This window comes from Leuciscus leuciscus (assembly GCF_965113295.1).
Source record: "Leuciscus leuciscus genome assembly, chromosome: 15".
Taxonomy (NCBI): Eukaryota; Metazoa; Chordata; class Actinopteri; order Cypriniformes; family Leuciscidae; genus Leuciscus; species Leuciscus leuciscus.
The window spans coordinates 17,222,886-17,367,064 of NC_138739.1; the positions used below are offsets into that span (position 1 = coordinate 17,222,886).

At 37.9% G+C, this 144,179-nt stretch overlaps 4 protein-coding genes and 2 long non-coding RNA genes across 7 annotated transcripts in view; 2 read left to right on the top strand and 4 right to left on the bottom strand.

The window, feature by feature from the left end:
- Positions 1-19,552: 19,552 nt before the first annotated feature.
- LOC309474972 (uncharacterized protein) lies at positions 19,553-24,993 on the bottom strand (the record flags this gene model as incomplete). Its single annotated transcript, XM_082137591.1, has 5 exons — positions 19,553-19,855; positions 20,563-20,822; positions 22,130-22,429; positions 23,175-23,241; positions 24,940-24,993. The coding sequence occupies 5 exons, from the start codon at positions 24,991-24,993 to the stop codon at positions 19,853-19,855; spliced, it is 684 nt and encodes a 227-aa protein (XP_081993717.1). The 3' UTR covers positions 19,553-19,852.
- Positions 24,994-29,498: 4,505 nt separating this feature from the next.
- On the bottom strand, positions 29,499-53,144 carry LOC309476012 (uncharacterized protein). Of its 2 annotated transcripts, none has more exons than XM_082139086.1 (11): positions 53,053-53,144; positions 52,321-52,350; positions 51,835-51,909; positions 50,635-50,685; positions 49,577-49,888; positions 45,464-45,775; positions 36,214-36,519; positions 34,114-34,419; positions 33,412-33,708; positions 32,288-32,610; positions 29,499-31,857 (listed from the first exon to the last, which is right to left on the bottom strand). In XM_082139086.1, exons 5-10 carry the CDS (start codon positions 49,797-49,799, stop codon positions 32,345-32,347), a joined length of 1,710 nt encoding a protein of 569 aa, XP_081995212.1. In that variant the 5' UTR covers positions 49,800-49,888; positions 50,635-50,685; positions 51,835-51,909; positions 52,321-52,350; positions 53,053-53,144; the 3' UTR covers positions 29,499-31,857; positions 32,288-32,344. The 2 variants fall into 2 exon arrangements, with proteins under 2 accessions (XP_081995212.1, XP_081995213.1); XM_082139087.1 differs by having other exon boundaries at positions 52,321-52,353; positions 53,053-53,131.
- Positions 53,145-64,759: 11,615 nt separating this feature from the next.
- Positions 64,760-67,792, bottom strand: LOC309476644. Its single transcript, XR_014198306.1, has 5 exons — positions 67,631-67,792; positions 66,972-67,083; positions 65,892-65,972; positions 65,670-65,794; positions 64,760-65,549 (listed from the first exon to the last, which is right to left on the bottom strand). It is a non-coding gene; the product is annotated as an uncharacterized lncRNA (long non-coding RNA).
- A 10,031-nt stretch (positions 67,793-77,823) lies between these two features.
- On the top strand, positions 77,824-86,220 carry LOC309476171 (CD48 antigen-like). The gene is made up of 6 exons (XM_082139407.1): positions 77,824-78,083; positions 78,297-78,605; positions 80,848-81,126; positions 81,202-81,312; positions 84,125-84,180; positions 86,017-86,220. The coding sequence occupies exons 1-6, from the start codon at positions 78,023-78,025 to the stop codon at positions 86,065-86,067; spliced, it is 867 nt and encodes a 288-aa protein (XP_081995533.1). The 5' UTR covers positions 77,824-78,022; the 3' UTR covers positions 86,068-86,220.
- A 1,128-nt stretch (positions 86,221-87,348) lies between these two features.
- Positions 87,349-94,368, top strand: LOC309476385. Its single transcript, XR_014198091.1, has 6 exons — positions 87,349-89,392; positions 89,489-89,559; positions 89,641-89,742; positions 90,289-90,378; positions 90,517-93,025; positions 93,071-94,368. It is a non-coding gene; the product is annotated as an uncharacterized lncRNA (long non-coding RNA).
- Positions 94,369-112,211: 17,843 nt separating this feature from the next.
- Positions 112,212-144,179, bottom strand: part of LOC309475952 (immunoglobulin superfamily member 10-like) — a 192,274-nt gene continuing 160,306 nt past the window's right edge. Inside the window, exons 9-22 of the mRNA XM_082138969.1 lie at positions 142,636-142,674; positions 141,412-141,717; positions 137,306-137,614; positions 136,307-136,612; positions 135,308-135,613; positions 134,287-134,592; positions 133,295-133,600; positions 132,307-132,615; positions 131,826-132,128; positions 131,059-131,367; positions 117,371-117,667; positions 116,437-116,745; positions 115,871-115,916; positions 112,212-114,244 (exon numbers count right to left, since the gene is read on the bottom strand). Coding sequence (XP_081995095.1) covers positions 115,876-115,916; positions 116,437-116,745; positions 117,371-117,667; positions 131,059-131,367; positions 131,826-132,128; positions 132,307-132,615; positions 133,295-133,600; positions 134,287-134,592; positions 135,308-135,613; positions 136,307-136,612; positions 137,306-137,614; positions 141,412-141,717; positions 142,636-142,674 — 3,446 coding nt within the window. The 3' untranslated portion in view covers positions 112,212-114,244; positions 115,871-115,875. The remainder of the gene's footprint in view (positions 114,245-115,870; positions 115,917-116,436; positions 116,746-117,370; positions 117,668-131,058; positions 131,368-131,825; positions 132,129-132,306; positions 132,616-133,294; positions 133,601-134,286; positions 134,593-135,307; positions 135,614-136,306; positions 136,613-137,305; positions 137,615-141,411; positions 141,718-142,635; positions 142,675-144,179) is intronic.

The following is a 144,179-nucleotide window of genomic DNA, read 5'->3' on the forward strand; positions in this document are numbered from 1 at the left end:
GTTTTGCCACTTTCTGATCTTTGCTTCTCTTCGGTTACCCACTGTGAATAGGAAACAATGGTTGTGGGATTGTCCGGTGTAATAACTGGAAAGCTGTTCAGCTTAAACCTTTCACACTGGCCATACATGCTCTCCTTTTTCTTGGAGTTACACACAATCTGTTCTACCAACTCCTCAGTGTTGCAGTGTGTTTAGTAGCTTCAGGTGGTAGAGCTTGTTTGCGATGAAGCCAGGGTTTTCATGCATCTTGCACAAACAAGTCTCTCTCTTAGACAGGCTTGGAGTGACCACCCAAAAAGGACGCAAGTGACAAAATAAAGAATAAGAAATCATTCTATTTGGGTATTCTGCTAAGAACTTCCTATGCACAAAACGAGGAATCGTTTTTGCTTTTTAAGTTTGCTTTTTGTCTTTTTTCTGTTTCCGACCAGTGGTCAAACGGCTCACATCATCCCGTTCAAAGAACAGCCTCACACAATTCTTTATTGCATCAGCTGTCCGAGTGTTTCCTTTTCGTGTGAATGTGAGGGGATCTTTGTCAGAGTATAAAATAAAATGTGGATGCATGCTTTAGTTGTGTATATGCGAGTGATTTCATATGTGGATGTGCGTGAACTTTTCAGTGCAAACGGAAGGCATTTCAGTGTAAAAGGAAGTCATTTGTGTGTACAGGGAATTAACCTGACTTTTTTATAGTTTGTTTTCCAATTTGAAATGAAATAAGCATAAACGAGAAAACGGCCCCTTTATTCGTTTTTTCAAAAAAAACTAAAAAACGAGATTTCGGCTTGATTTTTCGTGTTTTAGTTCACAGGCAAAAAACGAATAAATGACTTCAAAATTCGTTTTCCAAATGTGGGCGGCCTGACACGCCCCCTTCCGCCGATTGTTCAAGCAAGTCTGAGCATGTGACGTCATCAGTTGTCGCTCGGGTTTGTCAACAAAATAATAGTCCTCTACTATGGCTACAGATTCTTAAACTGTACAGGGGAGGTCCTATTGGGCTTTCTTCTGTGCAACTTTACACATTTCAACTTTCACAGAAATCTTTACATCAGAAATATTAATTATTAGTCTGCCACCAGCCTGTTTTATTTAGCTGTGAGGAGTTAAATTTGTGTGGTGAAGCTGCGCTTGACAGCGCCGAGCGGGAGAGGCTCACTGACCAGTGTTCAGTCAGCAGTCAGAACTTTTCTTTTAGACGCTCCGTTTTGCCACGGGATGGTGATTGCAAATACGGTAATGCAGGGGCGTATAGGAGCAATTTTGAACCTGGGGGGGACAGTTTATGCTAGGGGGGTTCGGGGCAATTTTTATATATATATAAATAAAGCACTTAAATGCTCAAAGTATGTTATCGTAGCCTAATATATGTTGTAGTCCTTAGTAGTCCAGTGGTAGCACTTTCGCTCACCGTGTCAGAAGCTCTGGGTTCTAGTCCGCACTTGAATAGTTATTTTTTTCTCGTATACTTTTTTTCTCTAATGAAAACCGATTATATTCATCAGTGGTTGTATATCAAGCAGGGACACGTTTGTGTGCATTATGTTTTGTGATTTCACCAGAACGAATAGAGAGTATCCGCAACGGATTGAAGCGTGCGTCCGAGTGAAGACCAGGGCCGTGCACACTGCACAGGGGGGTGGCCCGGTGGCTAGAGCCACTGCCCTTCTGCCCTCATCAGCTGAGGTGCCCCTCTCGCCCCCCTCCCTAACCCTCAAGAAGATTCCCATACGCTCTGCTAAAGATCCACTGATTCCGCTAATCCGCTCTGTGTTTTCCTGCTCGCTCCGCAGCGTCACTCGTAGACAAGCATGTGCCCGCTCCCCGAAGACAGTTGGGACAGTAGAATGTCGTCCCATTCACAGGTCGATTACAAATTACAATCCACATTACAGACAGTAGTCGATCCACAAAATTAGTATTTTGGTAATATGTTTTTGTATTTCTGTCGCAAAATGTTTTGCTCTTGGCCTTCAAATAGTGCTAACAAGTTACAACTCGTGCAACATCCATGTTCTTGGAAGAAAAGCAAATGTGTTTTGTGCCGTTAGCCACCTTGTAACCTACTCTACTAAGGTACTATTCATTTAGATTAGAACACATTTAGATAATATATAGTATATTACCTTTTTATTATGTATAATCTTAATATGGTCTCATTAAAATATTATAAATATGATGTAGGCTATGTTATAGATAGATTCTATATCAACTAAGGCAACTGATTATAATGGGAAATATATTTACAGGAGTTAAAGTGTGAAAAACTGTCTGCTAAATATTCTATACATAATGATTTACCCTCTGGCTTTACATTTACATTTAGTCATTTAGCAGACGCCCTTATCCAAAGCGACTTACAAATTAGGTACCAAATTAGTACTTTCTAGAACTTTGATTCAATTTTTGCAATGTTGAATAGGCTTTGTCTTTGCTCTTTCTCACTCTGTTCTTCTAATTTTGTGAAAGCATTGTTTTGTTTTTTTTGTCTACAAAAGCTGCAAACAATAGAAAATGTTATTTATTTATTCGTGATTTATTTATTAGTGTTATTTATATTAGATTAGATCAGGTTAAATAATTTGATTGAACAAGAATTCTAATTTTCACTACTCCCAGTGTCACGAACTGCTCCAAGACACGAAGGTTAGATCCAAATGCAGCTTTATTGGCTGGGGAAATCCAGAGGCGTAATCCAATGTACAGGCTAGGGTCATACACAGGCAGGCAGTCAAAACAAAGAAAGAAAGAAACAAAACAAACAAACAGGCAGGCAGGGACCAGAGGCAAGAGAGTAATCCAGGGAACAGGGCAAGATATCAAAAACCAAGAAACAAGAAAACCAGGGAAACGCTCAGAAATGCAGTGTAACACTTAACAAAACTTTGCCTAAACCAAGATCCAGCAGCGACGACCAACCATGAATCCAGGAGCACAGATTATGCGTCTCCGTCAGGGAGACCGGCCCATAGAGGAATACGTCATGGACTTTTTGGAGCTGGCTCGCTTGACCGGTATGGATGAACAATGCCTTATGATCTTTTTTCGGGGAGGACTATCTGAACCGCTAAGTTCATTCATGCCCTTGCATGATCCTCATGGGACTTTAGAGCACTATATGGACCTGGCCCTTTTGTTGAGCGGCTCATCGTTTACTGTGGGGGTGGTAGAGAAGGAGCTCCGTGAACCAGCAGTATCCCCTCAGCCTGATCTTCACGTCATGCCCGCCCAGCCTGAGAATCTTCACATCACGCCAACCATAAAGCCTGCCACCGGATCAGTCTATGGGCTTCCAGGACTTATTTCCAAATTGACAGATCCACCGCTGATATCAGCACGTACTGCTAAGAGGGCCGCCCGAACAGAGTCTCGTTCCGCCGAGACCACCGTCCCAGGGTCTCGTCTTGCCGCGACCACCGTTCCAGGGCCATATCCTAAGATGGCCACCGTTCCTGAATCTCTTCACGTCAGTCCTGCCGAGCCAGAGCCAGAGCTTCACGTCAGTCCTGCCTAAACCAGAGCCAGAGCTTCGCGTCACTTCTGCCGATCCAGAGACTGTTCACGTCACTTCTGCCGATCCAGAGACTGTTCACGTCACTTCTGCCGATCCAGAGACTGTTCACGTCACTTCTGCCGATCCAGAGACTGTTCACGTCACGCCCGCCGAGCCGGTGTCTTCGGACAAGATGGCCGACTCCACGCCTGTGTCTTCGGACAAGATGGCCGACTCCACGCCTGTGTCTTCGGACAAGATGGCCGACTCCACGCCTGTGTCTTCGGACAAGATGGCCACCGCATCCTCTGAGCCTGTGTCTGTTCCTGAGCCTGAGCCTGTGTCTGTCCCTGTCCCTGAGCCGTTGTCTGTCCCTGAGCCGTTGTCTGTCCCTGAGCCGTTGTCTGTCCCTGAGCCATTGTCTGTCCCTGAGCCGTTGTCTGTCCCTGAGCCGGTGTCTGTCCCTGAGCCGGTGTCTGTTCCTGTGCCATGGCCGCCTGAAGGGTCGTCTCCTCCCTGGCCGCCTGAAAGGTCATCTCCTCCCTGGCTTCCTGAACCGTCTGCTCCGCCCTGGCCGCCTGAAGGTTCGTCTCCTCCCTGGCCGCCTGTTTTGTTTTGTTTGTTTGTTTGTTCGTTTGGACTGTCTACTTGTGTTTTGACCCTTTGCCTGTTTATTGGATTTCGTCTTTGGATTACCCCTTAATAAAGCTGCATTTGGATCCTCAACTTTGGTGTCTCGGAGCAGTTTGTGACACCCAGTGTATGATTGCAGAACAATATATGTTTGAAAATTTATTGAGCAACAGATTTTGTGTGAAAATAAATCAGAAAGGTGGTTTGTTTAAAAATCGTATTAATGTATGAGGTGGCAAGGAGGTACACACGGGGTAAAACCAGCACGGTAAAGACACACAGTATTGATACAAATACTTAAGCTAAATGAATATGCTTTTAATAATGTCTAAGTTGATACTTGTTCAAACCAAATGACTTTAGCAAAGTTTATATTAATTGATTGATCATCAATTTGAGTTATTTTGATAAATTAAATAATAAATGTTTGTTCAATAAATATAGGCTATCTGTCATAATTTTCATTTTAAAAATACAGAAACAAGATTCTTGAGATCTTTGTATTTAAATTGCTACATAAGTCTAAAACATTAAAAAATATATATAAAATAGTAGATTAAATTAGCACAGAATCAACTTTGATCAAGTCAATGATCAGCCAAATTTCCAAGTCCATCATCAAAAGCGTTTATGAAAAAAAGTGCTGAGCAGAATTTGTGCCATTGAGTGGTATAAAAGAGAATTAAGTCAAATGCACATTTTACCCCGGTGTGACTTTATAACTGTTGTAACCTGTATATCATTTCAATTTATACTTTAACTGTATAATATTAAATTAAATGTCTATACTACTTCCATAGGATGAGGCAGCTCAGAGAGTGAGAGCCCACTGAGCATCAGACAGTTAAACTGGCATTGACAGTGAATTATTTAATTGGAAGAGTAATTATAACAACATAACTTGATTTTGCACTAAATCCTAATTGTAATCTTATTGCCCATATAAAAGAGTTGTTTTTAATTTTCTTTATTAAGATGATACTGCCTCATTCAAACTCCTTATAGTGCCCCCTTTTTTGGTTTAAGCCACTGCCCCTCAAAATGTCTGTGCACGGCCCTGGTGAAGACAGTGTGGCGTGTGCGCGAGCCACATGAGAAAACACTGTATTGCAGCGGCAACGAGCACTTTGATCACTTGATTTAAAAAACACATTTCAGTGACATGATGGGTTTTAACTTCATTCATGAGATTTTGGGTAACTGCACAACTGACAGATGACTTTGAGCGGTGTGTGTGTGTGTGTGTGTGTGTGTGTGTAACCATAGCGACAAAACGATGAACTTTCGGACCCTGCACTTAAGCCTATAATTTCGTTTAAAAAATTTAATTATGTATTTAAAAGTTGCAGAATGGATTCATTTGGAGACTCCGATAATAGTGGCTCACGTGTGTATTGTTCTGTCTTCTGGTTAGTACTGAACGGCCTGTTCGCCCCTGCTGGTAGATGTTGTAACTACACTTATAGGAACACAAAGCATCTTCCTTCTTTGAAGGCCATTCACATTTATGTGTAGTTTGATGAAATAAAAGTATTTTATAGCAACACATAAAACAGCAAATATTTCAATTGGCCTGTATTATATTTCAAGCAACTTAATAGTTGTTCTAATGAACAGCAGCTACAAAAATGTTAAATGATTTAATATGGTTAAATTGCACATAGCCTTACAGCAATCATTTTAATGCACTCTTCTAACACAGATATTTAAAAGGACAGGATTAATTTCTTCAAGTGATATGTGAGTGAAATTACAAAAACACACACAAAAAACGCTAAAACCAGCTTAAGATGGTTGGCAGGTCTTAGTTTGTTTCCAGTCTGGCTAAGCTGGGGTTCAGCTGGTTTAAAAATTTAAATAGTTCAAAACCTCTCTAAAACCAGTCTGCTAAAGACACTTTAACCGTAAACGCTGCGGTTTAATGCGCTTCTGATAAAACAAACATTAATAAACAGCGTCACATGAATCTGAAGCTGTCAGGAGCTAAAAGTGTCAAAGAGCTGCAGATACTTCTGCTTTTCTGCATGTGAATGTGTGAGAGAGATGAAGTGTGAAAACTAGAGCAGAAACTGACCAGTGCAGTGGAAACTGTGTTTTTAATACTGAACATTTACATTCAGATCTGATTAATATATCATAGTCATAATATTTTTACAATTTAAACAATATAGAACATAGCTGTGTTTATTGTGATCCTGGATGTCACTATGAATGATTTAGACCAAAGGTAAAAAAATCAAACATCACACAGAGCTGATCATCATGGGACATTTCATATTTATTAAAAGTTTATGACCAATATACATGAAACATAATCATTTTTAAACTTCAGATTCAGTCATTTGAACTCAGTTTAATGGTGTACAGACAGTACGTCTCTCCTAAAGACCCTGCTGGAGCGCCAACTAGTGGCTGAACATGGAAAACAACATGCTATTTTACAGTGTTAAAGGCCTTAAAAACTGATATGTGGAAACTTCAGTTTTTTGGGAAGTGTATATTCACTATTCAACATGTTCCTATGTTATGTGATCATTGCTTAATCCTGTTTCTGATATTGATTTAGATTCAATCTGATCATCATCACTAGAAGCTCCTGTGAAAACTGTCTGTATATTATTCAGTGATCTGCATGTGTGTTTGATCATGAAATATCAACAGACTTTATTATTCAACAGCTCAATTTCATTACTGAAATTTTGATTAAATGTTTTTGATGTTTATCATAATAGTGAAGGTGATTGCATTCCTTTTTGTTTCCAGAGATTCGTTAAATGGTCTCCTCACAGTGACAATGTGCTTTTAATGCATTTACTATATATATATATATATATATATATATATATATATATATATATATATATATATATATATATATATAAAAAAAAAAAATGTTTCATAGTACATGAAACACACAATCGTGGCTCACGTGTGTATTGTTTTGTCTTCTGGTTAGTACTGAACGGCCTGTTCGCCCCTGCTGGTAGATGTTGTAACTACACTTATAGGAACACAAAGCGTCTTCCTTCTTTGAAGGCCATTCACATATATGTGCAGTCTGATGAAATAAAAGTATTTTCTAGCAACACATAAAACAGCAAATATTTCAATTGGCCTGTATTATAGTTCAAGCAACTTAATAGTTGTTCTAATGAACAGCAGCTACAAAAATGTTAAATGATTTAATATGGTTAAATTGCACATAGCCTTACAGCAATCATTTTAATGCACTCTTCTAACACAGATATTTAAAAGGACAGGATTAATTTCTTCAAGTGATATGTGAGTGAAATTACAAAAACACACACAAAAAACGCTAAAACCAGCTTAAGATGGTTGGCAGGTCTTAGTTTGTTTCCAGTCTGGCTAAGCTGGGGTTCAGCTGGTTTAAAAATTTAAATAGTTCAAAACCTCTCTAAAACCAGTCTGCTAAACCAGTTATGACCAGGATGGGCCTCATCTGATCCTCCACACTCCAGCAGTCATGTTCAGCTCCATCAGTTACATTGGGGTCAGTGAGTGTTTGTTGTTCAGTGAGATTCTGACAGACACAAGATGGCGCCACACCAGTGTCTGTATTAGGAGAAACAACTGTTTATCTTTACTACTGACAACATAATAGTGAATAGCAGACACATCTTACATTACTGTAATTGTGATTGGAGACGGGTCTGTGTTCCAGTGAGTCATTCTGAAGTTTTTTAATTAAAATGGAAAATATGTATATAAAGTGGTCTGATTAAAGGTAGAGTAGGCAATTGGCAATCGGAGAGGCTAGAAATTAGCAAAAAAAATAGCAAGCTAGCTTTGAAAGCATATCTTCTAATAGACCAATATCATTATTGTGTTTATTGTGTCAAAAATCAAAAACTGAGAAAAAAATTGCACAAAAACATGATAAAATATTTGTGTTGGCGAGTTTTTGCATTATTACATTCCTGCAATACCAGAGGATGCAGTTTCAGAACTGTATTTCTGGGACCCTATTTTTTATTTTTTTTATTTTTTTTCATGACAACACCACCTACACAAACAAATGCAAAGACTCATGGAAATTGTTTTTGTTTTTTATTATTATCTCTCCACATTATTTTTAACGTAAAAGAGGGCGAGACCATTTTAAACTTGAATGTGCGAGTCTTTCGGTTTTTAGACCAATACCAATTATTATTTAGCTGTGCAAAAACAGTTAATTGTGCTGCTGATAGGTCAGACTGTTTAACCTGTGACCTTTGACCCCTCACATGCAACATCATATTACACTGTTCTGACTAGAGCTTTTCATAAGCAAGATGAATCAAAATTGAATGTCAATTCAAAGTTCAGATAACATCATCCAATCCAACAATAGACAGATGTTTATATAAGAATAAAAAAGTTGTGCTACATTCATGAAAACTCAGATGATTTCAAAAACATAAAATTAACTAATACTCATGTAAAACACTGCCATATTTCATAATTTTTTTCATGACGGCTTTCATTCACTTGGACTTTATTTACTCCTTCACACCTTATTTTTTTGTGACTGTCTATGAGATAGTTCACACACAAATGAACATTCAGTGATTTACTCACTCTGATGTTGTTCTAAAACCATATTACATTCTTTTTTTGGAACACAATAGGACAACAACAAAAAACTGTCCATTTGTCCATTTAAATAGAAGTAAATGGTGACCTTCTTCAAGCTTTAAAGTCCCCCTGCAGTCAATCATTTTATCCCTCAAAACTCATCTTTGATCCCCAAAATGACATATTTAATGTTTTTTTTTCATGTGAAAAAATGTATTCATGTCTTATGAATAGCTCAATAGCTTGAATGTAACTATACACCCTTGCTTCATTTAGTATATGCAGATTCATCATGAATATGCTAATTAACCCCGCCTCCACTCACTCACACCAGCTCAGTTTGCTGGATGTCATTTGACTCTACAGTGAATCCCACTTACAGAGATCCACTCGCTCAACTTTACTGTAGTAAACGCTGCACAATAGCAAGTGAAAATACTGGTTTAATTCAGCCATATATGTTTGAATCAGTCAGAAGAAGTGGAAGAGTGAATTATACATCATATACATAATTCACCCTCTATATAAATGTAGGGTTAGGGTTCAACAGACAAATATACCAGGATAACCTGCTAGATCCCGCCGGCACGTTGACCTGATTGCTTACAAGGTAGTTTAGTTTGTGACGTCAGAAAAAACTGTGATTTTAAACCGCATTTTTGAGACTGTCTTTTTACACTTATGAATTTACACATGGTTTGTCTTTAAGCATTTTAAAAACACTACATAGACATATAAACAACATTAAAAGCTGATTTTCACCACAAGGGGGTCTTTAAAAAAAGAGTGAAAACATGCCATTCAATAATCTCATGTGTCGTGTTGCATATATTCCAAATGTTCTGAAGGCTTTGACAAGAAACAAATCATTTTCCTTGATAAAAACTGACATGTACCTAAAATATTATATAATGCAAGAGCATTTCCACTTACAATTCAACACGTTCTCACTCCCTGCAGTAAGGGGAGGATATTCTCTGCTTCACTGTCAAGGCCAGATTACAGGTGTTACCAACTAGATACAACCTAGCATTATGGTACCCTGAAAAGTACTATCCACACTGTATAATGCATTCTAACTCTGATCACTTTGAATCAGTTGCTCACATTGTAAATGGCTGTAATATGTACAAAGGGTTATACATAGCACGTCATGACCGTATTGTAGATCTTATTGCTAGTTCTGTTCAAGACATATTTCCAAAAAGTATGCCTATGTATAAACACTCACGAGTAATACCAGACTGGTTCAACAGCTCTGAAGATGTGTTTTGTAACATCCCTAACACTCCTGATGTTGTGCTCGTGGATACAGATAGAAAGGAGGTGCTAGTCCTTGAAATAGGTTGTGTTTATGATCTGTATATGGACATAGCCTTTCTTGAAAAAATGACTAAATACCAACCCCTCCTTGCAAAGATCAGTGGTCTAGGATATGCATGTAAGTTCGTGGCATTGATATTTGGCAGCCTGGGACATGTCCACAAATTGACTGTTAGTGGACTAAGACTGGCAGGGCTTCCAAAAGGAAAATCTAAACAGCTGGCAAAATTCTGCTCTATATCAGCTGTGATAGGCAGTCTTGCTGTGTGGCGTAAGCGATGTTTTATGTACCCTTGAGTGTCAAAGCTGTGTTATCTCTGAGAATATTTGAATCCTTTCTGTAAGAAATTTGATTGGTGGATTCAAATAAAGAAATCAAATGTGTGTGTGTGTGTGTGTTATCTCATCAAACTGAACTCGTCCCCTGCTGTACTCCATCAGGAATCAGTGACATCACTATACTTGCTGATTCATTCAATCCGTTTCCAGTGGAATCTGAGAAACAGAGACAATTAGAGAAATTAAAAAGAGAGATCTTAGACGTCAGAAGCAATGTCAACAAAGTTACATTAAATTACCAATGACCAGGTTCTTATTTGGGTACTTTTCATGTTCATTCGTAAGAAAAGAACATATATTATATTTGTGAACTCAGTCACATACCTTCAGAAAATGCAAACATAAAGTCCCCTTGTAGTCAATAATTGTATGCCTTAAAACTCATCTTTGATCATAAAAATGACATTTAAATGTTTTTTTCTTGAATAAAAAATTCTTCATGCCTTAAAATAGCTTGAATGTAACTCTACACTTCTCTTGAGACTCCCCTGCTAGTTCGCTGTTAATGATTTGCTAAACATCTAAACATCATTTAGAACTTGATTTTCACCACAGGGGGACCTTAAAGTTAAAGAGATTCAGTGCACACCACTAGCGGCGCCAGGATTTTGATTGTAGGTGGGCCTCCAGAAAACTGGATGGGCCAGTTAAAATAAGGCAAAAAAAACAACAAAAAAACGGGTTCCCCTTCATCTCCGTTTCAGCGCTTTTCTTTACCTGAATTTAATGCGTAATTAGCATAGGTAAAAAAAAGAAAAGAAAACTTAAACAGGAATTTTTTGTTGCTTTTTTAATACAATTACAATTTAATTTAATTTATTGTTTAGTAAAATTATAGGCCTATTATTTTTAGTTTATTAACAGCAACAACAGCTGTAAAGATGAAGTTGACGATCGCCATATCTCCGTAGTGAACGCGCCTATAGAGAGAAATGCACATCATGGATTACATCTCTGATTATGTAGCCTATTTCTTTTCGTTTTAAATTGTTAAAAAGAAATTTCAAGCTTTCTTAAGATATATTTCATGTCTGTGAGGCCTACGCTGAGTTTCGTTAAGTTAGGATGAGAATGAGATGCGCTCCAGTTCACAAGCGGACGCCTCCATAATTAGGCCTATATCGTCTGCTATATTTGCTTCTTGGTTCCAGGCAATTGGTTGATAATTTTTTTTATTAAAATTAAGATACAATTCATACAAAACGAAATTCACTTAAAAAAAAGTCTTTCTACAAAACAAAACTTAATTAAGTGATCAAAATCATGTCTGACCCACGCCATGTCTCTCGATATATTGCGCATCCTATCTTACTCGTGTGGTTCAATTTTCATAATCAACATAGATGAAAAAATAACATTATAATATTTTAACAAATATGAAACTAAATGAGCTTATTTAATGGCTACAACACGTATAGTAGACCTACAGACTCTCTATTTGTACAAATTGCTGCACATTCATTTTATTCTGAATTTTGCACACATAAGTTGAAAGTCATTTGTTTGTGCATAGCAAAACATATCTGCAACATTTATCAAGTTCACTGATAATTATGCGTGCATTTATTAATTATTATCTTAATGAATAATGAAACAAGGACGAAGCATGTAAACTGCGTTGTTTGTTTAGAATGGAATGGATCGCAAATAGATCCGAACGAAGAAACGTACAAAACCATAGTAGAAAATGGGTGGGCCCAGACCTAAAATGGGTGGGCCTGGCCCAATGGTATCGCCGCGGCTGGTGCACACAACAGATTCTCGCCTGCTTTAAGCTCTTTTGAATCGTTTCTAGGAGCTTTTCCATCTGATCCTGTTTAAAACAGCAATCACAGACTTATTAGATAACGCAGAGTCAATTCTTTAGACATTTAGACTGAATGAATGGAGGTCTATGGCGCTATACCCATCAAATTCCACTTTTCTCAGGATATAATTTTTTGTCTAGTAATTTGAATGTTGTATTCGAAAGGAGATGCAAAGAAATTACACATTGCTGGGTGTTAGATTTTTTAGAGTCACTTATTTGCTTTAAAAAGTCTTTTAAAATGTCAATGACGTCATACACATCGTACGACCAGAGATACTGCTTCACGGCAATCCTTCAGTCGCTTTGGTGCTTTCGCGCTCTGCACTTTCTTTTCTCTCGAGGCATTGACAACACAGCTGACACAGGTAAATACACGTGCTAGAAGAGTTTTTGTTTTGTTTGTTTCTGGTCCCGCTTCGGATACCACGATGCCATCAAGCGGTGTCTCTGGTCGTAATCAGTCCTTCACTGACCAATCAGCGTTCATTAGCAGAATGCCAGTGTGTTATGGGCAACAACAACTCAACCTGTAAGAAATCGAAAGGACATAAGTACTCGTTCATTCAATTGTCGACCTATAACCCATGTTGAAGTTGCAAAACCTACAATAAAATCTGAGATTTCTCAACGGCAATCGGGTGAAAGAGACACATTTAGCCGTCTAGCCCCATAGACTACCATTCAGTCTGCACTCGCCCGCGATCACCTCCAGTGGAATTCTAATGGAACTGCAACCAAGATCGATACAATGGGGCTAATAGGAAGTGCCAAGGCTCTCCGTAGACGGGGTCTGGTACGTTCAGGGGGGTAATCGAGCTCTCGATTTCCGTACCACCCCCGGCGGCCGCCATTGGCTAACAAGCCTTCACCTGCTGTTAGCATCCCATTGACTCCCATTAATTTTGGCGTCACTTTGACAGCGAATAACTTTACATCTGAGGCGTTTAAAGACTCCATTTGTCCATTATTTATTTCTAAAGAAACACGACAATGTATAAAATGCTCCATTACCTTGTATCTTACGTTATGGCCCCGTAGAAGCAGTTTTTGTAAAAACAGGCTAACGATTGCGTCATAACCACGCGACTCTCTGGAAATTACCGTAGAGACAGGAGGAGAAGCTCGCAGTCAATCGGGGGGACGTGGAGGCATAAAGTCCGATAAAGTCAAGGGAGAAGCCCATAGAGAATCGTAAAGTTTCTCCTGCTCCTAGCTCATGGACAGATCCTACTCACGCTCTCCGTCTCTGCAAGTTTCGGAAGGGAATGATTCAGATTTCTTTTGGCACAGCTACTAGAAGACTTACAACTGTCAGGCAGGCTGCTCACGTCACATCCACGTCGTCAAGCTCAGTTTGAGTCTGCGCAGTTCGCTCGGCAATCAGGAAATGAGTGCTTCTAATTTGCTTCACTTTTCTCCGTTGAAACCTATGGGGTCGCTGTGTCCAGTTTATATAGGCTGAGTCCCAATTCGCCTACTTATACTACGACCTAAAAGTATGTACTTTTTTTGTGATGAAAAAGTACATACTTTTAAGTGTGTAGCAAAAGAGTATGCACGTTCTGGGACATACTTCGATGACGTCATGCAACGTAAACGAGAACGTGGTTGCCTAGTTACGCACACTGCGACTGTTAACAAAACATTTTACATTTCATTCATTCTTATATATCCAATATAATTTTATTTACTATTCCCATCTTTTTTTCCACAATACATTTACAATGTGTTTTACCAAATGTAGGAGTGAAGCAGGGCGTCGTCGTAGATCAACCAAACGCAGGTCGTTTGTGAGGCGGCTGGTTCTGACGTTCATGTGCAAATGTGTGTAACGAAAGCTACTTATTTTCTGAGTTAAAATATTTAAAGTTTATAGTGTAACTATTGTTTAACGTATTTTATACTTAATCTTATACTTATGTATAATACTTAAAAATACCCAGATGAAAATGAACCATGCTTTTACTATAGTAAAAGTGTAGTAACCATGCATGTTTCTTTGGTTGGACTGATAAAGTTAACATTTGTACAGCCACAGTATTACTACAAATAAGTCGGACAGAAACATCAAAAGAAATACATAAAAAAGACACTTGCATGACACTGTACTAGAGACTTTTTATTTATTGTTTTGTAGCCTGCAATGAGGCGCTCAGTATCTTCAAGATAAACACGGTACTTTTTTGGCACAACATAAACCCATTAATATTACGAGACAATAAAATATAACTTTAATTAGGGTTAAACATTTGAATTCTTACACTTAAAAACTGAGGGTGCATATCCGTTGCTGCATCCGACTGCAATAGAGCTCGGGCGTAGATGTTATGGAATGGTGCATTGTGGGTAACGGCGGCCATTTTAGAGGCACCGCAAAAGCCTGTTTATAAGATATTAGCGTAGCCGGCCGGTATCCAGAAAGAGTTATGGACCGTGACACAAAAAAGTTGGCTATACCATATACGGACAAACTTCATAATGAAGCCAAACAACGCTACTTTAAAAAAAAAGTTGATTATAGGCGGAATCGATCCCTATGAACAAAGCCTGGAGTAATATGAAAACTTACCAAGCCTCAGTTTCCCTGGTATTTTCTCCTATCCAGGGCCGGATTAACAATTTCATGTGCCCTCGGCAACAACATTCACACACACACACACACACACACACACACACACACACACACACACACAAATTTTTATTGTTTATTAATAAACAAGGGGGGGGGGGGGGGGGGGGGGGGGGGGGTTGTCAGTCGGCTGCAAAGATGAGGTTGACGACTGGCGATCTTCGCTGTAACGTTAGTGAACGCGCCAGAGAGAAATGCACATTGCATACGGATTAACGTACATAAGCAGAGAGCTGTCTGTTTTCTTTCGTTTTGAATTGTTTGTTTAAAAGTAGACATTTCTATATAGATATATTTATTAAAATACAAATTAATGCAAAACGAAATTAACTTTAAAGAAAGGCTTTGTGCTTTCTGTTTGAAGTCTCTGCTCCGATCAATTTAAAAACTTGTCACTGGATGCTCACTTGCATTTCACAAATGAATGAGTGCAAGATCTGCAGATCTACAAAGTAAACGCGGAGAAAACAATCGTTCGCACCGTTAGCAAGCATCAGCGGTGACACACACACTTGTCAGATTCTGTGAGCTACGAAGCTTGTCTATGCGGGTTTGTTACACTTCAGGAGTAATTTATCATACGTGCAATAATCCACTGTTTTCGTCCGGTAGCTGCTAGTATATTGACGACCAGCGGCGACCCAAGCCATCCGACGAAAATACATGGATTTCTCGGCGACGTCATCACTGCATGCGCACGCAACCAGGAGGCAGAAAAGACCCGCGGCCTTCGTACCAGAGTAACGTTAAAGGGTTTAGGGTAGGCTAGTAGCATAGTGGTGGTGTTGTCGCTAAGTCAAAATGCTAATTATCATGTTAGACTAAGTTAGTAATGTAACAGCCAATGTTAGCAGTGCAGCATCTATAGAGCCCGAATTTGCTTTTATATCATTTAACCTTGTTTACGTTACTTTACGACCTGCAACATTTCATGACTTCACACATAACGTGGCGATAATATTAAAAAACGTACTCTCAGCAATGGTGAGATCTTGCCGGATCCCTACGCAATACATGACGATCTTTGGATTGTGGATGACAAGTGGCCAGCAATTGTATGGCCTGATATAATTATTTTATTCGAAATCCATGTATAGCCTACACTACTGTTCAAAAGTTTGGGGTTGGTAAGATTTTTTTGTTTTTGAAAGCAGTCTCTTGTGCTAAAAAAATCTGTAAAACAGGAATATTATGAAATATTATTGGAACATACATTTTAAAATGCATTCAAAAGGAAAACGTGTAATTTATTAAAGCTGAATTTTCAGCATCATTACTCCAGTCTTCAGTGTCACATGATCCTTCACAAATCATTCTAATATGATGATTTGATGCTCAAGAAACATTTCTGATAATTATCAATGTTGAAAACAGTTGTGCTGCTTATTTTTGTGACATATTTTGTTTAGGATTCTTTGATGAATAGAAAATTCAAAAGAACAGCATTTATTTGAATGTTCTCTTGTAGTATACTACACACTTGGTATACTAAATGTCAAATTTGCGATCTAAATAGCTGTTTGAAAAAATAAACATGTATTTTTTTCACTGTTCATAACTGGTTGAGCAGTTAAACTCTAGTATGTGCTCATGACAGCACGTATAATCCATCGTCAAATCTTTGATTTACAGTAGGCCTAAGTAACGTTATATGTGTGAAGTCATGAAATGTTGCAGGTCGTAAAGTAACGTAAACAAGGTTAACTTATATAAAAGCAAATTCGGGCGATGCTGCACTGCTAACATTGACTAATACATTACTAACTTAGTCTAACATGATAATTCATACATGCATCACAGTATGTCCGGATTTTGATTCGTAAACAGTTGGACTTTTTACATAATGTTATATTAATATGAAACACAAACAAACAGATCCAACTCTGAAATTGCAGTTTATTATTGAGTCAACAAAAAATTACAAACAATGCGAAATCTACGTTAATTACAATGTTATTTTATTCTTTTATTACAGAACTCGGCATAACAGATAGCGGTTTTTTGCCTCCTGGATGCGCGCGCATCCGGTATTGTTTGTATACAAGAAACCCGTGTATTGGGAAAACTAATATGATTTATGAGGCGTTTGCCCTGTCGATCATGAGACCGATTACAGCAGTTCACAATACAGCAATACTGAACCATTTTCCCCAAAATAACCTAAATTAATGACCAAATGATCAACGTTACCTACTGCCTACTATACAGTACATCTACTTCCGTACCGTGATTCCCACAATGCATTGCGGCGTGACGCAACGATCCCGAGCTCTATTGAGCATCACAGTCCCGCCCACAGCCCGAGAGCGCTTCGGTGCCGGAAGTAAATTTCCCATTCATTTCTCCCATTGACGTTTTCGAAAATCCGTATCTAAAGAGTTTTAGAGCATGTCTGAGGATAACCAGCTACGGCTGAACTCATAGGCATACAACATATCATTTCGAGTGAAAAAACGGCGAGAAAATCCAAAAAAAGTCAAAGGTACAAGACTGTGTACATATTTTCATTTCCGAGCGAAGGAACTACTCATCCCATAAACCACCGCGCCTCACTGAAGTCGACTGAAGCCACAACCGCGAAAGAGCCTTTAGAGCGACTTTAAAATCTGACGACAGCCACGCGAACTTTTTCTTGTGCCGTTTATAGCAGTTCTTTCAGTAGTAATTGTGTAAATAGACTGGAAAGCATGGCTGGTGGTCCGCGGCTCACGGGTGCAGATCTGGCAGTCCGCGCGGCGTTCTGCTCATCAGTTTCAGCGGCCCACGGGCAGGTTGCTGACAAATGCCTCAACAAATTCCCACTTGTGATCCATGCTCATTTTATTCATGAAGTTATAGTTCATCCTTAATTTTAATAACATTTAATGTATTTTCTTAATAACAACAAGTGAAAATTAAAAAGTGAAGGTCAGCAAACCAGAAAGTGCATCATATTCAGTTTATTAACTTGCCATAAATTATTACACAAATGTTCAGTAAATGCATGAAGAGCTCTCTATGGCTCTGGGTATGCCTAAGCTAAATATTGTTTTGACAGTGGCATCATAAAATGCTTGATATGACTCATACCATATATGAAGACTCCTCGGTTCAAATGTCACATCAGTGATACAGTGCAAAAAAACGCAACAGTTTTTTTTTTTTTTTTCTATTTATCTTGAGTCTTCACGAACTTTCGCGGGGTTTACACGAGCTCCACCAATCAGATGCATCACTGTGGGATTGTGGGATTGTTTAGGATTGTGGGTAATGAAGTACTTCTCCAAGACATCGCGAATAAAAGGCATTTATCTCAAAACAAGGTTAGTGCCCCATGAACTTTTGGCGGTTATATGAGCATATACAATCGCTTAGTACAGCCGTAGCTGGTTTTAAGTCTACCATGTATGGTTACGTTTTTATGGCTTATACCCCAACTGTCAATGGAGAAATTGTATTGAATTTTTACTTCCGGCACCGGCTGTGGGCGGGACTGTGATGCTCTATGTCTACATCACTTCACCGCAAAGCTCCTCCCTCCCGCACGCAATGGGTTGTGGGCAATATTAGCCGTTAGAGTGTGCATTGATCTGCACTTCGAATTCTAACCGGAAATAGTAGACCATCCGGGTATCTTTGGAATACTCATTTCAACATACTACGATGTGGGACGTACTAATTCTAGTTTCGCATACTATTTAGGACGGATAGTATGCGAATTGGGACTCAGCAATACTGTCTATGGGTACGTTCCAGCCGGGTCCGTCACTTATTGGCTTCCCCGGAAACATTTCCGTTGTGTTCTTCTGACTATTTGCAGCGCGTTTCTGTATTTGGTTGTGTTGTGAACTTTTGCAGCGCGTTTCTGTATTTGGTTGTGTTGTGAGTATTTGGAGCACACATGTGTTGTGAAACTGATGAAGATGTTTTCTTAATTTGCAGGTGTTTTTCTATTTGCATGTGTTTTCTTCAGTTGCAGCGCGTTGAGCTCTCTCGGCCACCGTACTAGTTCACCCCAAAATCAATATTTTGTCATTTAATCACCCTCATATCATTCATCATTAAAACACAAATGAAGATATTTTGGAAACCATTTACAATAAGGTTACATCTGTTAACTTTACTTAATATAATAACTAACATGAACTAACAATGAGCAATTCATATGTTACATAATTTATTAAGCTTTGTTAATATTAGTTAATAAATATAGTGATTAATTTTTCATGGTTCACAGTGCATTAAATAATGTTAACAAATGCAACTTTTGATTTTAATAATGTTTTAGTGAATGTTGAAATGAACATTAACTAAGATTAATATTAATAAATGCTTTAGATTGTATGTATTTGTATGGGATTGTGTTATATTATGTGTTTGTATGCTGCAACCAAATGGCCTTCGGGAAATTAATAAAGATGAACTGAACTGTTGTAGAAATATTGTTCATTATGTAATCTTATTGTAAAGTGTTAGGGATATTTTTAATTTTCTCTCTTCATTTCGTAAAATCTAGACTATCAAAACCTTCATGCATTAAAAAGTACAGAAATAAGATTTTAAAAGTAATCCATATTAAGTTTTTGGTGGCAGTGACAGGTAATACTTGTAAGATCCCATTAATTCATGTTAGTTATGCATTAACTAACAATAAGCTGTACATTTGCACATTGAGTGATAAGCAGATTGATCTGAATAATCTTAAGAAGCAGAATAGATGAGGTAGGCTAGTGATTATTCTTACTTTGACAGAGCAACTCACCTCTGACAGAAATGAAGAATCTCTTGATTATGGCCTCTTGACCGCGGTGAAGCTTCAGTTTATAAAGTCCCGCAAGATAATTTGTGGTGTTTGTGATGGTCAGAGATCCAGTCTTCTTGTCCAGCTCTAGTCTGTCTTTGAATCTCCCATCAGGATCATCATATATAATGATCTCTCCAGTCCCTCCACTGATTTCAGCTATGAGAGCGTCTTCATCTCCAAACAGCCACAGTATCTGATCGTTTTTCTGTTTTTCATCATCAGTCTTGAGGGTAACATCCTCTCCCTCTAGCGCTGACACTTTCTTCACTTCATGTCACAGTAACACAAAGAATTGAGTAGATTATAACAAGAGAGTGAGTAAAGCAATGGACAAAGAGATAGAGAGCGCATTTATACAGATGAATGACATGCACCTTAATTATGTCACATAATTAAAGCATATTAAAACAAAACAATAGGTTTTAACAAACACAATATTTATACTGTACATGTACATTATTTATGATTCTGTGCAGTAATGTCCTGCATAATATTGGATAAATTGAGGACAAATTACAATTATACACTATAACCTTCAATTTTAACTATTAAAATTCTTTTTTGAGTAAATCTGTAGTCATTTTAGTGGTTAAACTTAATCTTATTTCATTAAGGTGCCAAGGCAAGATTTCAAATTTTCATTAAATTCGAATCAAATATTTATCTTCTCTTATTTCAGCTTTATTTTCAATGACCGAGATCTTTTTTTTAATAGTTTTGTTTTTGTCAACATTAACAATGCGGTTTTAAACAGACAAATAAATTAATCATTATAGTGATGCCATGCAGCTCAATTTTAGCCAATCAGCAGCTTCGTTAATTATCAAACTAAATCAATCACAAACTTGTGGTAAAAAAAAAAAAAAAAAAAAACATTGTCGAGGTTTGGAGTGATGAAAGAAGCGAGGATGCTCTGATGAGTGGGCTTTTATTTAATCAAAAAACTATAACAAACTTGACAGGACAGGACTAACCAATAACCCGTGTAGTTTATAAGGTCCAGAGTGTTCAATTGTGGTGTTACTGATGGTCAGAGATCCAGTCTTCTTGTCCAGCTTCAGTCTGTCTCTGAATCTCCCATCAGCAACGTCATGTTTCTCTCTGGTCTTTCCCATCATTTGTGCTATGAGATTGTCTTCATCTCCAAACATCCACAGGATCAGATCATCTTTCTGTACTTCAGTATCAGGGTATACAGTGACAGATTCTTTCTCCATCTTTGATATTGTCTCCTCTCAACACAGGAAAAGGGAAACAAATAAAACTCAACAACAGACAGGATGCTGAAACTAAATGGATCTACAGTATTAACTCTGACTGGAGTCTGAACATTAAGCAGTTTGAGTTGAATAACCTGTAGACAAATTAAGAAGAACTTTCATTTTCATTGTAGAAATACCCGATATACCAGGGGTCGGGAACCTTTTTTGACCAAAGAGCCATTTTTTCATTTTTGGATAATGCATTTTTCCAAAAGAGCCACAGTAGAAAAAAAATTATATATATATATATATATATATATATATATATATATATATATATATATATATATATATATATATATATATATATATAAATTAAAGACGTGCTTTTTTCAATAAAAAATTCAACAGTAGTAGGCTAATTATTAGGTCCATAGACAACTAAAAACAAACAAATATTCAGCAAACAATAAATTAGTTGCAATATGGAATTAATTGTGCAGGGCTTTCACTGTGAGGTTGAGTTACCAAGTGATGAGCATAAATCCTCTTATGTGTGCGTGTGTGAGAGAGAGAGAGTGAATGCACAGAGTACATCTGCTGTGTTTACGTGAATACTCGACTTGCCATTTTGAAATATTTCTGTTTATTTGGCCGCTTAGGCGCGCAACCGAAGACAAAGGCTACTTGTCCGTGTTGCGCTCGGAGCGCGCGCACAGCGTCCTGTCAGTAGAATTCAGTTCTCTTTCGCGACTTATCACGCTTTTAATATTTATTTTCAATATAAAGCACATCCTGTTATTTTCTTTCTCATTCATTCATGTTTTTTTATTAATAACTTTAAACAGAATCGTCAACTGAAATCTGCGCGGATTATCAAAAAATACGACACATTTATAGGACATAAAGGGTCTCTGCGCAAATGTCTCTTTGCACAGCAAAGCCCCCGTTTCAATAAAAGGATATATTAAAGTTTATAAAGCCTACTTTTAGATTTTCGCTGCTGTTCTAGAATGGTTTTCGCCAGCTTGAATCCAGTGCAGGAGCTGTAGGTTACCACAGAACACTCCCGAACAGCACTGAACACGCCTTTTACCGGTACAACTTGAATATTATTATTATCATAAACTTTTAATTAACTTAAGTAGGCTGGACTACAACAAGGGAATTGTAATTGGCTGCTTTTTCTGCAGAGAGCCGATCTCTGTTGATGTGTTTTAATTGTTTCATCGATGGTTTGTTGGTAAAGGGTGAGAGACCTCGCGAGCCACATGATTTTTGCCAAAGAGCCAGATGTGGCTCGCGAGCCATAGGTTCCCGACCACTGCGATATACTCACCTCTGACAGTAATAATGAATCTTTGATACAAGGTTCCTCTGTTGCTGATGGTCTGTAGTTTATAGACTCCGATGTGTTCAGCTGTGATGCTTGTGATGGTGAGAAACCCAGTCGTCTTTTCCAGCTTCAGTCTGTCTCTGAATCTCCCACCAGAACCATCATATGTCTCTCTGACTCGTTCAGCGATATGAGTCTCTCGAGCTCCAAACGTCCACAGGATCTGATCATCTGTCTGTACTTTCACATCAGTGTTTAGAGTGAGATCCTCTCCCTCCTTCACTATCACAGTCTTCTCTTCAACTGTCACAGCAGCACATAGAAACAAAGAGAAAATAAAGTAAATGTTGCCATTAGATCAGCATATCGCAGGTAATTTTTTACACTGCCGAGTGAACAGATGATACTGCTTACTTTCAATATTTTGCCTAGCCCCATTTATGATTTTTGCAACCTTTATCCACTCCCTATAATGTGCTGGATCATTCATTGAAAACTGAAAATAATTCACTCCTACTGAATGTTTACTCTTCGAACTCAGGAACAGTACAAGTCGACATTATTGTGGCTAAAAGTTTGCTGAGAAGTATTTCCTTCTCAATCAAGGCGGGATTTTGACTCTGGTCAAGCCTATTAAATAAGTGCATACTGGGAATGGCATTGGACTGCAACATGCCCAGTGCATAATGGTGGTGAAGGTTTCCTGCCAATTTGGCAAATGGGAAGACAACAACCCTTTTTCTGTTTTCTCTAGTCAGGTAGCACCGATTAAAAAAATAAATAAAATAATATATATATATATATATATATATATATATATATATATATATATATATATATATATATTTCTACCAACTTGGTATCCAAGTATTATTGAGAAAATATTTTGCAATTGGTGAATTAACCCTTTAAATACACTGGCTCTGAGGAATCAGAGCTTTAACAGAATCAAAAGCATGTGAACCAATTTGAGCTGAATAACCTAAAGAAAAAAATCTATGAGGAACAACCATGATGATTATTACATTTAAAGTCTTGATATACTTACCTCTGACAGTAACAATGAACCTTTGATACAAGGTTCCTCTTTTACTGATGGCCTGTAGGCTACTATTCTATTCTATTACTATTCTATTACAGCTACTTGGTTCAACAAAATAGATTATTTTAGAGATTATGTTAAGTCATTTGGTTAATTCCAATGGATAGCCTATTTGTTATCATATACTGAATTACTACAAAAAAAAAATATTAAAAAGCAAGAGAGTTTAGTATTGTTATAAGCATGATTTTAAAGAGTGTCATGTTTTTTTTAAGGAACTCTAATTTAGTAGGATCAACATGGATAATCTTTGTGGAAACATTTTCATTGATAATGTTGATGTTTTAAAACAACAATGTAGCAATAAGTTTATAAAAACAATTTCTTTGTTCTGTGCCCTTTCCTGCAGCAAGATTTTTTTGGTCTTCTTTATTTAGTTGGGTCAAAGCATGCAACTGCCAAACAAGTTTCGTGTCAAAAACAAAATTAAGGAAGTGTCTTGTAAAATACATCACAGAAATGATCATGCTTGGCATGTTTTGGAAAGATTTAAGTTTAATATTTCATATACCTGTGTGAATATTGTTGACAAGAAAAATAAACGTTTTTGCATCTGTTTTCCCCCCCAAGATTACTCAAGATTACTTTGGAAAGACTTAGAAACCTATATTAATAGAAAACTGAAGTGTAGAGAGTATTGTACTTTAAAAGTTGGATAATCAATTTGTTCCATTTAAATAATCACAAATGATTTGTCACAAATTATGTGTTTTAGGTTTTTTTTTTTTTTTTTTTTTCATTCTGCTCTGGTGGGCGTGTCCACAGTGGTCGTTCTGGTTTATGAATCCAGAACCAAAAGTCTTCGACAGAAAAGCAGCGTACAGAACGCAGCAAACACTGAATGCTTATTAGAGCCACATACAATAAATATTGCAATGATTATTTTATTTTTCATTTACTATAAGGTTGATATTTCTAGTCTATTTCAAGCAGATCAATACCGCATGCAACTTATTACCTAATGTTGAATGCTAATACATGTCTCTGTTGATACAGTGAAAATCAATACAACAACTCCACCTAGTGGTTTTTCACTAACATCTCCAATCTCTCACTTGCTGTGATAATGTTATAGTAAAAAGTTCTTAAAAGTTGATATTCAAAAATGTACATGCAATATAGTTTTTTTTTATTACTTTTTGCCTCTGTTTTGCAATATTGAACAAACATGCTTTTTATAATCTTTAAATTATTTTGCCTCATTCTTGACTTTAAATATATATAATATATATATATTGTTCAGCTCTGCTCACTGCTGTATGGATTTTACATCTTTAGTCTCAATTAAGTTAAAATCACTCCATGGACAGTTTTGTATTGTTTGTAATGTTACTGGCAGTAACATTATTATTATTTTAAAAAGCAAAATCACTATTGCTTTTGTCTTTACATTTATTCATTTAGCAGACTATACAGAAAATTCTAGAGACACCAGGCCATCAAAAAGAAAACCATATATGAAAATAAATGTATTTTAAGAGGTGGCTACCTAAAATGCATCATGCATGTGGGTGTTTCCATTAAAACACACCGTTCTGAGAAGTCACGCAATAAAACACTGAGTGTGAAAGGAGAAGGCGAGAAAAAGACCTGAGCAGCACTGTTACAAAAATATACGTGTTATTCGGGCCTTCATCTTTATCTCTAATCACAACTATTTTAGTGCATATTTGTATTCAGGGCTGTTGAAGGCACGAGTTTCCTGACATACAGGCCTGCTGATCTTCAGATGTTCGGCCTGATCAAGTCTCTCATTGTCCTTCATTGTTTTGTTAAGTCAGTATTTCTCTGCTTCCCACAAACCATAATGACCAACTAAACTAAACCATCGATTGCATCAACCAACCAACACTGAATATGACTCTCTTTTGCAGTATTTTGAGTTGTTTTAAAAAAAAAAGTGTTTTGATGTGATTCATTTAGAAAAAGGTAAAAGGTCCTTATCAGCAGTTTATAATCCATCTACATGTCAGAATCTTTGTTAAACTTCAGAATCAGTCATTTTAACTCATTAATGGTGTACAGACGTTACTTCTCTCCTAAAGACCCTGCTGGAGCGCCAACTAGTGACTAAACATGGAAAAACAACACTGTCAAAGGCCTTAAAACCAATAGGTAGAATCCTTTTGAATAATCTATATTTCCATGATCTGTCAAAATATTTTCCTAAATTAGTAATGTAATCACAGCTTGATACAGTTTTTCGATTTAGATTCTGATTTGCTCTGAATCTACTGTGAAAACCTCTGTCAGTGTAATATTGAGTGATCTGGGGCCATATTCACAAAACATCTGAAATAGAAACATGAACCATTCTCCATTCTCATCATCTTTTGACGGACTCCCCTTTTCAAGATGCCAATAACATTAAGGTTGGTTGATCATTAATAAGCTGCTGTGCTGTTACTAAAGGTACTGTATAGTGTATGCTTTAAAAGGTAATAAAAAATATATATATTAAGGTAACATAAAACATTACAGTAATAGGTTAGGTAAAAAGTCAAACAGAAAGTTTAAAGAATAAAGAGAAATCGTAGGCTACACTTCACTTATAATACCACATTATAGCAAAGACAAACCGATCTTGAAAATGCTCTTCATAATGTTGCAGATTCCAGCCTATTCATAAAAAGAGTTTGCCTAGATAAAGCAGTAAAAGTTTTAGCAGTAAAAGTTGAAACCTTTCCACAAAGCTGCTGTGACCAAATTTTACAAAGGACCAGAGAAAAGAACAGTGTCATGAGTGCCTGTTTATTCCTAAACCAGAGCTGGAAACGTCCCAAGAAACGGACCTTTAAAGATGTGACCTTTAAAGCGCTCTAAATATAGAATAATACATAATGTAATATGAGAGGGGGGAAAACACAACTTTACATTGAGCTGAGGGGGAACGAGCACTCTTGGCTCGTATGCTGGAAAATCCCAGTCTTTCCAGCTGAGAGAAAAACAGCTGAACACAGTCACATCAATTATTCTATGAACTTTAGTCAAGTTTATATTACGCAATGCTCTTACTCAGCAACACATTTTGTTATGATCTGTGATTTTTGTTCCAAGAAAGTTGTGCTAAAAATGAAAACGAATGTTAGTGATAACATTCTTATAACGTTTTTAGCGGGAAGCTTCCCATTTGCCATTGGATGTGGACTCAAATGTCGCTCAGATGTCAAATTTTGGTTGAAAGTGAAAACAAAACCTTTGTTTGACGTCAAGCTCCAGCGTCATTAAATAACTCCAAAAACAGCATTATCAGCTTCACTTATTATAAACCAGATTGACTTTATTTCTATCATACGTCTACAAAACTTCTTATTGAAATTAAAAGAGGTTTAGATGTTGATGTTTTATTGAAAATAATAGTTTGGGTTCACCATTATGGTGTTCAGTGTTTGCTTTAGGTGGGCAGTTTGACTTCTGATTTAAAAAAAAAAATATTATTAATAAAAGACTTTTATTAATGCTAATGTTTTGCTTGTTGATGATAAAGATATTATCATGTAGTGATCTGATCAATCTTAGACACATAGACGTCAAGAATCAGCGTATATATCTCAACAACGGTGACATGCATCGTGCAGCAATGCATTCTGGGAGCCATAGATGAGTTTTGTATGATGCACCCAGAATGCATTGCAGCATGAAGCATGTCACCGTTGTTGTTGATTCTTGACATCTGTGTGTCTTAATGACAAAGAAGTTCATGACCCTAAAAAGGATGTGAGAATTTTTTTTAACAAATTATTTCTTATTCATTATCTGTCTATAACAAAAACAAACATAATCCTTAGATTTTAGATACACTATAAGTGATTTTCTTTCATTAATTTGTCAGGAAGACTTTATGATCTTTATTTACTGAATAATTCATTGTTTATAAAACAAGAAAAATGTTTAATCTCTGAGAAACTGTTTCTCTGTTTGTTCTGCAGGAGTGTTTGGTGCTGAAACAGATGAAGTGAAGGAGATTCTGTCACTATAAACCTTCATCCTGAAATTACCGTATTCATAGTAATTCATAGATAGAGACATTTGCCTCCGAATTAAAAATTAAGGAAGACGGAAAAGTTGTGTAAAGCAATAATCTTCATTAAAGTGCTCTTTTAACAGATATTTAAAAGGACAGGATGGATTTCTTCAGGTGAGTGAAATTCTTTATTGTCATTCATACACAAATTGATAGCCTATCATCTTTATATTAATGTTTATTCAAATGACTTACAAATGGCCATAATACTAATTCACAATGGTGAATAATCAAAGGCATAAACACACATTTCTTTTAAGTTACAAGAGTTGATTAAGTGCAAACAAGCTTTTTTTTAAGTGCAATACGGCGATTGTATCATGCAAATACTTAAGAATGAATACAAAGGCACTTCAGATCACATTTACACATTGACATTCAGATTTGATCACAAAAACATGAGCATAAATATGAACATGAACATTAACCCAATACTGGTGTGTGGTGTTAAAGGTATGGTTCACACAATAATCAAATTTTTTCATCATTTACAACATCACAGCCTGCTGTTACTTTATCCCTTAAAGCAACACTATGGAACTTTTTATCTGCGGTCCCCCTACAGGTTGGAAGCGGAATTGTTCATTACCGCTGTCATAAAGAATTTCACTGCTGCAGCTTATTGTCACACGTCCACTGCACCATTCAGCACCGGCTTTAGAATGAACGATGTCCAAAGACAAGGTAGAGTATGATGCATGATTTTATGAAAGTATGATGTATTGCGACATCAGAAACGAAGAAAAACTAAATAATGACTATATTGTAACGCTTGTCGTAAAGCAAGTCAAATTTGTAGTCTCATTAGAACTACAGAAAAGCGACCCGATCTGGCAATGTTAGTGTGGTTATAGCAGATAAAGGACTGCCAAGCGGAGGCATAAGTCCCTTCCTCCTGTTACGACTTGATGAACCACTGAAATGATTTTGGAAACATTATTTTAAGGTTAAAGGGTATAGATATATACACTAGATGTCACCTTGGCTACTGCGAAACCGTACCCAAGGCGACATCTATTGTATATATCTATACCCGCCCGCGCTCTCAGATCACTTGGACGTGGCTGAGTTCAAGAGGTAAAAACGATATAAAAACTGTTCGTTTTCTCACACAAACTGCTCGTTTCGTGTCTTAGGCCATCAATGTGTACTTACAATGGGGAATTGTTTAATTTGGACGACGGGGAATTGTTTTAATTTGGACTCTGTGCATGCTGTTTGAGACAAGTGACCATCGACCTGCATTATATGACTGACAGACAAGAACGGTTTGACCTAAAAATATCAAAATTGAAACTACTGCGGAAAAAAAGACACCTACATCTTGGATGCCCTTGAGGTAAGCTAAAACATACCAAAATTTAATTTCAAAGTGAACTATCCCTTTAAAAATGTTACACAGTGTTGCTTTAAAGACTAGAACATTTTTGGGCCACCTGACCCGTCTGTACTTTTCTTTGTTTTTCTAACCCATTATAGCAGTCAGCATCAAGGGTGCCTTCCAGGCAGCGAGGGGATGGGTAAGTTTAAGGTTGAGGGTAGGGTTAGCTGCCTCTAAGGAGCCATTGGGGGCTTAAAACACCATCGAGCAGCATCAAGTGCCATACAGTATATAATTTTAACCAGAACATATCATTTTATGTTTTTTTATTTATTTACTGACAATGTAGAAGTGTCCAAAAGAGCTCAGAAAGTAAAGTAAATGGAAACATTGTTATATAATAATAGAACACTGAAGCAATGTGACTTTATATATAGTAGTGTAAACACTTGAAAAAAATACACAAAAAGTATAAAATATTTTCACAAACTATATAAGTATTATTTAAATTTAGAAACGAAACTCTTGGCTGCGCCAGTTATCTCCATTTGACACAATTCCACTGGGTCATTGTGTAGCGACTCGTTTGGAAACATACATTTCATTTCATATAATTGTTTTTGATTTGTGTTATGCTGTGTCAGAGAGTGCAGTAAACGCGTCCAAATAAAGATGCTAATTGGCAGTGCAAAAGACCAAAACCTATGTTTATTGGGTGAGTAGACCAATCTGGGGACGGGGGTGAAACTAAGCATCAACAATTGTTCATATTTGGCTCAGAGAAACAAACCGCACGTGATTCTCTGACAAATCAGTGCTGATCAAAACTTGATGACGCAATCATGTTTACTACGGTGCCTCTTCAACGAATCTCCTTTACAATACTTTTTTAAAACATACAGATTGGATTAGCAGTTCAAAAGTTAAAACATTTAAGAACAAAAGTTATTTTACGCCACATATGACTGTTTCTGTCTTTACGGGTGTCAGATTACATTTATGCATTTGGCAGACACTTTTATCCAAAGCGACTTACATTGCATTCAAGGTACACATTTTACATTTGTCAGTTCTTGCTTTCCCTGGGAATCGAACCCATGACCTTGGCATTGCTAGTGCCAGCACTACTGTTTGAGCTACAGGAAAGCCTATGATTAAATGTAAAATGTGCGGTCCAACTGTGCCTCATTTCAGTCCTCATAATTAGCAGTTGAATTAACAATGACCCAGTGCCATAGACTGTAAAAAAATATGGACGTAGTGTCCGTGACATCACCTGTAGGTTTCTGAAGAGCATTTTTAAAGCCTAAAGTAGGCGGAGCCGGCCGTAGCCATCTTGGCCTTGCGTCATTTCCGGATAACAGAAAATGATCAAAGAGGCTGGGAGTGAGGAGGTAATGCTATAACCTTATGCTACTACTGACAGTACCAAGTCTGCGACTGCACAGGGCCTCGCGCTAAAGTGACAGTTGATGATGTAAAGCCAATTAAAAGTTCCTATTTTTGCCCTTCGAAATATTATAATAGTTAAAAGACATGGCTACAAGTGAGACTGTGTATCGTGATTCTGTTCTATTCTGCTAGTTGAAAATGTATAATGCAGGAACTCTTAATATTACTCTGAGAGTGTGTGTGACAGTGATTTATGTGCATAACGTTACATGTCAATCACTCTTTTTTTATATTCTATGGTCCGTCAGCGCAGCATCGCTCGTCAAGTTCGTAGAGAGCTTATTCAGTCCATTTTAAACTCTTATTTTGGCCGCCTCTCAAATGGGTTAAACCATAGATATATTGCCTATGAAGTTCAAGTAAATGAGCTAGAAAATCCGCGCTCATTCAAGGATGTGCATTTATTGCATGGACGGAGAAAGCACCGACACCTGCAGGATTTCATCTGACGGTACATAAGTTAAACATATTTTATAATCTATCTGTTCCGTGAGAGCAGTCGAACGAGCCTTTATTGACGTTTTTAAATCTGAAAACTCCTAAAAGCAACGAAATTGTCAGACATCTATTAGTGCATGTTCACAGAGGAAAACAACTGAAATACAGCGCTGGTTGTTCTCTCGAACGATACTCGACGACAACGACGGAATCCTAAGCCGTGGGCGAAGTGATGGGTGTATTAAATTGTATGAAATAATCCCGAAAAAAAGCACAAACACTGCAGAGATGGCAAGTTCAGCAGCTAACATTTGCTGAGGTAAAATGACGGCTAGTAACAGCAGACAAATGGCTAGCATTGACATCAGCAGCAATCCATCGGTCACTCAAAAGTGGACACACCCTTAATTATGTAGAACTTTAAATATTAATCAACTAAACGGATGAGTTATAAAAAAATGCACCCCCCTCACAGTTGTTATGAAGGGCAAAATTAACTGTATAGACCAAGCCACATACAGACACCGGGCTGTAAACACGTTTTTTTCTCCTGTAAAATTTGCCATTTTAACATGGGGCAGATACAGATTTGACTTGTTTTTGACACCAGCCTCAAGAGGCCAGTCAACGAATTGCAGTTTAACTCACTTCCATGTTGGTTTCAAGAGAGAGACGGGGAGGTTGCCACTTGCCCAGCGCTGAGGAAGAAAGTTTCTCAACTTTACTGCCTGTCATGATTCCTGTCTGTGTTCCACTGTCTTTTTCCATGTTTGATAGTTCCCCGTCATGTTTAATGTTTAACTAGTCTCCTCAGGTGTTTTAGATTGGCCACGCCCCCTTGTTATCTTGTTTAGCTTGTTTTCCTGTGTATTTCAGCCCTGTGTCTTGTTCAGTCTTTATGAGTTCGTGATGTTGCATGTTGGTTGTCCTGTTCCCTAGTCTGTGTCTGTTAAGTTGAGTTTTAATAAAAGATTTCTGCTGCACGTGGATCCTGTTTTCCTTTATGTTTCAACCGCATCGCTACACTGCCACTTTGTCATTGTCATCGAGTATATATAGTAAGAATATGAGGGGAGTTACAGAGTTAACCAATAAGAGTACATACCTTCCATCATCTAGGAATAACATTAATGGCTAGCTTGCCACTACTACATCTGCAGCCAAGAGGACCTTATTATGTATTATAATAGGGAAAAATAGGAGGCCATTACCCATCCTAACCTAGAGGTCCACATAATGAAGAACAGATGTGTCCCCCAAGCACAAAAGTGAAATGCCTATGCTAGTGTCTTCTTTTCAAACTGGACTCGTGGCCTGCTGCATATTCACTCCAACAGGAACCTCTCAATTTATCTGTACAATTGCTGAATTATTCAATCGGTTTCCTCTAGAATCTGAAATACAAATTAAAAAAACATTAAAAAAAAGGGAGACTTGTCAGACATCAAAACTAATGACAAGAATTTACCATAAAATGACAAAGGACCAAGTTTAGTCTTGTTTGAGCACTTGCTCTTTTCTAACAAATTAACACGATTTGTGAACTCAGTCTTCCGAAGTTGAGTGAATAATCTACATCTCACACCAAGTAACACATGACTTTAATAGACTTGGAATTTAGTGCATATGAACTTCTTTTTGGAGACTGACACTAAACAGAAGAATATACTTTCATTATTTGGAAAAAAGCAGAAAGAAGATACTTCCACAGAAGAAATAAAGTTAAGTTTAGCACAACATAAGAGCAAGTAAACGATAACGAAGAAATGGCTGAAGTCACTTTAACTGATAAAAAAGTCATATTGGAAGAGTTGATTTACTCACCACTGACAGTAACACTGAATTCCCAGCAAATGATCTTTCCGCCTCTGCTGCAGATGATTAGCTGATAAACTCCAGTGTCGCTGGTTCTGGTGTCTTTAATGGTGAGACCGTGAGAACTCCAGTTTGATGGTGCAGCTCCAGTCTTCCTCTGAATCTCACATCATCACTGTATGAAGTCTCACTGATGTCTCCATTCATTCCAGCTGTGAGAATTTCATCTTCAAATTTCCACCCCACCGCTTCATCTCTTTCTATGTTCAAATCAGTGATTAAAACTAAACATTCTCCCGCCATCACTGACACTGTCTTGGGACCGGACTCACCTGGAGAACAAACAGAGAGTTACTTGTACAGACACTGATATTAAATTGTCAGGTTCAACTGATATATCACTTGATATGGCCTAAATTTACAGTATATAGTATTATACATGTGAACAATATAAAATGAGATGTTATAAAGACATCCTGGTGTTTCCAAAATTATATTGGCGTAATTGCTTCCTGGACCCCAATTTGAACACTTTTTGGACAATTGTACAATCCAAATTCCGAAAATTAACTTGATGTGCATATGCAAACTGCCGCTCGTTCACTGAAACTTTTTGCAAATGGAAATACGTGTTACGTTCTTGCATTTACAGATAATGAATGATACAACCGTAAAATGTAAGTTATGTGCTGAGGAAATATGTATGAAACATTAAACAGATGCACACATCAATCAAAGCAACTGACGGGAAAAGGCGAAGATGTGTTAAAGTATTAGTTTGTTTGAAATGCTTGATATAAAGCATTCTTAGCTTGCCTTGTATCGTGTATTTTCATCTCACTCCATGTCCTCCTGTATTTTTCTGATACCTTTTTTCTATAGAAATACGTTAATTTACTACTGTTAAGTGACGTCTTTTGTGAATGATTTCTGTTCACTGTATGCAGACCTGATTAATTGATAATCAAATTCGTTGTAGATCGGTTCGTTCAGTTGTTCTTGCAGAGCTTTTCATGTTTAATTTAATTTGGTGCAAGGAGGGGACATACATTTAGCTAATTTATTTAGCAATTATGTATTGCAATAATAATAATACTACTAAAACTTTCTTAAAAGGAAATCGAAAGACTCACAAGAATTGAAAACTCTGAATTTCCTGTATGACGTCCTCTTGCTGCTGATGATCTGTAGATTATAAGGTCCAGATGTGATGTTACTGATGGTCAGAGCTCCAGTGTTCTTGTTCAGCCTCAGTTTGTCTCTGAATCTTTTGTCTGAATCAGCATATGTCGTCTCTCCGGTCTCTCCGGTCAGTTGAGCGATGATAATGTCTTGATCTCCAAACATCCACAGGATCAGATCATCTCTCTGTACTTCAGTATCAGGGTATAGAGTCACATTCTTTCCCCTCATCCCTATTGTCTTCAACACTGTCACATTTGTGACAGCAGCACAAAGAACAAGAGAAATATAGAGAAAAAGTTTGCAATGCATTATATAAGTTCGTGTACATGTGAACATCAGAGTTTGACAGTACTTCACAAAGATTATTCAGATAGGGATTTAAAATGAGCTTGAAAATTAACCTTACATATTTACTTTGCTGCCTCAAAGACCATTAATCCAGATGGGAAGACTGTACAATTTAGCTTTATTTACAGAATTCCGCTCTAAATAATAACTGACTGAAATACTCATGGAGGAACAGAACTGTTTATTTGACAATGCAGTTCAGTGGGAGATTTTGAAACTTAAATCTTAGGGTGTGTTCACACATGGCAGGATTTGGTTCAAATTTACAAATCAAATTAAAAAGAAAGACTTGAGAGACTCACCTCTGACAGTAACATTGTATCTCTTGATTTTGGTCAATTTACTGCTGATGATCGTCACAGTATAAACTCCTGCGTGTTCAGTTGTGATGTTTGTGATGGTCAGTGATCCAGTGTTCTCGAGCTCCAGTCTGTCTCTGAATTTCTCATCAGCAACGTCAAATGTGGAGATCTTTCCAATCCCTCCTTTGATTTCAGCAATGACAGAGTTTTCATCTCCAAACAGCCACAGCAAATCATCTTTTCTTTGTATTGCAGCATTAGTCTTCAGAGTGACAGACTCTCCCTCCTTGACTGACACTTTCTTCACTTTATTTCATGGTAGCAAATAGAAACAAAGAAATTAGGAGATTATGTGACATGTGAGTCAGTAAAGCTTCATTGAGGATGTGTGTGTGTGTACTGGTAGAATATTTTTAACAAATACAACATATACACTGATGAGCCAAAACATAAATGACAAGTCACTGGTGAAGCAAATATCTTTGATCATCTCCTAACAAGACCACATATTAAGGTCTGGATAGATTAGATGGTAAGCAAACAATCAGTTCTCATAAAGTGTTGATGCATGAGAAACGGGCAGCAATAAAGATCTGAGCGACTTTGACAAAGGCCTTATTGTTACGGCAAGGCGACTGGGTCAGAGTATTTCTGAAACGGGTGTGTGTTCTTACGATCAGCAGTGGTGAGAATTTTCCAAGAGCGTCCAAGGAGGGACAAACCATAAACTGGCGACAGTTGTGCGTCAGGGGATCATACCACTTGAGCCTCTGGTGAATAAAGAGCAGTAGCCTGACTGCTATGTTTAAAGCAAACTTGAGAAAAAGAAAGTATTAAGGCATGGTTTAAATGCACTATAGGCTGAGTCCTAGTTTACCTTACATGTGCACTTTATAATTTTATTTTGTATCGCCTCTTTTAATCCCATAGAAAGGCCTGTTGACGGGGCTGTTTGTGTGACAAAGTAATTTTTTCACCCTTTTATTGATGGACAGTGGTACATTGTGTGAGAAATTATTTGCTCCAAGTGAGAATGTTAGTGTGAAATTGAACACTACAGAATATGCCAAAGTTGTTTTCAATAAAAAAAAAAAAAACATTTGCAGAAAGCAAGCTGATCCACTTTTCCATGTTGATAAGAGCATTAAAATGAGAAAAAAATAATGAGACAAAAAGAAATCAAGGGGTCATTTAAAATAGATAACAATGTGTGATTAATTGCGAGCTACAGTAACTATGACATTAATGCGATTAATCACAATTAAATGTTTGAATCATTTGACAGCACTAGTTATTAGTTAGAACTGTTATACATAGAAAGTAGACAGTAATGAAAAGTTATTAGTGTTTGCGGTGTGGTTGATGTCCAGTGTTGCTAGCTGAGCAGAAATACACAATCATGTTTCTCCTGGTCCCCTCAAAGTCGCATTGGATTTTCTCATCAGCGTAAAGATTAAGAGATCCATCTATCAGTTTTCCATAATGGTATCTGGAGAAAATATTTAGGCTATAATCTGTTTACACAACTTTTTTTTTTAAATGGCGGGTACTAGTGTTTCGCGTGCGTTCGGCTAATCAGCGTACACCAACGTCACTGATAGTTCCAATTGTGCTGGTTTAGACCCTACTCTTTTGGTGGAACAAATTTAGCTCCTACTTCAGAGTTCCTAAAATCGCTCCTATTTCCTCTGGTGCGAACACGCTAAAAACAGGGAACTTCCTCCAATAGTTCTAGGAACTATGATAAGATTACTCTGGTGCGAAACCCCCTTACTATGACCCCTGTCCACCATCAAAAGAACGTGTGAAAGTCGTAACTGGACCCGGAACTGGTCAGAGCTGTTTTGGCAGCACATGGAGGGCCAGTATTTCAGGAAGATGATCATCATGTTTTGGCTCATTATTTATGATAAACTGGGCCAGTTATTTCCTATACTGCATCAACTCATCATTTTGTACGCCATAACATTTAATAAATTGAGGTAAATACAACAGGAATGACATTACAGTAACTCAGTGTGCACTTTAACTATTAAAATTCAGTTTTGTTCATTTCGATGAATCACACAAAAATAAAAAAATAAATAAACAACTACTCACAATTTATGGCAACTTTAAATCTCTTGTTTGTGGCTCCTCTTTTGCTGCTGATGTGTAGCTTGTAAAGTCCAGAGTGTTCAGTCCTCGTGCTGTTGATGGTCAGAGATCCAGTCCTCTTGTCCAGCGTCAGTATGTCTCTGAATCTCCCATCAGTTCCTTCATGTGTTTCTCTGGTCTTTCCAGTAATTTTTTGAGCAATGCGACTGTCTTCATCTCCAAACCTCCACTCTATCAGATCGTCTTTCTGTATTTCAGTATCAGGGTATAAAGTGACCGGTTCTCCCTCCACCACTGATATACATGCAACTTAAAATTTGTGATACATAGAAAGAGAAAAATACACAGAAAATGTTTCTATTAGATCAAGTTTGCCAAGTGTAACCAGCTAGTTTATTTTAAGTCAAACATAGTAGTAAAATAAATGCTCGAAAACATTTGAGAGTGTGTGCACATATGAAAGACTCTCCAGGGATGCTTCTCGACATCCCTCCTCGTCTCCTCTCTCCTCCGTCCTCCATCCTATGACCCGGAAACCGATCGAGCTCAGCCATCTTGAAGGACATCTCATTTCTCTAATTGCACCGCGAGGAGTGAGGATCGAGGAGTGAGGAGGCTTCCAGAGGAGTCATGAGCGAGGATACACAGGTGTATCCTATGCGGAAGAGTTTTATCGACTAAAACGTGACGAACGTCTAAATTCTCCTCCCTCTTCACTTCGGTCACAATCATTTTAATTTATACTTTACCTTTGCAGTTTATATAAACCACACATCTCACATATTTCAACAGGGCATCTTGCTTTATTATTATATGAATTTCTTAAATAAACAAACTTCAACAACATAAGGGCAGATCCTCTGAGCGCTGCTGATGACGCGATGAAGTGACGCACGAGTGATCAAGTATTCCAATGTATAGAAAAAAGTTACATTCGATTCCTCCGTCCTCGCGTCTTTTCCTTGCAGCCTTCCCTCGCATCCTACAGGGGGTGGAGCTGAGACGCGAGGAAAGGAAACGAGGATGCACAAATAAGAAATGAGAAGCACCCCAGCTTAACCCCCTTAACTGTCACCCCCCTTTTTTCCGCATAGACACGAAAATCATTATCCAAACTTAAATGGTTGTAATTCAAGAATGCTTTGGAATATAGACATATGGTTGGTCTTGTTTTAAAGACATTTGCCAGATTACTGTAGAAGTGAAATAAATAATGAAAGTGAAACAGAAAAAAAAGTTATATTAGTTTGAGTTTATGAAAATATACAATGTAATATTATATATTATATATAAAATATATTACAAAAAATATTTTACTCTAAAACTGCAAGAAAATTAAAGCCAAAAATCTAAACAAGTTGTGTTTCAAATTTTAGGTTGATATATCAAAAAATAAGCTTTCAAGAAAATTTTATTTGGGCGTAGTACCAAACTTTTTCACTAGATGGACAGCCAGCTTATGGGCGTATAAGGGCGTCTCCATTTTTTTTATGTTTTGAATGATCTGAACCATGTATTTCCATAATTTCATACAATTCATGAAGTATACATCCTATTTAGAAATAGTGTGGGTGGTTTGACAGTATTTGATTTGATTTCAACCTCTAATAAACATAAAAAGATCACATATGTGTGTTATAGCTCGCTGCTGCTTCACGAATCGATAATCCATAATATTTTTATTATATATTCAAAACATTTTCAGACCTTTTTTTTCTCATAAAATGTAATTGGTGTTATCTTTTGTACTCCTGGCATGAAAACAAACTGAGGTTTCTACCAATCTTTCATGATTTTTCATGTTTATTTCTATTTCAAAATAAAGATCTAAACACGCCTAATGAATATGAAATATTCTTGTTGCAAATTGATAAATTACTGCTCCTCTCAAATTTATAAAATATAAAAATTATAGATTCTAAGCTTTCAATTGATATATAGTTTGTCAATATTACTTTATGTTTTTACTAAGATATTATTGTTCTAAGTAAGTTAAGTGGTTAAAATTGCCAAAGCGCAGTGCCCTAAACACACACTAAACCCACACACAGGCATATAGCCTATTACGCATCATGTTCTTGAACTCACATGACCAGAAATCATGAGATGCCTTGGAAAACATTCCACTTATGCCGAGTTCAGACTGCACGATTTTCAAAGTAGTCGGCCGGGTCACTGTTCTTTTCACACTGTGTGACTATCTGAGGTAACATTCAGTTGCTGGTGTGTTCACACTGCACGATGCATCGGCGACAGGAGGTTTCACACTGCATGACTTTCAGGAGGAAGAATCGCCGACAACTTCTGTCTGGTCCGCAAACTACGTTTCACAACCAAACACACGCGAGAAGTGATAAGGAAATAGCGCAAAATCCCGCGTGCGTAAGACCGGAGCTCTCGCGCGAGACTGAAATTGTTATTAAAAATGATAGCCTGCAAGAAGCTTGCGATCCAAATTGTCTGTGCACTGATTTGCAGCGAAAAGGAGAAAAAGAAAAACATATTATGCATGAGGAAAGGGCTGGGAAGAGAAGGGGAGCAAGGACTGTGTGTTTCTGCAAAGAGAGTTGGGGGTAAATAAATAATTTTGCAATGTGCTGCTGTTCATGTTTGAGCTTTGTTTCTGTTTGATATATTTGTATATATATCTATTAAAATACTGATATTGTGGCCTATAACTCCTCCCCGAACTCCCCGCTGCTCTGTATCTTGCTCTCTCATTGGCTGTCGGTCATCGCCGATGTAGTTTTCAGTCAGAACACTTTCACGCAGCAGGATTTTGAATCGCCGACAGGTCCAGATATTTAGCATGCCAAATATCTCACGGGCGTCGGCGACTCGTCGGCGATTCTCTCAGATCGCGTCTTTGCTCATTCACACTGCGTGATTGTCACTCGCGTGTACGAGCACCGATTTGCCTGTGATTTCAGGCATTTGTCGGCGATTTCTCAAAACCTGTCGGCGAGCCAAAATCGGGGCTAAAATCGTGCAGTCTGAACTCGGCATTAGCCCTGCATTTCAGCCCGAACCCGACGGGCATCGACTTATTTACGCCCCTAGGGCCGGGCTTCGGGCCAATTTTCACGTCATAGTTCAGGGTTAGCCTATCCTTCTTTTTATATTTTTAGACATGAATTAAAAAAAAATATGAGAAGTTGACGTCGACAATATAAAACAAACAGAAAGACATTTCATAACCTCATAACTTTCATAATCTTATAATTACACTGATGACTGATGACAGTCTCACGCACGCTACACAGAAGGTTTCCCGTCAGCGTGACCCACGATTCACCTCATGTGCAAATAATGGAGAATATTACGAGAAAAATCGCAGATGGCCAACTTAAAACGTTTAACTTAATTTAATTAAAAATTAATTGAACAGTTAATTTTCGTTTAACTGTTGGAAACTGATGTTTTCGTTTGATTGGACTTTATTTTCGTTTAACTGTTGGAAACTACTGGGAAAAAAGAAAATGGCCATGTTCTGTGGTGCATTTTTGAGGTAAGATAACCTGCATGCTTGTTTTTAATTTAATTAGTTTAGATTTTGCTCATTTCGTTTGAAATGCATTTCATTTCTATCAGTAACCAATCGTGAATGTCCAAAGGGGGATTAAAAGCTAATGACGAAATCTCATTTAGAGCTTGTGGCGAGGGTGGTGTGGTTCCGCGAGACAAGCACCCAGATAGCACACGTACATCGCGGAGACGTCTTTGAAAGATCGTAGCGTCTGGTAAACATCGCATTCGAACGACCGTTTTTTAATATTAATGAGCCGTCTTCCTTACCTCTATACGATGTCTAGACGATGAATCTTAAATATTTTAAATTGCATACTGCCACGCGAATCGAGCAGATCCGCAGACGCGGCCGGGTGTGGCTTCGTATTGTGCCACTCGCATCCACAACACAGAATATATTTTTAAATAATTATATAAAATACATACATTGATGGCTCATTGTTCGTAGTTGATCAGCATAAAATTTGACAAGCATTAAAAACATTGTTGCATTTTTCCCTTACCAGTACATGTGAAAACAAAACTGACAGTTTTAGGCTAAGAGATTTTGTGTTGGCTAATGCAGTTTCACCGATCCATTTTTCTCTTACTACATATATTTACGAGGTACACTTAGCTTCTTTTTTTTTCAGTACAGAATAATAAAATATAAGCATTACACACAGGGATTTATTTAAATAATGCTTTCAATGATTTAAGGGCAACTTTATCGTCTTACTGGATAAAAAAAGCCATGCAAAAAAAGCCAGCCAAGTTGTACATTTGAGGTTAACCTCCTTGCAAGTCAAATGAAAAGTCTACCTGCTGATTATAGGTGTGGTTCACATCATTTCTTGTATTTTGCAGAAAGCATAAATTAGACCCTTAGACTACCTGGCTGCTGCTGCTTAGAATGTAAAGTGTAGCATAACAAGCTTGATAATTTCATTAACAATTTAATTTATTCCATGATCCATGGCTTTGTGTCAGTTGGTTCTTTGACTATGCCATGCACGGAAATAGTTAAACACACACCAAGCCATTTTCATATTTTGTTCAAAATAATGATGCTTACAAACTCCCAATGAGCAAGGCAAAGCTGGCAATGGTAAAGAAAACCCTTGTAGATGTATGAGGAAGAAGCCTTAGGAGGAAACAATATACAAATGTTAATTTGATTCATATTACCTCACATATTTAATGCCATTTACTTTCCAAATGATTCAACTTTAAATATATTAAAAAAATTAAGGACACAATGTACACAATGTAATGTAGTAACTGCTGAGAGCATAAAGGTGAATATAGTCACAAATAAGGTCCAGTAGCGACTCTGGCTTCTGCTGATTGGAGGATCTTGGAGCAATATGACCCACTAAGTTCTTACTCCTGCTGGACGAGTTCTGTCAGAACACCTACACGAAAGATCCCTTCCCTAGGAAGTGTTGCAGCTACCATAATACTGGTCTCAAAGATTATAATGAGCTTTAATAGAACAATCTAAAACATTTGCAATGAACAGATCGTGCATGGCAGACACTGGTTATGGACTGCATATTTATTATTTTATTGCATATTTATTATTTAATGAAACATTGATGGCCATGTGGGTGTGGGAATGAAGGTGGACTAGAGGTAGATCTGCATCTGAGGATGAACTCTCTCCTAAGCTGTTTGGTAGAGAAAAGAAAATGAAAAAGATGTTAGAGCATTCTATAAGGAAAGTTACAGTGGGTTAAAATACTTATTTCTCACAAACAACAATGGGCAGTGAACACCATGTGAAATGAAGAAACATGAACACAATACTGTCAACAACCTCCTTAATAGATAATAGCTGTGGAATTTAAATCAGATTGAATCAGTTTGAACATGATTCTCACAGTATTTAATTTTAAAATTAAAGGTGCTCTAAGCAATGCCACGTTTTTTAGGCCAAAACATTTGTCACATACAGCAAACATCTCCTCACTATCCGCTAGCTGCCTGTCCCCTGAACACTGTAAAGAAACAGTCTCTGTAGACAGCCCAGGCTCCACAAACGGCAAGAAAAACAGACTGGGCTCACCCGCACCACGAAACCCAACAAACTGTTCCAGCCAATAACTGACAAGAAGGATTTGGGGGTGTGGTTTGGGGGGTTAGTGTGCGGAGGAGGAGGGAGGGTCTAGCTAGCCTCCGTTTTGTTTGACAAAACTTTCAACGTCAACAAGAAGAGAAGTCATCCAAAATCACTTTGAGCACCTTTAAAAAAAACAAAAAAACACTTTGTTTTGCTCATTTACCAGTATTGCTGAGATCAAATGTTAACTGGTAGGAGTAACATCGTGCCCTAACCAGACACGATAAGATTCGTGATAAAAATCCCGTAAAGACACGTGACATCGATGTGACTTGTAATGTCTCAGCAGCGTCTTAAAGGGATTAGCAGAATGCTAGCGTGTTATGGGCAACAACAACTCAACCTGTAAGAAATCGAAAAGAAATAAGTACTCGTTCATTCAACTTTCGACCTATAACCTATGTTGAACTTGCAAAGCCTACAATAAAATCTGAGATTTCTCAACGGCAATCGGGTGAAAGAGACACATTTAGCCGTCTAGCCCCATTGACTCCCATTCAGTCTGCACTCGCTCGCGATCACCCCCAGTGGAATTCTAATGGAACTGCAACCAAAATCAATACAATGGGGCTGAATAGGGAGTGCCAAGGCTCTCCGTAGACGGGCTCTGGTCAAGCTCAGTTTGAGTCTGCGCAGTACGCTCGACCATCAGGAGAATTGACTTCACTTTCCTCCGTTGAATCCAATGGGGTCGCTGTGTCCAGTTTATATACTGTCTATGTTCCAAACACTATCATCGCAATTTCTTCCTGCATATCGTCCGCCATGCTTATTCTGAAGTCTCGCGAGATTTTGCGAGATTTCCTGTGCTCACAGTGGAGACTCTGGTGTCGGTACACGATCCGTTCCACCTGCACGATCCGTTTCACGCATGCGCGTAATTACGTAGTAGAAAACGTCACGGTTTTCCTACACTATCGGAACCACGCATGCGATGGCACAACTTGCGGCATATTTGTGTAACGTTATCCCCCATTTAGCATGTTATGTTTTGAGGTTAATTTTTAATTAGTCAGATGTTAGATAATTATAGCCTATACTTTTTAAATATTGTGTATCCTTATTAAAGTAAATTAGAAACAAAACACCTGCAAGTGTACACTTAGAAGAGTAAAAATGACAGAAGGCTACGTTAATTCAACTTTATTAAAACTGCATATGGCAATCAATTTGCACTTCCAAAAGTCATACATTTGTGGAAAAAAACGAAATAAACGAATATACAAATTTATTTTAAGTATAATAAAATAAAACATAAAAAGCAAAGGCAGATCAGAACATTTAATGAACAAACCGGGTTCTGTACTGTACATGGCAGACAGTGGAGCGAAAGCCGGGCGATAAAGGTCGGTAAATGGAATCAGTCACTCAGGATACATCCACAAATCCAGAGGAGCAAAGAAACTAAATAGCAGAAAAATCTAAGGAAAAACTAAACAGGTGTGCAAGCGGTTACCAAAAAAATTTGTTCTCATTGAGTTTCCAAAAAAGGAAAAAACATTAACGTACAACAAGTCTATGCGCTTAAGTCGCTGTCTGTTTGGTTTCCATGGTGACGCGTCATTGCTTGTTACGTGACACACACACCGCAGCCACAACAGCGCTGAATGAATGATGAGCTGCTTTTATTTTTCCTTTTTTACATTTGTTAGCTATGGCATGAAATATCTGGTATTCCGATTGTCAAATATATGCAACGCAATATATACTGTATATAGCAAAAAGTATTGCAAGAAAAAGGCAAAATGAATGCGATCTTAAGACGATTTTTTAAATACTCGACGGGCCGGATTAAACAGCCCAACGTCAATGTTGTTTACAGAAGACAATAAGGAACATAATATGCATTTCTTTTTTTTAAATAATATGCATGGAACAGATCGTGCAGTGTCGTAAATCGTCGCAAAACAGAATTATCATTTGCGCATGTGCGTTTTCTACTGCGTCTACTACGCATGCGTGAAACGGATCGTGCAGGTGGAACGGATCCTGTACCGACACCTGGTTGAAAATAGGCTTGTTTGAGATGCGCCTTGCCTCGCCTGAAATGTAGGCGAGAGTAGGCGGCTGTAGTGAGGGGAGGAGTGAAAAAAGCGCAGGCAAGCCGGACAGTTCTCTCTTCTCGTAGTGGATCTGACACCTGTGAGATCAAAGGCGGATATCGCGGGATTCACCGGATTCACGCTCGTGCACAGTGTTGCTAATAAACTGGATGGAATTTAAGTTCTGTTGCTTTTATATGAAAATAAATATAATGAACAAGACATCCAAAGTAGCCTACTTATTTAATTCCATTCCAAATACATGATTATCAGTCTTTTTTTCTTTAATACAGACATGTTTTATATTTATTTATTTTTTAATAAAAATGACATTGCATAAACCATAGTGATTGCACTGTTAGATAGTTTGGGAATATTCGCACATAACGTATACACATAAAACATGATATCAGAGTTTTAAAATCAAACATTTTAAAAGAGAAAAATACATCACGGTTGTTTAAACCAATGAGCATTAAGCTGTGTCGTCAGCAAGTCGTTTCCCATCATGCTTTTGATCAGCGCAGTCGGTGGAGAGCAACTGCGCTCGACTGCAGAATCCGACAGGTGCGCCTTGCGCTCGCGAGAGATTTTTGACATACGTCAGCATGACATCAGAGCAAGGCGGACCGCACTCGGACACATTTCTAACCGGCATGCATCTCGCGCTGATCACCGGTGATCGATTCTGCGCAGATTTTGCTCATCTCAAACAAGCCTAATCTGTTTGTGTGTGGTGTGCTTTATCACATGATCATGGCACACCACACATTATAGGAGCAAAACGCTTAAATCTAGGATTTTTTGTCCTCATGTTTGTGGTCTATAACATTTTGAAAATCTTAAAAGATTAAAAAAAATCTTTTGGTGTGTACCCAGCATAACGCGCCTCGTCTCCCTTCTCTCTCTCCCGCTACAGACCTCGCTGAACCACACACCCCCCTCTCCACAGAGCAAATCTTTAAATGCCATTTTCTCAAAATGAGTTTTTTGTCATTCTCCAGCACAAACATCTCAGCCTATGTAGCACCTACGTACACCAAACTCTCCAGTTATACACTTAGCAGTATTCTGAAGATATTTTCAGAGGGATTTGTTAATAAATCATTCCTGGCCTGATTTATGTGACATTTTAATTAAAAAAAATATGGCGAAAATCTATTTTTTTTAAGGCTATGGACAATATATTTTTTATTTCATATGTAATGAAAGCATATATCCTGAAATCCCTCTGAATTTTTTTTTTTCAACTTGTGTGTAAACAAAATGAAAAAAGAATTTTGCACCTGGCTTTAACATAATGTTCAGATCTATCTACCAAAAATTAAATATGCAAAGTCTCGCATATTTAATGAGATAATGACTAATTTGCATAATTTAACATACAAATTATTTTAACTTTTAATAATTGTTTTTTTTATATATATATATACTTGTGTAAGTAATCAACTGAGCAAGTTTCATGGTGATATCTATTAAAAAGTTTTACCCTATTCACCTGTAGTGTCTCGCCTTAATGTGTGAAATAACTGCCAATAAAGACGTGTGATCATTGTTATACTGAAAATCTTGAGCTACTCACTTTTGACAGTCACAATGAATCTTTGATATAAGGTTCCTCTGCTGCTGATGGTCTGTAGTTTATAGACTCCAATGTGTTCAGCTGTGGTGTTTGTGATGGTCAGAGATCCAGTCTTCTTGTCCAGCTTCAGTCTGTCTCTGAATCTCCCACCAGCAACATATGTAGAGATTTCTCTGGTCCCTCCTTTGATTTCAGCTATGCGAATCTCTTGAGGTCCAAACATCCATTGTATCTGATCATCTTTTTGTATTTCAGCATCAGTATTCAGAGTGACAGACTCTCCCTCCTTTACTGATATGGTCTTATCTTCATCTGTCACAACAGCACATAGAAATAGAGAAATGAGGAGATTTAGTGTGTGCCCTAAACACACACTAAACCCACACCCAGGCTAAGCGTATCCCATTATGTATCATGTTCTTGAACTCACATGCCCAGAAACCATGAGATGCAGAGGAAAACATTCCACTGCAAGTTAAATTAATTGGATAATAAATATAATTTAGTAGTAAAACAACGTTTTTCACATTTTATTGGTGCAAATATGGTATGTCTATTTTTATACAACATTTGCAATTGCTTTTTATCAATAAATTAGAAAAACTGTGTAGTCTGTCACATCAGTTTATTTTAAAATGCAAAGTATTGAAAATCAAAATGTGTAAATAAAGCTCTGTAAATATTTTTATAACACTACTGTAAGTGTGTCCCATCAGGTAATCAAAAGTTCTATGCACACTTGCAGTCTTTACGCCTACTTGAACACTTGGGCCAAATACATGAAATACGTCATGCAAGTAGACAAGTGGTCAAGTGCAAAGACTACAAGTTTGGTTATTTGGACAGGCCCATAGTGCGTCTCAAGACTGCCTTCCATTCATCAGAGCTGTGCCTCTCCTCATCCAAACAGATGTGAAGAAAACAGATGTGCTATACACAAATCAACTCAACCGGCGGAAAACTCAATCTGGTAATTTTACGGTAATTTATCAAGCTTAAGGCGAGACACGGCAGGCAAAAACATCGATTTTTCATGCAGTGGTCAGTTTTGAGATTTTGGGCTAGTTTACTCCTTCAATATGTGTTCTTTCAAGCTGCTATAAAGAAAACGTTGAAAGTATACACTAATATATTTATTTTATCACATTTTGTTTGTAGTCGAGTTTCTCCCGAATTTACCAAGAAGTTAGCATTCCAACGCGACATGCCGAGTTCCGTCCGTTTACTGAAGTCTGTCGTGACCGGGATCGTTGTAAAGCTCTGAGTCTCCTGCACAACGCTATGTAACCCAAATAATATGGACATTTCCTTTCTATCAGTAACCAATCATGAATGTCCAAAGGGGGATTTAAAGCTAATGACGAAATCTCATTTAGAACCATTTACACCAAACTTTCCAGTTATACACTTAGCAGTATTCTGAAGATATTTTCAGAGGGATTTGTTAATAAATCATTCCTGGCCTGGTTTATGTGACATTTTAATAAAAATAAAAAAATGGCGAAAATCTTGTTTTTTTAAGGCATTGGAGTATGGACAATATATTTTGATTTCATAGGTAATGAAAGCATATATCCTGAAATCCTTATGAGTTTTTTTCCATCTTGTGTGTAAACAAAATGAAAAAAGAATTTTGCACCTGGCTTTATCATATGTTCAGATCTATCTACCGAAAATATATGCAAAATCTCGCATATTTAAAGGAGCTGTATGTAAGAAATCTATTTCAATTAATCATAAAATGGCCCTGATGTGTCACTAGACATTAAGAAATCATGTTCATTTCAAATACTTATATCACTGACAACAGTAGTATGGCTAGGATATTGTCATTTAAAAAGTGGACTTGCAGCCCTCAACTGATGTTGATGTTGTCATTTTGTGTTTTGGCCTGACGCGCCTCCCTCCACCTATCTACCAATCACGAAGTCAGTAGTGTTTCGGGATCCGGGTTGCCAGCTCTAACCTTCCCTAACTCTAGTCGGATAAAAATGTCTAACGTTACTAAATCAAAAAGACCTCGTTATAATTCAGAAATTCGTCGTGATAAAGTCCGAAATAAAACCAGAATTTGTATTGGAGATGCTTTTAAAAGATGGAGACGGCTGAAAACGGAAAAGAATTTGAACACAGACGCCAACGTTGCTAATTTTCTCTTGGACAGGTAAGATTCATCTATGCTTGGCTAACTTGTACTTGATGTCAATGGACATTTCATATATTCATGACAGTCGAACAAAGTTATGCATTTTCGTGCAAAGTAACGTAACATTAGCTCACATGGACGTATGTATCAATTTGGAGTGTTGTCAGTACAGAGAACAACGACAAAAATCGGTGTTGCCTACAACGTGTTATCCTCTTTTTAAAATTTGCACCCTGTTGACTTCAATGGGGCAAGTTTCAAACCTGCTTTTAGCCTCTTAACATCCTTGATGTGTCATCAATGTGAACACGGGTCAATCTGACTGCAGTAGATGTGAAAGATATTAATAAAAATGATGTTATTTCAGCCAGCGCACATACCTGTATTTACATCCTGTTTTCGGTTGAAGTCCATAGTAATCGATTGTCGAGTTCGGGCGCATGATCGTACGTACTAAACCAATGCGCGTGAACTCGACAATCGACTACTGTGGACTTCAACCGAAAAACAGGATGTAAACAGGTATTTGCGCTTGCTTAAATAACATCATTTTTATACATATCTTTCACATCTACTGCAGTCAGATTCACTCGTGTTCACTCAGAAGGAATCACTCACATTTTCTGTGCACTTGTAATGACACATCAAGGATGTTAAGAGGCTAAAAGCAGGTTTAGTACTTGCCCTATTGAAGTCAACAGGGTGCAAATTTTAAAAATAGAATAACTCGGTGTAGGCAACACCGATTTTTGTCGTTGTTCTCTGTATTGACAGCACTCCAAATGTACAAAAAAATGAGCTCAATGTTAAAATTGACCGGAGTTCTCCTTTAAGAGGCTAAAAGCAGGTTTAAAACTTGCCCCATTGAAGTCAACAGGGTGCAAATTTTAAAAAGAAGATAACATGGTGTAGGCAACACCGATTTTTGTCGTTGTTCTCTGTATTGACAGCACTCCAAATTTACAAAAAAATTAGCTCAATGTTCAAATTGACCGGAGTTCTCCTTTAAGGTTTTTGATGAAAACATTCCTCCTATAATGGACTTCAATGGGCCCCAAACGGTTCAAGGTCCAAATGACAGTTTCAGTGCGGCTTCAAAGGGCTTTAAACGATACCAGACGATGAATAAGGGTCTTATCTAGCGAAACGATCGGTCATTTCAAAAATAAATAAAAAAGTTTAAGTTTAATCCTAGGTGTTTTAATATTAAAAAGCCTAAAAGAACATTTTCGTCAGGACAGAAAATTTGGACTTTTCACAGATTTCCTATACACAATCCTCCTGAGCGATTGAAACTGTGGTTGCTCGCGCTGCACTTGGATATCAACACCCTATGCTCTAATATGTATGAGAGTGTGCAGTGATAACTTTTTCGATGATGATTTCAAGCGTCAAGCGTGACCTTTTCAACGTAATTGCGTATTCCATGACGTCACGAACGCGCATCACTGAACAGAGCAAGGCGAGCATTTGTGCTTATAAAACTTTAACTTTTTTATTTATTTTGATCGTTTCGCTAGATAAGACCCTTATGCATCGTCTGGTATCGTTTAAAGCCCTTTGAAGCCGCACTGAAACTGTCATTTGGACCTTGAACCGTTTGGGGCCTATTGAAGTCCATTATAGGAGGAATGTTTTCATCAAAAACCTTTATTTATTTTTGACTGAAGAAAGACATGGATATCTTGGATGACATGGGGGTTGAGTAAATTGTCAGCAAAAGTTTTTTTAAAAGTGAACTAATCCTTCAATGAGATAATGACTCATTTGCATAATTAAACATACAAATTTCAATGTAATAATTTTTTTAAATACTTGTGTAAGTAATCAACTGAGCAAGTTTCATGGTGATATCTATTATTTAAAAATGTTACCCTATTCACCTGTAGTGTCTCGCCTTAATGAGTGAAATAACTGCCAATAAAGACGTGTGATCATTATTATACTGAAAACCTTGAGCTACTCACTTTTGACAGTCACAATGAATCTTTGATATAAGGTTCCTCTGCTGCTGATGGTCTGTAGTTTATAGACTCCAATGTGTTCAGCTGTGGTGTTTGTGATGGTCAGAGATCCAGTCTCCTCATCCAGCTTCAGTCTGTCTCTGAATCTCCCATCAGCAACATATGTAGAGATTTCTCTGGTCTCTCCTTTGATTTCAGCTATGCAAATCTCTTGAGGTCCAAACATCCATTGTATCTGATCATCTTTTTGTATTTCAGCATCAGTGTTCAGAGTGACAGACTCTCCCTCCTTCACTAATATGGTCTTATCTTCATCTGTCACAACAGCACATAGAAACAGAGAAATTAGGAGATTTCTATGGGGGTTCTTGCCTTCTCTAAAATTGTGTTATTGCTTTAAAAACTGTAATTCTCAGTATTCTAAATAAGTATAACTCATCTTTATTAAGTAGCATTGGTCCTAGAACCAAAACTATAATTTGTATCTTTATTATATTTGATTTCTTAAACAATTCTTCATTACCTGAATTACCGTCTAAAATTATTTGATGATTTTACAAGTATAAAATATATGAGAGTAATGGGCTTTAAGTTCTTCAACATCCTAAACATAAATTATCACACTTAGAAGATTTTTTCACATATTATTTTTATAAGCATATTCTTGGCAATATGAAGAATGTGTGATTCTTAAATTTCCTTTAAAACTTTGTTTCCAATCTCCTTCTGTTATTTTATTGTCTATTAACATTCCCCATGTCATTTTAATATTATGGCCCGTACCCTTAATTTCTATGAATAGCTGCAACACAATCAAATTATCTACTCTATTCATTTTACTAACTTTAATCAAAGCACAAAAGAGGATGAATATCATCCAAAGCTTTTACGTTCATTCTATCCTTTAAATAACTTCTTATTTAAAGATAATATTTGTAAAATTGTTTTCTAGACAATACGTATTTTCCCCCTACGCTCTCAAATGTCTCCATCTCATTGTCTTCATACATTTGATAAAATCAGGAGCGCACTCATTTTAATAGTTTTACATTAATACTTACACGTTTTACTTGGCTGTTTAGGTATCGTTTCTCCCTCTTCCACATCAGTGGCTAGAAACAGGGAAATTAGAAGATTTTAAGTGAGTTTAAAGATTAAGATAATGTTTGGTGCTTTTAATAATCAAACATGTACAGTAACGTTTTATGTGTTAACAATAGCTTTCATTAATGTGAACTAACAACAAACAATACATGAAAACAATGTATGCATGTATACAGTATATTGTTTAATGGTTAATGTATACATTTTTAATATTAACTAATAATAGCAGTATTTAAGGATATTTCCATCATACTGTTAATATTCCTTCATTAATTAAATTCATTAATTTTGCCATCATTTACTTGATGGAATTTGTTCTGTGGGACACAAAAAAAGATTAATCAAAATCTTTCCTTTGGTGTTCCATAGAAAAAATAACAGCAAACAGGATTGAAATGACATGAGGGTGAATAAATAATCTGCTATTCATTTAAAGGTGCAGTAAGCAATTTCTGAGAAATATCATTGATATTTGAAATCAACACCCAATCAAACACACCTCTCCCTTCAATGCTCCCAAAACACTGTAACACAGGCAGCGACTACAGCTTGAGCAAGTATGGTTTAATTAATCAGTTTTTCTCTTGGTTTATTGCAAATTTGCTAGTTAATCATTTATGTGTGGGATTAGTAGGAAGGCGGGTGCCATTTATTTTGGATTTTGCGTTTTTCTTCTGTTTATGTTAGTAAGGGAGTTGGCTTATTTTGCTGTACTCTTGTTTTCTTTTCTTTTAGTTTAAGTAGTTTGGTTAATTAGGAGTTAGACTGATTATGTTTGTTGTTTTGGCAATACCCCCTTCTGAATCTGATACCCCTCTTTTTCTTTTGCCTAGTTTGTAAATAAAACTACTTTCTTTAATGAGATAATTATGTGGTTATTGTGAAACAATATTGTGTGTGGAGACGGGGTGGCTTCATGCTGTTGCACATTCATTTCACCACCATCCATTTTTGCTGTTGCTTTCCTTCCCTAGACCAATCAGGAAATCATGACAATTGGCACAAACACACAAAATTCACTTAACTGTTTGTTTGGGTGTTGATTTCAGTTTTCAGCAGTATTTCTCAGAAATCACTTGTTTAAAAAATGGCTTATTGCTTAAATATTGATAATTAATAATACTACTGATCAGATATGATGAGATAAACCAACTCACTTAGTATTAACCGGAAGTATCAAATCATAAAAACACACAAGTGCAGCGCCATCTTCATGGTTTCTGTGTTAAAGTCTGAAAGAATAAGCCAAATGAAGCCACACACAATGAACAGCCACAGCAGTTTAGGGTTTCATGTTAAACGTTTCTCAAACTTAGATTTAGTTCTGTGAGCTTCATAAGCAGTAGTACAAACATTACATGGATGTTAACATGCTCTGCCTCTAGAAACACACACAGGCACAATCAAACAGTCGTAATGTAGTTGTGGTTAATTTTGCATTCTATAACAGAAATTCGGTAAATAGTAAATTAATATCATACAACTCAATATTGGACAATCACATGTTTCATTGATTATTGCACTAAACTAATCACAAACAGAACATGTGGTCAAAAGATGTAGAAATGCTGAATATGAAAACTACATTAGAACTCTATTGTCAGACAATAATCAAATGTTTCTCGCTGTATCAGGTTTAATACACGTTTCTGGTTTCTGTTTAGATAACACATCTTCTTGTCAGTCAGCACATATAGAAACAGAGAAAATAGGAGATAATTTTGAGCAGATGTCAATAACACTGGAGAACTGAGAAGATATGGTGTGATTTTTCATCTTATTTCTTCATCAACACAATTTTTTAACTCATTTGAAAGCTTTATGTGCAGTTTAAGAGGTTATTTGCTTACAATATTCCACTTTGCTGCAACGATTAATATTATTCTTCACACTCAAACTTTTGTTGTGATTCACTATAAAAACATGTGACAACCAATGCAATTTACCATGAAAATTACTTATTTTCCTTTTTGACAGAAATGGTTTCTATCAACTATCGTTACTTTTTGGCAGTTTTTTTTCTTGAACAATCCCTTTAAGTATGCATGAACAACTCAAACTAATGACCAGATAAGAGGTGATATATTCACTGACTCACAAGACATATATCAGTGTCATTTACACAATGTCATTCAATATCATTCTCTTATTTTTCAAATACATTTGTGAGGCACTAGGCAGTCCAGATAAAATTCAAAATAGCCAAAAAAGAAAGCAGGATTATGATTTTAGGCCAACTTTTGCAATCAAAATCACAAGCAGAACTTGTGGTAAAAATATATGTTTTAAATAATATATGTATATATATATGGAAAATAGTTTTGGAAAATGTTTTACATTGGAAAATCTCTAGTTGTATGAGTTGTTATACTTACCCAATAAAGGTTTTAGAGAACAGATTATGTGGCGATAGAAAAAAACACCAGCAGCTGCAACTGCAAACACCAGCAGCAGAACAACAACTATTCCTGCTTTAGCACCTGAAGACAGACCTGGTTCTGTAATAATAAAAAGAGACCGTCAGTAACAAACACTCGAAACGTCAGCAGGACTATATAACCTGAGAGAAGATCTGGTAAATAGATCTTTATGTTAATGATAGTTAATTAATTGCAATGTAAACATTAAAATCAAATCAGTGATGGAGATTAAAGTTCATATAGTCAGTATTTATCACAGATTTATTTACAGGTGTCAGAACCATTCAAGCTTGTGGCCCAAGCTCAGCTGTGATAATATTCAGAACAACATGAGAGTTAAAAAATTCTGTAACAATGTCAAACACATTATATATAATATTTGTTGGCTGCACTTGCAGTTTTATTCCGTTTCATCTGTGAAACAAAAACGTGAAAAAATAATTCCTCCTTTTTTAACACTATGCAAGCTGCTGTGGCTATACCATGGTGCATATATTTATTATAGTTATTGAGAAATAAATAAATAGTTTTAGTTTTATAAAAATTTAACTAAATAATATTTATGTTTTTTTATTCTAAAAACCTTAAGACTACATTTTTATTTGCTTGGTTAAATTATTATTATTATTTTTTTTTTTAAACGTCCAGTAAAATGTATTTAATGACAGCTGATTCTTTCTGACAATATGAACACTGGGGAATTTTTGATTGATGTGCAAATCTGTAATTGTGTGTAAAGTACTTTATCAAAGTGAATATTCAAATGAAATGCAATTATTTCAGCTAATTTGTTGTTTAAGCACTGATCCTATTCTGACTGCCATTTATTTTGGTATATGCATTAATTGTTGGTTTTAGATCTGTTGAAGGTATAGAGCATTTTACTGGTTCTGTAGAAATACCTCTATTGAAAACAACTTATTCAAAAAATAATAAATGTGTCCTCACCAGAGACAGAAACACTGAATGTCATAAGTAAGTTCCCAGAGTTGTGGCTGATCTCTAGTTTATACAGTCCAGTGTCATTGATTCTCGTATTCTTGATGGTCAGAGATCCATTCTGATGATCCAGCTGCAGTCTGTCTCCGAATCTCTCAGTGAGATGGGGATATGAGATCTTATCTCCATTGAATTGAGCGATAATGGAATCTTCAAACCTCCACAGTATATCATTAATTCCCTGTATTTTAGTAGGATCAGGTTTTAGAGTGACAGATTCTCCCTCCGTCACTGACACTGTCTTCACTTCATCTGCATCAACACCAAACACTCCTGCAGAACAAACAGAAACAGTTTCTCAGAGATTAAACTCATATAACACTGCTGCTGATATTAGTGAACAGATTTAACAGATCCTTTAGTCTTGTCTTATAAGCAATGAATTATTCAGCTGTAAACAGACAGTCTTCCTGACAAACTAATGAGAGAAAACACTCTTCATCTACAATCTACAGATCTATGTGTTACATTTATTCATTCAGCTTTTACACAAAATTAAATAAAACCAATCAGTAAAAAAAGGTACTCTACAGCACAACTATTCATGCTGCATTGCATGCTGGGTACCTTCACATATGCACTGTAGAAATAAGAGTATGATATTGTTTACAGTAATTTGTGTTACCCAGAGTAAAACTAAGCTTTTTATAGAACAATTGTGAAAATTATTTGTAAACGTTATATATGATTACTTTGTGGTAATGCAATTAACATAATCGTGAAAACTAATGTATATCCTCTTGGGGCCCAGGAATAGACTTTTGTCTACTGTAGTGGACATTATATTTTAGTGAATTTCTCTGACATCATACACGTCATGTCACATCCTGGATGTCCTGTAAAGAGCACATTCAGGACTTTTCAGAGACACCAAATGTTTGGAGGTTTCACCCTGAAAACATCTTCTCCTTGGTCTTTAACAATGCCTGACATTAATTTAGTGATCAAATCTAGCACTCTTATGGAACATACTGTAATTATAATTTAAATCTGACTACTTTTCAAATTGTATTTAAACCAACATCTCAGGAAAATGTTATGAGGTTTCAAATCAAAAAATGACTTTCTGTTACAGAACAGGGCATTGATTTCATACGCGTCCACAGTAGAGGACATCAGGACTTAAATCAAGTTTATCAGGCATTTTGGGAGACACAAAAAGTGAATGTGGAAATAAATTATACATCAATATTCCTATTAAATATTAGATATTATGATTAAAATGTTGCTAATTATTACTCCAATTATTACACTTCTTTTTTCATTAAATGTTGCTCCAAGAACACATTAATGTGCACATTATATACAATGTATAGATGCTTTGCATTGAATGAGAATATTAATGTATGGCCATTTTACCCACATATTGCTTAAAGGTATAGCGGAGGATGTTTTACTTCCTGGTGGGTAGTCTAAACTATTGGTCCTCCTAATTGTCAATCATTCTGGTGAATCAATCAAACTTTTCAAAAAGTGGAGAGGGCGGGTCTTATCTAAAATTTGGAAAGATCCTCCGCTATACCTTTAAAGTAAAATGGTGTATCAATTAATTCCGTTAAATCTTTCATAACATAGTTGAGAATCATCTTTATACAAATTTTAGTTAAAATAAATCCTGAAACCCAAAAATGTATTGTAAATCCCATTGTTTTTGCCTATACATATAATTTCATGTCATTTTATTTTTAAAACAACTGAGTCCTGGGGTTCACTACAGAGGACATAGCATAACATATGAATGCGCGCAGGCGAGCGGGTAGATATACCGGCTCGTTGGCTGCGAGGTAAACATCTGCAGTAGCCGTGGCAACGGGGACTGAAAGAGCGTGAAGCTTTGACGGTGGTCCAGCCGCAGCGGGACTTAACCGTTTTTTCTTCCCTCGTGTATAGACGCTCATAAATAATCGAGCACCATGAGTAGGAGTGGTGCGAGAGGCGGCTTCGCTTTCTGTATGTAAGAAAAGCTGGCCGCGAGCTCGGAGAAGCGAACAGCATACATTTTTATCTGCCGCGAGAGCCGGAATCGAATACGGGTCTCTGGCGCGAAAGCCTATGATTCTGCCACTGGGCTACAGGGGAGAACACATTAGCTTTCGGTTAGCGCGAGCATATAAGAGAGCGACCTCATGTCTGTTTGCAGGCGTGCGTGTGTAAAAACAGGCTCGTTTACTGCAATAGTAATATTTCCAGCCGCCTGAACTTAAGAGGGGACTGAGAAATGTGTGAGAATTGGCGGTTTGTCTGGCCACAGCGGGACTAAAGCACTCTCTCTTCTCTTTTCGCCGGTGAGTGAGGCGCGCGCGTTGAACGTTGCTCGTGACCGTCCGCTCTGTCATCCCTTGTGAACGGCGCAATCTGCGCGGCCCAACAAGGGGGAGAAGCGGGTTCGCTTTCTGTATGTAAGAAAAGCTGGCCGCGAGCTTGGAGAAGCGAACAGCATAAATTTTTATCTGCCGCGAGAGCCGGGATCGAACATGGGTCTCTGGCACGAAAGCCTAAGATTCCACCACTGAGCCACAGGGGAGAATACATTAGCTTTTGGTTAGAGCGAGGATATATAAGAGAGCGTCATCATGTCTTGTGACGGCATTTGCTTGCAGGCGTGCGTGTATTTATAACAGGCTCGTATTCTGTGATATGAACAATTCCAGTCGCCTGAACTTAAGAGGGGACTGAGAAATGTGTGAGAAATGGAGGTAGGTCCGGCCACGGCGGGACGAAAACACTCTGTTCTTCTTTCGCCGGTGAGTGACGTGCGAGGACGGAGTAGCTTTCTTGTAACGTAAAGAGAGCTCCAAGACCGTCCGCTTCTGCCATCCCTTGTGAGCGGCGCAGTTTGCGCGGCTCGAACAGAGGGAGAGTAAGCTCGCTCCGAGACCGTCCGTTTCTGCCATCCCTTGTGAGCGGCGCAGTAGTGCGGCTCGAACAAAGGGAGGATGTCTATCTCATTCGCCTCATCCCCTGACGCGGCGGCGGCGCGTGCGAGAGCCGGCGGTTGAGCGGCCGGGAGGGGGGGCGGGGAGGGCGAGAGGGTTCCTCAGTCACATCAGTCTCCGGTGGTCTCTGCGAGCGGCGCCTCTTCTTGCGCGGCCCGGCAGGGACAGGCGAAGCGACAGCATGGTCGAAAACTTCAAGTCGAGCCCGCAGGGTCGACATTGAAAGTTCTTCGCACTCTGGGCAGCCGCCCGTAGAGAGTGCGGTGGCGACGTGCTCGCGGCCCAGGCAGAGAGCACATTCGAGAGCATTCGAGAGCACTTCGCTTTCTGTATGTAAGAAAAGCTGGCCGCGAGCTCGGATCGAATACGGGTCTCTGGCGCGAAAGCCTATGATTCTGCCACAGCATAAATTTCGTGCCGCGCCCCGCTCACCTCTAGGTGGCGGTCTCCGTTGCTGAGCGGGGCGCGGCACGAGCCGCAGGGAAAACGAGGTATTTTGACAAAAACACCTCATGCTCTTTTAGAACAGTGAGAGAAAGTGTGTGTCGCAGGGCGAACACACACAGCAGTAATAAAAGGATATGTCGCCGGATAGCGTAGCAGGCACGGATGGCTGAAGGTGGTGAAGGCGGCCGGCTTCCTCAGGCGCTGTCCTAGGCTTGCTGGTCGCTGGTTTCAACTGGTTTCGCTGAAGACTAGAAAATCAGATATTTCAGCCTGTGAGCCCTCCTAATATACACACTGGCAGTTAGAGGGGTGTGGAGGGCGCGAAGCGCCCTTATTGGATGTGACGTCACACAGGGCTCACTGGTAGGCTTAAGCAGTTGCCGCTGAGCAGCCAATGAGCACGCTTATACAGCCTGCCATGGTCTGCCGGCTGCCGCACTGCGTTGACAATGAATACAAAATTAAGGATAATTTTTGGCTTCAGATCTCGAAGAAAGAAGACTTTCCCGATGCGTATGCATCTTACGCAATACGAGAGAACCTCTCGTAAGAGAACTATGCATGAATGCTTGATTTGTTGTTGCCACCCTGGCTGGAAAGAATACAAAACGAATGGGCAAACGATGTATGAGTTTTATGGGCCGTTAAGAAATTATGAGATGTATCGGTCCAAAAAGCACGTCGACCCACCTGGCATTTGCCCGGTATGCCAGATTACCAGTAGGGGTTCAGCAAAAAAATTGGCAGCTGGCAGCAGAAAGTAGCTGCTGTTGACAGCAGGAAGCCCTGCCATATTAGGAGGCATAGATATATACACTAGATGTCGCCTGGTATACGGCAGTTCATTGGAACGAATGCGTCAATAGAGCCGCCATCTTGGAACAGGGGAGCCCCTCCTCTTAATGCATCAGCGTCAATGTAGACAAAGGTCTAACGGAAATAAAATCACCATAAATCGTCATGAATGCGATTTTCTAGTTTTTATGTTTCGTTCCAACGGTCAGACATGTATTTATCATTGAGTCCAGAGGAAATTTAAGGTTTTGATATTAAGATAATTACTTATTTTTCAAAATATAATGCATTTGCTAGTAGGCACATTCTTCCACTTACATTTACATTTACATTTAGTCATTTAGCAGACGCTTTTATCCAAAGCGACTTACAAATTAGGACTAAATTAAGCGAGTCATCATGAAGAGGCAAGAACAACAACAACGCAAGAAGTGCTCAAAATACGAAGTTCAGGTATTATTCAGAGTAGCATAAGCCTGATAAGTGATGTTTCAAAGGGAAAGATGTTTCACTTAACCTTATTTTTTTATATATAAGGTTAAGTGCTCACGGAAGTGCTCACTTGAGTAAACTTAGAATAAACTATCACTATATATATATATATATATATATATATATATATATATATATATATATATATATATATATATATATATATATAATTAGCAAAACTTGGCCACTAAATATTTAATATTCAATTATTTTAATGATCACAATTAAAGTTTTAATTTTATTAAATTGAACAAGCGCAACATTCAGCATTCAATCAAATATTCTAAAATATGTTTTATTAATAATAATGTTATTTCAACATAATATCTCGTTTTTTCGACATAACGTGTGCGTGCAACAAGCAAAAACGTGCAATGTAAGTGGCGCCTCCATGATTATATTAACAGGCAATTTGTTGATGAATAAAATTAATTAAAATTAAGATACAATTTATACAAAATGAAATTAATTTTAAAGAAAGGCTTTAAACAGTTGACATTTTCACAAATTCCAGTGTCCTTCCACACCTCCATCCCCAGTTTGCAAGGAAGAAACAAGCCCTTGAGCCCACTGTATCCGTGTGCAAAACTCACACAGAAGATTTGTGGAATTCTATGTATAATAATCATGGATGTACTGTTTGAAGATTGACAGGGAGAGGATAAGCATACTATTAGGACTGTACTTACAGGTTACAAGCGTCACACTGTTTTTTCCATTAAAAGTATAGCCTACAATCGGTAAAAAAATCAAAAGTTAGGAACAACACAGCACAACACAGCCAAAAGTGGGTAGCCTATTGAGGATCAACTCCTGCATATTGTACATTCTAAACAGAAGGGTTATTTCAAATAATATCTAAAGAGTACAGCACATTCACAGATCATTTTCTGTGCGAGAATCACAGTTCATTTTCTTCCTCCAAGCAGAGAAATGTACACTTAACTTATAAAAAAACAATTTGACTACTACCATCCACAGAGTAAATGTAATCCCATGCTGTCTGGTTTAGATTTCGTTCGTCTGAACATCCATATGCAGCACAAAAGTCCGGCATCATCCATGAATTCGTAGTACAGGCGGAGATAGCAGCGTTACCCAGCTACTTCCTATGACAAGACCCCTGTTCCAAGATGGCGGCGGTTTTGACGCATGTTTAGAACCCCAGGTGACATCTAGTGTATCTATGATTAGGAGGGACCTGCCATTTCGTGGCAGCCAAACAGTATCGTCCAACGCCGTAGCAACCAATCACTTGTAACTGGAAGTCAAGCGACAGCAACCATTGTTCAATGGCCAGCAATAACCATACTAGAAACATGGTAAATAATGTTAAAGGGGTGGTAAAACGCCTTTTTTCGAAGGCTTGATTGTGTTTGTGGGGTTCACTGTAACATGTGTTCATGCTTCGTTTTTAAAAATTCGCATTATTTTTCACATATTTAACCATTATTCTACACTGCTCTGTCCCTCCTTGTAAAAACGCTCTGATGATTCCGGGTTCTATGAAGCCCCGCCCTCAAAAAAACGCAATGGGCTCAGATTGGTTAGCTGGCCCAGTGTGTTGTGATTCGCTAACCGCCAAGTTCACGTTGTTTCGGAAACGCCCCTTACCCTTACCGGTAGTTTGTGCTTCAGTAAACAACAGGGGGCCATGGATTTCTATTATTTTGAAGGTACCCCCGGGCGCCGCCATTGGCTAGCGGACCCCCACCTGCTGTTAGCATCCCATTGACTTCCATTCATTTTGGCGTCACTTTGACAGCGAATAACTTCACATCTGAGGCGTTTAAAGACTCCATTTGTCCATTATTTATTTCTAAAGAAACACGAAAATGTATAAAAGGCTTCATTACCTTGTAGCTTACGTTATGGCCCCGTCTAAGCAATTTTTGTAAAAATAGGCTAACGATTGCGTCATAGCCACGCGACTCTCTGTCGCACAGTAGGAAATTACCATATGGACAGGAGGAGAAGCGCGCGGGTAATCAGGAGGACGTGGAGGCAAAATGACAAAGTAATTAATCAGAACACCTACTAAAAGTTTCTCCTGCTCCTAGGTCATAGACAGCTCCTACTCACACTCTCCGTCTCTACAAGTCTCGGAAGGGAATGATTCAGATTTCTCTTGGCACAGCTACTAGAAGACAGACGGTTTGCTCATGTCACATCTACGTCGTCAAGCTCAGTTTGAGTCTGCGCAGTACGCTCGACCCCCAGGAAGTAAGAGTTTCTAATTGGCTTATGTCTCCGTTGAATCCAATGGGGTCGCTGTGTCCATTTCTTTTACTGTCTATGGTAAACAACGGCGTTAATATTGCCAATGCCATACCAGTTTGAGCAGAGCCTGTTCAAGAACGGCTGTTAAAGGACGTTTCAGAAAGGTATGATTTAAAAAAAAATTAAATGCAGATCTATTGTGATCGCTATATGACACTGACTGTTACTTTTGTATATTTAAAACGATTGTAGCTAAATATCTGTCGCCAGAACTATTAACCCAATACGAACACTAAACATTGGCTTTACAACAGCCAAATCAAACACAAACCATGTTTAGCATGCCTGTAGATAAACAATACATAAAAGCATAATTTACAGTGATCACTTATAAACGACAACAACCACGAACATTCCAAGTTCGCTGCGCTGGTGATATTAAAAACAAGTTTGTATGTGTTTGTCGGATAAGTATGAATTAGCATTTAACAAACTGGTTTGTGGAGACATTCCTTCGTTTACTTCCTCGCTACAACGTACAATTAACAATTCGAACTATTACAGGAAAACACATCAACGAAAAAATCATACTTACAGGTTGTTGGTCGTAAACAACAGCTTCTGTTTTTAAAGTTGGAACTGCTCGATCTTTCAGGACAAGCCGTTTGCGAATCCTACATTGTAACTCGTGTAGATTGAGGAAGCTTTTCTCTGGAAAATGTGCAACATTTGGATTATAATTATGAGGGACCGAGTTAAAAATAAATTGTAACCGTCCTTAGGAAGACTGAACAAAGTGGACCTGCAATCTGGGTGAAAACAGCGTTTCGACGGCATAGCGGCAACAACACTCCACTACCACAACAACTCTTCTCCAAAGCAACATAAAATGGCCTCGCCCCCTTTATGTATTGTGTTCCCAGAGGAGGGGTTGATGTAAATATTGGGCTTAGTGATGTCAGCAAGCCCACAGGAATGTCGTGTAGTCCCTATCAGCCGTTTCTGTAGTTCTTAGAAATTGATTTCTTTAAAAGCAAATATCTCCCTTTGCTCTAAACTTTGAACGTTGTAACTTTGCAGATGTTGTTTATGCTCAAACAGCAACATTACACACTAACTAAAGTTAGAAAAGTGAAATCGTGTTTTACCACCCCTTTAACATCAATGGGCAGTTTATGAACTTGTACCTCCCTCCATACTCGCCTTTCCTGAATCCGATTGAGGAATTTTTCTCCTCTTGGAGATGGAAAGTTTATGATAGACAACCCTACACCAGAGTAAATCTGCTGCAAGCCGTGGATTTAGCCTGTGGTGATATTGGTGAGGAATCATGTCAGGGCTGGATACGGCACACAAGAGGCTTCTTCCCCCGTTGCCTCAGGAGGGACAATATTGCTTGTGATGTCGACGAAGTGCTCTGGCCTGACCCAGGCCAAAGACAAGAAGCACATTGATCACGTTTACTCCTTTCATTTGTGTCCCTTTGAGTATTGTATACTGTAGTACAGTGCATTGCTGTAGACTGTACAATGAACAAATTGAAACAATGAAACAATGACTGTACAATGAAAAAATATGAAATTTGTTTTGAGACTAAAAATGTAGTTCTCCCTGATGACTTTGGTGTATTGTTTACTGACTGCTTGATAGTGTATATCATTTTGATCACTTTGTTTATGATTTTGAACACAGGTAAAACTGTTTTTAGGCGAAATTTTCATTTTGCAAGAGGAGTCAGAGGTTTTGTGAATAGCGCTTGAAGATGAGGCTTTGTGTTTAATGTTTTCAGAAAATGGAGCAAGGTTTCAGAAATTGTGTTTTAGCAATTGAGAAAAACTGTATTATTAGATACAATTAAACAATAGAAAACAAATAGCACCCATACTAAACTAAGAGTCAACGAGCTGCCGACTTCTCCAAGTGATGCTGCATGAGGCGCACGAGGGATAAATTATATATATTATTTATTTATTTTTACATTTCCAAAAATGTATATATTAAACAAGTAAAATCATTATTGCTAATTAAAAAATGGAAGGAACAAAAAAAGAAGTGCATTTTCTATTTCTATCAATTATTCTTAGTGACTTGATTAAATATTTTACTTTACATAAGAAATCATTAAAAGTAGGAATTTTCTTAAGAAACCTTTGTTTGTGAAAGTAAAACTTTGCCACAAGGATAAGTAGATTCTAAAGATTTGTTTGGGTTTTCAAAAAGACAAAGTAATGCAATAGATTACCATTCATATTAACTTTAGAAAAACAATGAGAGCTTTAATAAAAAAAAAATATATATATATTTTAAATTAATGAAACATTACAAGAGAAAAACAAATGACAGATGTCTTCAATTTCATTCTTACAGAAGGTGCATAGGCCTACATCAGCTAAATCACAGTATTTGGATATGCAGAATTTTAAAATGCACTTCTCTCATTTCATTGCTCCTGTTGCGTTGTTTTCACCCTCTATTGAGTCTGTACAAATTGCGTTTACAACAAAAACACTAAAAATGCATTGCACGTCTTTGCACACATGTTCAATAGATCTGCGATTGAGTTACATCTTCCTTCCGATGGCTCATAAAACGTTCTGTGCACTATGACCTCATATGACCTCAGGGTTTGTCGCATGTTGTGACGTCACAAGCTGCGACATTTGACTCCCATTTGCGATATTTTTTTTCCCAGGAAGGTAAGGGAAGACTCATGAATATTCATTAGGGAAGTCATCCCTGATTGGTCTTAACCCCAGTGACGGGTAGGTTTAGGGCGGGGTTAGGGGGTAGGTCATTAGACCCCCAGTGGCGGGTAGGTTTAGGGGTGGGGTTAGGGGTAGGTCATCAGACCAATCAGGGATGACTTCCCTAATGAATATTCATGAGTCTTCCCCTACCATCCTGGGAAAAAAAAATATCGCCTCCCTTTTGCTGTATATGCTACTCTCTTTTTATCATTGCTTCATCATTTTGACTCCACAACGCACTGTTTATAAAAATGAGTGTATCTTACAAAGTAATTTATGTAAACAGTTCAAATCAATTGTGTGTAGTTTTAAAGTGTTTTATGCAAGTTTTTTACATTTACAAGTTTGAGGTTGACATTTGTGATATTTCTGTATTTAATCAAATATGTAGAAAGAACGATTTAAATGTTTTCGTTTTTTGTTTATTGCACTTTTGAGCTATTTATCTAGTTACTATTGATTTATAACATAAATAGCCTTAAAATTGGGGGTGTAAGGATTGTTTTGATGTATGGCATTATGAAAATGCTCAAAAGAATGACGGAAATGTTCTTTGGCAGGTGTGTTTGTCCAGTAGGGGGCGGTGGCGCACTGTGTTTGTGAGCTGTAGCACTGTTACAGTTTTTCTCGATTGTTTACACACATTTTCTGAAAGCATGCCTCATATTCTCAGAACTCTACAAACAAATAAAAAAACACACACACAATGGGCAAAACCCCTCAATTCTCCTGCAAAATGAAACATTCAAAACAATGTTATTTCTTCTCAAAATGGTATTTTGTTTTCAAATGACACACACAAACCAGTAGACCAAACCAATAGACATTTATAAGAACCGTATGATCAAAATCAGTGTTTCTATAATAAAAAATAAAATAAAAAAATCTAGGAATGTTTTGCTAATATTCTCAAACCCTCATCTTTCCTTCATTAAAAAAAATAAATAAAAAATGTAGTGTTCATCGCAGTGGTCCAAGCCCTTAGGACAGTAAACTGCCTATGCAAAGTCATAGCAAACAGTCATTGAAACTATGTTAAATCAACATTCCGTTTTCAACATTAAGTCATTGAATCAACATCGAACTCTGATGTTGATTCTACATCATTTTGCACCCTGTTTTAATATTGAAACAACGTTGAAATCCTGTCCATAGATCAACGGAATTTCAATGGTATTTCAATTATCAGGAATATTGAAACAATGTTTAAATTTCAACTGAACTAAGGATCAACGTGATTTCAATGGAATTTCAATCGTTTTTAAATGTTAATTTTAAATGTAATGCCATAAATTAAATAGCCTGCTTTATCTACAGCCAGGATGTTAAAAAGTAATGGAACATTTAACTCACTATATTAATTCCATTGCATTACACTATAAGTGTTATTATTAATAAAGTATTCTGTTCAGTGCAAAAAAAAAATTACACTATTATATATCAAGAGTCTTCAGACAGATGTATAAATCCAAAGTTTATTTACAAATGGGCAAAATGGCTCCTTTAAAACATATGCCAGATGTGTAAATGTCAAATTATCACATTCACGAGGTGTTGCACAGAAGGAAAAAATTAAATGCAAAAAATAATCAAATTTGCCTAGACATGAACAAATATGACAGGTAGATTTGAACAAGATTGCAGAAAACTACTTGTTGACAGTTGTGTATCATCCATGAATGCAGTTCCTCTTTGTCCCATCAGCGAGCAGGTAGTAGTAGTCTTTGAGTTTACTGCCATATCAGCATCACCGACAGCGAGCAGGTACACTGTGTGGTCTCTTTAATGCAATCAAGGTGTTCTTGTATGCTGGTCCCTGCCAAAGACAAAAATAACACAAAGTCAGCTCTCCAATTGGCCGTCTTTATATTAGTTTTCCACAATACAATCAACCCAAATGGCAATATTTTTAGGCAGACAATAGGTCCAAATTTACCTTTTTGAAGACAAGGTGTTGTTCAGCTTGATATGAGGACGTCTATCCAGGTCTCTTGCAGCCTTGTGGTGATGGTAGAATCAAATCAAGGAGGAGACGAATCGATGCAAGATCACTGGCCCACTCTAAATAACAGATGTGACAACTTAAGCAAAAAATGCATGAACGCGTATAGATAATCTTATTCTGAACTAGTCTAACCTGAATCATCAGTTTCATCACCTTTCATAGCAGATTCTGCAGAGTCGATCAGGTCCTTGAAGGTCTTGGGAGAAGCCTTTTCAGGAACTTAGCTGAGGTCTTCTAACCAAAAAAATCAAAACAAACAAAACAAAACCATCATCAAACAGTTACATAGCATAATGACAACCATATCTCTCTCAGATGATCCATTCTGTTCAGATGATTGTGTAGTCACAGAGTAGTGCCGTTCACACCTGGCATTAACATTCATCTTGGGTGACACTTGGGCACAAGTGAACAACTCGAAGTACAGGTGTAAACGCACCCAAGATGCATTGAGATTCGATTGTTCTGATGAGGTCTAGGCCACGTTATTTTATTAAAGGGTTAGTTTCACTCCAAAAAAAAAAAATCTGTAATTTACTCACCCTCATGTCGTTCCAAACCCACAAGACTTTCTTTCGTCTTTGAAACACAAATGAAGATATTTTTGATGAAATCTGAGATCTTCCTGTCCCTCCACTGACAGCTACGCAACTACAACTTTGATGCTTCAAAAAGTTAATCTTAAAATGAATCCATATGAACCAAGCAGTTTAATCCACATTTGCTTTTTCTTCTGTTTATGTTTGTTGATTAATGTTTATACGTGAATAAAAGTCTAAATTCAATCTCATCACAAAGCGAGCGAGTCTCTTCCGAAAATTTGGACTAAACCGCTCAATTCATACGGGTTATTTTTATGATCTCTTTATCAACTTTTTGAAGCATCAAAATGGTAATTGTGTGGACTGTCAATGGAGGGACAGAAATTGCTCGGATTTAAAATATCTTCATTTGAGTTTCGAAGATAACCGAAAGTCTTTTCATGACATGAGGGTGAGAAATGACAACAATTTTACACTTTTGGGTCAACTAACCCTTTAACTTTTTGTTATAGTGATTGATGTGTCATCATGAATTATGGCAATAAAGACACATAAATCACCCAAGACACATGTAAATTCCAGGTCTGAACAAAGGCATTGTGTGGTTGCCCAGTTAGGGGCATTCGTCATGTAATAAAAAAAACTATATATATATATATATATATATATATATATAAATAATGACACTCACAATTCTGGATTCATCTTCAGCATTATGTTGCTTTCGTCTTCATTTCTCTTGCTTGCTTTCTGTTGCAATCTCATGAGAGGAGCTTTCTTCACTTGACTAGTCGAGGCCAAATCTATTGAAAAAAAAAGAAAGTCAGTTGAGGCTAATATTTCCAAAATGCAGTAATGTAATACAATTTAAATTAGGGCTGTAAATATGGTAACATAATTGTGATTACCCTTAATTTTGATTATGCTGAGAGCTTTCTATAAAGCATGGGTGTCAAAATGTAAAATGATTTATATTCACACATCTACACTTGTAGATGTACACTTCTTATTCACATATTCAAGTTAATAGCCACAAAACCTTGAGCATTGTTCACATGGAGGCCTGAAACAGTTTAAATATGCATTTAATCTGATTATTAAATACATTTATATAATTTAAATGAGTAAATTGAGTATTAAGGCATCTTAAATTGAACTTGGTGTACTACATTAGATTTTAAGACATGTTTAGAATTTATTTTACCCATAATTTATTAATGATATTTATAATGTGAACAGAAAATACAGATTCATAATAATAAAATACAGACAGATAAATAGTTAGGACATAATTTATCCCAAAATAACATGCAGTATGAATTGACAAAGAATGATTTCAAGCTAAAGTGCCTGTTTGCTCTGCCAGTGCTTGCACAAATACCTGTAAACTGAATTGGAAGACAGACGGATTTACAGATTAGCTTTAACTCACTTTCACAATGTTTGAATTTAACAGTCATAAAAAAAAACTTGATCGTAACGTTAGTAGGCTATGTTTGTGTCTTGACTCTTGACGCTAGTGATGTTACATATGACACTGAAGCATCGATGCACGTATCACACAAGCGAAACCATTTCTAGTGAAGCCCCGTATCGGGGTGTGTATTGGTTTACTAGAGTCACGTGATCGATGACAAACGAAGCCTCACTTTCTCTCCAGTCACGTGCGCGTTTCGCTTTGGGTGTCAGAAGGCTCGAACTCCAGATCGTATTTAACGAGTCGTTGCCTCAGTCTGGTTGATGTGTTTGTGAGGAGAGTGCTTTAGCCTACTTTGAAAGTTAAACAATATATTACATTTAAATAAGCAAAATTTATTTTTCGCTACTTAGGCTATTATTTTTTGTTGTTGTGTCTTTTTGTTTTTGTAAAATCTTTGTACTTTTTGGTGATTTTAGGTAATTTGGTGTTGGTATTGGGGTTTAGGGTGGGATTAGGGGAGAGGGGTGTTGGTGTTTGGTGAAGGGTTTGTATTTAGAGCAATGGCAACATCCAAAAATATAAAAATAATTAAAAACTTTATCAACTTTCTGTCATTCCTACAGTTGATTAAGCACTATCAGTAACAAGTGTCATAAGCACATTTAATAACAGATGATCCTATCAGACAATGTCCTTATTCATTGTGTGTGTGTGTGTGTGTGTGTGTGTGTGTGTGTGTGTGTGTGTGTGTGTGTAGAGAGAGAGAGAGAAATATATATAGAGCCTACATTAGATCTTATTGAATCATATAAGCTCATTTTATATTTTAATTGTCACACTTTAATGGGTAAAATAATTTATTTAATGAACAAATCAAACACAACATGTAAGGTTTTTATTTGTACACATAACATTGAAACTATGGAGTGTGTTGTGGTTGCTTCATCTTTTTATTTTTTTTATTTTTTTTTATTTTTTTTTTATTTTTTTTTTATTTTTTTTTTTTTTTTATTAACAAATATCTACAGAACAAAACTGTTTGCCAGGGGTACACACATTAAAATAAATAAGGTTACAAAGAGTATACAAAAAACACATTAGTTGCATAGAAATTTTTCTAGAATAGAATTTGTTTTTAAAGCCTTTGACTGTTTAAGATCATTGATGGTGGTGCTGTAATGAGATAGCTCTTGTAGAAATAGGTTAAATAATGGCTTGCTGTCAGTCCATTTTCTTTTATGAATGTGAAATTTTCCTAAAAATAAAACAAGTTGTACAAAGAAAATCAAGTCCTTTTCCAAATTAATGTCCTCAAAGTAAAGAAGAACGTCCTTCTCCTGCAAATATAATGACTGTCCTGTTTTCCTTTCAATAAAATTTTGTACATTCATCCAGAACATTTTAGTAAACACACAATGATAAAACAGATGTTCAATAGTTTCTTCATTTGAGCCACAGAAATTACATGAATAATCAATATCAATCTTAAATCTTTCTAACGTCTTTTTTGCCGGATATATTCTGTGTATAATTTTGAAAGATACTTCTTTTATTTTATTGTTAAGACAGAATTTATTACTCATCAACCACATTTTTTTCCAATTAATATCCTTATAAAGAGATGTCCAAAATTTTTTAGCAGGAGGAACCGTAACATTTACCAAAAGATTTCTAATGTAATTACTTGAACATTTGTTTTTTGTAACGTCTACACTTCCCAGAAAAATATTGTTAACAGGAGCTGTCACAAAAAGCTCTGTTCTGGATCCAATCATAAGCTGCACAACATTCCTTGGAATAGCAGCAAAAACAATGTCATATTCTTTTGGTGTAACTGCAATATCAAATTTAGAAATAAATTCTTCAAACAATAACAATTGACCATCCGAATTCATAAGTTGTGAAACCAAAACAATACCATTACTAACCCAGTTTTTGTTGTACAAAGATCTGTTTTTATACTGAATACTCCTGTTATTCCAAATGTAATAATTTGTAGGTGAGAAATGATGTTTGTACACCAGTTTCCATGACAGCAGAGCTTGCTTGTGGAAATTAGCTAATTTTACAGGCAATTTATCAGGGTTATAGTCACATTTCAACACGAAGTTGAGTCCTCCAATTGAATTAAAAATGAATTTAGGGAAAGCATTCCAAATATTATCTTCTTCTTGAATTAACTTAGTAAGCCATTTAATTTTAAATGTGTTATTTACTGTTTCAAAACAAAGAACCTCCAGACCTCCATTTTGTCTTGTGTTACATAATACCTCTTTTTTAAGATAATGACATTTATTTCTCCAGATGAAATTGAAAAGAATTTTATCTAGTTTTTTAAAGACTGTAGTAGGCATTCCCAAAGCCAGAGACACATAAACAGCTCGTGATATTCCTTCAGCTTTGGACAGTAAAACTCTGCCATTTAAAGAAAGATCCCTCATTAACCACATGTTAAATTTTTTTGTTATTTGCTCAACTATTGGGTCAAAGTTTAAGTTGTTACGGGATTTTTCATTTTTATCAATAACAATGCCCAAATATGTGAAGGTACTCTTCACAGGGATATTATTTATCGACAACATATTGCATTCCTTTAAAGGTAATAACACCGACTTACTTAAGTTCATTTTAAGTCCCGATACTTTTGAAAACGTCTCTATACACTGAACCACTTTTGGAACTTCATATTCATTAGCTAGAAAAATTGCTGTATCATCTGCGAGTTGTGATAATTTAAATTCTCTATCTACTGCCGTGATGCCCTTGAATGAACTTTTTTTAATGTGTACAGACATAATTTCAGTAACAAGAAGAAATAAAAAGGGACTCAGAGGGCACCCTTGTCTTATACCCCGATGGATGTCAAATCTTGGGGTTGTGCCATGGGCCAGTCCAACAGAGCTATTACAATCTTTATAAAGTGTATTGACTGCTCTCAAAAATCTGTCTCCAAAACCAAAAACCTGTATAGCCTTAAACATAAACTGATGACTAATCGTGTCAAAAGCTTTATAAAAATCGACAAATAAAACAAAACTATCATCTGAAATATAATCATTATAGTCAATCATGTCCAAAACTAAACGGATGTTATTACAAATATTTCTCCCAGGCATAAAACCAGATTGTTCCTCCCCAATAAGATCATCTAATCCTAATTTTAATCTTTTGGCAAAGATCATTGCAAATATCTTTGCATCATTGTTTAATAAACTAATTGGTCTCCAATTTTCGATACTTAATTTATCTTTCTTAGGTTTAGGAATTAATTTAATGAGGCCTTGACGAAGGGTGGGTGGTAATTCTCCTTTGTCTATGGCTTCTTCAAACACTGCAACTAAAAATGGGGCTACACTTTCACCAAATATTTTGTAAAATTCATTTATCAAGCCATCACTACCAGGAGACTTATTATCTTTAAGGGAGCCAATACACCTTTGAACCTCTGCTAAACTGATCCTCTGGTCACAAATTGATTTAAATCCCTCATCAATACCTCTAATGTCTTTTTCAATACCTTTGAAAAATAAGTTAGTGTTATCTACACTTTCAGTGTTAGAAGTAGCATATAACTTTTGATAAAAGTCAACAACATGTCGCGATATAAGATTTTGGTCTTCACACATCTGGTCATTAATTTTAAGTTTAGAGAGGGAGGATAATTCATAATTCCTTTTTTCCAGATTAAAAAAATATTTTGTACACTTTTCCCCTAACTCTAGCCATTTCTTCCTTGATCTGATAAAGGCCCCTCTGGCTTTATCTTCATAGATTTTGTCTAATTCGAGTTGCAATGCTGCCAATTCTCTAAGTTCCCTTTCAGAAAGATCTATTAATTCAGATAATTTCACAATTTTGGCAATTATTTGTGTTTCATTTTCTCTTTTGGTTTTGGCAATTCTCTTTCCAGATATTATAGCTAAATTCCTAATTTCAAATTTCATTAATTCCCAACAATTACCAAAATTATTTATTGTATTAGCTTGTCTCCAGTATTTATCAATAATGTTCTGTGTTTCTTTCTTAAATTGTTTATTTTGAAGTAGTGTTTTATTTAACTTCCAATAATCTCTACTGGAGTTAATTATAAATGCAGCCATGTTGACCTTGATAATAACAGCACGGTGGTCAGTAAAAACTGCAGGCTCTATTATAACTGAATCTACTCTATTTTCAATATCTGATGAAATCAACCAGAAGTCTAAACGAGATTGTTGAGATCTATCCTTGTTTGACCAGGTATATGCCTTTTGATTTGGGTTTCTGTGTCTCCATATATCAATAAGGTCCATTCTATTACGAATATTGTTTAATTCACACGCACAATTGTTCTTTGGGGGCCATCTGTCCACAGTATTATCCAAAACAGTATTAAAATCCCCACCCCAGATAACCTTGGCATTAGGGAATGATAATAGCAGCTGATTTATTTTGTCTTCTAACATAGAAAATAGAGTTTTATTAGTTTGTTTATTGTTGGATGCATATATATTAGTAATGACAAACTGGAAGTGATCAATATCCACAAGAAGAATTATCCACCTGCCATTTTTGTCTGAGAGATACTTGATAATGTTACCTTTAAATTTTCCCTGTAATATAGCTACTCCTGCCGATCTGTTACTACCAAATGAAAACCAAACATTCTTCCCCCACTGACTCCTCCAAAATGAAACGTCATCTTCTGAAGCATGGGTTTCCTGTATAAAATAAAAGTCAGCACCTTTGTTTTGACAGTACAAAAATAAACATTTCCTCTTTAACAAGTTTTTGATACCCCTGGCATTTACAGTAAGAATAGAAATTGACATTAAGAACAAAAATAACCCAAAAAAAGTAACTCTGAACAAACTTTTAGTTCCTGAGCTTGAGTATTAACTGAAACTACAAGAATTACTGCACTTGTATATATCATGCCATAACAGAATATTGTGTACTTCGTAAAACTGATACATTTAGAATATAAACTTGTTAATATATCAGTACACCATCTTTCCACACTACACTTTACCTGTCACATCATTTAATTTCTTTACCATTCACATACGCCCTATCTCCAACAAAGTAGGCTTTGTCACCCTTCTTCCTAGCTGCTTCCACCATTGGCCATAGACGACTGCGGGTGGCTCGATCAGCCGCGGTCAGATCCTCTTTGAAGTGAAGTCGGTTGTTCTTTAGGTAGTTGTTTGCCTTGGAGCCTTTCCACAGCACATCCCTGGCCGTTCTTGATATGAACCTGATGATCACTGGGCGCGGGGGCTGGTCTTGTCCTCCTTCCTTGGGTCTCCCGATTCTGTGAGCTACATCCACCGCTGCAACAACCATCTCAGCCTCCTCGGCAGGTAACACTGCTCGACAGATATCTCGAACTTGCGATCTGACTTGGGCGTCCCCTTTTTCAGAAACACCGTGCAGACGGAGGTTATGTCGTCGACTGTAGCGATCAGACTCATTCACCTTCTGTTCCATCTCGTTAACTTTCTTCTGGAGCAGATCACACTTGTTTTTAAGAGCGACATGTTGATTTTTTAAATCGACGACTTCTTGATGGCAGAAATCCAGAGACTTTTTCAAACCATCAATTTGGACGGTGTTGTAATGAACGGCTTGATCGGTTTTATCCGCCCTTTCATTTATCTTCTCTATGACGGCTGAGATGATTGTGTTTTGTAGCTCATACAGTGACGGTTGATCTTGTGAGTCAGATCTACTGTTTTTGCTTTTTTTAGCTGTGTGCTTCACTGGTGTGTTCGGAGAGGAAATACATTCTTCCCCGGAATTGCTAACGCAGGCATAAGAATGCATCTCTTGAATATTACGTTTTTCTGTGATAGAAGCACACTTCGTAGTTTCCATCTGACACAGTTCCGTTTTATCAGTTTCCATCGTTAGCTTGTACGTTAGCTAATGCTATATTCCCGTTGCTCTGTAATACTTCAGTTGCTGATTTAAACAGAGATAAGGTATTTTGTGACAGTTCTATTTATCTTCCAGAAGTATTCTCTCACATTGGATGGCAATGAAAGAGGTTCAAAAGAAAATTTGTGCAGTAATTCCTATAAAAATCGGCTGACTCGTTAACGTACGTGTGGACCTGTCGCCATCTTGAGCAATCTCCTGTGGTTGCTTCATCTGCCAGAGCTTCTAACACAGGCTTCTGGCTGCTTTATTTTAAATAAGCACCAGATGGCGCTGCTCTCGGCGCTGTTCTCGACACTCTCGAAGCTTTGAATCTTTTCCCGGAACAGTCAGGGGAAAGCCTCAGTGATTCATGAGGCTTCATTTCCCCATCCCTACTTGACGCTGCTATGACGACATGATATTCAGTGCTAAGAACAAAATAGAGATGATTTAATTCACACTTAAACAAAGGGCGAATAAAAAGTTTTCAAACGCTTCGCCACCTCGGTCTGCAAAAAGACTGCATTTGTTGGTTTGCACCGCGCGCTACAAGACACTGAACGTAAACAAGCTGTTAATAATGCGCATGCGTCACAAAAACGGAATTGTTAACGCGTTCATGTCAGAGCCATAGAGAGAGAGAGTTGCGACACTCTTTGATGTCGCCGCTATGGCTGTCACGTGGTTCATGTAAGCCCCAATAGTTCCAAAACATACGCTGGCTGTCATGTTCTTCTATGGGACAGACAGCAGCGATTGCATTATTGAACGGTAAATATAAAATAAAACACACACCCAAGTACTTTTTCAGCTGTTATTGCATTATTGCATTTTGTTAATGTCAGTTTTGCATTTGGAGATACGTTTTAGGCTATATTTTTGGAGGGAAAAGCTTAGTGTTCATGTTCGCATGGGTAGTAGCACTGGCTTTAGCGGCTCTAACTTGACTTTTCCATATCATTCATCTGATGATGGACGTCTCATGATATTTATTTTAGCACAACTGGGCAGTATTAGGCTATTGATTCCCGTGATTTTGCTTATAAATTTTGATTCAGCCATTAGCCTACCTTCGTGATCACGCAAAGAGGTCTGCCGTGGCGGTCCGTTCAGAATTCGCTTAGAAGCTAGCTCACTTCTTCTGATGAAAGTGGCCACCCCCAGGACCACAACGTGAAACATAATCATGTTAAGACTAAGAATATTATTTTAAGATTAAGGCCATACACATTATCAAAACTATAACAGATTAAAAACGAATTTAAGCATGGCTGATACAAATGAAGGTTTTCAAATAAAATATTTTTTATTAAACAATGACAGACAACAAAAATGTGTGCTTGTGTGTGTGAACAAGAAAAACAAAAACCAGGGGCAGGTGATCCATGAAACAGACAGGACTGGTGATGGCCATAACAATCCTAAAGGTCCAGCAATGTTCTCACAAGCCGCTTCACTCAAGACAATAATAACATAATGAAAAGTTAGTATATCCCAAAAAATTAAATTAAATAAAAGTTGCTATAAAGGTGGTAGCGATTCATTACCGAAATCTTAGCTGACGAAGTCGCGCTAGCTAACTAACGTTAGCTAGCAGGCAGTGCTTGAAAATTGGTTGAAACAACCAACATAAAATATAAATAATTACGCTGTGCATGTACAAATGAAGACCAGTATAAGCATCGCAAAGGGCCTCTGATACAATATAGACAGTTGACAATTCAAAAGAGGTCGATATTTCGGCAACTTAACTCTGGAACAACTCGACGCGCAGCAATGTAAGTGAATGGTGTCCAACGCCCAAATGACAACTGTTTGGAACTATTCCGATCTTCATATCCCGGAAGTAGGCGGTTAAAAGCGCCGCCATTGTTTACAACGGAGGTCTATGGGAGTGTCGCAACTCTCTCTCTCTATGGCTCTGGTTCATGTATAACACTAGCCTGACTACGTCAGACTTCGTACTTCCGCTCAATTTCATTTCGCTTCTGTACTCAGTCTGAGACAGCGTCATAGCTTTCCGTTTTCCTCCGGCCTGAAAACAGCCGGGCCAATCAACGAACAGAGGGCGGGCTGAGAGCCGTGACGTAGACGCTGATTGTACCGTGGATGCATAGATTTACTTCACATAATCTGCAGAAGTCGTTCACAGCCATGTTCACTCCGGTGTTTCGCTCGATGGTTTTTGTTTTCGCATCATATGTGTGTTTACAGTGGAAGTTAGATGCGGCTGAGCATGCGCATAACACACGCCATAACCAAACATTATGTGATTGGCTTACGGGTAACCAATGATTTTAAACTTCAGACAAGTGCCCCCCCGCGAGAGAGAAAACACTTCTCTATTATGCCATTCCAGTAGAGGTGGGCGATACTCCAAATTTCGGTATCGATCCGATACCAAGTAAATACAGGGCCAGTATCGCCGATATCGATACCGATACCTATACTTTTTCGTTTTAAAAGCATGCACTTGAACTTATGCACTTTCCTGTGCTAGAGCAGTGTGTCATGATTTATGAGGTGAATGCATCATTAATATGCTAAATCTGAATACGTTTTCATGACTACTAAATATTTTGTGATTTGTGCTCTCAACTCGCCTGTAATTATTAGTCAGTGACTTTTACAAAACTACCCTAATTATAGTAAAAGTACTATTGTACACTAGCCTACTGTTTAAAAGTTTGGGGTCTGTAAGATTTTTTATTCTCTTCTGCATTTATTTGATCAAAAATACAGTAAAAACTGTAATATTACAATTTAACATAGGCTATCTGTTTTCTATGTCATACTAAACTGTAATTTATTCAAGTGATCAAAGCTGAATTTTCGGCATCATTACTCCAGTCATGATGATAATTCATTTTAATATGCTGATTTACAGCTCAGGAAACATTTCTTATTATTATCAATGTTGAAAACAGTTTCATATTTTTTGTGGAAACCATGATGCAGAATTATTTGATGAACAAAGTTTAAAAAGAACAGCATTTATGAAGTAGTTTTTTTTTAACAGTGAAAAACCCTTGACTGTCACTTTTGATCAGTTGAATGCATTGCTCCTTGTTGAATAAAAATATTAATTTCATTAAAAAAATCTTACTGACGTCAACATTTTGAACCGTTATATACACTTTTGCTTTGTTTATAAAAAAAAAAAAACCGATTGTTTCTCTGTCATCTAAGCAAGGCTTTGTTTCCCAAACGCACTGGGCCTGTGAGCTCAGCGAAGCACCAGCATCGAACGCTCTGGGATTGATTGGTCTCGTCTTGTATCCAGATGACTAGGAGAAAAAGTTCTAGCCTACACAATTATCCGCTAACATTCGCTTATTTTTCCACTTAGAAGCTTATTTTACGCACTGAATTGCGTGCTAAATTAATAAAAATTACTGGTAAAAAAAACACACACATTTGGATCGATATTTTTATGTGAGGATCGATCCTTTTCGATACCACGTCAGTATCGATATATCGATACTCAAGGATCGATCTGCCCACCTCTACATTCCAGACTCTGTCTACGAAGCAAAGCGAAGTAGCAGAGTTTGGTATTACCAGGCTAGTATAACACAACCACTTTTATACACACAAACCAAATATAAAATTACCTGGACTGGACTCGGAGGTTTTGCTCATTTTATAACCTAGAAGAGAACCACGAAGTACTTTTGGCAGATTTTGACACGTTGGTAAAACAAAAATCTATTTCAGTGACTGCAGCACTGCGTCAGTTACTAGTAGTAACTTACTACACTAACCATCATGTTAATGATCAGCCTAACAGTATTTGATTTGGTACAATTCATTCATATATCGAACATTAAGCAAGCTTACCTGTACGATTGTGCCAAGGGTCCAGAAATGAGCTGTGTCCGGTGCAGTATGTTGGTGTTGATCTCCCGGTCAACCAAAAATCGATGCATTTTCAATCGTATTTCCCGGGCAACTATATGTCGATGACTTTTCAACAACAGCGTTTCCCGGTCAACTATAAATCAATGACTTTTCAACACATTCAGCGATCGCCCGGTAAACCAAATATCAATGCTTAATCAATCATAAAGATAACTATAGATCAATGTTGTTCCAATATTGTTGCCATCAACATTAATAACATCATGTTTTCATCGATATGGTAATAGTGATTCAACATTTATTTTGCATTGAAATTTCAATGTCAACCATAATGATGATTCAGATGGAAAAACAATGTTTATTCAATGTTGGCTTGCTGTCTCTGAGTCTGAAGCCCTCTAGAGGAGTTTAATCGCACTCAGAGTTTCACTAAACCACTTCACGACAGACCGGCAGCACTGTCCACTTCAGCTTAAACTGTTTATCATAACATTTCTGTTGTATTAGGACCTACCCTTTTCAAAAGTAGGAGCCGTTGTTATTTGAAACCCATCAGCGAAATGGCAAAACAAATATTTGACATGTTTATATTCTTCTGTTTGTGCTTATGGAGTCTGAGTGGTAAGTATATCCATGGCTTCACTTTTTGTCATTTTTCTCTGCCAATGAGATGGTTTAAGTCATTGCACATTATTGCAATATAGCTATATTGAAGTTAGTGAAGTGAAGAGTTGTACATTTTTAAATAGTTTCCAAATGTAAAAAAAAAAAATAAAATAAAAATCAATCTAGTAAATCTCCAAATTCTGAGTAACACCTCTGTTTGTTGTTCAGGAGTGTTTGGTGTTGATGAAGTGAAGTCAGTGACTGAGGGAGAATCTGTCACTCTAAACTCTGGTGAAACTGAAACACAGACAGATGATCTGATAATGTGGAGTTTTGGACACAACAGTCTCATAGCTAAAATCAACAGAGAAAAGAAGACATATTTTCCTGATGAGAGATTCAGAGACAGACTGAAGCTGGATGAGAAGACTGGATCTCTGACCATCACAAACACCAGAACCACAGACTCTGGACTTTATACAGTCACCAGCACCAGATCAGAGACACCGCTCAACACATTCAATCTTACCGTCTATGGTGAGTAGAGAACTAGATTTTAAGAAAGGAAGCATATTAATTATTTTTAACCTGGAATAACATTGCCGACTCCTTTAGTCTTGCTAAGGCTAATAACATAGCTAGCATTTGTGCATCCTAGACACATAAACAGCTCATTTTATTTTATTTTATTTTTTTCATATCATTTGATCAATTAATACCTTGAATGGAAATTAAGCATAAAAAATATTCTATGATATTTACCAGAGGTGGAAAGAGTAATAAAATATTATACTCAAGTAAAAGTACTACTTCAATGAAATTTTACTTAAGGACAAATACAATTACCGGTCTTAAAATCTACTAAAGTAAAAGTAAAAAGTAGCTCATTTAAAATTTACTTTAAAATTACTTAAAAGTTACTGAGTTACTTTTTTAACAGCAGGAGTGGGGCGGGGGACTCTCCCGTGTAGGGTTATCACGAATAGCAGTCCCAGAAAATATCATGGTTTCACGACATCACGTATACGGTATTAAACAATTATTATATAAATAAATGATATTTTACAATGGTTATTATTATCAGTTAGAATGACAGTTAAATGAATGAAAACAGGGGTACCAAAACAGGTTTTTTTGGTTGAACAAATGCTTTATTATAACATACTTAAAGCCATCTGTTTGTTTTGTTTATTAAAATTTCAATAATACATCTAATCAACTAAATTCAATAATTGATTATGAATAAGATTAACAACTTATTTTTATCATTAATTTATTAAAAAGTATAATGGAGTCATATGAAATGTATTTTATTCAGAAAATTCATTTTTCTTTTTATGATTTAATCCAAATAAATATATTAGCAAAAACAGTGGTAATCAAATGAAAACTTAAAATTGTATTCTTTTATTTTTTGGCAAAATGCTGCAAAACAGAGATTTATTCAATTTAATCATGGACAACATTTAAAATAAATAATGTTTGAATAAATGTTGTTGTTGTTGTTGTTCTTGTTGTTGTTATTATTTTGAAAAGTACATTGTAGGCATTTATATTTATGATATAAATATATTATAGTAGCCTGATATATTTCTGTCGTAATTTCTTCTAACCAAACTTTTATTTTGACGGGTTGTAGTGAAGACCTGTTTCAGAGTGTATTTGACTATGTTTTTTTCTCAAATAAAATGATTTAAATGCTCATTATGCGTTCTCTCAGAGCAGCTCTGGACATGTTCATGTATTCACATCCTCATATTGTTTGTGAGACGCTGAAAACACCATGAGCGCGTTATGTAGCCTACTCGTATGTAGTAGACGAAACTACACACCGTTATCATTGATATATTGATATTAAACCATATCATTCACAGCACACCGATTCACACAGACCCGCAGAAGAAGCATATTATATATTTATATAGCAGTTTTTTTTGCGCTTTAATATTAACAGACCTTATCGCTATTTGATTTATTGTACAGCTCTACTTTCAATTTATTCATCCATCCATCCATCCATCCATCCATCAGTTTGCGTGTTTTACGTGACATCTGTTCTGGGATTCCCTCTCCATCACAGAAATCATTCGGCCTTAAGTTATAAACGGGACATATCTTTTTGTGCATGGAGGGATGATGTTCTATGTGATTCCTCCTTTTGCAGCCACTTTGCGTCCACATTTTTTGCAAACTGGATATCTATCCTCGAGGACAACCACGCATTAAGCTGGGACCGAGATGGGTCTTGTGCATGTTGCCCACTTGGATCCCACCTAGTACCAAGTCCAATCCCACATGAAATTCATCTGGGCAATTAACATGGGGGCATTATGTAACCTGCGGACAATGCTACATGGGGCCCCATTTTTCAGCTCATTTTATACCCATATGGATATGGGCCCCACATACAAATGTTGGCTGGGTTCATATTTTCTAATCCAAATACTCCCATACTGGCCAGGGGTTCGCTTCATAAGAATCAACATGTTTCGCTTTCAGCTGGGTCTACATCACTGGCATCTCTATTTGTCCGTTTCCTTTTTTGCGTGTTTGTTTTCCCGCTCTTCAATCAATCAATGCAGTAGTTTCAGGAGCGCCATTTTATCCCCCCCTCCCCGTATTATTTTTAATTTAATAAAAAAAAATTACTCAGTAACGAATAGTTATGATTTGAAATGAATCAAAGTATAATACTTCAAACGAAACATACTTAAGTAAAAGTAAAATTACAGATTACAGAATATCGTCATTCATTCTCATTTATTCTCTTGTTTTCCAGCTCGTCTGCCTGTTCCTGTAATCAAAAGAGACTGTTCATCATCATCATCATCATGTTCACTGCTGTGTTCAGTGTTGAATGTGAGTGATGCGACTCTCTCCTGGTACAAAGGAATCAGTGTATTGTCCAGCATCAGTGTGTGTGATCTCAGCATCAGTCTCTCTCTACCTCTGGAGGTGGAATATCAGGATAAAAACACCTACAGCTGTGTGCTGAACAATCCCATCAGCAACCAGACCACACATCTGGACATCACTCAACTCTGTCACACATGTGCAGGTACGACAGTGGTGATATTTGTGTTTATATAGGCTGCATATTCACCTAAATTGATGTCTCTCTTTATCTTCCCAGCACATCCTCCAGTCTCTCTGATAGTGTTGATCTCTGCTGCTGCTGCTGCTGGATCTCTGATGATTGTTGCTGTTGGGATCTTCTGCATCTGCAGGAAAACAGACCAAGATGGCAAGTATAACCTGATACCTCTAACTGCTGAGATATCTGTAAAAATACATGTTTTAAAGCAAGGAATATTTGACTATGGGGCATTGAATCAGTAGAAAAAAACCGCTCTGCTGGTAATATGGTCATGGCACGAAGTGTACTTCAGGTGTGCATAGGTGCAGTATAGGATTTTACGAAACAAAAAGCGGCGTTTCCCAATTTTTGGGAGTTTTCAAACCAGGATACATTTTTAACCATCCAATCAAAAAAGTACAGAAGCCCTAAGAGGTGCATTATTATTATTTCTTTCTTGTTATCTCAACTGTCTAGATCATGAGAAAACAATGTGTTATGTTGAGATTAATAGCAAACAAGAAATAACAAATAATGCTGCATCCCTTTAAGATTTCCATAAAACAGGGAACTGTAGCCACAACTTGATGACAAAACTAAAACAAATCAAGTGACAAACAGATTCAACGAATGTTAGCTAATAATAGTTAACGCTAGATTCTGAGTGAAAATAGATAGCTTGGAGCTTTTTATAACTAAATTGGTAGCTAACTTTATGAAAAAGAAGTATACTTGTGTGTTCAAGTACATTTTAAGTATACTTTATGTAGTATACTTTAAGTATACTAATATCAATGTACTATAAGTAAACTTGTAAGCGTACTATTTCAGTACTGATTGGGACTAAATTGTCCGACTTTTTAGTATATAAAAGTATGTTTAAGTATGACAGTAGTACACTGAGTGCACAACTAGTTCACAACTATGTTTCTCATTTGTACTGCATCTGAACTACAAGTGAACTTATAAGTATAAGAGTAGTTTACTATTTTAATACTTGTAGAACTTTTTTAGTTTATGAAAGTACACTTTGAAGTATACTCTCAGTAAACTACTAGTTTAGTAGTTTTATACTTCAAGTATACTTGTAAGCAATTAAGCAATTCCCCATTGTAAGTACACATTGATGGCCTAAGACACGAAACGAGCGGTTTGTGTGAGAAAACGAACAGTATTTATATCGTTTTTACCTCTTATACACAGCCATGTCCAAGTGATCTGATCTGACGTGTACGCAGACTGGTGCATAGATATATACACTAGATGTCGCCTTAAAGACATTCGTTCCAATGAACTGCCGTAGACAAGGCGACCTCTAGTGTGTATATATCTATGCACCAGTCTGCGTACACGTCAGATCAGATCACTTCAACATGGCTGTGTATAAGAGGTAAAAACGATATAAATACTGTTCGTTTTCTCACACAAACCGCTCGTTTCGTGTCTTAGGCCATCAATGGGTACTTACGATGTGGAATTGTTTAATTTGGACGACGGGGAATTGTTTTAATTTGGACTCTGTGCTTGCTCTTTGAGATAATGACCATAGACCTGCATTATATGACTGACAGACAAGAACGGTTTGACCTAAAAATATCAAAATTGAAACTACTGCGGAAAAAAAGACACCTACATCTTGGATGCCCTTGAGGTAAGCTAAAACATACCAAAAATTAATTTCAAAGTGAACTATCCCTTTATTATGCGCGAGGGAGAGAGAGCAAGACAGCGCTTGACGTGTTGTTTGAAAACGTGAGTGCGCGTGTGCGGCCGGGGCTCTCTCTCTCTCTCTCTATTCGTTATGCGCCCTGTCAGGCGATCAGCACTCATTCTATTCTACATTCTATCACTCGCCGATCAAATAAGGCTTTGACGGGACAAAAATTTGCTTTGGCGGCCACCAAAAAAATGTCAATGCAGGAAAACCGCTGACAAGGCTCGTGAACATTGGCTGCGCTGTTTTTTTTACCTTGCTCTACGTTGACTTTACTAGTTCCAGCTTCACCTTCACCACCTTTTTTAAAAATATTTGTTTAGAAAATCTCCCAGGCCTCTATTTTCTTCTTCTCTTTTCTTTCCTTTTCTGAGCACCGGGCTTGTGCTGACCGGATATTTTGAGCGTACTGAACTTCAAATCAAATGACAACATAACATTTTTATCAGTGGCCAAACCATTTTTGTGTTGGGGGTGTTTTTTGTTTTTTTTTACCACTATTTCAAGGACAATTAGGAAGAAACAAATAAAAGCTTTTATGTAACTCAAATATTACATATTTCCACAAATAGGCCTATTTTAAAATGTTTAAAAAAATTATTCCATAATTTAATGAGGGCCCAGTCCTGGATTCATTTCGTTGTGTTGTGCACTTATGTTGGCTGTTTAAATTTCGTTGTGTTGTGCACTACTGGGCCACCGTAGATAAGGGGGTTTTACGAGGTGACCGTGGGCGTGTGGGATGGCATTTAAAATCAAAAAGAGTTCAGTGTATTGCACTCTATTTCTATTGATGTATGTAATACATATAACTGCAATTCTTAATAAAAATATGATTACAAATGTTTTTAGTTTTTTCACTTATTTATAATGACAATAGTAACTAATTCGGACTAAACTATGGTTTCCATGCTAAAGGATTCATTGATTTCATAAATGTTAGTTTTCATCGATTGTATCATGTGACTAGTCAGTGTGAAGCGCGTTCACGTACACAGACGCGCTCATGAACTGTGTTTATTCTCCCTGACTGAAGAGTTTCTTTTTTATAAATCTCATGTTATCTATTGATATTTTTCAGATTGTAGAGTATTTCGTATTTTATCTCAGGCTTTTAGAGATGTTGTTCCACACATTTATTTCGTTCTCTCTGAGTTTGTGATTTCTGTCTGGTGAGTTATAAACATCTTTTTATGTCTTTACTTTTAGTGATAATGTAGGCCTACTTTTGTAATGGATCTCTAATGAACATGTCTGTCATTACAGTTGAAGACGAGACTCACGCTGATGCAACACTCTACACACACACTGGACAAATGATAGTGAGTGTATTTTTTTTATGAACAATGCAAAACAACTGCATATCATATAGCAATTTAAACCACTGTTTAAAATGTGTACACTGCACATTAACATGCTGCCATATATGTTTAACAAGAGATAGGCAGCGTCGGTCCAGTAGTGCCGCTGTCCTGCAAAGTTTAGTTCCTACCCTGATCAAACACACCTGAAGAGCTAACCAATGTCTTCAGGATTACTAGAAATAGGCAGGGGAGTTTTTTTTTTTATCAGGGTTGGAGTGAAACTCTGCAGGACAGTGGAGATCCAGGACTGACATTGCCTATTCAGAGCTGTTATTCTATAAATATATCATCAGCTTCCTGTGCTAAATCTGACTTATTTGTATTTACCCTATATTCAAGGCCGCATTAATGCACGGGCTTACCTGGGCTGAAGCCCAGGGGCCTCCCAAGTTCAGGGGCCTCCCATGTTCAGGTTCATGATGAGCTGAAATGGTCATATTGTTTTAACTTGTCAGATTTTGTCGCTGTATGTCGCTAGTCGCTTGTGGACGTTGGTAGTGCTTTCGCTCTAATGTTATTGTTATGGTGCGTTCACACCAAACGCGAATAGCGCGTCAGGCGCGAGTGATTTCAATGTTAAGTCAATGCAAAGACGCGTTTACGCACGTAGAGGTCCCGCGGCGCGAATGAGGCGTTATGGTGCGTGTCCACTACAGCGGCAAAAGTCCGCTCAGTGCCGCTGGCAACGCTGTAACGTCTCCGCTTTGGGGTGTGTCTGTTGCAAGTGTGTTAAATTTAATCTAAGTTTTTTTTCAACACACGGACAGTATAATCATCAGCGATGCACGCGATTACATTTAGAAATAGACGAGCTTTGTTTCCAAATGTACCAAGCAATGATCCTTTCAATTTTATAAACTTTTATAAACCCAGCCAATATAATCACAATTAAACACATCCAAAATAAAATCTTTAACATGTATATAACAACTGCAAAGCGTCTAATTTGTAAACAAAATGATTTACGCACTAAATCCAGCATAAACTCACTGAGACTGTCGACAGTTTCTTTTCCATGCATCATTTTATTATATCCATGTTTGTGGTTAGTTACAGTAAATCATATAAAACGGTGAAATCGCCCTCGAACTCCTCTGTCTTGCATGCACTGCACTCGAGACGGTGACGGGAGCTGAGCTTCACTGAAAGGCTTCTTTCCTATTGGTTGTCGCTCGCGAAAATCGCTTCTCATTTACATAAAGTTGAAATTTAGTTGCTGTGTGTGGTTGTTAAATAAAGTGTCTTGTGTTTATGTGCTCAGCGATATGTTAATAACAATGTTAAAATTGAAAACAATATTAAAAAAACTCACTGTTGTAGGTCTCGAAAGAAATTAATGCATTCTGTGATGTAGATTACCTAGATATTACTTTTTTAAAATGAGACTCTATAAATCGAGGGGATGGGGGGCCTACAAAACCTCTCAGCCCCGGGGCCTTACATTAGGTTAAGGCGGCTCTGCCTATATTGGCTCTTGTCCTGATATCTGATGTTGAACATGTTTTTTCCCCCCACAGTCACACTTGCTTTTATTTTTTGTCACTTTTATGAAAGCTGCTCTTGTCTTCTAACATTTCATAATAAAAGTCCCAAGAACATAAAAGACAGAGACCCTCCATTATATACAAACACAAGACCAATGTGAGAATCACTGACTCATAAGCCGTAATATCTAGCGATGAATCTGCAGCAAATTTCTGTCATTTATTAATTTTGAGCTCCTGCAGGTTTTGCATTAGAAACATGCAGGCTTGTTTTTCTCCTTTGACCTTTTGTGTTTGTGTTTTCCTACAGAAATCTGAAATGACGGAGGTGGTTTATACATGTTTAATCACAGATAAATGATCAAACTCTCTGATTCTGTTTGTTTGCAAATGATGTACTCATATTGGCATTTGTGTTTTACACTGTATTACTTTTAAATTAAATTAAATTAACGGTTGTTGATTTAAATCACGCCTTTTGATTCCTTTAGACTGATATCGATTCCATATCCACTTTTGGTCACAACCAAATATTTTGTCTGTTCATTAAAGGGTCATGAAACCCTTTCTGAGATTTTAACAGAGGTATGTGTGTTGAACACCATTGAAGACAATGTTAGCATCTGTTAGATTTTATAGTAGGGGGAAATGGTTCATTTTTAGTTTTTTTTCCGCTATTTTCATCTTCCGGGTTTAAAATATTCATCGTGTCCACGTCACAGGCTGTGACATAGCAGAGCACTATACATACAGTCGGCATCTAGTCATAGTTGGGGGCGTGGTCTGGCGTGGCGAGGGTGGAGTTTTGGGACATACTATAGAAGTACTATAGAGGTATTACAGAACATCACAGAAGTATTATACACTACTATAGAAATCTTATAGGATTACTATAGTTCTTTTTCGTAAGGGATGTAGACAAATCTGGCCCACTGCCTAATATGAGTTTAACACCCACTACTATATCACACAGGGATCTACTCACACAGTAATCTCAAAAATTACAAGTCCCTGTCCTTCTTTCCGGTTCTGTGTGTTTATTAGGAAGAATGTAGAACTTAAATTCATAATTTGTTTGTTTATTGGTGGTACAGAAAACGACACAGCAACTCTTCGGCATGATTGTCCTGTGTATTTCAATGAGCGCCAAGGCAATGTTTTCCCCCACGGGCTAAATTCACATCACGTGACGGGGCGTTCCCGGGGGCGTTCCCAGACCAACCGTCTAATAGTACTTTGATGACTCATCGGTGTCTCATAATTATTCATGACAGAGTTTTCTTATCCAATGAGAAGACACTTGTTCTTAATTATTCATGACACCACGTGGAACTTTCCAATGATAGACATGTGTCAAACTGTGATATCGCGTAGTAGATGAGAGAGCAATGATGGGACGCGCGTTTGTTTTCGTGGTGCAAAAGTTTCAGTGCATCTTTCCCCGCGATGCTGCCAGGGCTAGACTCTGACTGCGGGCGGTTGGTTGGCCATCAGCCACGGACACGTGTGTGTAGGCCTACTAGCAACCATTCAACGGGAGAATGGTGGACCTCGGCCTTGTACACCAATGCAGGTTGCGTCTAGTGATGCGGTCCCGAGGACTTTTCTATCGCTTCAGATGTGTGTGTGTGTGTGTGTGTGTGTGTGTGTGTGTGTGTGTGTGTGTGTGTGTGAAGTCTAAGGTTTATATTTCAGTGTATTGATTATTGATAAAGCACTTGGGTGTACTGTAGTACATAGTATAAATGCCTTATTTCATTTGATTTCAAATAGATCAATTCTTTAAATCCATTATTATGCATCTAACTTGAACACAATATGCAACACAAGGTTTTATTCTCTTAATACTCATCCACAATGAGAAATGAAAAAACTGATGCGTTTTATGCTAGAATATTTATAAAAAAGCAAAAGCTGAATGATTTAAGTGTCAGTAAAATTATCTTTAACTCCTGTATGAACACAGAACATCAGAGCAACACTAAGACCATTTAATACATTATGTATTAATACATTTAATACATATAGTCTTCATCAAAACACTCACTTTGCATTTAAGATATTCACATCTTATTAGGAGACAGAGATTTACTTAAAAAATAATAGTAATGTGGTGTCTATATTCTTGCAAGGTTTTCAAGAAGGCAATCATAAACAAATTAAGCATGTTATATTGAATAAAAACTAAAATTATAATGTAACAGTGTAAGTGCTTTATATAAAACAAGAATAAAAGCATTTACACTTTAAGTTCAGTATAAGATTATTTCTGGAATTTTCTGTAAAAGTGTAACAGTAATCAAGCCTTTTTACAGAGTGCAACATGATAAATTACACTAAACAGTCAAACTGTCTCTTAAAAACAAGAAACCAGTATCATCAGCATCAGTGCAAACAGCAGACTATAACATCAACTTCATAATGAATGAAAGCATGCTTCTGTATTTATGCCAAATCAAACAAAAGTCTTCACTTATTAGTTTCACATCTCAAAAGCACACATGGGTTGACTTCAAATAATGTTTATGTGTCTATTGTTACAATGTCTATAAATCATCATTGTTGGCAATCTCCTCTTTCAAAGGATCGTTTGTTTCGTTATTTTCCTCAACATCTGTGAGAAAACAAAGAAAGAATCACAGAGTTAAAAAGAGAAAGAAACAGTCTTACGTCTGCATATAAAACTGATGCATCATTGCATTTCAATTTACTGTATTAATGGTGTTATATAAATTAACTAATGAAGCCATATTAACATAAAGATTTAATGCTGAGTGTTATCAACAGAGTCAGGGCTCCTGCTGTATTAATTAAACCGTTTGTTTAAATAGTTAAGCTTTTCAGTAATTGTTAAATGTACTCCCTTAACAGACCAGGAGTGGCACTGAAAAATTATCAATGCATTCATAAAAAAAATACATTTAACATATTTTTTGTCAATTTTAGTTTACTGATTTACATTTAATTAATGCTTCCATTATTAATAGATTTTTTCATTTTATTTTAAAGTGTCACTCCGAGTCTATTGTGTTTCAAACAGTGAAGAATCTCAAAAGGGAAAATTAATATATTATACAAAATATTTAAATACTATAATTGAATCTGTGAAAACTAAACAAATCCTTCTTTTTAACTGTAAGTTGTTATAGAGTATGTTATATATACACTGTAACGGGTTTCTGTCATTTGAACAGTATTTGACTGTAATATGTAGAGTAAGATACTGTAAAATATGTATACAGTATGTTACTGTAAACAGCAAAGGATTATGGGAAAATATATAGTCACTACTGTAATTCTTCCCTACTGTAAATCAATTTACAGTAGTGAACTTGCCCGCAAAAAACTGACCAATGGCAAGAGAGATTTCCTTTCAAAGGTTTGTTTTGTATTTTTTGTATTTTTATTTTTTTTGACGGGTTGAAGTGGCAGTTATTGCACGGACAAAAGATCATGTAACTCACCAAAAAGGTTAGTATATTATTTCTATTTTATGTAAAACAAACATTTTCAAATGTTTTTACTTATGTTAACAGCAAACTAACATGATTTATCGTTTTGTTTTCGTCTGAATGGTTTTAGTGCCTTTTTTCCCTGACTGTCCGTCAGAATGGTTTTGGTGCCTTAGGCTACTGCCTTTTTTCCTGACTGTCGGCCGGGTCGCTGTCACGGTGATAATATTACTGGTGAGTAAGTTAAGTTCACCTATATTAGCCAAAATATTCTTTAGTTAAAACGATAAAAAATAATGTTTGTGTGTTCCACTGCCTCTTTAACGCAAGTTAGCTCATCAGGCGGGCGGAGTCGTCGGTAACTTAACGTTAACTGCAGCGAACTAACGTGAAATACTGAGGTAAAGTGAGATAGAGGAAACCCTTGTTTAAGTGCGGTTTTTAAACAATATTTTCACGTATATGCTTTGATTTATTTTCAGGTTTGTGATCTGGATAATGTCATCTGCAATCTGCTACGATGGAGGTGTGTGTTGGAGCCTTTTCATTGCCGTCATTATGAGTAATAGTGATAACATCAACTGGTAAGTAACGTTAGGTTAACTTCGCCTAAATTATAGTAAACTTTTAAAAAAGAGAAGCATAATATCTTTGGTATGTTCTGTCTCCTCTTTCACAACTTAACTAGTTTGGCAGATGTAGGCTACAACGTAAATACTGAGTAAAACTAAGTTAAAGGGATAGTACACCTTAAACAGAAAATTATGTATGTCATCATTTACTCGCCCACAAGGTGTTAAACCTGTATGAAGTTCTTTCTTCTGAACATAAAATAAGATATTTTGAAGAATGTTGGTAATGAAATATATATATATAGATCTATAATATAATCTATAATCATCTATAATAGAAAAAAAAATACTATGGATGTCAATGGGGACCAGTAACTGTTTGGTTGCTCATGTTCTTTTTTTGTTGCTCAATATCTTCTTTTGTATACAGCACATTAAATAATTTAATATAAGTTATGAACAAGTTGAGGGTGAGTAAATGGTGACAGAATTTACAATTTTGAGTAAACTAACCCTTTATCCAGCATTGTTAATTTCATCTTTTGTTTTATTTTCAAGTTTGTGGTCTGAATTATGTCGTCTGCAATGTCGGAGGTGTATTTTGGAGTCTTTTTGTGATTGCCTTAGTAACGGTGATAACATCTACAGGTGAGTAAGATGACATCAACTAAATTAACTGAAGTATGCGTTAGTTATGCAGGCAAACATAATGTAACTGCCGATGAAACCAACAGAAGTTCTTTATTTAAAATTCTTTGTTAAAAATTCTTTATTTTGAATTTGCAGCAGCCATTCCCTCCAGACTGTACATCACTGCTGACGCTCTCCACTAATACACAGAACGGGTTGACGTTGGAGGAGGAGGAGGAGGAGGAGGAGGAAAGGGTTAGCAATATACCATTATCAATATATCAAAGTTTTGCTAACTAATATTTTTTATGTTGTTTAATTGATTAAAAACTATAAACACCATACAACATCATATCTTACCTCATCTTCACCCCACATATTATTGTTGTTAGTAATAAGTTCTGTTATTGTATTTTAGTTCTTTCTGTAAACTATAACACTAAAAGGCTGCTGTGACTTTGTCTGTTTCAGGAGAGTCTGTTCTCTAAGCAAAAACATGGATGCTGACAATGAAGGGCAGAATCATCATCCAGTTACAACAGCTAACAGACGACTCTTCAGCATTAGCTGTCTATTTTGTCGAATGCAGAATTAGGAAAACCAAAATATATATATATATATATTTTTAGTGCTGTCAAACGATTAAAATATTTAATCGCGATTAATCGCATTCATGTGTCATTAATCGCATTAGGTGACGGGTCAGACTAAAAGCGGTTCAAAAAACCCTTATGATGCAGTGGCGGCTGGTGATAATTATTTTTGGTTGGGCGCTTTTTTTGTGGGGGGGTATTTAACCCTCTGATTTTCTTCATTTGGGACGACACTAGTTATCTTTGGGGTCCCCAGACAATAACATTTAATTTTGTAACAGAATAATAGTTTTTTTTTTTTTTTTACAAATGTAATTTTACACTGTTTATTAATGTTTTTACTCAACATTTGTGCAGTTTTTGGAAGATTTATGATATATTTTAAATTTCTTTAAATAAATAAATATTTATTTAAATAGGCTTTTTACAAAAAAACATTTTCTAAAATTCACTTTATAAAAGACCCATATTTCTAACTTTCATTCATGGGGATAACATGGATAATTTTGCATGGTTTAGTGTAAACTTTTTGCCCATATTTTGTAAAATGTATTTTTAAAAGTAAAAAATTATCATTTTAGATACTAGATGGCTATAGAGCTCCACTATATGCTATTTGACTAACTGAAAGATATCTTTTCACAAGATTTTCCAGTTGGATTCATATCTAAATTTATGAAATCACAATTCTAACAATAAAAAAGTTTTTTGTACTGAAATTTTTTTTTTTCAAATAATGTTACATTATGATTAGAATCAAACCTGAAAAAGATAAAAGTTGAAATTTTAGAGTTTATCATTTATTTCAGTCATCTTTTTTTCATATAATTGTACAAATGTGATCTACAGTTCAGTTACTAACTGTAACAGAACAGATATGTACAGTTAGATTATATATTGAGTACAAATACATGACATGAACATCAAAATGCAATGAATTGAACAGCATAACAAATAAGCAAATAAAGCCAGCCACCTCCGTTTCTCATAACAAGCGCAGGTGAAGCTCCGGGTGTAGCTTCGTCGTCACTGGCCTGCTGCTGGATCTATAAATCGGGTTGGTCCGGTCGGAGATCCTTCATCCTTTTTTTTCTTCCAGCAAACACCTTGTGAAAGGTTTTTTTTTTTTGTAAATCAATGACATAATTTGGTTTAACTTCTGCCATTCTCTCTACGAAAATGATCAGCCTAGCAAGGTTTTGACAGAGTCGGAGTGACGGTGTCGCCCGCGCACTCGCACTCGCAGTAGTGGCAAAGAGTGTTGAATTGAATGGCAGGTGTCAGATTGGATAAAATAACATGTATCCAATTCTGATTCGCCAGGGACGCAGCGACCTGCGTCCGGAGGATAAACTTTAAGAAACCAATTCAGGTCACATGCTGCCCGAAAATATAAGGACTCAGATAGACATCCATTTGTCCGGCGTCCCTCTCAAATGAAACCGCATAAAACTTATTGAAAAACATAATAAAGAAAATAGTTAACCGATTATAGCCAGTTTTTATTAAATGCTGAGGCTCTTACTACTTACATTGTATGAGTAAACTATTTTATTTTTTATTTTTATTCCATTTTTATATAATTTTTGTATACATGTATATTTCTGGAATTTTGATGGGGGCGGTGCCCCAGCGCCCTCTATTGACAAGCCGCTACTGTTATGATGCCTATAAATTTGAGGACCGTGACGTCGCCCGGCATGGCGCAGCCGGGGCCCCACCCTGGAACCAGGCCCGGGGTTGGGGCTCGTATTCGGGCTCAGCCCGAAGGAGCGACGTGGGGGCGCCCTCCAGTGGACCCACCACCTGCAGGAGGGACCGTAAGGGGCCGGTGCTTAGTGGATCGGGCGGCAGTCGAAGGCGGGGGCCTCGACAATCCGATCCCTGGACGCGGAATCTAGCTCTAGGGACATGGAACGTCACCTCTCTGGCGGGGAAGGAGCCTGAGATTGTGCGTGAGGTTCAGATATTCCGACTAGAGATAGTTGGGATCACCTCCACGCACGGCTTGGGCTCTGGAACCACACTCCTTGAGAGAGGATGGACTCTTCACCACTCTGGAGTTGCCCATGGTGAGAGGTGGCGGGCTGGTGTGGGTTTGCTTATAGCCCCCCCAGCTCAGCCGCCATGTGTTGGAGTTCACCCTGGTGAACGAGAGGGTCGCTTCCCTGCGCCTTCGGGTCGGGGATAGGTCTGTCACTGTCGTGTGCGCCTATGGGCCAAACGGCAGTGTAGAGTACCCGGCCATCTTGGAGACTCTGGGTGAGGGGTGCTGGAAAGTGCTCCGACTGGGGACTCCGTCGTTCTACTGGGGGACTTCAATGGCCCCCCTGATCTGAACCCGAGTGGTGTTCTGTTATTGGACATTACCAACACTGCTGAAGAACTGCTACAGTACAAACCTTCAATAAATTCTTCTCCCCACACGAACTCTGGTCAAACTTAATTATTTTATGTATGAGATAAATCTAATACATTGGCCACCCAAACAATCGTTCGGCCAAATACAGCAAAATCTACCATCCGACACCAGTGATACTGTCTCATGCATAATGCCTCAATTATATCTCATGCATGCATACAGTAACATGCACAGTTATTAGATCGAATGAGCTCTTTGTCATAAATAAATGCAAAAACTGTTGACGTCAGCTTATTCGTCCAGCCCTTTCTGGAGCCCTGGCAGCCAATCACCACTCCGGAACTTGCCGGTATTACGCATTGATGTCAGAATCTGTGACGTTGCTTCGACTTTGCTTTTCAAACCGGAAGTATGAAATTGCTCCAAAAAATGAAAAAAAATTTTTTTCGAAAACAAATACAAATAAATTCCATTTATGGATCAACTTTATGAGTATGTTTAGTGTTTTCAATTATGTGCAACCTGTACATATCTGTTCACATCTCAAAAAATCCTGACACCTTGCTCTTCTGGAGACTCCAGGTAGATTACAGTTCTGGAAAATGGTGGCGCTGGAGACTAAAGGGTTCCTGATGGTTTCACACTTAATTCTTCACCTTAATGCTTCATTCTTTTGCAGTTAACATGTGTATTTTCTTCTCCACCTGTTTTTGTCTGACCCTGCTGACCTAATGAGCATTTCACTGTCCAATGGTCATGCCTTAACTGCAATCTCTAGTATTGCATTAGTATTGCACTCTTCTCATGGGGATTTAATCATTTTTGACTTTTTAGTCTTTGTTAAATCTCTTTTTTGGCTTATTTTATCTGTAAAAAAAACTTGCCTAATAATTCTGCACACCTGAATATAAGGCGTTTTTCATTTCCAGCCTTCATGACCAATTATATATCACTTATAAATGATTAAATACAAAATGAATAGTAGTTATTAAGATTAATATGGTTTGGAATTGGCAAAATGTTCCTGGGAATAAAATATGATCAGAAAATCAATGTGCCTAATAATTCTGCACACACTGTAAATATAGTGGGAAATGAAAAACTAAGAACAATTAAATTGTCCACAGTCACTCTCACAGTTGCAAAAATAAATGTGAACTTTAATCAGTTCTTCAGGTTTTTTTTTTTTTTTTCAACTCTGCTCTTAGTTTGATCTTTATCTCTCACCATGACTATTTTAGCACATTTTTTTTGCATACATTTCTGTTTAACCCCATGATCCACAGATGTTTGGCATTATCAAGTCTGTCATTTCAGCTGTTAAAATCATTGTTTAGTTTAGATAGATCAAACTATAATGAAACTCCACAGAGCATCAGAACATCACCTGAATCAGTCACTGAATCAACACATGAAACGCTTTTCAGCAAGAGATGAGTTTAATATGACAATCTGAGTACTTTACATAAAAAAAAAAACATGTTTTGTGTAAGTGATCAATTGAGAGCAGTTGAGAGAAGAACTGTAAGTGCAGAGACACTTTAACCTTTAAACCCACTGCGGTTAAATGCACTTCTGCTAAAATAAATGCTGATAAGCAGTCCTTCACGAAAATGAAGCTGTCAGGAGCTAAAAGTGTCAACAAGCTGCAGTTACTTCTGCTTTTCTGCATTTAAACGTGAGAGAGAGATGAAGTGTGAAAACGAGCAGAAACTGACCAGTGGATAGTTTGTTTTTAATTGTGAACAATGATTTTTGAATAAGCTTCTTTTAAACCTTTTTGAACATTATAAAACTATGTTCTTGAAAAATAATGAACACTAAACCAGAGGTGTTCAATCCTGCCTCTGGAGGACCACTTTCCTGCGGAGTTTATCTGTACCAACACACATGCCTGGAAGTTTCTAGTGATCCTAAGGACCTTAATAGCTAGATCATGAGTGTTTAATTAGGGTAATAGCTAAGCTCTGCTTAATACTGGTCCTCCAGGAGCAGGATCGGACATCCCTTGTCTAAACTATTATCCGCGTTTGCATTGTTTTGCAAACATTTGAGAAGACCGAAGAGATGACTAAATTCTAATTAATCAATTTGACTCTTTTCCACAATATTACCGTTTTAAACATGATTTATGTGCATTTTGTTCCACTTGTAACTGATTTTTGATGTGTTTATTGTGATCCTGAATGTCACCCTGAATGACTTAAGGTCAAACATCACACACAGAGAGTTGATCATACTAAACTTTAGGAAAAAGATTTATAACAAATATACATGTCAATATACAACTCTTTGCCCCATGCCCCTCTTCTTTTTTTTTTTTTTTTTTTGCCAGCCAGAGCCAGCATTTTTTATGATTTTCAGAATATCCAGTGTATGAATATCTGAACATAAAATATAGCCTACAAAAATAAATATCAGAGGCTCTGCTTTAAAAATATATATATTATTATGACCGCCGCTAGCGTAGCTAGCGAAAGCGGTCATATAGGGATTGTCAAAGTTTTTTTTTTTTTTTTTTTTTGTCACCTTACTGAATTTTTCGTCAACGATACCAGGGACACCGAAGCACCGGGGAACATGAAATTTGGTGGGCATGTAGCCCCACTAGACTTCTAAGGAAAAATTTCGTTTGGTCCCCGGGGGCCACTCCCCCCCCGCGCTGGGCCCCCCCAAACCCCCAAAAATGCAGTTTTTCCTAAATAACTACCTGAACCGTGGCACCGAGGATGAAGACATTTTTGTGGTATGTTGGTCTACTAGACTTTTACGGAAAAATTTCGTTTGGTCCCCGGGGGCCACCCCCCCCCCCCGCGCTGGGCCCCCCCAAACCCAAAAAAATGCAGTTTTTCCTAAATAACTACCTGAACCGTGGCACCGAGGATGAAGACATTTTTGTGGTATGTTGGTCTACTAGACTTTTACGGAAAAATTTCATTTGGTCCCCGGGGGCCACTTCCCCCCCCCCGCGCTGGGGCCCCCGTAAATTTTTCGTCAACGATACCAGGGACACTGAAGCACCGGGGAACATGAAATTTGGTGGGCATGTAGCCCCACTAGACTTCTACGGAAAAATTTCGTTTGGTCCCCGGGGGCCACTCCCCCCCCGCGCTGGGCCCCCCCAAACCCCAAAAAATGCAGTTTTTCCTAAATAACTACCTGAACCGTGGCACCGAGGATGAAGAAATTTTTATGGTATGTTCGTCTACTAGACTTTTACGGAAAAATTTCATTTGGTCACCGGGGGCCACTCCCCCCTCCCCGCACTGGGGCCCCCGTAAATTTTTCGTCAACGATACCAGGGACACCGAAGCACCGGGGAACATGAAATTTGGTGGGCATGTAGCCCCACTAGACTTCTACGGAAAAATTTCGTTTGGTCCCCGGGGGCCACTCCCCCCCCGCGCTGGGCCCCCCCAAAACCAAAAAAATGCTGTTTTTCCTAAATAACTACCTGAACCGTGGCACCGAGGATGAAGACATTTTTGTGGTATGTTGGTCTACTAGACTTTTACGGAAAAATTTCGTTTGGTCCCCGGGGGCCACTTCCCCCCCCCCGCGCTGGGGCCCCCGTAAATTTTTCGTCAACGATACCAGGGACACCGAAGCACCGGGGAACATGAAATTTGGTGGGCATGTAGCCCCACTAGACTTCTACGGAAAAATTTCGTTTGGTCCCCGGGGGCCACTCCCCCCCCGCGCTGGGCCCCCCCAAACCCCAAAAAATGCAGTTTTTCCTAAATAACTACCTGAACCGTGGCACCGAGGATGAAGAAATTTTTATGGTATGTTCGTCTACTAGACTTTTACGGAAAAATTTCATTTGGTCACCGGGGGCCACTCCCCCCTCCCCGCACTGGGGCCCCCGTAAATTTTTCGTCAACGATACCAGGGACACCGAAGCACCGGGGAACATGAAATTTGGTGGGCATGTAGCCCCACTAGACTTCTACGGAAAAATTTCGTTTGGTCCCCGGGGGCCACTCCCCCCCCGCGCTGGGCCCCCCCAAACCCCCAAAAATGCAGTTTTTCCTAAATAACTACCTGAACCGTGGCACCGAGGATGAAGAAATTTTTATGGTATGTTGGTCTACTAGACTTTTACGGAAAAATTTCGTTTGGTCCCCGGGGGCCACTTCCCCCCCCCGCGCTGGGGCCCCCTTAAATTTTTCGTCAACGATACCAGGGACACCGAAACACCGGGGAACATGAAATTTGGTGGGCATGTAGCCCCACTAGACTTCTAAGGAAAAATTTCGTTTGGTCCCCGGGGGCCACTCCCCCCCCGCGCTGGGCCCCCCCAAACCCCAAAAAATGCAGTTTTTCCTAAATAACTACCTGAACCGTGGCACCGAGGATGAAGACATTTTTGTGGTATGTTGGTCTACTAGACTTTTACGGAAAAATTTCATTTGGTCCCCGGGGGCCACTTCCCCCCCCCCGCGCTGGGGCCCCCGTAAATTTTTCGTCAACGATACCAGGGACACCGAAGCACCGGGGAACATGAAATTTGGTGGGCATGTAGCCCCACTAGACTTCTACGGAAAAATTTCGTTTGGTCCCCGGGGGCCACTCCCCCCCCGCGCTGGGCCCCCCCAAACCCCAAAAAATGCAGTTTTTCCTAAATAACTACCTGAACCGTGGCACCGAGGATGAAGAAATTTTTATGGTATGTTCGTCTACTAGACTTTTACGGAAAAATTTCATTTGGTCACCGGGGGCCACTCCCCCCTCCCCGTACTGGGGCCCCCGTAAATTTTTCGTCAACGATACCAGGGACACCGAAGCACCGGGGAACATGAAATTTGGTGGGCATGTAGCCCCACTAGACTTCTACGGAAAAATTTCGTTTGGTCCCCGGGGGCCACTCCCCCCCCGCGCTGGGCCCCCCCAAAACCAAAAAAATGCTGTTTTTCCTAAATAACTACCTGAACCGTGGCACCGAGGATGAAGACATTTTTATGGTATGTTGGTCTACTAGACTTTTACGGAAAAATTTCGTTTGGTCCCCGGGGGCCACTTCCCCCCCCGCGCTGGGGCCCCCGTAAATTTTTCGTCAACGATACCAGGGACACCGAAGCACCGGGGAACATGAAATTTGGTGGGCATGTAGCCCCACTACACTTCTACGGAAAAATTTCGTTTGGTCCCCGGGGGCCACTCCCCCCCCCGCGCTGGGCCCCCCCAAACCCAAAAAAATGCAGTTTTTCCTAAATAACTACCTGAACCGTGGCACCGAGGATGAAGAAATTTTTATGGCACATCAACCTAGCCCATAATCACTCATTTGTGATTTGCGCCCCTCCCATAAAAAATGAAAATGCAATATTATTCTGCTTTAATCGCCCCTATCTTCAGTGGAGATGTTCAGAACTGCACCATATTTCATGTGTATGATTAACTTGACAACCTCTGGGGGTATCCTCTGCTAAGTTTTGTAGAATTTCATCCATGGGGGGGTATAAAATAAATTAATTTATGTGCACATTTAGTGACTGTACACTCATCGGCCTGTAGATGGTGCTGTTGAGCGAAGGGTTGCTGGTTTAGGATGATACTGTCACACACACACACATGCAGGAATACAAACAAACGCAAGCATGCACACACACTGACATCCACACGCACAGACACACACCCATACACACACATACAAATCCACATGCACAGACACACACACACAAACACACACGCGCACACATGTACGCACACATACATACACGCACAGACACACACACACACACACAGACACACACATACACAAACACACACACATACACACACACACACACACACACACACACACACACACACACACACACACACACACACACACACAGACAGACATGCACATACTATTACTTTTTTTAGGTATATACATAAACACGCAATACAGCCAAATTACTCCACGTCATTTATTTTTGTGGAAAGCCAGTGTAGGCCTGAGCGGCGGTCATATTTTGTACCGCGATGCGGTACATCTAGTTATTATTCTACCTAATGCATTCCTTATTTATCAAAACTTGCATGTGGATACGTTTCATTTAAAAAAGTAACATTTTAAACAAAAAGCTGAGAAAATTGCGTTATCAAAGACTACTTTTGGATCATATTCAGAAAGATATTCAAAACACAAATTGCGCCAATCGTGTTAATAAACACCACAAGAGCTTACACAGTCTTATGTCTCTTCATGGGCTCAATATTTCATTCAGTAATGTTAAAAATCTTTGATTTATATGATGATTAACCTTTCAGGTCTGAGGGGGTTTTGAGGCCCTGGAGAAGTTTTGACATGCCCCAACATTTGTGCTTTTTTCAGTTGCTTATAAACATATTAATAGCAAAATGTCATTACATAATGTTTTATTAACAAAGTTTGTTAGGAGCACGTTCAGATTATTTACCTAATTATCATTCAGTTAATCAACTCAATTAACGTTAAGAGGTAGCCTATATATACAGCAGACTTCCCTCTGTTCGTTGACAGTTTATCAGCATCCCTCCACCACCCCATCTCCTCACTTCTAGTCCTAACTATTCTAGTATAAAGAATCTCTGTTTTTTCCCTGACTTGTCTGCTGAGGTTGACAGAAAGCAGAGAAGCTACGATGCAGTTCATAAAAAGGTTACGTGGCAAGGGAATAAGCCAACATAGAATAATTTTTTTAATATTTTTCTGGTATAAAATTCACAAGTGCCTGTCTAAAAGTGGACTGGAATGCAGCCGAGCTCCACATTCACCCAAAAAAGACTAGGTCAATAAATGTTACCGGTCAGATTCTGTGACCCTGTACCTATATATTTATTAATATCTGATCAATATGCTTTATAAAATAGAAAGGGGACTCGCATGTCAGCCTCATATTTTATGATTATACAGCTGCATAAACAGAGATGGTCACACATGAGTCACTTTATTGAACATTACATTCAGTTATGGTGAAATAAAGAGCGGTCACAGCTATGAATTTGACCCGTCATATTATGTGATTTCAGAGTAATTAGGCCTAAATTATGCATTTGTAAGGAAAACTATAAGATCTCCAACATTATTGGGTAATTAATAAGAATAAAGATAAGCATGTATCAGACAATGAGAATATTTTATACAAAACGAAACCATCATTAACACAGTCCAGCATCAGACAACAGCAGCTCAGGATAATGTTGACACCAAACGGGTGTCGACGCCTGATAAGGCAGAACATTCTCCCAGACGTTCCAACAACATACTGGTTCTATCACCTGCAGACGCGTAATAATCTTCAGAAACACTATAATGTCTCTGTTCACGCTCCACTTCCTCTGCCAGTGAATTTAACGCTCGTATCAGCTCTGCCGCCGCCATGTTTCCTTCCAACACCTCAAAATACATAACATAGCCTATGTTTCCCTGTTGCCGAGCCCCGCCTTGATCTAGTAATTGACAGGGCGGGACGGGACGGGACGGGCACGTGATCGGCTCAGAATGCATTTTCAAATTGCACATTTAATTTTGCTACATTCATTGCGGGAAACTTAATGGAAATGCAATCGCAAGTGTCTTAACTGTGAGTGTAAATGTAATTAAGAAAAATAACATTTAAATTATAATTTTGCAACAGTTTTTGCTTGAACATGTTAAACATATCTAATCATTTCTGTAATACATTTTCATTTTCATTTTGCGACTTATAAAGCGTTAATGTATTCAATTTACATATTAAAACTAGTGAATAAAATGGCAAATGGAAATTATATAATTTAATTTTCATTTCATTTCCCACCAAACGGTGGGAATATCTATCTCTTCTTCTTTGTCACTCCTTGTTGCCTTGCCCCCATTAGCTACATCTCTCCCTAAACCTTCTTCTATTGGTGGAACATCTCAAAAAACATGTTTTTCTGCCAGCACATGCCAAAGCCTGCATTTACAGACTTTTGGGTACTTTTCCATTCTCTTATCTCTTGTGACCTATTTTCTGCTGGGCATTACAGCATTCAGACTTTTACATGAGACAAGGGAAATTCTTCAACACGCTCCCCTGTCTGCCATGTACAGAACCCGGTTTTGTTCATTAAATGTTCTGATCTGCCTCTGCTTTTTATGTTTTATTTATTATACTTAAAAGAAATTTGTATATATATAGCCTATATATGTACATATATATATATATATATATATATATATATATATATATATATATATATATATATATTTTTTTTTTTTTTTTACAAATGTATGACTTTTGGAAGTGCAATTTGATTATCATATGCAGTTTTAATAAAGTTGAATTAGCTAACCTTCTATGTAATTTTTACTCTTCAAAGTGTACTCTTGCAGGTGTTGATTATAATGTATTTATAGGCCCATACATAATAAGGATAAACAATATTTAAAAAGTATATCATTATCTAACATTTGACTAATTAAAAATTAACCACAAAACATAACATAATTAATTGGTGATATCTATATATCTAGCATTAAATTGTCAGAACATCGTTTTGCAGTTGCTGAATGTCGCGCAACATCGTTGCTCCAGCCCTGTTGCATCTTACAATTCTACGTTGTTACAATGTTGTGAGCACGTAGACAGCGACATTGCCATAGTAGCAATGCAACATGCCACAGACGTTACCACAACGTAAATGTGCTTGCTGGGAAGGCCCGAGTGCAACTTTCAATGCACCCTTAAAAACAGCTGAGATATAGCACCTCTAAATGGGCCAACAATGCAATGGCTAATCTAACTGTATTGTCATATCTGTCAAATTCAAGGGTCCACAATTTCAAAATGCTACAGTAAAAATGTCTGAATTTGTACATGGTGACCATCAAGCATGCTTGGTATAAGCCCTCTGGCAGTCTTTAACGCATGTGTTGTGTAAAATTCAAAGTTTAATTGATCATGGTAGTCACAGGTAAAGTCACGCTTCTCATATTATTGTTCCAGATGTCCTTTTATTTGTGTTTTGTATAATTTAAAGGTTCTGTGAAGGAGTAATGTTAATGTGGTATTAAATCAAGGTCAAAAGGTCAAACAATGTAACTTTAGTATTATATTCAATATTAAGTGATATTAATGGATGTTATGTCATAGCTTTTGAGCAGTGTTTTAGTTTTGTTAATGTTTGTATAGTTTTCAATATTTGTGTCAGTCCTGTGTGTCTCTGCTGATAGTGACCCTGCTGAAGCTCCTCCTGCTGGATGAACATGTTATTTCACCAACAGCTCTCTCACTGTGACCTTTTATAGTGAAAAATTAAATTAAAACAAAAAAGGATATATCTATATTTCATATTTTATATATATAAATGTATGCCTCCTTTTGTACAATATTAAATAAACACGTTTTAATATATCCTTTATATTCATCTGCCTAATTCTTGACTCTTAGCTTGATCTTTATCTCTCATCAATTTTAACACATTTCGGCATTCATCTCTGTTGAACCCTGATCAAGTGTCTCCACAGTCTTTTTATTAATTGTTAAAGTCAGATTCAGTTGTGTCTTTGGGTACAACATGCGTTTCTGTGCAAATATAAAAGCAAGTGATCAACTAAGAGCAAATGAGAGATAAGCACTATAAGTGTAGAGACACTTTAACCGTAAACACTGTGGTTTAATGCGCTTCTGATAAAACAAACATTAAAAAACAGCGACACGTGAATCTGAAGCTGTCAGGAGCTAAAAGTGTGAAAGAGCTGCAGATACTTCTGCTTTTCTACATGTGAACGTGTGTGTGAGAGATGAACAAGAGCAGAAACTGACCAGTGCAGTGGAAACTTTGTTTTTACTGAACATTTACATTCAGATCTGCTTAATATATCATAGTCATATTATGTTGATAAATAACGTTTTAAAGAATGAAGAAGCTGTGTTTATTGTGATCCTGGATGTCACTGTGAATGATTTAGACTAAAGGTCAAAAGGTCAAACATCTCACAGAGAGCTGATTATCATGGGACATTTCATATTTATCAGCAGTTTATGACCAATATACACAAAAGAATATTTGTTAAACTTCAGATTCAGTCATCTGAACTCAGTTTAATGGTGTACAGACAGTACGTCTCTCCTAAAGATCCTGCTGGAGCGCCAACTAGTGGCTGAACATGGAAAACAACATGTTATTTTACAGTGTTAAAGGCCTTAAAACTGAAATGTAGAAATTCAGTTTTTTTGGAAGTATATTCACCGTTCAGTATGTTCCTATGTTATGTGATCAAGTCCTAATCCTGTTTCTAATATTGATTCAGATTCAATCTGATCATCATCACTAGAAGCTCCTGTGAAAACTGTCTGTATTTTATTCAGTGATCTTCAGTGTGTTTGATCAGGAAATATCAACAGACTTTATTTTCCTCACTGAACTCTGATTGAATGTATTTAATGTTTATCATGAAGGTGATTGTAATCCTCTTTGTTTCCAGATGTATTCATGAAACGGTCTCCTCACAGTTACAATGTGCTTTTAAAATACAAGGACATTCATAACACTTTTTTTTTTTTTTTTTATGAGAATTTTAATAGTATATGAAACACACAATAGTGTCTCACGTGTGTATTGTTTTGTCTTCTGGTTAGTATTGAACGGCCTGTTCGCCCCTGCTGGTAGATGTTGTACACTTATAGGAACACAAAGCATCATATAACATATAACACTGTAATATTTCAATAGGCCTATATTATATTTCAAGCAACTATTAGAACAGCAGCTACAAATTAAAAATGATTGAAGATGATTAAGTTGCACATAGGCCTACAACAATCATTTTAATGCACTCTTATAACACAGATATTTAAAAGGACAGGATGGATTTCTTCAAGTGATATGTGAGTGAAATTACTTTATCAGTATCTTGATGTGAAGAAAAAAAAAGCTAACCCCAGCCTAAAATGGTGGGCAGGTCTTGGTTTGTTTCCAGTCTGGTTAAGGTGGAGTTCAGCTGGTTGAAAAAAAAATATTTATGTTCAAAACCTCTCTAAAACCAGTCTGCTAAACCAGTTATGACCAGGACGGGCCTCATCTGATCCTCCACACTCCAGCAGTCATGTTCAGCTCCATCAGTTACACTGGGGTCAGTGAGTGTTTGTTGTTCAATGAGATTCTGACAGCCACAAGATGGCGCCACAACAGTGTCTGTATTAGGAGAAACATCTGAACTGTTTATCTTTACTACTGACAACATAATAGTTAATAGCAGACACAATCATTACATTACTGTAATTGTGCTAGGAGACGGGTCTGTGTTCCAGTGAGTCATTTGGAAGTTTTTTTAATTAATATGGAAAATATGTATATAAAGTGGTCTGGTAAAAGGTAAGGTAGGCAATTTTGGAGAGGCTAGCAATAGCAAGCTTTGAAAGCATTTATTCTAATATAGGCTACCAATACCATTATTATGGTGTTTATTGTGTTTGATTTTTGTTCATTTTTTACCTTGCATGCATGGCCTCAAAAATTAAAAACTGAGAAAAAATTGCACAAAAACACATGATAAAATAATAGTGTTCAGCGAGATTTTGCAATATTATATTCCTGCAATACCAGAGGCTGCAGTTTCAGGACTGCATTTCTAGGACCCTAGTTTTTTTGTGTGTTGTAGTTTTGTGTGTGTGTGTGTGTGTGTGTGTGTGTGTGTGTGTGTGTGTGTGTGTGTGTGTGTGTGTGTGTGTGTGTGTGTGTGTGTGTGTGTGTGTGTGTGTGTGTGTGTTTGTGCACGCGATCGCGAGTGAGCAAGATTTTTTTCTATTTTTTTTGCTCACATTCTTATACAGTTTCATCGAAGTTAAGTCCCAGTGTCCACATATGTGGACATCAAATTTAGCAGCATAGTAAATCTTCCCTGTTACAAAAGTTTGTCAAATGTGCATGCCATTTTAATCATACAACACTATTATGCATAACTTAACAAGAATCAACAATGAAATGTTATTAATTTTTTTACATTGTGGACGTTTTGGTCTGATGTGGCTGCGTGACATTTCGCCTGTGTTCTCCGCCATCTTGACATTATTTATGTTACGTTTTTTTTTCTCCTGACACCACCAGATGGCAGTGTAAGTGTCCACGTTTGTGAAAAACATGTTCCAGTTACACAGAATTAAGTATTATGCTGCACACATCCAAAAATGTGATGTCCACGTATGTGGACACCGGGTCTGAGGAGGTTAAATATTTTAAATATTTAACATTTCAATAATCAGTTAAAAATGTGGTCACAGTCCCATCATCATATTTTTGATTCAGATTCAATCTGATCATCATCACTAGAAGCTGCAGTGAAAACTGTCTGTATATTATTCAGTGATCTTCAGTGTGTTTAATCAGGAAATATCAACAGACTTTATTATACAGCAGCTCAATTTCCTCACTGAACTCTGATTAAATGTCTTTAATATTTATCATTGATTCATGAAATGGTCTCCTCTCAGTGTGCTTTTAAAATACAAGTACATTCATAATACTTTTTAACAATCTGATGATTTTCACAATGTATTTTCATAGCTCATGGTGTGTAGTGTATTGTTTTCTCTTCTGGTTAGTACTGTTAGTTCGCCCCTGCTGGTAGATGTTGTAACTACACATATCTAATAACTCAAAGCTTCTTCCTTCTTTGATGGCCATTCAAACATAAACATGTCTGATAAAATTACATATTTGCAAGCAACATATACTATTGCAAATATTTCAGTATATTATATTTTACCAGTGACTAATATATATATATATATATATATATATATATATATATATATATATATATATATATATATATATATATATATATATATATATATATATAACTGCTTTAGCTCCTCCTTGTGGCTGAATGGCAAACTACACCGTTTGGATCGCTCTCTTTAGGCCAACAGGTTTTAAAGGCCTAAAGTATCACAGTAAAGGTGATGATACACAGGGCAACTTTTTGATCTATGTTGCTGGGCAGTCTTGCCGAGCGATTGTTGTTTGGGCACTTTCCCATTGAAAATGGGCATTTCATTTCTATCTGGATACTTTAGATGGGTGGCGGGCCGTGTGTCTCATCCGGTTGCCTGTTGACCGCAACATTGCCCAGCAACATTGCTCAAAAAGTTGCCCTGTGTATCATCACCTTTACTGTGATACTTTAGGCCTTTTAAACCTGTTATATGGTAACTTTGTGAATAATCACTTTGCTTATTTGAATGTTTGTATATAATATACGCTGCACTTACCCAATGAACGTGTTGAATCTGCCGATGCAGTTATAACCATACAGCAGACTTTTGCCTCCGCTGTAAAACAAAACAAAAAAAACACTCAGTTACAAATGTAACCTCGGTTCCCTGAGATGGAGGGTCCATTCCCCTGGGAACACGCTGCCCCGGGACAGCATGTCTGCTTCCTGGTTCAGTCTGCCCAGGACATGCACTGGTCTCAGCGAGCGCAGGTTGTGTTGAGCCCATAAGAGGAGGTCTCTGGCTAGCTTGTACAGAGGCCTTGACCTGAGTCCACCCTGATGGTTTATGTAGGACACCACCGCCATATTGTCTGACCGGACTAAGATGTGGTGCCCTGTTAGGTCTAGTAGGAAGGGTTTGAAGGCCAGAAAAAACGTCATCAATTCCATGCAGTAAAGGGATAAAAACTTCTTAAAAGTGTGTGGTGCCAGAGACAGTCCGAATGGTTGGACCGAGTACTGGTAGGGCACCCCTTTGAACGCGAATCTCAAAAATGGTCTGTGATGGAGGGTTATTCGCATATTTGCATAGCGAGTACCTCTGCGCTGGGTATTAGTTCTGAGCCGGTTTTCACGTGTATGAATGATTCTGAAGACATTATTTTATGCCTAATCCTGATTTCAAGGATATAATTATGGCCAGTAACAGAAGAAAATGTAAACAGGAGCCAGATGTTTTCGGCTACATTTGGGGGTTTTACTACATCGAAACAGCAACAAAATTACAGATATTGAGAAAAACTGTTTATTTATTTACTGTATGTAAATTTGCGTTTATGTAAAGATCTTTGACATTCAATAGAGTGAACATATTTCTCCACTTCTTTGCAGACTGTTAATGTACATTTTAAATAAAAAATAAAATACATTAATGTTACATTTTAAATACAATTTGACATTTGACTGCTTTTGTTATATAGGCTATAAAGCTGATACAAATACATAATTTGAAAGAAAAAAAATCATCAAATTTGGTAATAGGACGCTTTTTTTTGTGGCAAATTAGCATAATTTAATTTAAGATGCAGGTAATAAATGAAATCAACTTGACAAAAAAAAACAGTGAATCCTTTCTGTGAAGGAGTTAATGAATGTGGTATTTGGTCAAGGTAAAACATTATAATATTAATTAGTAATATTAATGTATTTTTTCACTGCTCTCTCTCTCTTGCTGTGACATTTTAGTGTAAAATTCCTAAAAAGTTATAGGCCTACTTTATGCCTCCTTTTGTACAATATTAAATAAACATGCTTTAATATCCTTTAAATTCTTCGGCCTCATTCTTGACCTTTGCAGACGTCACAAATACAGCTCTACTCTTTGTTTATTTGTTTCTACATCTTTATTCTGTTAGTCTTGACATATGAATACATGTAAAAACTGTCAAAAACTGATTCAGATTATGTGTCTTAATGTAGCTTTTACATGAGCATCAAAAAAGACTAATATAACAATTGAGAATTGCAGATCTATAAGAATATCCCCTGACAAAAACATCCACTGCTTTTTATGATATACAACAAAATCACTTCATATTGCTTCTGGATTCTGAATATATTTACATTATTTATCAAAAACTTAAAATAAATACTAGAGAAACTACAAGACCATTAAGAAAAATGAAGAATGAATTGGTGTAATATTCAGTGAATTCATAATCAAACTTTAACAATGTCCTTTAAAAGGTGACAAACTTTAATCTCATCATGGCTGCGAGTGTTTCTGTTGAAAACACCCTAAAACAGTTCTAAGAACATGTCGACCACTGAAGAGGGAAATAACAATGAGTGTGAAGTTGAGAAGAAGAAGAAACTCTGACCACAATCGCATCACGGTCGCAAAAAACAAATGTGTGAACTTTAGTCTCTTCAGTTTATTTTCCACTCTGCTCTTAGCTTGATCTTTATCTCTCATCATGACTATTTTAACACATTTCGGCATTCATCTCTGTTGAACCCTGTGATCCACAGATGTTTGGCCTGATCAAGTTTCTCCACAGTCTTTTTATCAGCTGTTCCTGAATCAGTTGTGTCTTTGGGTTGAGATCTGTGCACACAAACCACACTGAACTAAACCACAGGCATCAGCTGCATCAGTCAACCGACTCAACACAGCTTTACAGTAAAACAGTTCAATACAGCATTCTGAACGATTTACATCAACAAAACATGCGTTTCTGTGCAAATATAAAAGCTTGTGATCAACTGAGAGCAGATGAGAGCGAAGAACTATAAGTGTAGAGACACTTTAACCGTAAATGCTGTGGTTTAATGCGCTTATGATAAAACAAACATTAATAAACAGCGTCACGTGAATCTGAAGCTGTCAGGAGCTAAAAGTGTCAAAGAGCTGCAGATACTTCTGCTTTTCTACATGTGAACGTGTGTGTGAGAGATGAAGTGTGAAAACAACAGCAGAAACTGACCAGTGCAGTGGAAACTGTGTTTTTAATACTGAACAATGACATTCAGATCTGATTAATATATCATAGTCATATTATGTTGATAAATAACATTTTTTAAATAATATAGCCTAGAACATAGCTGTGTTTATTGTGATCCTGGATGTCACTGTGGGAATGATTTAGACTAAAGGTCAAAAGATCAAAGATCGCACAGAGAGCTGATTATCATGGGACATTTCATATTTATCAGCAGTTTATGACCAATATACATGAAACATAATCTTTTTTGAACTTCAGATTCAGTAATTTTAAGTTTAATGGTGTACAGACAGTACGTCTCTCCTAAAGACCCGGCTGGAGCGCCAACTAGTGGCTCAACATGGAAAACAACATGTTATTTTACTGAAGGAACTGTAGTATAATGGAAATGGTTCAGGTGAAGTGAGGGGTTTGGTGAGCAAACAGAGTCTCGGTCAGAAGACATCAAATGATATGGCGTGATGATGGAAGCAAGGAGAAGGCAAGGTTTATTGCAACACCAGTAGTGGTTTATTTATTGTTACGGTTGTCTTTGGTTGAGATGCATGGTTTGTGTGCTGCAGAATTAAATAAAAAGAGATAACAATCAATAACAATTAAATGACAGTTGTCAATCCACATAAATTAAACAATACAAATAAACAAAAGGGATATGAATTTACTAATCACAACGACTAAACAGGCTGTTAAAACATGAATCAAACAAACAATTGTCCCACATGGTTCATGGCACATGTCTGGCAAACAAAGAAATCAACCAATAGTGCACATGTTAACAGTTGACAGTAAATCATAAAAAAGACAAATCAAATGGAAACAAATTAACTCGCATTAACTAATGAAGACACACACAGTATACATCAGAGTGCCAGGAGAAAGTGCAAAGAGTGAGCCAAGAGGTACAGAAGCAATTTATAGACAACAGGTGAGGCGGGTGTGGTCAGGTGGCAAGTGGGATAGTATCTTGGAAAGAGCGAAATGGAGTAAAAAGGTAATGGAATGGCCGGAGTCTTTTCATTTACAGTTTTGAAGGTCTTAAAATTTGATATTTTTTTATTATTTTTTTGGAAGTGTATTTTCATATTCAATATGTTCCTATGTTATGTGATCAAGGCCTAATCCTGTTTCTGATACTGATTCAGATTCAATCTGATCATCATCACTAGAAGCTCCTGTGAAAACTGTCTGTATTTTATTCAGTGATCTTCAGTGTGTTTATGAAATATATAAAGTCTGTGAAATATCAACAGACTTTATTTTCCTCACTGAACTTTTGATTGAATGTATTTAATATTTATCATAGAAGGTGATTGTAATCCTCTTTGTTTCCAGATGTATTCATGAAATGGTCTCCTCACAGTTACAATGTGCTTTTGAAATACAAGGACATTCACAACACTTAAAAAAAAAAAAAAGAGAGAGAATTTTAATAGTATATGAAACACACAAAAGTGGCTCACGTGTGTATTGTTTTGTCTTCTGGTTAGTACTGAACGGCCTGTTCGCCCCTGCTGGTAGATGTTGTAACTACACTTATAGGAACACAAAGCATCTTCCTTATTTGAAGGCCATTCACATAGAGGCTATGTGTAGTCTGATGAAATAAAAGTATTTTCTAGCAACAAATAACACTGTAATATTTCAATAGGCCTGTATTATATTTCAAGCTGCTATTAGAATAGCAGCTACAAATTAAAAATAATTGAAGATGGTTAAGTTGCATAGGCCTACAGCAATCATTTTAATGCACTATTTTTACACACATATATAAAAGGACAGGATGGATTTCTTCAAGTGATATGTGAGTGAAATTATCAGTATCTTGATGTGGACAAAAACACACACAAAACAAAACGCTAAACCCAGTCTAAGATGGTTGGCAGGTCTTGGTTTGTTTCCAGTCTGGCTAAGCTGGAGTTCAGCTGGTTGCAAAAATATAAATAATAATTGTTCAAAACCTCTCTAAAACCAGTCTGCTAAACCAGTTATGACCAGGACGGGCCTCATCTGATCCTCCACACTCCAGCAGTCGTGTTCAGCTCCATCAGTTACATTGGGGTCAGTGAGTGTTTGTTGTTCAATGAGATTCTGACAGACACAAGATGGCGCCACAACAGTGTCTGTATTAGGAGAAACATCTGAACTGTTTATCTTCACTACTGACAACATAATAGTTAATAGCAGACACAATCATTACATTACTGTAATTGTGCTAGGAGACGGGTCTGTGTTCCAGTGAGTCATTTGGAAGTTTTTTTAATTAATATGGAAAATATGTATATAAAGTGGTCTGGTAAAAGGTAAGGTAGGCAATTTTGGAGAGGCTAGCAATAGCTAGCTAGCTTTGAAAGCATATCTTCTAAAAGACCAGTATCATTATTGTGTTTATTGTGTTTGATTTTTGTTAATATTCACATTGCATGCATGGCCTCAAAAATTAAAAACTGAGAAACAACTGCACAAAATCATGATAAAATACTTGTGTTGGCATCAGCTATTTTTTTTTCAACACCACCACCTACACAAACAAATGCAAAGAATAGACTCATGGAAATCATCTTTTTATTATTATGTCTCCACTTCACTTTTAAGGTAAAAGAGGGCATGACCATTTTAAATTTAAATGTGCGAGTCTTTCAGTGTCAGACCAATACCAGTTCATTGAGCTGCTGGTAGGTCAGGCTGTTAAACCTGTGACCTTTGACCCCCTCACATGCAACATAATATTACACTGTTCTGACAATAGCTTTTCATGCTAGATGAGTCAAAATGTTTTGGTCTGTTTCCCAAGAGGAAGATTTTCCTAGTATCTTTTCTTAAAGATGGAACTTTAAATGTAAGTGTTCATACTTAGGATGGATTAATTGGTTTAATTGATTAATATATTCAGTAAGAGGATAATTTAGTTTTTACTGTGTTTTTCCTGCACAAATTTGGCCAGATTATGGTTTGAAGTGCAAACTCTCTCTCTGTGTAATCCTCCAGATTTCTGCTGTATCTGTGGTCAGATTCAGTCTGGTCTCTGAAGATTTGATTTGGTACATCAATCATTGAACATACAGTATGAACCAACAGATTTCACATGACATGATATATATATATATATATATATATATATATATATATATATATATATATATATATATATATATAAAACTGAACCGCTGTATCAGTATTGCACACTAGAGGACAGACATGATTCATGACGGATGACAGAAAGATCATATAGACCAGTGGTATAATATCAATATCTTAAACAAACATTTATTAATTTAACAAAGGATTTTATCCAAATGACGTACAATAAAGAATAAAACAAACAGAAGTAAATTTTACTTACAAAGCACAACACAATATGATATCATCCCACATTACTGTAAGTACTAAAGTTGAGTCAGTGCAAGTGCAAACAAACAAAAAACGATTCCAATACTATAGCACTAATGCTGTCAATTCAAAGTTCAGATAAAATCATCCAATCCAACAATATGCAGATGCTTATATAATAATAAAAAAGTTGTGCTACATTCATGAAAACTCGGATGATTTCAAAAACATAAAATGTTCCACTGTAATGTACTCATGTAAAACACTGCCATAAAACACTGCCATATTCCATAATTATTTACATATGACGGCTTTCATTCACTTGTACTTTATTTACTCCTTCACAACTTATTTTTCTGTGACTGTCTATATGTGACCCTGGATCACAAAACCAGTCTTAAGTAGCATGGGTATATTTGTGGCAATAGCCAACAAAACATTGTATGGGTCAAAATTATCGATTTTTCTTTTATGCCAAAAATCATCAGGATATTAAGTAAAGATCATGATCCATGAAGATATTTTGTAAATTTCCCACCTTAAATATATAAAAAAATTATTTTTGTGAGTGGATGCAGCACAATCGCCTATAGAAATGGACAACTTTAAAGGCGATTTTCTCAATATTTCGATTTTTCTGCACTCTCAGTTTCCAGATTTTCAAATTGTTGTATCTAGGCCAAATATTGTCATATCCTAACAAACCTAATATCAATGGAAAGATTATGTATTCAGCTTTCAGATGATGTATAAATCTCAATTAAAAAAAAAATACACATAAGACTGATTTTGTGGTCCAGGGTCACATATATAGTTCACACAAAAATGAACATTCAGTGATTTTCTCACTCTGATGTTGTTCTAAAACCATATTACATATATCATGTTTTTTCATGTGAAAAAAATTATTCATGTATTAAAATAGCTTGAATGTAATTACACCCTTGCTTCATTTAGTATATGCAGAATTATGAATATGCAAATTAGCCCCACCTCCACTCACTCACACCAGCTCAGTTTGCTGGATGTCATTTGACTCTACAGTGAATCTCACTTACAGAGATCCACTCGCTCAACTTTACTGTAGTAAACGCTCCACAATAGCAAGTGAAAATACTGGTTTAATTCAGTCATTTATGTTTAAACCAGAAACTGATTCAGAAGAAGAAGTGGAAGAGTGAATTATACATCATATACATAATTCACCCTCTATATTGCTAAATGTAGGGTTAGGGTTCAACAGACAAATATACCAGGATAACCTGCTAGATCCCGCCGGCACGTTGACCTGATTGCTTACAAGGTAGTTTAGTTTGTGACGTCAGAAAAAACAGTGATTTCAAACCGCATTTTTAAGACTGTCTTTTTACACTTATGAATTTGCACATGGTTTGTCTTTAAGCATTTTAAAAACACCACACAGACATATAAACAACATTAAAAGCTGATTTTCACCACAAGGGGGTCTTTAAAAAAAGAGTGAAAACATGCCATACAATAATCTCATGCGTCGCGTTGCATATTCCAAATGTTCTGAAGGTTTGACAAGAAACAAACCATTTTTCCTTTATAAAAACTGACATGTACCAAAGATATTATATAATGCAAGAGCATTTCCACTTACAATCCAACACGTTCTTACTCCCAACTCACGTATTGGCACCCTCCTTTTTACAACTTTTTAACAACAGCACAGGGGCATTTCTCACTTACAGTGGACAGATTCTAAAGGCTGATAAAAAAGACGGAGCTAAATTGATGATGATGTCAGAGTGATTGACATTGGTGTGTGTGTGTGTGTGTGTGTGTGTGTGTGTGTGTGTGTGTGTGTGTGTGTGTGTGTGTGTGTGTGCTCATCAAACTGAACTCGTCCCCTGCTGTACTCCATCAGGAATCTGTGTCATCACTATACTTGCTGATTCATTCAGTCCGTTTCCAGTGGAATCTGAGAAACAGAGACAATTATGGAAATTAAAAAGAGAGATCTCAGACGTCAGAAGCAATGTAAACACTTTTCCATTAAATTACCAATTACCAGGTTCTGTATTATTTGGGTACTTTTCATGTGCATTTGTAAGAAAAGAACATATGTGATGCGATCTGGGAAAACCCGTCGGATGTCGCGCTGGGCCGTTTTCAGTAAATTCCAAAATAGTTTGAATGTCAGTTTTTTTGTCAAATTTTTTTTTCCATTAAATTATTATTCTATAACATCTTTTCTCTTATCTCTGAAAATATCTTGGCAAAATTCCCTTGTTTAGTGCAGAAAAACAGCGATTTATAGTGTCAAGCTGAAAATACTCTCTTTCTCTAATGCATTATATGCGACCATTAACGCCCGGCAGAGGTGAAAAAAAACAAAACAATCGCCGTATACACCTGTCCGTCTCGTAACACTACAAAGATAGTTTACCTTTAAAATAAACCACATACATGTACAGTGAATGTGTATAGTGCGCATTTCGCGCCAATCCTGTTTAAACTATAACGTCACGCAGTTTCATAACAATCGCGAGATGGACGCGTCTCAACGGTGACAGTTATTTAAACCTGTTTTTCTCAAAATTCCGTTCCAGAAAATCATAGAGATCGGCCGACTTCAGATAAACATAACTTCTGCTACCAACAAGCTATGATAAAAATAAAAACAGATTTGGAAAGGGCTTGATACCAGCATCCATATGATATCAAAACCTGTAATAGGTAAAATTTCACCATGTGGTGGGTTTTCCCAGATCGCATCACATATATTATATTTGTGAACTCACATACCTTCCAGAACATGCAAACTTAAAGACCTGTAGACCTGTAAACAAAGACCTGTTATTGACTACCCCCTGTAGTCAATAATTGTATCCCTCAAAACTCATCTTTGATCATCAAAATAACATCTTTAAATGTTTTTTCCTTGAAAAAAAAAAATTCATGCCTTAAAATAGCTTGAATGTAACTCTACACCCTTGACCCATTTAATATATCACCCATGAATATGCAAATGAGCCCCGCCTCCACTCACTCACTCACACCATCCTCTCATTGACGTGACCAGGTAGTTTGTGACGTCAGAAACACCAGCGATTTCAAACTGCGTTTGCCTTCTAAATATCAGCATCTTTAGAAACCCTTTGAACAACTTTAGTGGAGAAAGGTATATAGTTCATCATAACATCATAATATACATCATATACCCGCTATCTACCCAATTTTTTATATTAACAGAAAAATATACCAGGACAACCTTGCTTCTCTTGAGACTCCCCAGCTAGTTCGCCGTTAATGATTTGCTAAACCCCGCCGGCACGTTGACGTGATTGGTTACAAGGTAGTTTGTGACGTCAGAAACACCAGCGATTTCAAACATGTTTTTGAGAACATCGAACAACGTCTTTGGTTCACTGCAGTTTTAAGAAGAAAATACTCAGCAATGGTGTTGACTTATGAATTTGAACATGGTTAGTCTTAAAGTATATTAAAAACACCAAATATACATATAAACATAATTAAAAGCTTGATTATCACCACAGGGGGTCTTTAAAGTTAAAGAGATTCAGCGCACACAACATATTCTCACCTGCTTTAAACTCTTTTGGTTCGTTTCCAGGAGCTTTTCTCTGATCCTGTTTTAACAGCAATCACAGACTTATTAGATAATGCACAGTAAATTCTTTAGACATTATGGTCACATCAAAAACTAAAAAAAAACATGCTTTGTATGTGTGGCAAGTGGCAAATTCTTTCAATTTACTGGAATTAGAGAAATGCGTTAGTCGTGCACTTGATCTACTTCATTACCGCTCGTCTCCTCGCTCACTCTCTCATTGCAGACTTTACTTTATCATGCCTCCCTGGCTACAGTATGAAATCAGTCCAAACCCATAAGACATTTAATGGTCTCTGAATCATAATATTCTCTCAGAATTTTTTTCCATCCATTGAAATTCTACTTTGACTTTCATTATTTAGAAAAGCATTCAACCCTAGTAAACTAAATATGAACCTTCTTTCATGTTCCTCAAAAGATAAAGCCATACATCGACATGAGGGTGAGCATATTATGTATTATTTTGCAATGAAACAACTGAAGCCACTTTTTAACCAAGGATCAGGGTATCACATTGGAAGAGTTGATTTACTCACCACTGACAGTAACACTGAATTCCCAGCAAATGTTCTTTCCACTGCAGATGTTTAGATGATAAACTCCAGTGTCGCTGGTTCTGGTGTCTTTGATGGTGAGAGATCCAGTTTGATGGTGCAGCTCCAGTCTGCCTCTGAATCTCACATCAGCACCGTATGAAGTCTTACTGATGTCTCCATTCATTCCGGTTTTGAGAATTTTATCTTCAAATCTCCACTCCACTTTCTCATCTCTTTCTACCTTAAAATCAGTGATTAAAACTAAACATTCTCCCGCCATCACTGACACTGTCTTGGGACCGGACTCACCTGGAGAACAAACAGAGAAAGTTACTCAGATTAAACTGATATTACACTGTCAGACAGTAACCGATGCAACTGAGGTCTCATGTCTACATTTACTGTAGTATTAATGCATCTTTATACATATTAAATGTGATGTTATAAAGGCATCATGGGATTTCTAAAATTATATTGGCTTAATTAGTCCAAATTGGACCCCAATTTGAAAACATGTTCCTTCAATTTTGGATAAAAAAAATAGACACACCAATAATGAAATTAGAAATAAATTTTTTTTTTGTTATAACTAGAGCTATAACTAACAATTATTTTGATAACCGATTCATTTTTTGATTTTGATAACCAGTTGATTATTTCTACGATTAAACGGGTAAAATGTTTGATTTACTTTCTTTATTTTAATTAAAAATATGTTATTCCACACCCTGCCCAAGGTTGTCCTGTAAACAATGTGCAAATCGTATGCTCTGATAACAAATACAGTGACTCGCTGTCAGGACGAAACTTTATGCAAAATGGAAATGCTTTTTGCATTAAACAACACACAAATCTGTCAAAATTCCTGATGGGAAAATACTGCATTATTAGCGAAGACCTCATCTATATTAGCAAATGAAACGGAAAGACTCACAACACTTGAAAACTCTGAATTTCCTGTATGACGTCCTCTTGCTGCTGATGATCTGTAGATTATAAGGTCCAGATGTGATGTTACTGATGGTCAGAGATCCAGTGTTCTTGTTCAGCCTCAGTTTGTCTCTGAATCTCTCGTCTGCATCAGCATATGTCGTCTCTCCAGTCTCTCCGATCAGTTGAGCGATGAGATTGTCTTGATCTCCAAACATCCACAGGATCAGTTCATCTCTCTGTACTTCAGTATCAGGGTTTAGAGTCACATTCTTTTCCTCCTTCCCTAAAATCATCCTCGCTTCAAAAATTGCAACAAAAGATCATTCAGATGCCAATTTATCAGTTTGACAAAGACATTTTTTCTTCATCTTCAGCTTCATTACACAGAAACTTCATATTACTGTTTCAGTTTGCTGAATCATGCAACATTTAGCTTTATTTAATCAGTCTGGATCTAAATGTAAGCTGTAGGAAATAGCAAACAGAACATTTCAATATATACTTCAGTGGGAGATTTTTAATCTTCTTCAATCAGATTTCTAACAACTGAAATGATCTAAAGACTGTAGTCTGTACATTAAAGGGCTTGTTCACCCCAAAATCAATATTTTGTCATTTAATCACCCTCATATCATTCATCATTAAAACACAAATGAAGATATTCTGGAAACCATTTACAATAAGGTTACATCTGTTAACTTTACTTAAAGGTCCCGTTCTACGTGATCCCATGTTTCAAACTTTAGTTAGTGTGTAATGTTGTTGTTAGAGTATAAATAATATCTGTAAAATTATAAAGCTCAAAATTCAATGCCAAGCGAGATATTTTATTTAACAGAAGTTGACTACAAAAAACGGCTCGATTGGACTACACCCCTCTACTTCCGTCATTAGTGACATCACTAGAACCGTGTTTTGACTAACCTCCGCACACAGGAACACAGGCGTATTGATGGCGAAATGTCAACAGATGGTTGATGTTTATCTATAATCGGATACCGCAAAAGTTTAATTCGAAGTTAGTTTGCTCTGTCCATTTCACCACGGACTGTTTTTCTAACCTGGGATAATATCAAGCAGGCTTCTCTCAGCGTTTCATACTGACGAAGGGGACAATTTCAACTATATTCCAGCAAGCGGTAAGTACAAGTAGTGATTTAATATGGAAGTAGCGATCAACTTCACATCGTTTCTCTTAGTAGGATGAAAATAATCTAACTTAAACTGTGATTAATATACAGAAAGCGATCAAAGAACAATCCCTTTCCAATCGTCCAAGCTGTCAATCACACAGCGCGAGTTTATATGGACACTTGCCAACACTCGTTATGAAATCAATGACGATGTTACACTGCACAACGAAGCTCTTACTGTATTTATATGCCTCATGTTTGCATTGGTGAAATCATTAGTGAGTGCAGAAACTGCGTTGCAATGATAAGATCTTTTTTTCACGCGATCAACAGGCTGTCATCTGCTCAATGCTCGTCACTGCAATTTTTTATGTGATTGAAAGAGATCTAAATACTTAAAAAACTTCTCACGATTCGTTAATCCCGATAGCTGTAATAGTAAAAACGTATAATAGCTGTAATAGTAAAAGTTTTCCAGATAGTTCCACATGTAATGCCAGATATTTCATATGCAAGCATTTCAGCCAATCACAGCAGAGGGTGTTTACACTGAAGTCTCACAGCAGACACGCCCCTTCAAACAGAGTGTTCAAACCAGGGAATGAAATCAGGCTAGGAAATATGCCTTTTATTTCTAAATTATAACAATTTTTGATCTAAAAAACATACTAACATTATAAGGGCACCCCTGTAAACATGATAAAATAATAAAAATAATCCATGGAATGGGACCTTTAATATAAGAACTAACATGAACTAACAATGAGCAATTAATATGTTACAGAATGTATTAAGCAAGGGCGTAGGTTTGGCCTCAGCTTTGGTGGGGACATCCCCCTCCCCCTCCCCCTGGAATGAGTTTTCTATATGTAATTAAATAATGAACAAATGAATAAAATACACACGTATCATAGTATGCATTCAACACAACAAAGCCATTATTATTATCTATTATTATTATTATTATTATCCATGATTACAGTATTCCATTAATACTAAAATTGTATCTACTATTCTATATCAAATTCTATTGATATATTCTATTCTTAAATATTAAATTCTTAGGCTACACTCACAAATACATTACATAAATAGAATGTAGAAACGAAAAATGTCTCAGATCCACTGTTTATGTTGACTGCAAGATTCTAAGTTAAGGTCAGCTAATTAACATTCAGTGACTTGCTAACGAAGCATTCTATCATGATAGCGTGACTTCTATGAGTCTATCAGTGCTGCACAGCCTAATCAATACTCTTAACCTTAGTTGAAAGATTGCTGCTGCTAGGTTTAACTGTAACAACATGGTAACACATACTATCACCAATCAATACTATTTTCCACAGTAGAATCTGCATTTGAAAGCCTGGTCAGTCACTACTACTGCTAGTTTATTTGTGTGGCTAGTTATTTTGCCTACTTACACTCTGCTAAGCTTTATGAAAAAGCTTCGTATGTCCCCTTTCTTCTTCTTGGGTGGCATAGCTGATCTATCTACAAAGTACAAAAAGTGGCAAAAAACGGAATATTAAAATGTTTTACTCTGGCCTTTGTATGTGGCAGAGAGACAGCCCTGGTAACTTACCGTCGGCGTCGTCGACGCGCGCGCGCACACACACACACACACACACACACACACACACACACACACACACACACCACCCGCTCGCTGCCAGTGCAAGCACAAAAGTAGTCCCGGCCCGCGCGTGTAGCCTGTCAGATACACCGCCGCCAATCAAATTACGGCGTTCTCTTACGAGAGGTCTCTCGTACTGCGTAAGATATCTTACGCTAGGGGAAAATCCTTTTCCGCGAGATATTGAAGCCAAAAATTATCCTTAATTTTGTAATAATGCAAAACGCGTTGCAGCAGCAATGCAGACATAGGCGAGACAGCTCGCGCGCCTATTGGCTGCTCTGCGGCAACTGCAGCAGCCTATCGAGCGAGGCCTGGCGTGACGTCAGACCCAATCAGGGCACTTCGCGCCCGCTGCGTCACGTCCCGCCGAAATGGGCGTGGTCTAGGCCTATAAATATCGCTCGCAGGCAGCTATTATCTGATTTTTCATCCTTCAAGCGAAGCACACGCATCGCTGGAGCTGGATAAGAAGCCGCGCCGTCTGAAAGAGAGCACCTTCAGCGGGACGAGTCACTGAAGTCGCTGGCCGCGCCGCCTTCCTTGCCTTCCTGCTGCGCTTTCCGGCATTATATCCTTTCTCTGCTACTGTGTTTATGTATGTGTGTGTGCTCGCCGCCGCGACACACACTCCCATTGCACTAAAAGAGCTGGGCGTCTTTTTCAAGACGCCCCTTTTCCTGATCACGCAGCTCTCGCACTCGCTGACGGCGACTGCCCTCACTGCGAGTTAGGTACTGCCTATGGTGACTCTGAGGACTCACCTGGCATCCTTCTCCGAGACTGCTCCTCCGCCCCCCCCCCCCCCCCAACCCGCAAAGCTTGCCGGTTCGCCCGCTCGCCTTGCCTGCTTGGGGGACGATACCTGTTCTCCCTCTGTTCGAGCCGCGCACACCGCGCCGCTCACAGAGGATGTCAGGAGCGGGCGGTCACGGGGCTAGCTTTCTCTCTCCCTCTGTTCAAGCCGCGCAAACTGCGCCGCTCACAAGGGAGGCTGGAAGCGGACGGTCGGGGTTAGTTTTTCTTTACGTTATAAGAAAGCTACCCTGCCTTCTGCGCCCCATTCATGCGTCACTCACCGGCGAAAGGAGAAAGGTGTGTTTTTAGTCCCTCTGAGGATGGACTGACCTTCAATTTCTCATACATATTCCCAGTTCCCTGATCATGCGACTGGAAATATCAATATTGCAGCAGGCGAGCCTGTTTTAATACAAGCGCGCCTGCAAGCATACGCCGAAGAAAGCATGTGACGCTCTTATATGCTCGTGCATCCGAAAACCTTTGCGTTCCCCCCCTGTGGCTCAGTGGTGGAATCATTGGTTTTTCTCACGAGAGACCGGAGTTCGAATCCCGGTCTAGCGGCAGTTAAAATTATGCCGCCAATCCTTCGCTCTGTCAGTTCCCTGAAAAGCGACTGCAGACGTGCATTTTGCAGCCAACGAGCGCGTTGCACAACCCGCTCGCCTGCACCCAAACACCGTTTCTATGGTTTCCGTGCGTCACTGGCGAAAGGAGAAAAGAGCGTTTTCTGGTCCCCCCGCGGACGGACCGACCTCCTCTTTCTCGTACATTTCTCATTCCCCTCTGAAGTTCGGGCGACTGGAAATGTCAGTATTGCAGTGAGCAAGCCTGTTGTAATACACGCATGCCTGCAAACAAACGCCAGCACGTTGACGCTCTCTTATGCCGTCAATGCTCGCTCTGTCAGTTCCCTGAAAAGGTGACTGCAGATGTGTATTTTGCAGCCAACGAGCGCGTTGTACAACCCGCTCGCCTGCACCCAAACACCGTTTCTATGGTGTTCTGTGCGTCACTGGCGTAAGGAAAAAAGGGAGTTTTTCTGGTCCCGCTGCGGACGGACCAACCTCCTTTTTCCTATACATTTCCCATTCCCCTCTGGAATTCAGGCGACTGGAAATGTCAATATTGCAGTGAACAAGCCTGTTGTAATGCACGCAGGCCTGCAATAAACGCCAGCATGTTGACGCTCTCTGTTTCTATGGCAACTTCTCGCTCGTTCAGTTCCAGTAAATGTGACTGTTCCAGTGTATCCTGCAGTAAACAAGTCGGTTCTGTCACCCGCTTGCCTGCACACAAACGCCGTTTTTACGGCTACCCAGATAAATCCCATAAGTGTGAATTTTTTCTGGTGTCCCGGCCACGGCCGATGGTGCTTTATGTGTAAGAAGAATGCCCACTGCCCAGTGCCCATCTCTACACACAAGCACAGCCCGTCACACAGGGCTCGCGCACATGAATCGGCTCAGACCGATTGCGCTTCAAACATGGTGAATGTGCCCACTAACACCACGTTATGCATGTCTCACGGTTTCTGTAAAAACGAAACCAACGTGCACTCGCTTCACGCAAGCGAACGATGCTTTCGGTGTGATAAATGTGCCCGCTGTCCCGCGCCCACATCCACACATAGACATGACAGTTCCCACGGGAACCGCCCAGCCCTCCCCCTCGCGGTTAACCACCGCAGAGGAGTCGAGCGCGGGCAATCTGCCCGCTGTCATCAGCGCGCCCCATGCCTCAAATGTCACGAGCGACACGCTTGTGTTACAGCACACCGAAGCTTCTCCATCGCTGAGCGAGCGGAGCGCGCTTTGTATTCGACCCCTAGCTATCCATGCAGACGCATTGGCAAAGCTACCCGGGGTTTTCGAAGTGGGTGCTGAACATTATAGAAAGAGGCTATTCGCTGCAGTTTCGCCGACGCCCTCGCCGCAATGTGGCGCGCGTCGAGACCACGGTAAAAACAGAAGTAGCACATCTACTTCGAGCCGAAGTGACGAAACTATTGAGCAAAGGGGCCATAGAACCTCTCTCTCAAGATCAGAGCGAGGGAGGGCTATACAGCAGATACTTCCTGGTACCGAAAAAAGACGGGGGTCTCAGACCCATACTAGATCTAAGGCAACTGAACAAAGTGCTTGTGAAGCGACAGTTCAGGATGCTCACGACCAGGCAAATCCTTGTGCAGATTCGCCAAGGAGATTGGTTTGTGTCAATAGATCTGAAAGACGCGTATTTTCAAATACAGATAGCGTCACGTCACAGGCGATATTTGAGATTCGCCTTCGAGGGCCAGGCATATCAGTACACAGTCCTGCCGTTCGGTTTGTCCCTAGCACCCCGTACATTTACGAAGTGCATGGATGCGGCGCTCGCACCCCTCAGAATGAGAGGCATGCGAGTGCTGAACTATTTGGACGATTGGCTGATTCTAGCGCAATCTCGCGCAGTGCTCATAGAACACACGACCATTTTACTCGATCACCTCGAGGATTTGGGTCTGAGTGTCAATTGGGCGAAGAGCTCCCTGTCACCCAGTCAGAAAATATCTTTCCTGGGCACAGAACTGGACTCACTATCCATGATAGCGCGACTATCACCACAGCGCGCGGTAGACATTCGACGCACAGCGAACTCTTTTCGCTGCGGCGCGTCTGTCCCGCTCAAGAGATTTCAGAAGATGCTAGGTCTCATGGCCTCAGCATCGTCAGTGCTCCAGCTGGGTCTGCTCCGCATGCGCCCGCTGCAGTTTTGGCTGAAAGCGCGAGTCCCACGCGAAGCGTGGGCACCCGGTTTGCTTCGCCTCAGGGTCAATCAGAAATGCGTTACAGCTCTGAAACCCTGGAAAGCGAACGACTGGTACCAATCAGGTGTAAGCCTGGGGACTTCCTCGAGGGTGAAAGTGGTGTCCACGGACGCGTCCACCTCGGGATGGGGAGCGCTGCTCGAGGGCAGACCGTTCTTCGGCCAGTGGTCAGAACGGGAGAAGCTCCTGCACATAAACTGCCTCGAAATGCTGGCAGTAGACAACGCGCTGACGCGTTTTTGTCCCCAAATAAAAGGTCACCACGTCTTGGTCCGTTCGGACAACATGTCTGTGGTGTCCTACATAAATCGCCAGGGCGGCATCAGATCCGAGAAACTGTACAGGCTGGCAGAACGCCTCCTGGTATGGGCTCAGTGCAACCTGCGCTCGCTCAGAGCAGCGCACGTGCCAGGGATCATGAATATAGGACCAGACAGACTGTCCAGGAACAATGTTCCGGCAGGCGAATGGTCTCTACACCCACAGACAGTCCAACTGCTGTGGAAGAAATTCGGCAGAGCGGAAGTGGACCTGTTTGCGTCTCAAGAAAACGCTCACTGTCAAGAATTTTTCTCCAAGAGCAGGAGCGCGCTGGCCCATGTGTGGCCCCGCCGCCCGCTCTATGCTTTTCCCCCCGTCTCTCTCCTGCCTCAGGTGATAGAACGGTTCAGGGAAGAAGGATGCTCAGTACTGCTGGTAGCGCCGTTCTGGAAAAACCAACCTTGGTTCCCAGCCGTGATGCAGTTAGCAAGTACTGCCCCGTGGCCAGTACCAGTGAGGAGAGATCTCCTCTCACAGGCCCGCGGCTCGATCTGGCATCCTCACCCGGAACTATGGTCCCTTCATGTCTGGGCCATCAACGGGTACATGTTGGACTCCCTAAAGGAGTATTAAACACGATCACGCAGGCTAGAGCTCCGTCTACAAGACGACTCTATTCTTCGAAATGGTCAGTGTTTTCGGGCTGGTGCACAGCCCGTGGTGTGTCACCCACAAACTGTGATGTGACGGAGGTGCTTTCCTTCCTACAAGAGCTGTTGGATGGGGGCAGGGCCCCCTCCACGCTCAAAGTTTATGTGGCGGCTATAGCAGCGTTCTCAGAAACAACGCTTGGTCAGTCAATAGGAAGGAACGATTTAGTCATCCGCTTCCTTAGAGGAGCTAAGAGACTGAATCCTCCCAGACCTCCCTCAGTCCCCGTATGGGACCTTTCTACGGTTCTGGAAGCCATGAAAGGTGCGCCATTTGAGCCTTTACAGTCAATCGATTTGAAACACCTGTCTTTCAAAACGGTGTTTTTGCTGGCTCTCGCTTCAGTGAAGCGCATAGGGGATCTGCACGCGCTCTCTGTGAGCGCGGCGTGCATGGAGTTTGGGCCCAATGACTCAAAAGTTATACTCAAACCTAAGCACGGTTATGTTCCAAAATCCCTCAACACACCGTTTAGGGCGCAGATTATCTCTCTGTCAGCCCTACCGGTCCCTGATGAGGAAAGAGACGCGAGCCTCCTTTGCCCAGTCAGGGCATTACGAGCTTATGTGTCTCGCTCGTCTGTTTTCAGACAGACGGAACAGCTCTTTGTTTCGTTTAGCGGACGTTCTAAGGGACTAGCCGCGTCGAAACAGAGCCTATCCAGATGGATAGTTGATGCTATAGCGCTGGCATACGCCTCCAAGGGCATGCAGTGCCCTTTGGGTGTCAGAGCGCATTCCACGAGAGGCATGGCCTCTTCGTGGGCCTGGTCAAGTGGGATTGCCTTGCAAGATATTTGTATGGCGGCAGGCTGGGCCTCCCCGTCTACATTTATAAGGTTCTATAACCTAGAGGTTCCCGCCCTGCAGGCCAGGCTGCTGTCGGTCTAAACTACCAGTATTATCTGACCTGATGCGTTCAGCTCAGAATGCTGCGTTTGCTGAGCACAGCTCAATGTTCGACAGTTTAAAGCTGGGCAAACTGTGTAAGACCCACATTTTTCCCCATCAGTTCAGGCCGTACCCCGCCCTGTCTGTATGATGAAATTCGCGTCCCATCGACGCTACTTTATGTGGAAAAGTGAGGCTGCACCCCTCCTTCTTTCCGGACTCTCTGTGAGTTCACTGAGTGATTGTGCACTATATGTACCCCGGGCTTTCGCCCTTGGGTCTTTGGTGTCAGATCTCAGCATGCACGGCGTTTTACATTGGGTCCCCTAGCGTAAGATATCTTACGCAGTACGAGAGACCTCTCGTAAGAGAACGTACTCGGTTACTAACGTAACCTCGGTTCTCTCTAGAAGAGGGAACGAGTACTGCGTATCTTGCCGTGCATGCACACGCTCTGGTTGCTTCGATGATGAAAAACCAGATAATAGCTGCCTGCGAGCGATATTTATAGGCCTAGACCACGCCCATTTCGGCGGGACGTGACGCAGCGGGCGCGAAGTGCCCTGATTGGGTCTGACGTCACGCCAGGCCTCGCTCGATAGGCTGCTGCAGTTGCCGCAGAGCAGCCAATAGGCGCGCGAGCTGTCTCGCCTATGTCTGCATTGCTGCTGCAACGCGTTTTGCATTATTACAAAATTAAGGATAATTTTTGGCTTCAATATCTCGCGGAAAAGGATTTTCCCCTAGCGTAAGATATCTTACGCAGTACTCGTTCCCTCTTCTAGAGAGAACCGAGGTTACGTTAGTAACCGAGTACGTTTCTTGTACTGTCGTTGTTTTGGCCGTTGGAATCGATCCAAATAGAGTGCCGAAGTAATGACGTCACTTTGTAGGCCAACCCGGAAGTTAGCGGCGCATGGGTTCCCTCGATCAAAAAGCAATGCATTTTCCCCATAGACTTTTGGAAAATCGCAAAAAATAAGATCTGTGTTCAACAAAGAGTTGTGACCCTTACACGTTTTGTCTATCAAGATAATCTTTACAAGTTAATCCAAAATGTATACATTTTGAAGCCTAAATAAAGCCGTCGGATATAAAATGCTAACGGTAGGCTATCAACGGACTACAGCACACCATGGTCGCGGATCAACGTCATCATCAAGCTTCCTCAAACTCACTCGCTCGCTCATTATGATCTGCGCTGTGTATGAACCTATTTTTTACAGTTTATGGTATGAACCTATTTTTACAGTCTATGGTATGAACACTTATCCACTTTTTCATGAGAAATACTGCCCCTTCTGTTTTTCAAAAAATGTTAGAAACTCATTTTGTTTATGCGTGCCTCTCTGAGATTTTTTAAATCTTTTGTTAATGTTTTATTTATTCGTTTATTATTTTGTTAGTTTATATAAACCTTAATATTATTTTCTTTGTGATTAAGATTATTATGCCTGATCATTGTGCCCCAAATAAACTTTAAAGATTATCTTTCACTGTATTATGTTTGATTGTATGTTTGCATACCATTTGCTAATTCGCCAGGGAAAAAAACGCGCTTTAACCATCTCAGAAGCACTAACGTTAGCTATGGCCGTATCAATTTCCATGTCCTTTTTCTTAGACGATAGAAAAACCATAGATCGAAGAGAGAACAACTATAAATCTGGACATGAACAGTGCAGCTTTGATGCTGGTTTACTTGCCGGTATTGTAGGGCCAGCATGAGGTACAAGGTTAATCGAGTAAGTAAAACTAGGGAGAGATAGAGGAGTTATAATAGTGTTCTATGTATTTAAGATAACTATACAAATAATCTCTGAACAAGCATAACGCAGTTCAATTCCAAACATTTAATATAATAGTTGTATATAATTATATATGTTGAATTTAAAGAGAACTGTCAATAGCAAATGCTTATTATAATATATTATAATTAAACCATATATGTTCCCTAAATAAACCATATATACTCATTTTGTTAACATTTTCTATTTTTACCTGGTAATCCACAAGCCCCAATGTGAGAGCCTGTGTAGTAAATTTTATCTCACATTCACATTACTGTGAGCTGACTGGAGTGTAGTTACAATAGTATACAAGTAGTATGCAATAGTTTAACATTTAATTTGTGTATTTGTCAGACAGTCAACTTACAGTGCATTAGGGCTATACATATCAGCGTGTTCTCTGGGAATTGTCCACGTTTATATAGCACATTAAATATAGTTAACATTTACTACTAAAATAACAAAGATTAATATCATTGCCTGCTTTAACTACCGGCAATGCTGTTTACAAATACAATCATATTATTATAGGTGGGTAAAAGCCAAGTTCACAAGGTGCAGGACCCACCCTATCTATAATTATATCCAAACAAGTTACAATAAAAGTCAATAAACCAGGTATTATTTTGAATATTTTAATTAAACACATTTCTCAACGTAATGTTAGCCTTTAATAAAACTGCAGCGGATCTAATCTATTAAACAGTGGCAAAGTAAACAAGCTTTTAGATATTTTAAGAGAAAGACAAAAGGTATTTTAGCTGTTGATTTGGTTATGAAAAACGTTTATTCTTGCTACTGCTAGCCTTTTTTACTCCATCTGGCACGAACCCAGAGTCTCCGCTGGATAACATCGGACGGAAAACAAACGAGATTTCATTCGATGACTTGTGGTTGCATCTCGGGACAAAACAAAAATAACGTTATGTAGGCTATATTAACTGAAAGGTAAACTTCTAAGAACGTGAAGCTGAAACGCGGGCTAGAGATTTCATGTTTGTCATGATGACGTCTAAAGTCTCCGCCAAAGGATGTAGTCCCTTTTAGCAACTTGTTAGCAACCACCGTTTTTAAGACACAATAAAGTTTTAAAAAATCACAAGCAGGTTATAACTGGTGTGTTTTATGTCATAGATCAAAACGTGAAAATATTTAGAGGCTTTGTTAACCACAGACCTTATTTCAGGCGATTTAGCAAAAACCCATTCAAAAAACCCATAGACTTTAGGGCGAGGGAACCCGTAGTGCTAAAATGCTAACTCACTTCCGCGTTTTGGCCTACAAAGTGACGTCATAACTTCGGCACTCTATAGCAGCGCAAAGATCCAAATAGCAGTTCAAAGGAGCTTGCTAAATATTGGTGGGGACAAATTTGTCATCTCAAAATATTGATTGGGACTAGTACCTAGCGTCCCCCCCTAAACCTACGCCCATGGTATTAAGCTTTGTTAATATTAGTTAATATAGTGATTAATTTTTCATGGTTTCACAGTGCATTAAATAATGTTAACAAATACAACTTTTGATTTTAATAATGTTTTAGTAAATGTTGAAATGAACATTAAATAAGATTAATATTAATAAATGCTTTAGATTTTATGTATTTGTATGGGATTGTTTTATGTTATGTGTTTGTACGCTGCCTGCAACCAATTGGCCTTCAGGAAATTAATAAAGATGAACTGAACTGCTGTAGAAATATTGTTCATTCTTAGTTCATGTTAACTTAAGTGGTTAACTTATGTTAACCAATGTAATCTTATTGTAAAATGTTACTGATATTTTTAATTTTCTCTCTTCATTTCGTATCCATCTATTGAAAGTCTGGACAATTGAAACCTTCATGCATTAAAAAGTACAGAAATGAGATTTTAAAAGTAATCCATATTCAGTTTTTGGTGACAGTGACAAGTAAGCTTGCACATTGAGTAGTTGGTGATAAGCAGACTGATCTGAATAATCTGCAGAAGCAGAATGGATGAGGTACAACTGTGATTATTCTTAAGGCCATTGCATACTGAGTCCGAAATTCGCATCCGAAATTTTCGCACGTTAAAAAAAAAATTCGACCTCACGTTATGTCAATCATGCTTGCACACTGTCTACGAAACTTTCGTCCGTAAAAAAAAAATTCGGATTGGGTTCGATTTTCTGCGTTTTTCGCATCCACAGCCAGTGTTTTGTGAGGTTTTTTGAACATTCAGAGCCACCGTACAAGCGAACGACAAAATCCAGAATGACGTCTGACAAGTTGATACACTTCGTCTCGCAGCACAAGTACTGTATGAAAAATGTTGTGAATTCTGTCCCTTTAAATATTAAGTTGGTTGCGTGTGTGATATTTTAAGTTGCATTGTAAGCAAATAACGTAATGCAGCGTTCTCAGCACGTACGGACTCAGCGTAATTGCCTATTCACTAAGCTACTCAGTTGAGCGATCATATCGCGTGCACGCATTCATGAGCAGTGTTTATGCGCAAGAGAAGTTTATGACAAAGTAAGTTTTCCTTCTATGTTGTAAATAACAGATTGTCACTGTATCCCAACTGCGCTAAGTTAGAACATGTTTGTGCTGTAGTTGATGTTTAGCGATCTTTCTTAGTGTAATTTGATCCTGCTTAACGAGCGGATTATCCCGCTAGCATCGCGGCTCGTATTGTGTTTACTAGTTATTACCTTGAAGTGAATTTCTCCGTGGATAATATCTTTCACTGGTTGTCATTTATTACTGCCTGTAGAGACGGTCCAATTTCTATAATCCACATTTTGGTGTTTTGTCAATTTCACTGCATTATTCAGTTTGTTATTCAGACTCATATTTCTCGATTGATATTTCATGTATCATTGCACTTTACAGAGATGTTTATGTTTGAGTTTGCAATCTCTTAAGTTGTTGAATAATTTTAGACAGTGAATATTTATTTCTGTCATATTATTTATTTCAGAAACTACCTCAAGTAGCCTACACTATTGTGTGTATATGGTCACTCTTGTGCAATAAATGACGGCAATAACTCTATCTGATGACTCCGAATCCCTGACCAGAGTTCTGCAGCGGTTAATAATACAATCCACCAGTTTTTAGTGGGGCAATCCCCAATAAAAAACAAAATGCGGATTACAAAGACACTGAATAAAATATAACCTGTATACAGCTGTTCTGTCTGCCCAGCGCTTCTGCCGGCCGCGTGTCTGTGTGTGTGTGTCCGTCCATATACTGCCAGTTTCTGTTCAGGATCGATTGGTTCACGGAAATTGGTGGTCTTCTTTTTAATATGTGGCTCCAGTATCGCTAGCAAAACTGTTCCACTGACATTCTGAGGTACATTTTGAATCGTTTGGGATAATTTCGCAACTCATTGATAAGGAGGTGAAACTCTCCTTCCTCTCGGCGCAATCTCAGGATTGGATGGACCCAATATTTCCTCTTTCTTTTTCTCTTTTTAAGAAGAAAGAGGGCAACAAATTCATCATCACTGCTTGACGAATCCATTTAGTATTTTTTGCGTTTTTTTCCGCAAAGGTTTAATAAATACGCATCGGACTCAGTGTGCAAGGTTTCTGTGCGTGACGAATTTTACTGCTGACGAACATGAAAAAACGCATACGAAAATTTCGGACTCAGTGTGCAATGGCCTTTACTTTGACTAGAGAAACTCACCTCTGACAGAAATGAAGAATCTCTTGATCATGGCCTCTTTACCACGGTGGCGCTTCAGTTTATAAAGTCCCGCAAGATCATTTGTGGTGTTTGTGATGGTCAGAGATCCAGTCTTCTTGTCCAGCACTAGTCTGTCTCTGAATCTCCCATCAGGAACATCATATGTAATGATCTCTTCAGTCCCTCCACTAATTCCAGCTATGAGAGCATCTTTATCTCCAAACAGCCACAGTATCTGATCGTTTTTCTGTTTTTCATCATCAGTCTTGAGGGTAACATCCTCTCCCTCTAGCGCTGACACTTTCTTCACTTCATGTCACAGTAACACATAGAAATGAGTAGATTATAACAAGAGAGTGAGTAAAGCAATGGACAAAGAGATAGAGAGTATCTGTATTTATACAGATGATGACATGATGCACCTTAATTATGTGACATAATTAAAGCATATTAAAACAAAACAATAGGTTTTAACAAATAAAATATTTATTATGTACATGTACATTATTTATGATTCTGTGAAGTAATGTCCTGCATTATATTGGATAAATTAAGGGACAAATTACAATTATAGACTATAACATTCAGTGTTAACTATTAAAATTCTTTTTTGAGTAAATCTGTAGTAATTTTAGTGGTTAAACTTAAACTTATTTCATTAAGTCGCCAAGGCAACATTTCAAATTTTCATTAGATTCCAATCAAATATTTATCTGCTTTTATTTCAGCTTTGTTTTTCAATGACCACAAACTTTTTTACTACTCACCATGGATTACAACTTTGAACTTCTTGTATGACGTCCCTCTGCTGCTGCTGATCTGTAGTTTATAAGGTCCAGAGTGTTCAACTGTGGTGTTACTGATGGTCAGAGATCCAGTCTTCTTATCCAGCTTCAGTCTGTCTCTGAATCTCCCATCAGCAACATCATGTTTCTCTCTGGTCTTTCCCATCATTTGTGCTATGAGATTGTCCTGATCTCCAAACATCCACAGGATCAGGTCATCTTTCTGTACTTCAGTATCAGGGTATAAAGTGACAGATTCTTCCTCCATCTTTAATATTGTCTCCTCTTAACACAGGAAAAGGGAAACAAATAAAACTCAACAACAGACAGGATGCTGAAACTAAATGGATCTACAGTATTAACTCTGACTGGAGTCTGAACATTAAGCAGTTTGAGTTGAATTACCTGTAGACAAATTAAGAAGAACTTTAATTTTCATTGTAGAAAGACCCGATATACTCACCTCTGACAGTAATAATGAATATTTGATACAAGGTTCCTCTGCTGCTGATGGCCTGTAGTTTATAGACTCCAATGTGTTCAGCTGTGAAGTTTGTGATGGTGAGAAACCCAGTCGTCTTTTCCAGCTTCAGTCTGTCTCTGAATCTCCCATCAGAACCATCATATGTCTCTCTGGCTTCTCCTCTGATTTCAGCGATATGAGTCTCTTGAGGTCCAAACGTCCACAGGATCTGATCATCTGTCTGTACTTTCACATCAGTGTTCAGAGTGAGATCCTCTCCCTCCTTCACTATCACAGTCTTCTCTTCAACTGAAAAAGTAAATGTTGCCATTAGATCTGCATATCACAGGTAATTTTTACACTGCCGAGTGAACAGATGATATTGCTTACTATTAATATTTTGCCTAGCCCCATTTATGATTTTTCCCTATAATGTGCTGGATCCTTCATTGAAAACTGAAAATAATTCACTCCTACTGAATGTTTACTCTTCAAACTCAGGAACACTACAAGTCAACATTATTGTGGCTAAAAGTTTGCTGAGAAGTATTTCCTTCTCAATCAAGGCAGCATTTTGACTCTGGTCAAGCCTATTAAATAGTTGCATACTGGGAATGGCATTGGACTGCAACATGCCCAGTGCATAATGGTGGTGAAGGTTTCCTGCCAATTTGGCAAATGGGAAGACAACCATTTTTCTGTTTTCTCTAGTCAGGTAGCACCGATTTAAAAAAATAAAAAATAAAATAATATATATATATATATATATATATATATATATATATATATTGCTACCAACTTGTTATCCAAGTATTATTGAAAAACCATTTTGCAATTAACCCTTTAAATACACTGGCTCTGAGGAATCAGAGCTTCAACGGAATCAAAAGCATGTGAACCTATTTGAGCTGAATAACCTATAGAAAAAAACTTAATCTATGAGGAACAACCATGATGATTATTACATTTAAAGTCTTGATATACTCACGTCTGACAGTAACAATGAACCTTTGATACAAGGTTCCTCTGTTGCTGATGGTCTGTAGTTTATAGACTCCAATGTGCTCAGCTGTGATGTTTGTGATGGTCAGAGATCCAGTCTTCTTGTCCAGCTTCAGTCTGTCTCTGAATCTCCCATCAGAACCATCATATGTCTCTCTGACTCCTCTGATATCAGCGATATGAGTCTCTCGAGCTCCAAACGTCCACAGGATCTGATCATCTGTCTGTACTTTCACATCAGTGTTCAGAGTGAGATCCTTTCCCTCCTTCACTATCACAGTCTTCTCTTCAACTGAAAAAGTAAATGTTGCCATTAGATCTGCATATCACAGGTAATTTTTACACTGCCGAGTGAACAGATGATATTGCTTACTATTAATATTTTGCCTAGCCCCATTTATGATTTTTCCCTATAATGTGCTGGATCCTTCATTGAAAACTGAAAATAATTCACTCCTACTGAATGTTTACTCTTCAAACTCAGGAACACTACAAGTCAACATTATTGTGGCTAAAAGTTTGCTGAGAAGTATTTCCTTCTCAATCAAGGCAGCATTTTGACTCTGGTCAAGCCTATTAAATAGTTGCATACTGGGAATGGCATTGGACTGCAACATGCCCAGTGCATAATGGTGGTGAAGGTTTCCTGCCAATTTGGCAAATGGGAAGACAACCATTTTTCTGTTTTCTCTAGTCAGGTAGCACCGATTTAAAAAAAAAAAAAAAAAAAAAAAAAAAAAAATATATATATATATATATATATATATATATATATATTGCTACCAACTTGTTATCCAAGTATTATTGAAAAACCATTTTGCAATTAACCCTTTAAATACACTGGCTCTGAGGAATCAGAGCTTCAACGGAATAAAAAGCATGTGAACCTATTTGAGCTGAATAACCTATAGAAAAAAAAACTTAATCTATGAGGAACAACCATGATGATTATTACATTTAAAGTCTTGATATACTCACGTCTGACAGTAACAATGAACCTTTGATACAAGGTTCCTCTGTTGCTGATGGTCTGTAGTTTATAGACTCCAATGTGCTCAGCTGTGATGTTTGTGATGGTCAGAGATCCAGTCTTCTTGTCCAGCTTCAGTCTGTCTCTGAATCTCCCATCAGAACCATCATATGTCTCTCTGACTCCTCTGATATCAGCGATATGAGTCTCTCGAGCTCCAAACGTCCACAGGATCTGATCATCTGTCTGTACTTTCACATCAGTGTTCAGAGTGAGATCCTCTCCCTCCTTCACTATCACAGTCTTCTCTTCAACTGAAAAAGTAAATGTTGCCATTAGATCTGCATATCACAGGTAATTTTTACACTGCCGAGTGAACAGATGATATTGCTTACTATTAATATTTTGCCTAGCCCCATTTATGATTTTTCCCTATAATGTGCTGGATCCTTCATTGAAAACTGAAAATAATTCACTCCTACTGAATGTTTACTCTTCAAACTCAGGAACACTACAAGTCAACATTATTGTGGCTAAAAGTTTGCTGAGAAGTATTTCCTTCTCAATCAAGGCAGCATTTTGACTCTGGTCAAGCCTATTAAATAGTTGCATACTGGGAATGGCATTGGACTGCAACATGCCCAGTGCATAATGGTGGTGAAGGTTTCCTGCCAATTTGGCAAATGGGAAGACAACCATTTTTCTGTTTTCTCTAGTCAGGTAGCACCGATTTTAAAAAAAATAAAATAAAATAATATATATATATATATATATATATATATATATATATATATATATATATATATATATATATATATATATATATATTGCTACCAACTTGTTATCCAAGTATTATTGAAAAACCATTTTGCAATTAACCCTTTAAATACACTGGCTCTGAGGAATCAGAGCTTCAACGGAATCAAAAGCATGTGAACCTATTTGAGCTGAATAACCTATAGAAAAAAAAACTTAATCTATGAGGAACAACCATGATGATTATTACATTTAAAGTCTTGATATACTCACGTCTGACAGTAACAATGAACCTTTGATACAAGGTTCCTCTGTTGCTGATGGTCTGTAGTTTATAGACTCCAATGTGCTCAGCTGTGATGTTTGTGATGGTCAGAGATCCAGTCTTCTTGTCCAGCTTCAGTCTGTCTCTGAATCTCCCATCAGAACCATCATATGTCTCTCTGACTCCTCTGATATCAGCGATATGAGTCTCTCGAGCTCCAAACGTCCACAGGATCTGATCATCTGTCTGTACTTTCACATCAGTGTTCAGAGTGAGATCCTTTCCCTCCTTCACTATCACAGTCTTCTCTTCAACTGAAAAAGTAAATGTTGCCATTAGATCTGCATATCACAGGTAATTTTTACACTGCCGAGTGAACAGATGATATTGCTTACTATTAATATTTTGCCTAGCCCCATTTATGATTTTTCCCTATAATGTGCTGGATCCTTCATTGAAAACTGAAAATAATTCACTCCTACTGAATGTTTACTCTTCAAACTCAGGAACACTACAAGTCAACATTATTGTGGCTAAAAGTTTGCTGAGAAGTATTTCCTTCTCAATCAAGGCAGCATTTTGACTCTGGTCAAGCCTATTAAATAGTTGCATACTGGGAATGGCATTGGACTGCAACATGCCCAGTGCATAATGGTGGTGAAGGTTTCCTGCCAATTTGGCAAATGGGAAGACAACCATTTTTCTGTTTTCTCTAGTCAGGTAGCACCGATTTTAAAAAAAAATAAAAAAAAAAAAAAATATATATATATATATATATATATATATATATATATATATATATATATTGCTACCAACTTGTTATCCAAGTATTATTGAAAAACCATTTTGCAATTAACCCTTTAAATACACTGGCTCTGAGGAATCAGAGCTTCAACGGAATAAAAAGCATGTGAACCTATTTGAGCTGAATAACCTATAGAAAAAAAAACTTAATCTATGAGGAACAACCATGATGATTATTACATTTAAAGTCTTGATATACTCACGTCTGACAGTAACAATGAACCTTTGATACAAGGTTCCTCTGTTGCTGATGGTCTGTAGTTTATAGACTCCAATGTGCTCAGCTGTGATGTTTGTGATGGTCAGAGATCCAGTCTTCTTGTCCAGCTTCAGTCTGTCTCTGAATCTCCCATCAGAACCATCATATGTCTCTCTGACTCCTCTGATATCAGCGATATGAGTCTCTCGAGCTCCAAACGTCCACAGGATCTGATCATCTGTCTGTACTTTCACATCAGTGTTCAGAGTGAGATCCTCTCCCTCCTTCACTATCACAGTCTTCTCTTCAACTGAAAAAGTAAATGTTGCCATTAGATCTGCATATCACAGGTAATTTTTACACTGCCGAGTGAACAGATGATATTGCTTACTATTAATATTTTGCCTAGCCCCATTTATGATTTTTCCCTATAATGTGCTGGATCCTTCATTGAAAACTGAAAATAATTCACTCCTACTGAATGTTTACTCTTCAAACTCAGGAACACTACAAGTCAACATTATTGTGGCTAAAAGTTTGCTGAGAAGTATTTCCTTCTCAATCAAGGCAGCATTTTGACTCTGGTCAAGCCTATTAAATAGTTGCATACTGGGAATGGCATTGGACTGCAACATGCCCAGTGCATAATGGTGGTGAAGGTTTCCTGCCAATTTGGCAAATGGGAAGACAACCATTTTTCTGTTTTCTCTAGTCAGGTAGCACCGATTTTTAAAAAAATAAAATAAAATAATATATATATATATATATATATATATATATATATATATATATATGTATATATTGCTACCAACTTGTTATCCAAGTATTATTGAAAAACCATTTTGCAATTAACCCTTTAAATACACTGGCTCTGAGGAATCAGAGCTTCAACGGAATCAAAAGCATGTGAACCTATTTGAGCTGAATAACCTATAGAAAAAAAAACTTAATCTATGAGGAACAACCATGATGATTATTACATTTAAAGTCTTGATATACTCACGTCTGACAGTAACAATGAACCTTTGATACAAGGTTCCTCTGTTGCTGATGGTCTGTAGTTTATAGACTCCAATGTGCTCAGCTGTGATGTTTGTGATGGTGAGAAATCCAGTCGTCTCGTCCAGCTTCAGTCTGTCTCTGAATCTCCCATCAGCACCATCATATGTCTCTCTGACTCCTTCTCTGATATCAGCGATATGTGTCTCTCGAGCTCCAAACGTCCACAGGATCTGATCATCTGTTTGTACTTTTACATCAGTGTTTAGAGTGAGATCCTCTCCCTCCTTCACTATCACGGTCTTCTCTTCAACTGTCACAGCAGCACATAGAAACAGAGAAATGCAAAGATATTAGATCAGTGATAATCTTTACACTGCCAAGTGAACAGCCTTTGCTAAAGATGAAACGCTGTATAAAAGCCATACTTAAATACTCTGGGACAGTCTTCTAGAAGTGGCAGAGAGCTTGGGAGCGGACGCCACAGGGGAGGGTTCGATGGGATAGTGTGTCCAGAAACACAAGATGGGGGTAGCCATAATAATAATAATAATAATAATAATGATTTATTACATTTATAAAGTGCTTTTCTCTGCACTCAGTGTGCTTTACATATGAAGGGTAGAGTCTCCTCAACCACCACCAGTGTGCAGCACCAACTGGATAATGCGACGGCAACCATATAGTGCGCCAGAACTCCCAACACGCACCAGCTTACTGGTGGAGAGGAGACAGAGTGATAAAGCCAATCAATTTACAGTATATAGGGATGATTAGGAGGCCATGATGAATGGAGGCCAGTGGGCAAATTTGGCCAGGATGCCGGGGTTACACCCCTACTCATTCGAAGCACATCCTGTTATTTTTAATGACCACAGAGAGTCAGGACCTTGGTTTAACGAAGGTCGGTGCTTTTTGACAGTATAGTGTCCCCGTCACTATACTTGGGCATTAGGACCCACACAGACCACAGGGTGAGCACCAGTGTTGTGGGTAACGCGTTACAAAGTAACGCGTTAGAGTACTCTAATTACCTTTTTCGTGAAATGTGTAACTTAACGCGTTAGTTTCTTGCGTTAAGTAATCAGTAACTTCGTTATTTTTAAAAAAAAGTAATCCGTTATTTTAAGGAAAGGAAAATCCCGACTGCAGCCTGCTTTTTGTCAGACAGTAGGCTTAGGTCTACTTTGCCACCTGCGGGTATATCAGCGGAGCCGAAGCGCTGTGATTGTAAAGTCAATGGCTGTGATACGTCTGTGCCCAGCTGCATGCGCCTGAGTCTGACCCTGTGTGTGTGTGTGTGTGTGTGTGTGTGTGTGTGTGTGTGTGTGTGTGTGTGTGTGTGTGTGTGTGTGTGTGTGTGTGTGTGTGTGTGTGTGTGTGTGTGTTTTTTTTGTTTGTTTTTTTGAACTCCCGGCAAGATGGCAGAGAAGACAGCGTTTGGATTATGGAAGTACGCACATCATGTTCAATTTGTCAACGAAAAGGAAAAGAAAATGCACACTCTGCGTTGGTGAAAAGCTTCTGTCGACCGCCAAAAATTTAATTCGGTTTGTAATCATTTTTGTTTGACAGGCAGCTGTTAATTTCGGTTAGATCGTTGACTGGTTGTTCATTTCTAAATGGATTTAAATCTGCAAGCCTGTTTACCTCAGGTTGTGTTTACAAGTAAGCACACTTGATACACTTTGATAACTGCATTAGATTTAAAGAAAAAATCAGGAGTTATCTTGTATGGTGCTCATATACAGTAGCCTAGGCTACCCGGGCTGGGTAGGTGCGAATTTCGTTTAATATGTTCTGTGATAATAAATAAATAAATAAATAAATAAATAAAACGCCATGTGGAATAGCCTATTGCTGACTGTCTTTCCTGTTATTGTTATCCTGCAGTGTTAATTTAGTCGGATGACTGACGTTATTCATTGTCAGGAGTCACGACTTCTAGGTGCATTTAAAGGGGCCGGGGGCTGTGTCTGTCATGTGTGAGCCGCTGCAAACGGCTTTTAATTTTTGGTAACGCATGAGTACTCTAACGCGTTACTTTTATGAATAGATAACGCTGTAACGTAACTGATTACTTTTAATTGATGGTAACGTTGTAACCTAATTAACTACTTTCCAAAGTAACTATACCCAACACTGGTGAGCACCCCCTGCTGGCTTCACTAACAACTCCTCCAGCAGCAACCTAGTTTTCCATGAGGTCTCTCCTCCAGGTACTAACCAGGCTCAGCCCTGATTAACTTCAGTGGGTAACCAGTCTTGTGCTACAGGTTGATATGGCTTCTGGCTAAGCGGAAGTACTCGAGAACGGTGAAGAACCTTTGGGACCTCCAGACAAGAGATCACAGGACCTGGGACATTCGTGGCAGGTGTGGTCTGTGGCAAGCAGTGTTGGGCAAGTTACTTAAAAAAAGTAATTAGTTATAGTTACTAGTTACTTCTCACAAAAAGTAACTGCGTTAGTAACTGAATTACATCATTACAAAAGTAACTAATTACCAGGGAAAGTAACTATTGCGTTACTTAAAAAAAAAAAAAAAAGTTTAAATATAAGAAATTTCTTGGATACCCCCAATATGAAATGTTAAATGAATGAAATTGACACTAAATAGAACATCTTATTATTATAAAACATTGTACACTAATCTACACTATTTTAATGTTGCTGTGGGACAATGTGAGAGACACCTATTAACTTAAATATTAAAATAGTATCATTACTATAGTGCAACAATAAAACAATGATTTAGAACTTTTAATATTTATTGCACAGACCACAACTGGCCAACAAATAAGTCTAAAAATAAATTATGCTTCTTAAGAAATGTACCAAAAAGAAATAAATAGTAGCCTAATAAAAATATACATACACATACACTAGTGCATATAATTAAAATGATAAAACTCACACACCTTTACAACTGATAGACATTCTGTATAGCCTACTTGAAGTATTTTCTTCCTCACAATAGTAAGTTTAACAAAAAGTGCTTTCAATATAATACTGAACAATGCAACATAAATAATAATAATACAATATAATCTTTTGGGGGTTTATTTTTATAACCTACAGAGAACGTCATTATCAGAGGTTATTTTAGCCAAATTCTTGCTCACAACCTTCAAACAAATATGTTTGAACGTTCCCTGCAGGTTATTTTGGAGTTTATGTTATATAAACTAATTAAAACATTGCATATGATACCAATTTGCTACAGAGATTATTCAAATGCTGATATGTGTAATTTATTTATAAATAAAGTATTTATGCTCGGACACATTCGGTCTCTGTCGCGCACTGTCGAGCGCGTTCTCGGACACACTCGGTCTCTCTCGCGCACTGTCGAGCGCGTTCTCGGACACACTCGGTCTCTCTCGCGCACTGTCGAGCGCGTTCTCGGACACACTCGGTCTCTCTCGTGCACTGTCGAGCACGCTCGCGGCATTCGCCTCGCTTTTGTCGAGTCCCGCGCCTCATAAACACTCACACACCAGAGAAAAAACTTTGCAGCTCCTATGGCTGAGAGAGAGCCTACTCGGATGAAAACCGCTTCAGTGAGCTCAATTAAAGTAACGCCGCATTTTTATTGACAGTAACGGTAACGGCGTTGTAATGGAGGAAGCAGTAATTAGTTAGATTACTCGTTACTGAAAAAAATAACGCCGTTATTCCCATCACTGGTGGCAAGACAAGCTACATTGGAAAAATATTTAAGGGTCTCTATAGAGGCACTTTAATATCCCAACAGTGCTGTATCCCACATCAAATGAAGAGTATAATAATCTCAACCGGGGATAGGCGGCACTTACTGGAAGGGAAGACTGGATCTCAAATGCTTGTCCAGACCTAGCCTATAAATGCCCTTCAGAGAGATTAAATGCTCTATAAACTTCTCAGTGGTGCGTCCCTGCTGCCTGAGACAGCAGTGCCTCAGCTCATAAATCCATTTATAATCCAATCATAAATAAAACTACAACCATCACGGGAAACAAAAAACTATTTTAAACGACGCAGTTTGAGCTGACTAACCTGCAGAAAAAAAAAACTGAATGTACAAAGAAGAACCGTGATAACTATTCAATTTAAAGACTTGAGCTACTCACAACAGACAGTAATAATGAATCTTTGATACAAGGTTCCTCTGCTGCTGATGGTCTGTAGTTTATAGACTCCAATGTGTTCAGCTGTGATGTTTGTGATGGTCAGAGATCCAGTCTTCTTGTCCAGCTTCAGTCTGTCTCTGAATCTCCCATCAGCACCATCATATGTCTCTCTGACTCCTCTGATTTCGGCAATATGAGTCTCTCGAGCTCCAAACGTCCACAGGATCTGATCATCTGTCTGTACTTCCACATCAGTGTTCAGAGTGAGATCCTCTCCCTCCTTCACTATCACAGTCTTCTCTTCAACTGTCACAGCAGCACATAAAAACAAAGAGAAAACAAAGTAAATCTTGCCATTAGATCATCATATCACATGTAATTTTATCACTGCTTAGTGATGAGATATTACTTAATTCAATAAATCGCCCAGCCCTATTTATGATTCTTTGTAGCCACAATGTGCTGGAACCTTCATCGGAAACCAAAAGTAACTCACTCCTATTGAATTTTTACTTTTTGAACTCCTAACTAACTAATTACCCTCCTCCATCCCCAGCTCCACCTCTCGACCACAGTCAGGACTTGGCCTCTAATAATTCTCTTCAAATAAGACTGTCAAATAAGATTTAACTTGATTTAGGTTGTTACATTAAATTATTGCATAAACGAAGAACCAATTAGAGACAAATTATAATCAAATCATTTTATTTTTTGCTCATATACCTATCCTATATTAAAGAATGTTATTTTCTTTTCTCTGTGATTGGTCTGAGACACTCCATAGCATGATTAAAGCATTGTCTGGTTACTGTTCCAATAGCAAAAGAACAACATGCATGGCATGAATAAACACTACATGCAACAACACGATTGATACTTGACCCCCCTTTTATTTTGATTAAAATTATGATTTTAATTAGTACTTAATTAGTAGTACTTTAAACATTTCTTATTTAATTCACTTTTATTTTAGTTTTAGTACTTGAACTTATTTCAGTTAATTGTCAAGGCAGCATTTCTAATTTTCAGTTTTTTCCATCTAATATGTATATTTGATTTCAGCTCATTTCAATTACTGAACATTAGTTTTGGTTAACAGCAACAATACGGTTTTAAACAGATAGAAATTCTTTAATTTCATGCATCTTAATGAACAATCAGATTTAAACTACTGTAGCACAGTAAAGCTCATTTTACTCTTGCTGTAACAACTGCAATACTTACATATTTGACTTATTTTTTCAGAGGTCTCCACTTTGTGTATTAGCAACACACAGAAACATAGAAATGAAGAGAATATAAATGAATGAACAGATTCACATGATGAAGATGAGCATGTCAGACATACTGAGAAAATATTGTCATTCTTTATGTCCTTCTAATAATAAGTTCAAATCAGATCTGTAACAACTTATAGTAATGTAATGTGTTAACTACATTAAAGTTAACATTAATGTGAGCACAAGCAGCACTTCTTGTAAAATAAAGTATAAATAATATACTTTAGGTGGCCACGGTCCTTAAGGTGGCCACGGTCACGTCGTTACTCAAGAAGCCTTCACTGGATCCTGCCGTGCTAAATAACTTCCGTCCTATCTCTGCATTACCTTTTGTTTCGAAGGTGTTGGAAAAAGTTGTTCTTGACCAACTCCAGTTTTTTCTAAAGTGCAATGATATTTCTGAAAAATTTCAATCTGGTTTTAAGTCTGCTCACAGTACTGAATCTGCCCTGTTGAGAGTTTAAATGACATCTATTTATCCACGGATACTGGTGACTCTGTGGCTCTTGTAGTTTTAGATCTATCAGCAGCTTTTGATACTGTCAACCACTCTATCCTGATATCCAGACTAAAGCATTATGTGGGGCTAAAAGGTATCGTCCTCCAGTGGTTCTAGTCTTACCTCTCGGGTCGAACTTTCAGAGTAAAGTTAGGAAATTGTTCCTCTTCCGTTGCGCATCTAACCTGTGGTCTTCCTCAAGGATCTATCTTAGCGCCGTCTCTTTTCTCTCTCTATATGTTACCACTGGGCACCATTCTAAGAAGACATAGGGTATCCTTTCACCGTTATGCAGATGATACACAAATGTACCAAACAAGAGAAATGATCCTTCTGCCCTTAAGGGTTTAATGTTTACAGGGAGATTTCCATTTCTTCCGATAAATATGTAAGGAAATAGAAAAAGTTTTGTGTTTTGAACTGCAAAAGAAAAATGTTGGACAGTGTATAAACAAGACCTTTTCAAATATTTACACCATTGCAAATCCCCACAGGCTTCCGGCAACTGGGATTTTAAATAAATAACCCATTCCCAAATATTTATACACCATGCAACCACCAATTTAATAAAATCTCTCGAGTTGAAACTAATTTCATGAGGTTTTCTGCAGAGGAAAACAGCCCATTTTTCATTCACAGTAAAATAAGTTACTTGGCTCCTTCATCATTACTAAGCTGTCTAAATGAAGTTAAATTTTGGCTGGACCAAAACATTTTATTTCTAAATGAAAACAAGACCGAGATCATCGTCTTTGGGTCTACTGTTAATCCTCAGGCTGCCACCTTCGACCTAGGCAGACTATCGGCTTTTAGATCCTCATGTGTACGGAACCTGGGCATTATACTAGATGAGTCTTTAAACTCTGATAAACAAATCTCCTCTGTAATAAGCTCTAGTTTTTATCAACTTTGTCTGCTGTCGAAAGTCAAACCTTTCCTTAATCACAAAACTCTTGAGATGGCTGTAAATGCCTTCATCTCCTCATGCT

Coding starts and splice junctions, on each gene's coding strand:
- LOC309476012 (XM_082139086.1), bottom strand. CDS start 49,799: ATGTTTGGACCTCAAGAGATTTGCATAGCTGAAATCAAAGGAGAGACC. Junction 45,776..49,576: donor ATTCATTGTGACTGTCAAAA/GTGAGTAGCTCA, acceptor CTGTTGTGACAG/ATGAAGATAAGACCATATCA. Junction 36,520..45,463: donor ATTCATTGTGACTGTCAAAA/GTGAGTAGCTCA, acceptor ACAAATTTTAAG/TTGCATGTATATCAGTGGTG.
- LOC309476171 (XM_082139407.1), top strand. CDS start 78,023: ATGGCAAAACAAATATTTGACATGTTTATATTCTTCTGTTTGTGCTTA. Junction 81,313..84,124: donor CAGGAAAACAGACCAAGATG/GCAAGTATAACC, acceptor CTGTCATTACAG/TTGAAGACGAGACTCACGCT. Junction 84,181..86,016: donor CACACACTGGACAAATGATA/GTGAGTGTATTT, acceptor GTTTTCCTACAG/AAATCTGAAATGACGGAGGT.